At 35.5% G+C, this 122,215-nt stretch overlaps 5 protein-coding genes and 1 long non-coding RNA gene across 6 annotated transcripts; 4 read left to right on the top strand and 2 right to left on the bottom strand.

The window, feature by feature from the left end:
• Window positions 1-32,274: 32,274 nt before the first annotated feature.
• Window positions 32,275-42,320, top strand: LOC148273002 (ribosome biogenesis factor Nop53-like). Its single transcript, XM_088239283.1, has 6 exons — window positions 32,275-32,489; window positions 33,183-33,346; window positions 34,657-34,776; window positions 38,371-38,582; window positions 40,496-40,686; window positions 42,124-42,320. The coding sequence occupies exons 1-6, from the start codon at window positions 32,354-32,356 to the stop codon at window positions 42,291-42,293; spliced, it is 993 nt and encodes a 330-aa protein (XP_088095409.1). The 5' UTR covers window positions 32,275-32,353; the 3' UTR covers window positions 42,294-42,320.
• Window positions 42,321-52,482: 10,162 nt separating this feature from the next.
• Window positions 52,483-79,696, bottom strand: mura (ring finger protein murashka). Its single transcript, XM_088239282.1, has 14 exons — window positions 79,217-79,696; window positions 76,291-76,437; window positions 75,063-75,208; window positions 73,783-73,871; window positions 70,261-70,406; window positions 69,419-69,566; window positions 66,059-66,145; window positions 65,225-65,338; window positions 63,389-63,496; window positions 62,475-62,679; window positions 62,331-62,394; window positions 61,031-61,215; window positions 58,782-58,894; window positions 52,483-54,726 (listed from the first exon to the last, which is right to left on the bottom strand). Exons 2-14 carry the CDS (start codon window positions 76,404-76,406, stop codon window positions 54,661-54,663), a joined length of 1,587 nt encoding a protein of 528 aa, XP_088095408.1. The 5' UTR covers window positions 76,407-76,437; window positions 79,217-79,696; the 3' UTR covers window positions 52,483-54,660.
• Window positions 79,697-82,072: 2,376 nt separating this feature from the next.
• On the top strand, window positions 82,073-122,046 carry LOC148272997 (cytosol aminopeptidase-like; the record flags this gene model as incomplete). The annotated part of the gene is made up of 6 exons (XM_088239279.1): window positions 82,073-82,308; window positions 85,418-85,533; window positions 116,961-117,118; window positions 119,106-119,282; window positions 121,348-121,504; window positions 121,934-122,046. Coding segments are annotated over exons 1-6 (814 nt in total), but the record flags the coding sequence as incomplete, so codon positions are not given.
• Window positions 90,894-93,199, top strand: LOC148273000 (E3 ubiquitin-protein ligase COP1-like). The gene has a single exon (XM_088239280.1). It carries the CDS (start codon window positions 91,014-91,016, stop codon window positions 93,057-93,059), a length of 2,046 nt encoding a protein of 681 aa, XP_088095406.1. The 5' UTR covers window positions 90,894-91,013; the 3' UTR covers window positions 93,060-93,199.
• LOC148272999 (uncharacterized) lies at window positions 94,983-97,596 on the top strand. The gene is made up of 2 exons (XR_015824716.1): window positions 94,983-95,870; window positions 95,945-97,596. It is a non-coding gene; the product is annotated as an uncharacterized LOC148272999 (long non-coding RNA).
• Window positions 115,838-116,389, bottom strand: LOC148272998 (uncharacterized). The gene has a single exon (XM_088239281.1). It carries the CDS (start codon window positions 116,326-116,328, stop codon window positions 115,903-115,905), a length of 426 nt encoding a protein of 141 aa, XP_088095407.1. The 5' UTR covers window positions 116,329-116,389; the 3' UTR covers window positions 115,838-115,902.
• Window positions 122,047-122,215: the final 169 nt, after the last annotated feature.

Below are 122,215 nucleotides of genomic sequence, written 5' to 3'. Positions count from 1 at the left end.
TATTTATTTAATAATAGACGCTGTTCATTTACGTTTACTTAATTTGTCACCATAACACGATGTAATTTTACAAATTTAATCGCCCTAAGACGACGTTTTTTAACGAGTTTATTCACCAAAAGACGGTGTTTGTTTATGCATTAATTTACCGAAAGACGGTTTTTATTTACAACTTTAATCACCAAAAGACGATGTTTATTTACGACTTTAATCACCTGAAGACGGTGATTATTTACCTATTTATTTAATAATAGACGCTGTTCATTTACGTTTACTTAATTTGTCACCATAACACGATGTAATTTTACAAATTTAATCGCCCTAAGACAACGTTTTTGACGAGTTTATTCACCAAAAGACGGTGTTTGTTTATGCATTAATTAACCGAAAGACGGTGTTTTATTACGACTTTAATCACTAAAAGTCGGTGTTTTATTATGCATTTAATCTTCCTACGACAGTGTTTATTTACGCATTTACCGACCGAAAGACGTTGTTTATTTACGCATTAACCCACCGAAAGACGGTTTTTATTTACAACTTTAATCACCAAAAGACGATGTTTATTTACGACTTTAATCACCTGAAGACGGTGATTATTTACCTATTTATTTAATAATAGACGGTGTTTATTTACGCATTTAATCACCTTAAGACGGTTATTATTTACGCATTTATTCACCAAAGGACGATGCTAACTGACTCTTGTAATAACCGAAACACGAGTTGCATTTACTTAATTGGTCACCATAACACGATGTTATTTTACAAATTTAATCGCCTTAAGACGACGTTTTGTTACGAGTTTTTTCACCAAAAGCGGTGTTTGTTGATGCATTAATATACCGACAGACGGTGTTTTATTACGACTTTAATCACCAAAAGTCGGTGTTTATTTACGCATTTAATCTCCTTACGACAGTGTTTATTTACGCATTTACCTACCGAAAGACGTTGTTTATTTACGCATTAACTCAACGAAAGACGGTTTTTATTTACAACTTTAATCACCAAAAGACGATTTTTATGTACGTATTTAATCACCTTTAGACGGTTATTATTTACGCATTTATTCACCAAAGGACGATGCTAACTGACTCTTTTAATAACCGAAACACGAGTTGCATTTACTTAATTGGTCACCATAAAACGATGTTATTTTACATATTAAATCACCCAAAGACGACGTTTTTTTAACACATTAAATCACCGAAAGACGATGTTTTTTTCTCTCTTAATCACCAAAACAATAATTTCATTTCCTTATTTAATCACCATAACACGATGTTATTTGACAAATTTAATCGCCCTAAGACGACGTTTTTCTACGAGTTTATTCACCAAAAAACGGTGTTTGATAATGCATTAATTTACCGAAAGACGGTGTTTTATTACGACTTTAATCACCAAAAATCGGTGTTTATTTACGCATTTAATCTCCCTACGACAGTGTTTATTAACGCATTTACCGACCGAAGACGTTGTTTATTTACGCATTAACTCACCGAAAGACGGTTTTTATTTTCAACTTTAATCACCAAAAGACGATGTTTATTTACGCATTTAATCACCTTAAGACTGTTATTATTTAAAACATTTAAGTTTGTAAGTGAAAATTCTCGATGGAAGTTCATTGTAATTTATTATATAAATAAAACACGAGTGATACTTTAATCCACAAATTTGGAATATCCAGTGACCGGTTTCATCGCTTTCGCGACATCTTCGAGACTGGTATATTTATTAAAAAGTTAAATGTATTTATACAGAACAGAGGTAAGGATACATAATTCAAAGTTATATGTAAGTAAATTAAATAAAGTTATTTTTATCTTAAGGATCATTATCGACAAATTTTCTATGGGTTAACTAATGAATGGATATAATGTTATTTTAATGAGTTTAAGTATTTTATTTAATTGTTGGTGTCCCATCTTTCGTGAGTGTGGTTTTGTAATGATTTCTGAAAAACAAGGGGTAAAAAGTCATTAGTAAAATTATATTACAATGGGTAAAGTAATGGAGAATGTACATGTGTTATCTGTTCATTAAGTAATTCTACGTCGGGTTTATTTTTTAATCTATTAATTTCGAGGGAATTCTCGAGGAAATTCTCGAAATTAATATCGTGTTTTATTTATATAATAAAAAAGGTTATTATTTACGCATTTATTCACCAAAGGACGATGCTAACTGACTCTTTTAATAACCGACACACGAGTTGCATTTACGTAATTGGTCACCATAACACAATGTTATTTTCCAAATTTAAACACCTAATGATGACCTTTTTTACCGTATTTAATCATCGAAAGATGATGTTTTTTTTCCTTCTAAATCACCGAAAGACGATGTTTTTTTCTCTCTTAATCACCTAAACAGGAGTTTCATTTCCTTATTTAATCACCATAACACGATGTTATTTTACAAATTAAAACACCTAATGATGACCTTTTTTTACCGCATTTAATCATCGAAAGACGATGTTTTTTTTCTGTCTAAATCACCGAAAGACGATGTTTTTTTCTCTCTTAATCACTTAACAGGAGTATCATTTCCTTATTTAATCACCATAACACGATGTTATTTTATAAATTTAATCGCCCTAAGAGGACGTCTTTTTACGAGTTTATTGACCAAAAGATGGTGTTTGTTTATGCATTAATTTACGGAAAGCCGGTGTTTTATTTCGACTTTAATCACCAAAAGTCGGTGTTTATTTACGCATTTAATCTCTCTACGACAGTGTCTATTGACGCATTTACCGACCGAAAGACGTTGTTTATTTACGCATTAACTCACCGAAAGACGGTTTTTATTTACAACTTTAATCACCAAAAGACGATGTTTATTTACGCATTTAATCACCTTAAGACGGTTATTATTTACGCATTTATTTACCAAAGGACGATGCTTATTGACTCTTTTAATAACCAAAACACGAGTTGCATTTCCTTATTTAGTCACCATAACACGATGTTATTTTACAAATTTAAACACCTAATGATGACCTTTTTTTACCGCATTTAATCATCGAAAGATGATGTTTTTTTTCCTTCTTAATCACCGAAAGACGATGTTTTTTTCTCTCTTAATCACCTAAACAGGAGTTTCATTTCCTTATTTAATCACCATAACACGATGTTATTTTACAAATTTAAACACCTAATGATGACCTTTTTTTACCGCATTTAATCATCAAAAGATGATGTTTTTTTTCTGCCTAAATCACCAAAAGACGATGTTTTTTCTCTCTTAATCACCTAAACAGGAGTTTCATTTCCTTATTTAATCACCATAACACGATGTTATTTTACAAATTTAATCGCCCTAAGACGACGTTTTTGACGAGTTTATTCACCAAAAGACGGTGTTTTTTTATGCATTAATTTACGGAAAGACGGTGTTTTATTTCGACTTTAATCACCAGAACACGGTGTTTATTGACGCATTAAATCACCTTAAGACAGTTATTATTTACGCATTTATTTACCAAAGGACGATGCTTATTGACTCTTTTAATAACCAAAACACGAGTTGCATTTCCTTATTTAGTCACCATAACACGATGTTATTTTACAAATTTAAACACCTAATGATGACCTCTTTTTACCGCATTTAATCATCGAAAGATGATGTTTTTTTTCTGTCTAAATCACCAAAAGACGATGTTTTTTCTCTCTTAATCACCTAAACAGGAGTTTCAATTCCTTATTTAAGAAAGACGGTGTTTATTTACGACTTTAATCACCTGAAGACGGTGATTTTTTACCTATTTATTTAATAATAGACGGTGTTTATTTACGCATTTAATCACCTTAAGACGGTTATTATTTACGCATTTATTCACCAAAGGACGATGCTAACTGACTCTTTTAATAACCGAAACACGAGTTGCATTTACTTAATTTGTCACCATAACACGATGTAATTTTACAAATTTAATCGCCCTAAGACGACGTTTTTTAACGAGTTTATTCACCAAAAGACGGTGTTTGTTTATGCATTAATTTACCGAAAGACGGTTTTTATTTACAACTTTAATCACCAAAAGACGATGTTTATTTACGACTTTAATCACCTGAAGACGGTGATTATTTACCTATTTATTTAATAATAGACGCTGTTCATTTACGTTTACTTAATTTGTCACCATAACACGATGTAATTTTACAAATTTAATCGCCCTAAGACAACGTTTTTTGACGAGTTTATTCACCAAAAGACGGTGTTTGTTTTTGCATTAATTAACCGAAAGACGGTGTTTTATTACGACTTTAATCACTAAAAGTCGGTGTTTTATTATGCATTTAATCTTCCTACGACAGTGTTTATTTACGCATTTACCGACCGAAAGACGTTGTTTATTTACGCATTAACCCACCGAAAGACGGTTTTTATTTACAACTTTAATCACCAAAAGACGATGTTTATTTACGACTTTAATCACCTGAAGACGGTGATTATTTACCTATTTATTTAATAATAGACGGTGTTTATTTACGCATTTAATCACCTTAAGACGGTTATTATTTACGCATTTATTCACCAAAGGACGATGCTAACTGACTCTTTTAATAACCGAAACACGAGTTGCATTTACTTAATTGGTCACCATAACACGATGTTATTTTACAAATTTAATCGCCTTAAGACGACGTTTTTTTACGAGTTTTTTCACCAAAAAGCGGTGTTTGTTGATGCATTAATATACCGACAGACGGTGTTTTATTACGACTTTAATCACCAAAAGTCGGTGTTTATTTACGCATTTAATCTCCTTACGACAGTGTTTATTTACGCATTTACCGACCGAAAGACGTTGTTTATTTACGCATTAACTCACCGAAAGACGGTTTTTATTTACAACTTTAATCACCAAAAGACGATGTTTATTTACGACTTTAATCACCTGAAGACGGTGATTATTTACCTATTTATTTAATAATAGACGGTGTTTACTTACGCATTTAATCACCTTAAGACGGTTATTATTTACGCATTTATTCACCAAAGGACGATGCTAACTGACTCTTTTAATAACCGAAACACGAGTTGCATTTACTTAATTGGTCACCATAACACGATGTTATTTTACAAATTTAATCGCCTTAAGACGACGTTTTTTTACGAGTTTTTTCACCAAAAAGCGGTGTTTGTTGATGCATTAATATACCGACAGACGGTGTTTTATTACGACTTTAATCACCAAAAGACGATGTTTATTTACGACTTTAATCACCTGAAGACGGTGATTATTTACCTATTTATTTAATAATAGACGGTGTTTATTTACGCATTTAATCACCTTAAGACGGGTTTTATTTACGCATTTATTCACCAAAGGACGATGCTAACTGACTCTTTTAATAACCGAAACACGAGTTGCATTTACTTAATTTGTCACCATAACACGATGTAATTTTACAAATTTAATCGCCCTAAGACGACGTTTTTTAACGAGTTTATTCACCAAAAGACGGTGTTTGTTTATGCATTAATTTACCGAAAGACGGTTTTTATTTACAACTTTAATCACCAAAAGACGATGTTTATTTACGACTTTAATCACCTGAAGACGGTGATTATTTACCTATTTATTTAATAATAGACGCTGTTCATTTACGTTTACTTAATTTGTCACCATAACACGATGTAATTTACAAATTTAATCGCCCTAAGACGACGTTTTTTAACGAGTTTATTCACCAAAAGACGGTGTTTGTTTATGCATTAATTTACCGAAAGACGGTTTTTATTTACAACTTTAATCACCAAAAGACGATGTTTATTTACGACTTTAATCACCTGAAGACGGTGATTATTTACCTATTTATTTAATAATAGACGCTGTTCATTTACGTTTACTTAATTTGTCACCATAACACGATGTAATTTTACAAATTTAATCGCCCTAAGACAACGTTTTTTGACGAGTTTATTCACCAAAAGACGGTGTTTGTTTATGCATTAATTAACCGAAAGACGGTGTTTTATTACGACTTTAATCACTAAAAGTCGGTGTTTTATTATGCATTTAATCTTCCTACGACAGTGTTTATTTACGCATTTACCGACCGAAAGACGTTGTTTATTTACGCATTAACCCACCGAAAGACGGTTTTTATTTACAACTTTAATCACCAAAAGACGATGTTTATTTACGACTTTAATCACCTGAAGACGGTGATTATTTACCTATTTATTTAATAATAGACGGTGTTTATTTACGCATTTAATCACCTTAAGACGGTTATTATTTACGCATTTATTCACCAAAGGACGATGCTAACTGACTCTTGTAATAACCGAAACACGAGTTGCATTTACTTAATTGGTCACCATAACACGATGTTATTTTACAAATTTAATCGCCTTAAGACGACGTTTTGTTACGAGTTTTTTCACCAAAAAGCGGTGTTTGTTGATGCATTAATATACCGACAGACGGTGTTTTATTACGACTTTAATCACCAAAAGTCGGTGTTTATTTACGCATTTAATCTCCTTACGACAGTGTTTATTTACGCATTTACCTACCGAAAGACGTTGTTTATTTACGCATTAACTCAACGAAAGACGGTTTTTATTTACAACTTTAATCACCAAAAGACGATTTTTATGTACGTATTTAATCACCTTTAGACGGTTATTATTTACGCATTTATTCACCAAAGGACGATGCTAACTGACTCTTTTAATAACCGAAACACGAGTTGCATTTACTTAATTGGTCACCATAAAACGATGTTATTTTACATATTAAATCACCCAAAGACGACGTTTTTTTAACACATTAAATCACCGAAAGACGATGTTTTTTTCTCTCTTAATCACCAAAACAATAATTTCATTTCCTTATTTAATCACCATAACACGATGTTATTTGACAAATTTAATCGCCCTAAGACGACGTTTTTCTACGAGTTTATTCACCAAAAAACGGTGTTTGATAATGCATTAATTTACCGAAAGACGGTGTTTTATTACGACTTTAATCACCAAAAATCGGTGTTTATTTACGCATTTAATCTCCCTACGACAGTGTTTATTAACGCATTTACCGACCGAAGACGTTGTTTATTTACGCATTAACTCACCGAAAGACGGTTTTTATTTTCAACTTTAATCACCAAAAGACGATGTTTATTTACGCATTTAATCACCTTAAGACTGTTATTATTTAAAACATTTAAGTTTGTAAGTGAAAATTCTCGATGGAAGTTCATTGTAATTTATTATATAAATAAAACACGAGTGATACTTTAATCCACAAATTTGGAATATCCAGTGACCGGTTTCATCGCTTTCGCGACATCTTCGAGACTGGTATATTTATTAAAAAGTTAAATGTATTTATACAGAACAGAGGTAAGGATACATAATTCAAAGTTATATGTAAGTAAATTAAATAAAGTTATTTTTATCTTAAGGATCATTATCGACAAATTTTCTATGGGTTAACTAATGAATGGATATAATGTTATTTTAATGAGTTTAAGTATTTTATTTAATTGTTGGTGTCCCATCTTTCGTGAGTGTGGTTTTGTAATGATTTCTGAAAAACAAGGGGTAAAAAGTCATTAGTAAAATTATATTACAATGGGTAAAGTAATGGAGAATGTACATGTGTTATCTGTTCATTAAGTAATTCTACGTCGGGTTTATTTTTTAATCTATTAATTTCGAGGGAATTCTCGAGGAAATTCTCGAAATTAATATCGTGTTTTATTTATATAATAAAAAAGGTTATTATTTACGCATTTATTCACCAAAGGACGATGCTAACTGACTCTTTTAATAACCGACACACGAGTTGCATTTACGTAATTGGTCACCATAACACAATGTTATTTTCCAAATTTAAACACCTAATGATGACCTTTTTTTACCGTATTTAATCATCGAAAGATGATGTTTTTTTTCCTTCTAAATCACCGAAAGACGATGTTTTTTTCTCTCTTAATCACCTAAACAGGAGTTTCATTTCCTTATTTAATCACCATAACACGATGTTATTTTACAAATTAAAACACCTAATGATGACCTTTTTTTACCGCATTTAATCATCGAAAGACGATGTTTTTTTTCTGTCTAAATCACCGAAAGACGATGTTTTTTTCTCTCTTAATCACTTAACAGGAGTATCATTTCCTTATTTAATCACCATAACACGATGTTATTTTATAAATTTAATCGCCCTAAGAGGACGTCTTTTTACGAGTTTATTGACCAAAAGATGGTGTTTGTTTATGCATTAATTTACGGAAAGCCGGTGTTTTATTTCGACTTTAATCACCAAAAGTCGGTGTTTATTTACGCATTTAATCTCTCTACGACAGTGTCTATTGACGCATTTACCGACCGAAAGACGTTGTTTATTTACGCATTAACTCACCGAAAGACGGTTTTTATTTACAACTTTAATCACCAAAAGACGATGTTTATTTACGCATTTAATCACCTTAAGACGGTTATTATTTACGCATTTATTCACCAAAGGACGATGCTAACTGACTCTTTTAATAACCGAAACACGAGTTGCATTTACTTAATTGGTCACCATAACACGATGTTCTTTTACAAATTTAATCGCCTTAAGACGACGTTTTTTTACGAGTTTATTCACCAAAAGACGGTGTTTGTTTGTGCATTAATTTACCGAAAGACGGTGTTTTATTACGACTTTAATCACCAAAAGTCGGTGTTTATTTACGCATTTAATCTCTCTACGACAGTGTTTATTGACGCATTTACCGACCGAAAGACGTTGTTTATTTACGCATTAACTCACCGAAAGACGGTTTTTATTTACAACTTTAATCACCAAAAGACGATGTTTATTTACGCATTTAATCACCTTAAGACGGTTATTATTTACGCATTTATTTACCAAAGGACGATGCTTATTGACTCTTTTAATAACCAAAACACGAGTTGCATTTCCTTATTTAGTCACCATAACACGATGTTATTTTACAAATTTAAACACCTAATGATGACCTTTTTTTACCGCATTTAATCATCGAAAGATGATGTTTTTTTTCCTTCTTAATCACCGAAAGACGATGTTTTTTTCTCTCTTAATCACCTAAACAGGAGTTTCATTTCCTTATTTAATCACCATAACACGATGTTATTTTACAAATTTAAACACCTAATGATGACCTTTTTTTACCGCATTTAATCATCAAAAGATGATGTTTTTTTTCTGCCTAAATCACCAAAAGACGATGTTTTTTTCTCTCTTAATCACCTAAACAGGAGTTTCATTTCCTTATTTAATCACCATAACACGATGTTATTTTACAAATTTAATCGCCCTAAGACGACGTTTTTTGACGAGTTTATTCACCAAAAGACGGTGTTTTTTTATGCATTAATTTACGGAAAGACGGTGTTTTATTTCGACTTTAATCACCAGAACACGGTGTTTATTGACGCATTAAATCACCTTAAGACAGTTATTATTTACGCATTTATTTACCAAAGGACGATGCTTATTGACTCTTTTAATAACCAAAACACGAGTTGCATTTCCTTATTTAGTCACCATAACACGATGTTATTTTACAAATTTAAACACCTAATGATGACCTCTTTTTACCGCATTTAATCATCGAAAGATGATGTTTTTTTTCTGTCTAAATCACCAAAAGACGATGTTTTTTTCTCTCTTAATCACCTAAACAGGAGTTTCAATTCCTTATTTAAGAAAGACGGTGTTTATTTACGACTTTAATCACCTGAAGACGGTGATTTTTTACCTATTTATTTAATAATAGACGGTGTTTATTTACGCATTTAATCACCTTAAGACGGTTATTATTTACGCATTTATTCACCAAAGGACGATGCTAACTGACTCTTTTAATAACCGAAACACGAGTTGCATTTACTTAATTTGTCACCATAACACGATGTAATTTTACAAATTTAATCGCCCTAAGACGACGTTTTTTAACGAGTTTATTCACCAAAAGACGGTGTTTGTTTATGCATTAATTTACCGAAAGACGGTTTTTATTTACAACTTTAATCACCAAAAGACGATGTTTATTTACGACTTTAATCACCTGAAGACGGTGATTATTTACCTATTTATTTAATAATAGACGCTGTTCATTTACGTTTACTTAATTTGTCACCATAACACGATGTAATTTTACAAATTTAATCGCCCTAAGACAACGTTTTTTGACGAGTTTATTCACCAAAAGACGGTGTTTGTTTTTGCATTAATTAACCGAAAGACGGTGTTTTATTACGACTTTAATCACTAAAAGTCGGTGTTTTATTATGCATTTAATCTTCCTACGACAGTGTTTATTTACGCATTTACCGACCGAAAGACGTTGTTTATTTACGCATTAACCCACCGAAAGACGGTTTTTATTTACAACTTTAATCACCAAAAGACGATGTTTATTTACGACTTTAATCACCTGAAGACGGTGATTATTTACCTATTTATTTAATAATAGACGGTGTTTATTTACGCATTTAATCACCTTAAGACGGTTATTATTTACGCATTTATTCACCAAAGGACGATGCTAACTGACTCTTTTAATAACCGAAACACGAGTTGCATTTACTTAATTGGTCACCATAACACGATGTTATTTTACAAATTTAATCGCCTTAAGACGACGTTTTTTTACGAGTTTTTTCACCAAAAAGCGGTGTTTGTTGATGCATTAATATACCGACAGACGGTGTTTTATTACGACTTTAATCACCAAAAGTCGGTGTTTATTTACGCATTTAATCTCCTTACGACAGTGTTTATTTACGCATTTACCGACCGAAAGACGTTGTTTATTTACGCATTAACTCACCGAAAGACGGTTTTTATTTACAACTTTAATCACCAAAAGACGATGTTTATTTACGACTTTAATCACCTGAAGACGGTGATTATTTACCTATTTATTTAATAATAGACGGTGTTTACTTACGCATTTAATCACCTTAAGACGGTTATTATTTACGCATTTATGCACCAAAGGACGATGCTAACTGACTCTTTTAATAACCGAAACACGAGTTGCATTTACTTAATTGGTCACCATAACACGATGTTATTTTACAAATTTAATCGCCTTAAGACGACGTTTTTTTACGAGTTTTTTCACCAAAAAGCGGTGTTTGTTGATGCATTAATATACCGACAGACGGTGTTTTATTACGACTTTAATCACCAAAAGACGATGTTTATTTACGACTTTAATCACCTGAAGACGGTGATTATTTACCTATTTATTTAATAATAGACGGTGTTTATTTACGCATTTAATCACCTTAAGACGGGTTTTATTTACGCATTTATTCACCAAAGGACGATGCTAACTGACTCTTTTAATAACCGAAACACGAGTTGCATTTACTTAATTTGTCACCATAACACGATGTAATTTTACAAATTTAATCGCCCTAAGACGACGTTTTTTAACGAGTTTATTCACCAAAAGACGGTGTTTGTTTATGCATTAATTTACCGAAAGACGGTTTTTATTTACAACTTTAATCACCAAAAGACGATGTTTATTTACGACTTTAATCACCTGAAGACGGTGATTATTTACCTATTTATTTAATAATAGACGCTGTTCATTTACGTTTACTTAATTTGTCACCATAACACGATGTAATTTTACAAATTTAATCGCCCTAAGACGACGTTTTTTAACGAGTTTATTCACCAAAAGACGGTGTTTGTTTATGCATTAATTTACCGAAAGACGGTTTTTATTTACAACTTTAATCACCAAAAGACGATGTTTATTTACGACTTTAATCACCTGAAGACGGTGATTATTTACCTATTTATTTAATAATAGACGCTGTTCATTTACGTTTACTTAATTTGTCACCATAACACGATGTAATTTTACAAATTTAATCGCCCTAAGACAACGTTTTTTGACGAGTTTATTCACCAAAAGACGGTGTTTGTTTATGCATTAATTAACCGAAAGACGGTGTTTTATTACGACTTTAATCACTAAAAGTCGGTGTTTTATTATGCATTTAATCTTCCTACGACAGTGTTTATTTACGCATTTACCGACCGAAAGACGTTGTTTATTTACGCATTAACCCACCGAAAGACGGTTTTTATTTACAACTTTAATCACCAAAAGACGATGTTTATTTACGACTTTAATCACCTGAAGACGGTGATTATTTACCTATTTATTTAATAATAGACGGTGTTTATTTACGCATTTAATCACCTTAAGACGGTTATTATTTACGCATTTATTCACCAAAGGACGATGCTAACTGACTCTTGTAATAACCGAAACACGAGTTGCATTTACTTAATTGGTCACCATAACACGATGTTATTTTACAAATTTAATCGCCTTAAGACGACGTTTTGTTACGAGTTTTTTCACCAAAAAGCGGTGTTTGTTGATGCATTAATATACCGACAGACGGTGTTTTATTACGACTTTAATCACCAAAAGTCGGTGTTTATTTACGCATTTTATCTCCTTACGACAGTGTTTATTTACGCATTTACCTACCGAAAGACGTTGTTTATTTACGCATTAACTCAACGAAAGACGGTTTTTATTTACAACTTTAATCACCAAAAGACGATTTTTATGTACGTATTTAATCACCTTTAGACGGTTATTATTTACGCATTTATTCACCAAAGGACGATGCTAACTGACTCTTTTAATAACCGAAACACGAGTTGCATTTACTTAATTGGTCACCATAAAACGATGTTATTTTACATATTAAATCACCCAAAGACGACGTTTTTTTAACACATTAAATCACCGAAAGACGATGTTTTTTTCTCTCTTAATCACCAAAACAATAATTTCATTTCCTTATTTAATCACCATAACACGATGTTATTTGACAAATTTAATCGCCCTAAGACGACGTTTTTCTACGAGTTTATTCACCAAAAAACGGTGTTTGATAATGCATTAATTTACCGAAAGACGGTGTTTTATTACGACTTTAATCACCAAAAATCGGTGTTTATTTACGCATTTAATCTCCCTACGACAGTGTTTATTAACGCATTTACCGACCGAAGACGTTGTTTATTTACGCATTAACTCACCGAAAGACGGTTTTTATTTTCAACTTTAATCACCAAAAGACGATGTTTATTTACGCATTTAATCACCTTAAGACTGTTATTATTTAAAACATTTAAGTTTGTAAGTGAAAATTCTCGATGGAAGTTCATTGTAATTTATTATATAAATAAAACACGAGTGATACTTTAATCCACAAATTTGGAATATCCAGTGACCGGTTTCATCGCTTTCGCGACATCTTCGAGACTGGTATATTTATTAAAAAGTTAAATGTATTTATACAGAACAGAGGTAAGGATACATAATTCAAAGTTATATGTAAGTAAATTAAATAAAGTTATTTTTATCTTAAGGATCATTATCGACAAATTTTCTATGGGTTAACTAATGAATGGATATAATGTTATTTTAATGAGTTTAAGTATTTTATTTAATTGTTGGTGTCCCATCTTTCGTGAGTGTGGTTTTGTAATGATTTCTGAAAAACAAGGGGTAAAAAGTCATTAGTAAAATTATATTACAATGGGTAAAGTAATGGAGAATGTACATGTGTTATCTGTTCATTAAGTAATTCTACGTCGGGTTTATTTTTTAATCTATTAATTTCGAGGGAATTCTCGAGGAAATTCTCGAAATTAATATCGTGTTTTATTTATATAATAAAAAAGGTTATTATTTACGCATTTATTCACCAAAGGACGATGCTAACTGACTCTTTTAATAACCGACACACGAGTTGCATTTACGTAATTGGTCACCATAACACAATGTTATTTTCCAAATTTAAACACCTAATGATGACCTTTTTTTACCGTATTTAATCATCGAAAGATGATGTTTTTTTTCCTTCTAAATCACCGAAAGACGATGTTTTTTTCTCTCTTAATCACCTAAACAGGAGTTTCATTTCCTTATTTAATCACCATAACACGATGTTATTTTACAAATTAAAACACCTAATGATGACCTTTTTTTACCGCATTTAATCATCGAAAGACGATGTTTTTTTTCTGTCTAAATCACCGAAAGACGATGTTTTTTTCTCTCTTAATCACTTAACAGGAGTATCATTTCCTTATTTAATCACCATAACACGATGTTATTTTATAAATTTAATCGCCCTAAGAGGACGTCTTTTTACGAGTTTATTGACCAAAAGATGGTGTTTGTTTATGCATTAATTTACGGAAAGCCGGTGTTTTATTTCGACTTTAATCACCAAAAGTCGGTGTTTATTTACGCATTTAATCTCTCTACGACAGTGTCTATTGACGCATTTACCGACCGAAAGACGTTGTTTATTTACGCATTAACTCACCGAAAGACGGTTTTTATTTACAACTTTAATCACCAAAAGACGATGTTTATTTACGCATTTAATCACCTTAAGACGGTTATTATTTACGCATTTATTCACCAAAGGACGATGCTAACTGACTCTTTTAATAACCGAAACACGAGTTGCATTTACTTAATTGGTCACCATAACACGATGTTCTTTTACAAATTTAATCGCCTTAAGACGACGTTTTTTTACGAGTTTATTCACCAAAAGACGGTGTTTGTTTGTGCATTAATTTACCGAAAGACGGTGTTTTATTACGACTTTAATCACCAAAAGTCGGTGTTTATTTACGCATTTAATCTCTCTACGACAGTGTTTATTGACGCATTTACCGACCGAAAGACGTTGTTTATTTACGCATTAACTCACCGAAAGACGGTTTTTATTTACAACTTTAATCACCAAAAGACGATGTTTATTTACGCATTTAATCACCTTAAGACGGTTATTATTTACGCATTTATTTACCAAAGGACGATGCTTATTGACTCTTTTAATAACCAAAACACGAGTTGCATTTCCTTATTTAGTCACCATAACACGATGTTATTTTACAAATTTAAACACCTAATGATGACCTTTTTTTACCGCATTTAATCATCGAAAGATGATGTTTTTTTTCCTTCTTAATCACCGAAAGACGATGTTTTTTTCTCTCTTAATCACCTAAACAGGAGTTTCATTTCCTTATTTAATCACCATAACACGATGTTATTTTACAAATTTAAACACCTAATGATGACCTTTTTTTACCGCATTTAATCATCAAAAGATGATGTTTTTTTTCTGCCTAAATCACCAAAAGACGATGTTTTTTTCTCTCTTAATCACCTAAACAGGAGTTTCATTTCCTTATTTAATCACCATAACACGATGTTATTTTACAAATTTAATCGCCCTAAGACGACGTTTTTTGACGAGTTTATTCACCAAAAGACGGTGATTTTTTACCTATTTATTTAATAATAGACGGTGTTTATTAACGCATTTAATCACCTTAAGACGGTTATTATTGACACATTTATTTACCAAAGGACGATGCTTATTGACTCTTTTAATAACCAAAACACGAGTTGCATTTCCTTATTTAGTCACCATAACACGATGTTTTTTTACATATTTAATCGCTCAAAAACGTTGTTTTTTACGAGTTTATTCACCAAAATACGGTGTTTTCTTACGCATTGACACACCGAAAGACGTTATTTTAGTAACGACTTTTATCACCTGAAGACGGTTATTATTTACGCATTTATTCACCAAAGGACGATGCTAACTGACTCCTTTAATAACCAAAACACGAGTTGCAATTACTTATTTGGTCACCATAACACGATGGTATTTTACATATTTAATCACCCAAAGATGACGTTTTTTTAACACATTAAATCACCGAAAGACGATGTTTTTTTCTCTCTTAATCACCTAAACAGGAGTTTCATTTCCTTATTTAATCACCATAACACGATGTTATTTTACAAATTTAATCGCCCTAAGACGACGTTTTTTGACGAGTTTATTCACCAAAAGACGGTGATTTTTTACCTATTTATTTAATAATAGACGGTGTTTATTTACGCATTTAATCACCTTAAGACGGTTATTATTTACGCATTTATTTACCAAAGGACGATGCTTATTGACTCTTTTCATAACCAAAACACGAGTTGCATTTCCTTATTTAGTCACCATAACACGATGTTTTTTTACAAATTTAATCGCTCAAAAACGTTGTTTTTTACGAGTTTATTCACCAAAATACGGTGTTTGTTTACGCATTGACACACCGAAAGACGTTATTTTAGTAACGACTTTTATCACCTGAAGACGGTTATTATTTACGCATTTATTCACCAAAGGACGATGCTAACTGACTCCTTTAGTAACCAAAACACGAGTTGCAATTACTTATTTGGTCACCATAACACGATGGTATTTTACATATTTAATCACCCAAAGATGACGTTTTTTTAACACATTAAATCACCGAAAGACGATGTCTTTTTCTCTCTTAATCACTAAAACAGGAGATTTTATATCCTTATTTAATCACCATAACACGATGTTATTTTACATATTTAAACACCTTATAATGACCTTTTTTACCGCATTTAATCACCGAAAAACGATGTTTTTTTATGTCTAAATCACCGAAAGGCGATGTTTTATACTCTCTTAATCACCAAAACAGGAGTTTCATTTCCTTATTTTATCACCATAACACGATATTATTTCACGAATTTAATCGCCCTAAGACGACGTTTTTTTACGAGTTTTTCACCAAAAAGCGGTGTTTGATAATGCATTAATTTACCGAAAGACGGTGTTTTATTACGACTTTAATCACCAAAAGTCGGTGTTTATTTACGCATTTAATCTCCCTACTACAGTGTTTATTTACGCATTTACCGACCGAAAGACTTTGTTTATTTACGCATTAACTTACCGAAAGTCGGTTTTTATTTACAACTTAAATCACCAAAAGTCGATGTTTATTTACGCATTAAATCACCTTAAGACGGTTATTATTTACGCATTTTTCACCAAAGGACGATGCTTAATGACTCTTTTAATAACCAAAACACGAGTTGCATTTACTTATTTGGTCACCATAACACGATGTTATTTTACATATTTCATCACCCAAAGACGACGTTTTTTTAACACATTAAATCACCGAAAGACGATGTTTTTTTCTCTCTTAATCACCTAATTAGGAGTTTAATTTCCTTATTTAATCACCATAACACGATGTTATTTTACAAATTTTTTCGCCCTAAGACGACATTTTTCTACGAGTTTATTCACCAAAAAACGGTGTTTGATAATGCATTAATTAACCGAAAGACGGTGTTTTATTACGCATTTAATCTCCCTACTACAGTGTTTATTTACGCATAAACCTACCAAAAGACGTTGTTTATTTACGCATTAACTCACCGAAATACGGTTTTTATTTACAACTTTAATCACCAAAAGACGATGTTTATTTACGCATTTAATCACCTTAAGACGGTTATTATTTACGCATTTTTCACCAAAGGACGATGCTTAATGACTCTTTTAATAACCAAAACACGAGTTGCATTTACTTATTTGGTCACCATAACACGATGTTATTTTACATATTTAATCACCCAAAGACGGCGTTTTTTTAACACATTAAATCACCGAAAGACGATGTTTCTTTCTCTCTTAATCACCAAAACAGGAGTTTCCTTCCCTTATTTAATCACCATAACACGATGTTATTTTACAAATTTAATCGCCCTAAGACGACGTTTTTTGACGAGTTTATTCACCAAAAGACGGTGTTTGTTTATGCATTAATTTACGGAAAGACAGTGTTTTATTTCGACTTCAATCACCAGAACACGGTGTTTATTGACGCATTAAATCACCTTAAGACGGTTATTATTTACGCATTTATTTACCAAAGGACGATGCTTATTGACCCTTTTAATAACCAAAACACGAGTTGCATTTCCTTATTTAGTCACCATAACACGATGTTATTTTACAAATTTAAACACCTAATGATGACCTTTTTTTACCACATTTAATCATCGAAAGATGATGTTTTTTTTCTGTCTAAATCACCAAAAGACGATGTTTTTTTCTCTTTTAATCACCTAAACAGGAGTTTCCTTCCCTTATTTAATCACCATAACACGATGTTATTTTACAAATTTAATCGCCTTTAAAGGACGTTTTTTTACGAGTTTATTGACCAAAAGACGGTGTTTGTTTATGCATTAATTTACGGAAAGACGGTGTTTTATTTCGACTTTAATCACCAAAACACGGTGTTTATTGACGCATTAAATCACCTTAAGACGGTTATTATTTACGCATTTATTTACCAAAGGACGATGCTTATTGACTCTTTTAATAACCAAAACACGAGTTGCATTTCCTTATTTATCACCATAACACGATGTTATTTTACAAATTTAAACACCTAATGATGACCTTTTTTTACCGCATTTAATCATCAAAAGATGATGTTTTTTTTCCTTCTTAATCACCGAAAGACGATGTTTTTTTCTCTCCTAATCACCTAAACAGGAGTTTCATTTCCTTATTTAATCACCATAACACGATGTTATTTTACAAATTTAAACACCTAATGATGACCTTTTTTTACCGCATTTAATCATCAAAAGATGATGTTTTTTTTCTGTCTAAATCACCAAAAGACGATGTTTTTTTCTCTTTTAATCACCTAAACAGGAGTTTCATTTCCTAATTTAATCACCATAACACGATGTTATTTTACAAATTTAATCGCCCTAAGACGACGTTTTTTGACGAGTTTATTCACCAAAAGACGGTGTTTTTTTATGCATTAATTTACGGAAAGACGGTGTTTTATTTCGACTTTAATCACCAGAACACGGTGTTTATTGACGCATTAAATCACCTTAAGACAGTTATTATTTACGCATTTATTTACCAAAGGACGATGCTTATTGACTCTTTTAATAACCAAAACACGAGTTGCATTTCCTTATTTAGTCACCATAACACGATGTTATTTTACAAATTTAAACACCTAATGATGACCTCTTTTTACCGCATTTAATCATCGAAAGATGATGTTTTTTTTCTGTCTAAATCACCAAAAGACGATGTTTTTTTCTCTCTTAATCACCTAAACAGGAGTTTCAATTCCTTATTTAAGAAAGACGGTGTTTATTTACGACTTTAATCACCTGAAGACGGTGATTTTTTACCTATTTATTTAATAATAGACGGTGTTTATTTACGCATTTAATCACCTTAAGACGGTTATTATTTACGCATTTATTCACCAAAGGACGATGCTAACTGACTCTTTTAATAACCGAAACACGAGTTGCATTTACTTAATTTGTCACCATAACACGATGTAATTTTACAAATTTAATCGCCCTAAGACGACGTTTTTTAACGAGTTTATTTACCAAAAGACGGTGTTTGTTTATGCATTAATTTACCGAAAGACGGTTTTTATTTACAACTTTAATCACCAAAAGACGATGTTTATTTACGACTTTAATCACCTGAAGACGGTGATTATTTACCTATTTATTTAATAATAGACGCTGTTCATTTACGTTTACTTAATTTGTCACCATAACACGATGTAATTTTACAAATTTAATCGCCCTAAGACAACGTTTTTTGACGAGTTTATTCACCAAAAGACGGTGTTTGTTTTTGCATTAATTAACCGAAAGACGGTGTTTTATTACGACTTTAATCACTAAAAGTCGGTGTTTTATTATGCATTTAATCTTCCTACGACAGTGTTTATTTACGCATTTACCGACCGAAAGACGTTGTTTATTTACGCATTAACCCACCGAAAGACGGTTTTTATTTACAACTTTAATCACCAAAAGACGATGTTTATTTACGACTTTAATCACCTGAAGACGGTGATTATTTACCTATTTATTTAATAATAGACGGTGTTTATTTACGCATTTAATCACCTTAAGACGGTTATTATTTACGCATTTATTCACCAAAGGACGATGCTAACTGACTCTTTTAATAACCGAAACACGAGTTGCATTTACTTAATTGGTCACCATAACACGATGTTATTTTACAAATTTAATCGCCTTAAGACGACGTTTTTTTACGAGTTTTTTCACCAAAAAGCGGTGTTTGTTGATGCATTAATATACCGACAGACGGTGTTTTATTACGACTTTAATCACCAAAAGTCGGTGTTTATTTACGCATTTAATCTCCTTACGACAGTGTTTATTTACGCATTTACCGACCGAAAGACGTTGTTTATTTACGCATTAACTCACCGAAAGACGGTTTTTATTTACAACTTTAATCACCAAAAGACGATGTTTATTTACGACTTTAATCACCTGAAGACGGTGATTATTTACCTATTTATTTAATAATAGACGGTGTTTATTTACGCATTTAATCACCTTAAGACGGTTATTATTTACGCATTTATTCACCAAAGGACGATGCTAACTGACTCTTTTAATAACCGAAACACGAGTTGCATTTACTTAATTGGTCACCATAACACGATGTTATTTTACAAATTTAATCGCCTTAAGACGACGTTTTTTTACGAGTTTTTTCACCAAAAAGCGGTGTTTGTTGATGCATTAATATACCGACAGACGGTGTTTTATTACGACTTTAATCACCAAAAGACGATGTTTATTTACGACTTTAATCACCTGAAGACGGTGATTATTTACCTATTTATTTAATAATAGACGGTGTTTATTTACGCATTTAATCACCTTAAGACGGGTTTTATTTACGCATTTATTCACCAAAGGACGATGCTAACTGACTCTTTTAATAACCGAAACACGAGTTGCATTTACTTAATTTGTCACCATAACACGATGTAATTTTACAAATTTAATCGCCCTAAGACGACGTTTTTTAACGAGTTTATTCACCAAAAGACGGTGTTTGTTTATGCATTAATTTACCGAAAGACGGTTTTTATTTACAACTTTAATCACCAAAAGACGATGTTTATTTACGACTTTAATCACCTGAAGACGGTGATTATTTACCTATTTATTTAATAATAGACGCTGTTCATTTACGTTTACTTAATTTGTCACCATAACACGATGTAATTTTACAAATTTAATCGCCCTAAGACAACGTTTTTTGACGAGTTTATTCACCAAAAGACGGTGTTTGTTTATGCATTAATTAACCGAAAGACGGTGTTTTATTACGACTTTAATCACTAAAAGTCGGTGTTTTATTATGCATTTAATCTTCCTACGACAGTGTTTATTTACGCATTTACCGACCGAAAGACGTTGTTTATTTACGCATTAACCCACCGAAAGACGGTTTTTATTTACAACTTTAATCACCAAAAGACGATGTTTATTTACGACTTTAATCACCTGAAGACGGTGATTATTTACCTATTTATTTAATAATAGACGGTGTTTATTTACGCATTTAATCACCTTAAGACGGTTATTATTTACGCATTTATTCACCAAAGGACGATGCTAACTGACTCTTTTAATAACCGAAACACGAGTTGCATTTACTTAATTGGTCACCATAACACGATGTTATTTTACAAATTTAATCGCCTTAAGACGACGTTTTTTGACGAGTTTATTCACCAAAAGACGGTGTTTTTTTATGCATTAATTTACGGAAAGACGGTGTTTTATTTCGACTTTAATCACCAGAACACGGTGTTTATTGACGCATTAAATCACCTTAAGACAGTTATTATTTACGCATTTATTTACCAAAGGACGATGCTTATTGACTCTTTTAATAACCAAAACACGAGTTGCATTTCCTTATTTAGTCACCATAACACGATGTTATTTTACAAATTTAAACACCTAATGATGACCTCTTTTTACCGCATTTAATCATCGAAAGATGATGTTTTTTTTCTGTCTAAATCACCAAAAGACGATGTTTTTTTCTCTCTTAATCACCTAAACAGGAGTTTCAATTCCTTATTTAAGAAAGACGGTGTTTATTTACGACTTTAATCACCTGAAGACGGTGATTTTTTACCTATTTATTTAATAATAGACGGTGTTTATTTACGCATTTAATCACCTTAAGACGGTTATTATTTACGCATTTATTCACCAAAGGACGATGCTAACTGACTCTTTTAATAACCGAAACACGAGTTGCATTTACTTAATTTGTCACCATAACACGATGTAATTTTACAAATTTAATCGCCCTAAGACGACGTTTTTTAACGAGTTTATTCACCAAAAGACGGTGTTTGTTTATGCATTAATTTACCGAAAGACGGTTTTTATTTACAACTTTAATCACCAAAAGACGATGTTTATTTACGACTTTAATCACCTGAAGACGGTGATTATTTACCTATTTATTTAATAATAGACGCTGTTCATTTACGTTTACTTAATTTGTCACCATAACACGATGTAATTTTACAAATTTAATCGCCCTAAGACGACGTTTTTTAACGAGTTTATTCACCAAAAGACGGTGTTTGTTTATGCATTAATTTACCGAAAGACGGTTTTTATTTACAACTTTAATCACCAAAAGACGATGTTTATTTACGACTTTAATCACCTGAAGACGGTGATTATTTACCTATTTATTTAATAATAGACGCTGTTCATTTACGTTTACTTAATTTGTCACCATAACACGATGTAATTTTACAAATTTAATCGCCCTAAGACAACGTTTTTTGACGAGTTTATTCACCAAAAGACGTTGTTTGTTTATGCATTAATTAACCGAAAGACGGTGTTTTATTACGACTTTAATCAATAAAAGTCGGTGTTTTATTATGCATTTAATCTTCCTACGACAGTGTTTATTTACGCATTTACCGACCGAAAGACGTTGTTTATTTACGCATTAACCCACCGAAAGACGGTTTTTATTTACAACTTTAATCACCAAAAGACGATGTTTATTTACGACTTTAATCACCTGAAGACGGTGATTATTTACCTATTTATTTAATAATAGACGGTGTTTATTTACGCATTTAATCACCTTAAGACGGTTATTATTTACGCATTTATTCACCAAAGGACGATGCTAACTGACTCTTTTAATAACCGAAACACGAGTTGCATTTACTTAATTGGTCACCATAACACGATGTTATTTTACAAATTTAATCGCCTTAAGACGACGTTTTTTTACGAGTTTTTTCACCAAAAAGCGGTGTTTGTTGATGCATTAATATACCGACAGACGGTGTTTTATTACGACTTTAATCACCAAAAGTCGGTGTTTATTTACGCATTTAATCTCCTTACGACAGTGTTTATTTACGCATTTACCGACCGAAAGACGTTGTTTATTTACGCATTAACTCACCGAAAGACGGTTTTTATTTACAACTTTAATCACCAAAAGACGATGTTTATTTACGACTTTAATCACCTGAAGACGGTGATTATTTACCTATTTATTTAATAATAGACGGTGTTTATTTACGCATTTAATCACCTTAAGACGGTTATTATTTACGCATTTATTCACCAAAGGACGATGCTAACTGACTCTTTTAATAACCGAAACACGAGTTGCATTTACTTAATTGGTCACCATAACACGATGTTATTTTACAAATTTAATCGCCTTAAGACGACGTTTTTTTACGAGTTTTTTCACCAAAAACGCGGTGTTTGTTGATGCATTAATATACCGACAGACGGTGTTTTATTACGACTTTAATCACCAAAAGACGATGTTTATTTACGACTTTAATCACCTGAAGACGGTGATTATTTACCTATTTATTTAATAATAGACGGTGTTTATTTACGCATTTAATCACCTTAAGACGGTTATTATTTACGCATTTATTCACCAAAGGACGATGCTAACTGACTCTTTTAATAACCGAAACACGAGTTGCATTTACTTAATTTGTCACCATAACACGATGTAATTTTACAAATTTAATCGCCCTAAGACGACGTTTTTTAACGAGTTTATTCACCAAAAGACGGTGTTTGTTTATGCATTAATTTACCGAAAGACGGTTTTTATTTACAACTTTAATCACCAAAAGACGATGTTTATTTACGACTTTAATCACCTGAAGACGGTGATTATTTACCTATTTATTTAATAATAGACGCTGTTCATTTACGTTTACTTAATTTGTCACCATAACACGATGTAATTTTACAAATTTAATCGCCCTAAGACAACGTTTTTTGACGAGTTTATTCACCAAAAGACGGTGTTTGTTTATGCATTAATTAACCGAAAGACGGTGTTTTATTACGACTTTAATCACTAAAAGTCGGTGTTTTATTATGCATTTAATCTTCCTACGACAGTGTTTATTTACGCATTTACCGACCGAAAGACGTTGTTTATTTACGCATTAACCCACCGAAAGACGGTTTTTATTTACAACTTTAATCACCAAAAGACGATGTTATTTACGACTTTAATCACCTGAAGACGGTGATTATTTACCTATTTATTTAATAATAGACGGTGTTTATTTACGCATTTAATCACCTTAAGACGGTTATTATTTACGCATTTATTCACCAAAGGACGATGCTAACTGACTCTTTTAATAACCGAAACACGAGTTGCATTTACTTAATTGGTCACCATAACACGATGTTATTTTACAAATTTAATCGCCTTAAGACGACGTTTTTTTACGAGTTTATTCACCAAAAGACGGTGTTTGTTTATGCATTAATTTACCGAAAGACGGTGTTTTATTACGACTTTAATCACCAAAAGTCGAGTGTTTATTTACGCATTTAATCTCTCTACGACAGTGTTTATTGACGCATTTACCGACCGAAAGACGTTGTTTATTTACGCATTAACTCACCGAAAGACGGTTTTTATTTACAACTTTAATCACCAAAAGACGATGTTTATTTACGACTTTAATCACCTGAAGACGGTGATTATTTACCTATTTATTTAATAATAGACGGTGTTTATTTACGCATTTAATCACCTTAAGACGGTTATTATTTACGCATTTATTCACCAAAGGACGATGCTAACTGACTCTTTTAATAACCGAAACACGAGTTGCATTTACTTAATTGGTCACCCTAACACGATGTTCTTTTACAAATTTAATCGCCTTAAGACGACGTTTTTTTACGAGTTTATTCACCAAAAGACGGTGTTTGTTTGTGCATTAATTTACCGAAAGACGGTGTTTTATTACGACTTTAATCACCAAAAGTCGGTGTTTATTTACGCATTTAATCTCTCTACGACAGTGTTTATTGACGCATTTACCGACCGAAAGACGTTGTTTATTTACGCATTAACTCACCGAAAGACGGTTTTTATTTACAACTTTAATCACCAAAAGACGATGTTTATTTACGCATTTAATCACCTTAAGACGGTTATTATTTACGCATTTATTCACCAAAGGACGATGCTAACTGACTCTTTTAATAACCGAAACACGAGTTGCATTTACTTAATTGGTCACCATAACACGATGTTATTTTACAAATTTAATCGCCTTAAGACGACGTTTTTTTTACGAGTTTTTCACCAAAAAGCGGTGTTTGATGATGCATTAATTTACCGAAAGACGGTGTTTTATTACGACTTTAATCACCAAAAGTCGGTGTTTATTTACGCATTTAATCTCCCTACGACAGTGTTAATTCACGCATTTACCGACCAAAAGACGTTGTTTATTTACGCATTAACTCACCGAAAGACGGTTTTTATTTACAACTTTAATCACCCAAAGACGATGTTTATTTACGCATTTAATCACCTTAAGACGGTTACTATTTACGCATTTATTCACCAAAGGACGATGCTAACTGACTCTTTTAATAACCGAAACACGAGTTGCATTTACTTCATTGGTCACCATAACACGATGTTATTTTACACATTAAATCACCGAAAGACGATGTTTTTTTCTCTCTTAATCATCTAAACAGGAGTTTCATTTCCTTATTTAATCACCATAACACGATGTTATTTTACAAATTTAATCGCCCTAAGAGGACGTTTTTTTACGAGTTTATTGACCAAAAGACGGTGTTTGTTTATGCATTAATTTCCGGAAAGACAATGTTTTATTTCGACTTTAATCACCAAAACACGGTGTTTATTGACGCATTAAATCACCTTAAGACGGTTATTATTTACGCATTTATTCACCAAAGGACGATGCTAACTGACTCTTTTAATAACCGAAACACGAGTTGCATTTACTTAATTGGTCACCATAAAAAGTTGTTATTTTACATCTTAAATCACCCAAAGACGACGTTTTTTGACACATTAAATCACCGAAAGATGATGTTTTTTTCTTTCTTCATCATCTAAACAGGAGTTTCATTTCCTTATTTAATCACCATAACACGATGTTATTTTACAAATTTAATCGCCCTAAGAGGACGTTTTTTTACGAGTTTACTGACCAAAAGACGGTGTTTGTTTATGCATTAATTTACGGAAAGACGGTGTTTTATTTCGACTTTAATCACCAAAACACGGTGTTTATTGACGCATTAAATCACCTTAAGACGGTTATTATTTACGCATTTATTCACCAAAGGACGATGCTAACTGAATCTTTTAATAACCGAAACACGAGTTGCATTTACTTAATTGGTCACCATAACACGATGTTATTTTACACATTAAATCACCGAAAGACGATGTTTTTTTCTCTCTTAATCACCTTAACAGGAGTTTCATTTCCTTATTTAATCACCATAACACGATGTTATTTTACAAATTTAATCGCCCTAAGAGGACGTTTTTTTACGAGTTTATTGACCAAAAGACGGTGTTTGTTTTTGCATTTATTTACGGAAAGACGGTGTTTTATTTCGACTTTAATCACCAAAACACGGTGTTTATTGACGCATTAAATCACCTTAAGACGGTTATTATTTACGCATTTATTCACCAAAGGACGATGCTAACTGACTCTTTTAATAACCGAAACACGAGTTGCATTTACTTAATTGGTCACCATAACACGATGTTCTTTTACAAATTTAATCGCCTTAAGACGACGTTTTTTTACGAGTTTTTTCACCAAAAAGCGGTGTTTGATAATGCATTAATTTACCGAAAGACGGTGTTTTATTACGACTTTAATCACCAAAAGTCGGTGTTTATTTACGCATTTAATCTCCCTACGACAGTGTTTATTGACGCATTTACCGACCGAAAGACGTTGTTTATTTACGCATTAACTCACCGAAAGACGGTTTTTATTTACAACTTTAATCACCCAAAGACGATGTTTATTTACGCATTTAATCACCTTAAGACGGTTACTATTTACGCATTTATTCACCAAAGGACGATGCTAACTGACTCTTTTAATAACCGAAACACGAGTTGCATTTACTTAATTGGTCACCATAACACGATGTTATTTTACACATTAAATCACCGAAAGACGATGTTTTTTTCTCTCTTAATCACCTTAACAGGAGTTTCATTTCCTTATTTAATCACCATAACACGATGTTATTTTACAAATTTAATCGCCCTAAGAGGACGTTTTTTTACGAGTTTATTGACCAAAAGACGGTGTTTGTTTATGCATTAATTTACGGAAAGACGGTGTTTTATTTCGACTTTAATCACCAAAACACGGTGTTTTTTGACGCATTAAATCACCTTAAGACGGTTATTATTTACGCATTTATTCACCAAAGGACGATGCTAACTGACTCTTTTAATAACCGAAACACGAGTTGCATTTACTTAATTGGTCACCATAACACGATGTTCTTTTACAAATTTAATCGCCTTAAGACGACGTTTTTTTACGAGTTTTTTCACCAAAAAGCGGTGTTTGATAATGCATTAATTTACCGAAAGACGGTGTTTTATTACGACTTTAATCACCAAAAGTCGGTGTTTATTTACGCATTTAATCTCCCTACGACAGTGTTTATCAACGCATTTACCGACCGAAAGACGTTGTTTATTTACGCATTAACTCACCGAAAGACGGTTTTTATTTACAACTTTAATCACCAAAAGACGATGTTTATTTACGCATTTAATCACCTTAAGACGGTTACTATTTACGCATTTATTCACCAAAGGACGATGCTAACTGACTCTTTTAATAACCGAAACACGAGTTGCATTTACTTAATTGGTCACCATAACACGATGTTATTTTACACATTAAATCACCGAAAGACGATGTTTTTTTCTCTCTTAATCATCTAAGCAGGAGTTTCATTTCCTTATTTAATCACCATAACACGATGTTATTTTACAAATTTAATCGCCCTAAGAGGACGTTTTTTTACGAGTTTATTGACCAAAAGACGGTGTTTGTTTATGCATTAATTTACGGAAAGACGGTGTTTTATTTCGACTTTAATCACCAAAACACGGTGTTTATTGACGCATTAAATCACCTTAAGACGGTTATTATTTACGCATTTATTCACCAAAGGACGATGCTAACTGACTCTTTTAATAACCGAAACACGAGTTGCATTTACTTAATTGGTCACCATAACACGACGTTATTTTACAAATTTAATCGCCTTAAGACGACGTTTTTTGACGAGTTTTTTCACCAAAAAGCGGTGTTTGATGATGCATTTTTTTACCGAAAGACGGTGCTTTATTACGACTTTAATCACCAAAAGTCGGTGTTTATTTACGCATTTAATCTCCCTACGACAGTGTTTATTTACGCATTTACCGACCGAAAGACGTTGTTTATTTACGCATTAACTCACCGAAAGACGGTTTTTATTTACAACTTTAATCACCAAAAGACGATGTTTATTTACGCATTTAATCACCTTAAGACGGTTATTATTTACGCATTTATTCACCAAAGGACGATGCTAACTGACTCTTTTAATAACCGAAACACGAGTTGCATTTACTTAATTGGTCACCATAACACGATGTTATTTTACAAATTTAATCGCCTTAAGACGACGTTTTTTTTACGAGTTTTTTCACCAAAAAGCGGTGTTTGATGATGCATTAATTTACCGAAAGACGGTGTTTTATTTCGACTTTAATCACTCAAAGTCGTTGTTTATTTACGCATTTAATCTCCCTTCGACAGTGTTTATTTACGCATTGACCTACCGAAAGATGTTGTTTATTTACGCATTAACTCACGGAAAGACGGTTTTTATTGACATTTTTAATCAACAAAATACGGTGTTTATTTCCGTATTTAATCACCTTAAGACGGTTATTATTTTCGCATTTATTCACCAAAGGACGATGCTTACTGACTCTTTTAATAACCAAAGCACGAGTTGCATTTACTTATTTGGTCACCATAACACGATGTTATTTTACATATTTAATCACCCAAAGACGACGTTTTTTTAACACATTAAATCACCGAAAGACGACGTTTTTTTCTCTCTTAATCACCAAAACAGGAGTTTCATTTCCTTATTTAATCACCATAACACGATGTTATTTTACAAATTTAATCGGCCTTAGACGACGTTTTTTGACGAGTTTATTTACCAAAAGACAGTGTTTGTTTATGCTTTAATTAACCGAAAGACGGTGTTTTATTAGGACTTTAATCACCAAAAGTCGGTGTTTATTTACCTATTTCATCTCCCTACGACAGTGTTTATTTACGCATTTACCGACCGAAAGACGTTGTTTATTTACGCATTAACCCACCGAAAGACGGTTTTTATTTACAACTTTAATCACCAAAAGACGATGTTTATTTACGCATTTGATCACCTTAAGACGGTTATTATTTACGCATTTATTCACCAAAGGAGAAAAATACCAATTAGACAGGTACAAATTGGTGAACTTTTTTTGTAGCTTACCTGTAAACAAAATCACCGTTCGCCACTGATATAATGTTAGTGCGTATAAAATTTTGTTAAGCTTTCCTGGCTGTCATTGTACACATTCTTGTTGCTTGTTAACCTCGTCAGACTCATCGTAAAAGTTGACAAAATGTAAAGAAATTCTCCGCCCGTGTTTTGGGTCAGGAGTCGGCTGTGGCAAAGATTAACTCTTAAAAGACTGTGGTAAATAATCCCTTTGCTCGCGGTGATGTAACATCGTGTTACCACAAACAACAGACGGAATATTCTAAAGTTCAGACATTTGAAAAAAAAAACATGAAAACATACTGTTTCAGCCCTGTTATAGCAAAATAAATTTAAAATCACAAATACGCCGCTCATGTTACGCGCGTGCTACCTCCATCGCTGTCATCAACTGACTGAAGACTGAATCTGTTTTTGACAACACCCGCCGCAGAACATCGTCTCTGTCTTCCTTGTTATGACTTCTATCTTCATGCTCTCTCTTGTATAAGGTATAGCAGTGGCGAATGGTGATTTTATTTACAGGTAAGCTATAAAAAATATCAGATATTTGTACCTACATAGAAAGTACATAATAAAATGTAAGTATTGTATACTATAAATTTATATTTTTCTGTGTGATACAACAACTCTCATCCATGAAATCTACTCAAACAACGTAACTTCGGGATATATTATATTATTCATTACTTTAATTCATAACTCATTAAAAAATAAATAAAAAACTAGCTCTACGAATTCAGTCAATATATATTTGTATATTCAATTGAAATGTCATCTGGCCGAATTGTTCTAGAAATTCATAGTGCTAAAAACAGCCGCGTCAAGCGCTATATGTCCTGCAATATGACGCATGAAAGTAATTATGGTCTTATGTCAAAAGTACCATCTCAAAGAAAAATACCCCTTAAGAAATAATGTTTGAAATACTGTTTTCCAAATCAAGAATCTTCAAATAATTTGTGTAATCTGCAAGTTTAATCTAGGAATAAAACCCAAAATATAGTATACATATTTGTATAAAAAAATAAGCTGGAATAATCGGCTAGTTTCTTGGCTCACCGCAGGCGCTGGGTGCGATTTATTAATATTAATATTTATATTAGGATAAAAATACAAACGGAGGAAATGATTTAAAATAAATAGTAATTATTTATTTGTTTTTCTGTAAATAAAGTTACAGTAAAATGTTATTATGGTTAGTCAAATGTAATGGTAAGCTGCGCATAATCGCTTCTATACACGGTTCACCCCTGCTTTATAGACGTGTTGGTGAATTAGCGGACATTAATTTTTCGCGTGGCAAGGATAAATATTTTTTGTATTAACATCCAGCATAGTTATGCAAATTTTACTTTCGAAATCCGGGTCCATTTGAAGATTACAAAAAATACGAATTCATCATTTAAAAAAAAGAGAGATACAGTAAAACCTCGTTTTTGCGTTCCTCGATTTTACGTTTTCGCGCTTTTTGCACCAAAACGTTCAGGACCCATTTTCTTCATACATTCTCAAACAAATATTCCCCCAATTAACGTTTTTTATATTTTTCATAACCCCGGCTTTACGCTTAAAAAAATTCGGAAATCATTTGATGTGTCAAAAAAGCCGAAATTATGTCGTAATAATGATGCCGCGGCCCGCGCGCCACCGCGTGTGCCACGCGAATGAAAGTAAAAACAGGTCAACTAATAAAGGATAAATTATTGTCTTAACTTAATTTCAAAGCGGGTGCAGTGTAATTGACCTTTTTGTTTGAGTGTCTTACTTTAGGGTTAGTCTTAGTTTTCATTTGAACAAAAACGTCACATTGACTTGTACAAATCATGATGCGCAGTTGACAAACGTTTAGAAACAATAAAGTTTTAATATCATCAAATTGCGATGTTTAAAACATAACAGTAGAAATATTTAAAGTTATAAAAAAGATGGTTTAAAAAGCCGCGATCTATATGACAGTTGCTTTTAGTGATGCCATAGAAAAATAAGTGATACCGTATAAATAAAATTTCCCAACATTTAAGGGAAAAAATATTTTATGTTATTTTATGCAAAATCGAAATTCTAAAAGTTTTTTTTTATTTACACATAAAATAATTTTAACACGCTGTTTTTAAATCAAATAAAAAACAGATTACATAATATTGTTTAAAAAAATATTTTTAGTGAAATCATTTAAAATAGGTAAAAATATTATTGTAAATTTCCACATATCAGAGTTTTTACAATTTTTCTGGAAGTATATGTACACTATAGTGTAGCAAATCATTTAAAAAAAATGTTATTCCTATTTTTTCCATACATTTTTATTTTCTCACGTTAGCGTTTTCCCCAGTTTTACACTTTTTTTCTTGCTCCTTGAAAAACGTAAAAAGGGGGTTCTACTGTGTGTCAAATCTTGTGTCCTATGTCGACTAGTGTGATGTGATGTCAAACAATAGTTAAAGTGGCTTTCTATCCTCTGAATTCCCGGGCGAACGGGGTGACAGCTCGTTTGTTCTGTTTGAATGATTAATAAATCGTTTTCTATATTTTAGGTCGGGGATCCGAGCGGCAAGCGCAACCACGTCCGCCCGGTGACGCTCAGCAAAAGGACGGAAATGAAAAAAATGAAAAAGGGCATTTACAAGAAGAAGTTTGAAATGGCGGAGAAGAACCGGGCGCTGGACAGAAAGAGGAAACGGGACGTGAAGGAGTGTAGAACCAACATCACCCAGGATCTGTGGGGAGAGGAAGGTACGTGATGGAAAATATATTGGTGTTTCTCTGTAAACTGGGCAACTCGTTGTCTCGGGCCAATCTTTATATATATAATTCCTCTGTACTGTGATGTCACCGTACTCCTAAACGGCTTAACTGATTTACGTGCGGTTTTCAGAGAAATATAGATCTTTGCGCCGTGTGTGTGTTCGTAGATATTAAAATCTTCAATCGAATATGTAAAAAAGACGTTAGGAGCGTAAATGTTTTATTCATCGATCTACCAGAGTTGCATTCGAGGAGAATGCATTTGCGAAAAAATGGAAAGATGTATTTTTTGTGTAAAAAAAAGTTTGTTTTTGAATGTTTACAAACATCATTTGTTTTTTGTGGATCTCAATCAGATTCTTTCCTTAAATTCCTTATAATTTCTACCCATTTATTTCTTTTTATTGGATTTTTGGTAACACTAAAATAATATTAATTTCAATACATTTTTTAAAATCGTATTCCTACACAAGTACACCCCTTTGTTGGTGAGAAGACCGGAGTTTGACGTTTGCAAAAAGAATGCCATATTTGAAAAAATATTTATTTTATGTTTTGGAATTCAACCACAAACAAGTACCTACTCAAATTTAATATTTGAATATTAACTAATTTTAGTTAATATTCAAATATTAAATTACGATCGAACTACAGGTGTTAGAAATGCGTAATTTGTTCCAGCCGTGACGCCCGAGGCGCCCGCGCCGCCCCCCGAGTGGCTGTCGCGCGACACCCGCGACTGTAACGCAGCGCGCATCCGCCCCTCGCGCCCCTCCCGCCGCGCGCCCCACGCGGGGGCCGTCGTGCCGCCCCACCCGGGGGCCAGCTACAACCCCAACTACAAGGTGAGACGAATCCAGGGTATCCTGTCGACGACAGACAGTTACAGTACCAAGATAAAGCTCATCGAGGTTTGGCCCGCTCCGTTTTCCTTGTGCTGCCGAAACATGGTCCGTCGAAGCGGCGTGGGGGGAAAAAGAGGAAGAGGAGATCCCCCACGCGGTGGATCGATCAGGTCAGGTCAGCGGCAGGCTCCTCAGTAGTCGGAGAAGAATGCTCCGCTTGGTGGGGAAAAGGAAATCACGATAATTTAAATTTAAAATTGCCAACTAATGAACCTTTCGTGTTTGTTTGAACATTCTCTCATAATTACAGTAAAACCCCTTTTTACGTTTTTCAAGGGAGCAAGAAAAAAAGTTTAAAATTGAGGAAAACGCTCAAGTGAGGAAATGAAAAATGTATGGAAAAAATGAGAATTATAAAAAAATAAAATTGATTTGCTACACTATAGTGTACGTATACTTCTATAAAAATTGACAATATTTTTTTTACCTATTTTCAATGATTTCACTAAAATAATTTTTATATTTTTTCAAACAATATTATGTAATCTGTTTTTTTTTCTTTGATTTAAAACGGCATGTTCAAATTATTTTATGTGTAAATAAAAAAAAAACAAAAATTTTGAATTTGCATAAAATAACGAACAATAATTTTTCCCCTAAATGTTGGGAAATTTCTTTTATACGGTATCACTTTTTTTTCTATGGCATCACTAAAACAACTGTCATATAGATCGCGCCAAAATTGTTTCCACTTTTATGACAACTTTTTAAACCATCTTTTTTATAGCTTTAAATATGTCTATTGTTCTGTTTTAAACATCGCAATTTAATGATATTAAAACTTTATTGTTTCTAAACGTTTGTCAAGTCAATATGACGTTTTTGTTCAAATGAAAACTAAGACTAACCCTAGAGGAAGACACTTAAACAAAAAGGTCAATAAACTGCACCTGCTTTGAATTTAGGTTAAGACAATAATTTATCCTTTATTAGTTGTTTACCTATTTTTACTGTTCATTCGCGTGGCACACGCGGTGGCGCGCGGGCCGCGGCATCATTATTACGACATAATTTTGTCTTTTTTGACACATCAAATGAATTCTGAAAATTTTTAAAAGTAAAACCGGGGTGATGAAATATGTATAAAACGTTAATTGAGGGGAATATTTGTATGAAAATGTATGAAGAAAAGTGGGTCCTGAACACGTGGTAAAAAGTGGGAAAACCTAAAAACGAAGTTTTACTGTAATTAGTTCCACATAACTGTTTTAGTGGCTTGTGACGTCTTCTCATGGTTGTTTCTTCATCAGGACCACCGAGAACTGCTCGAGGAGGTGGTCGCTCAGGAGCAGAAGGTCATTAAGGAAGAGCAGCACCTGGTGCGAGTCACTTCCGCGATGTTCCGCAGAGTTTCCGCGAGGCAAAAACTGGTGAGTACGCAGAGAATTTTTTTTATCATTAATTGTTATAGGCAGGTAGTCTGTGCTGGTGCGTGTATATATCTCGTGTACTGCTTTTTATTTTATTTATTTAACTTTTTGTACATAATGTTATTTTAACATTGGCGGACTTATTGCCAAGTGACAATTTCTTGCAACCAACCAATAAAATGAAAGTTTAATTTTTATAATTCAAGTTACAGAACATATTCAATAGAAAAAAATATTAAAAAGCTAAAGATGTATAAAAATAGAAATAAACGTATTTGTTTAACCTTAAATCAAAACTATTACTCAATGGGAAAAGGAAAAAAAGAGGAAAGGATGAGAGATAAAGGAAGAGAAAGGAGATGTTTCTTCAGACGTGATTTAAACAGAGATAATGCAATAACATCTCTGATGGTGGATGGGAGATGATTCCACAGTCGAGCCGCATGGACACTATATGAGTTAGAGAAGAAAGAGGAATTGTGGATGGGTATTAAGAGAGTGCCTCGAGAATTAGAACGAAGAGGTAAACCATGAACTGATAAGCGTTGAAATTTTTCACGCAGGTATATAGGAGCGTTAGGACTATGAAGTACATTGAACAGAAGTGAGAGGGAGTGATAGTCTCTCCGCTGTCTAATTTTGAGCCATTTCAGTTGCCTACGATAATCAGAAATGTGGTCATATTTCCTAAGACCAAAAATGTACCTTATGCATGTATTCTGAAGTCGTTCAAGTTTATCGAGTTGCTCACAGCTTAAATCAGTCATGGAAACATCAGCGTAATCTAGAATGGGTAGTAGTAATGCTTGTACAAGGGGGCATTTAGTACTAATGGGTAAGAATTTTTGCAACCTTCCAAGTGAGTGTAGACTGAACAATATTTTGCCGCTTAATTCATTAGTATGAGCTCGCCAGCAGAGATGTTCATCCATTTGTACTCCTAGATTGTTTACGGATTTCCTGTATTGAATATTGGTACCATTGACAATAAGAGGACTGAGTGAAGATACGTCTAGCTTACTAAGCAATCTTTTTGTCCGAGTTCTTCCTTCAGTTTCTGATCTGGTTGACCGAAATGGAATGGACAAGTACTCGGCAGTCGAAGACCTCGTTTTAAATATAATTAATGTACAGGGACTTTTAAAGATTTATTTTGCATTGTGCCAATCAATTTTGGAGTACGGTATAATCGGATGGGGTGGTGCGAGTGACACAGTTTTAAATAGTGTATTTGTTGCACAAAAATCCATAGTCAAAATAATACTCGGAGTCCCAACACACAGACATCTACTGAAGAAATATTCCACAAATCACAACTTATGACACCTAAATAATTATACGCTAAAAAACAATTCTCACTTACAGATTCAAAAACTACTCTTACTCAAAATGAAAGACATAACCCCTACAATACATCACATACAAATAATATAATCTCTAGATCCTCAACACAAAGACAACTTAAACAAATACAAACTAATACCACTTTCGGACAAAGGGAATTTTTGAGTATTATTCTATTAAAACAATTAGTAACGAGAAAATGTTCAAAAAGGCTATAAAAAAATGGATAGTGGAGCTGGGTAGAAGTAAAATGTATTGTCTCATTCGCCCAAACCAATAATGAATCAACTGCTCCACAAGTGTATGGCTTAGGTTAGGTGTTTGTCCTTTCATTGTGCGTTTTGTAATACAAATAATATAACTAACTAACTAACTAACCATCACGCCATTTCCCCGGAGGGGTAGGCAGAGAGGATAGAACGCCACACCACTCTGTCCTGGCACACTTCCTTTGCTTCCTTCACATTCATACATCTTCTCATGCACGCACGTCGATTATTCCGACTTTTCACATGACCACTTTCAAGAATTTGTTGTACTTGATCATGCCATGTCTTTCTCGGCCTTCCTCGACTTCTACAACCGGACACATTCGCATCATAAATCTTTTTAGCCGTTCTTTCATCATTCATTCGCTCCACATGACCGAACCATCGCAAAAGACCTTTCTTAATTTTGTCGATAATGCTTAACTCAGCCTTGCATTCTGCTCTAATTTCGACATTAGGGCACCTATCATACATTGTTTTTCCGCACATTCGCCTGAGGGATCGCATTTCAACAGCATTCAGTCTACTTTCGTCCCTTTTTTTCCAACTCCATGCTTCGCTTCCATACATTAGGGTTGGTACCAGAACTCCATTATGAACTGCTAATTTAGCCTCTTGCGATAGACACTTATTTGCTACGACAGACTTTAAGGCACCATTAACTCTGTTACCGGCACTAACCCTCCTTTCAATATCCTTGTCCATATTTCCATCTCTAGTAAACATACTACCCAGATATACAAATTCTTCGACCTGTTTCAAACTGTCTCCATTTACTACAATCTTACATTCAGTCATAGTTACATTTCTTTCAAAGACCATGACGTTCGACTTTTGCACATTCATTAGCAAATCACTCTCCTTGCACACTTCGTAAACCTTTGTAACCGAGGATTGCAGTTCCTCTTCGCTGTCAGCTAGGAGGACTGCGTCATCGGCGTACAGAAGGCAACTGACAGTTAGATTACTCATTTTCGCTCCCACATCCATACTTTTCAATTCTTTCATACATTTATTTGATGTACATAAACTAATTAAAACATAAATGCGTAGTGTTTAAAACTGTCTGAACATTTTGTTAACTATCTCTGTTTATTAAGTTAGTCTTCTTTGTCCTTCTCAAATGTAAGAACATTTTTTAAAATGAATATTGTTAAGTGTCCTGGAACGAGTCACATTATTTTTATTACTAATTTTAAGTATAGAAATTGCACATTTATAAATATTGTATGTTTATTTAAATATGAAATAAAATCAACAATGTTTTGAGTATATCCAAATGTTTGCAGACAGGCTGGGTTTCCTCCCTGGGGAGTTATTCAGATCTAAATTTGTTGCAACAGAGGAAAAACCTTTTTGAGAAGGGAATATGGAAGTCTAGCAGTCGTTAGCTGCTTTAAGTGGCCACTTTACACGCTGTATGACATTCACCGTTCTGCCCATATTTAAACATCCACATTTCCTCAATTCTCCCATCTGTCGACTTTTGTGGAGTAAAAAAGCTGAAGCCTTTATCGTGTGGGTGAGATTCATCCGGCTGAACCGATTCAACTACTAGCCGATACCTGAAAACAATTTTCCAATTTTGAGTATGTCCAAATGTTTGCAGACAGCATTCCCATCTAGAAAACGTTTTCCCTCTGTTGCAACAAATTTAGATCTGAATAACTCTCTAGGAAGAAAATCCAGCTTGTATGCTATAAACATGCTCAGGACAACGATGATCATTTTGCAAAAAAATTGCATGTAAATCGATTCAGTAGTTATTTAGCCTATCGAAGACACACAATGAACATTGCCTTTTGTTTGTATAGATAACCACTCACCGATTTTCTTTGTCTATCGATTTCGTCAGGACACTTGATTCACTAACATGCAAATAATAAAATCGAGCCACTTAAACCATCTGTAAAATGTTCTTAGTCTTGAGCATTTTGAAAAAAAAGGCTCTCCTCGATTATTTTCCGCCTTCCCTCCGCAGGAAGAGAACTTGGCGGAGCTGCGTCAGGGTCTGCCGGACCCCGGGGAGGAGGCCTCGGCCGACAGCGGCGAGGAGTACCGCGCGGTGAACCCGCCCGTGCGCAACCGCAAGAGGGACCTGAAGAAGAAGCGCCACATCCGGCTGCAGCGCCAGGCCAACGCCGCCATCCGCCAGCAGGCCAAGGAGAAGAAGAAGGTCGCCGACATTTACAAGTGAGAGACGGCAGTCCGAGGACATATTCATATTTGTAAATATTCTAGGCGTTATCCGTTCGGGAGAAAAAATATTTTAATTAAAAGTCTCGCTGAGTTGCGAGCAAGTTCGTCAGCAGGCTCTTATATTTTTTTTTAATATGAATTTAATCTTATGTAACTCAATTATAACATATGGCATAATAGGTTGGGGAGGCACTAATAAATCAATGTTAAAATCTCTCGAATCTGCTCAAAAATCAGTAGTCAAAATAATTTTTAAAAAAAGGTACCCCAGCGTCAAGTTATTTGAGGAATTTGAGATCTTAGATATAAGGCGATTATATATTTTTAGAATAATAATAATTATGGATTACTTATATAGCGCCATTTTCGTAATATAATACCTCAAGGGCGCTTTACAATAGAGGTATAATAACTTTTCCTTTCGACGTAGATGTAGCTGATCTAAGCGTAAGACAGAAGAAGAAGTCAGCTAGTTCATCTGGAATGCAGAGTTCCCTTAGATATTCCGGAGCGGAGTTGCCCAGTGACGTATACATGAGCCGACAGAGTTTGTATTCGACCCTCTGCGGAAAACGTAGCCAGTGTAATTCCCGAAATAGTGGAGTGATCTGACTGAACTTAGAGATTCCGGAAATAAGTCTCGCTGCGGCATCCAATACAGATTGTAGGCGAGTCGTTTTGTTCATTGGTAGACCTGCGTAGATACCATTACAATAATCGACTGTAGATACTACAAACGCATTTATTAATTGACGGGCGGCTGTGAAAGCAAATGCCCTCTGTAAAAGCAAATTATTCCAAGTCCCGAAAGGAACACTCCCACACCAGCAGAAGTCAGACTAGAGGATGGGTCATGGGGTCTACGGCAAACTCTGAATTCGGGCAAAGATATTTCAGATTTCTGGGCCCCAAAATATTCAATATGCTACCCAAACATTGCAAAACCATTAAATAAATAAGTAAAATGGTTACTGGGTTTAGGTTGACAAAAATCGGAAAATTTAATCAAAATACCTTAACATATTACAACAGAGATAAAGAACATTTAAAAGAAGGTAATATAGAAGTCTAGGCATCTACAGGGCTTATGACCTGTCAATGGCTGGTTTAAGTGGCCACTTTACACACTGTGTAATATTCACCATTCTGCCCATATTTGAACATCTGTATTCCTTCAATTCTTTCATCTGTTGATGTTTGTGAAGTTAAAGAGCTGATACCTTTATTCATGCGGGTGAGATTCTTATAATTGAATTATTTTACCTACATACTAGACTAGGCAACGCCTGAAAATGTTATTTTTTCAATTTCTATACTTCTTCATGGACCAGGTAATTTATCAACATTTAAATGTTCTTCATCTCTGTTGTAAGATGTTAATAATAACAGCTAACAGTTAAATCCAGTTCTTGTCTACAAAAATTTGGACAAACTCAAAATACATTCTTAAATAAATTAATATTGTAAAACTGTATAGTAAATTAACTAGTAGGTATTAATGTTATTGTTTATTTTGCTTAAAAATGTCTGCCTTAAAACAGGTTTTACCTAGTAAGGCAGACTAGACATGATCCAGAAAAATCTATTACCTAAGTGAGTATTGAGTAGATAAAGTAATTGTTATTTTTGTTAAATAAACTATGATTATTATTATTATTAATTAAGTAATTAGAGAACAGACGCAGCAAACTCCTGTGACAACTGTCATCAAGCGGGGGCGATACTGTTAGCTGGCCCGTATACTTAGGCACGCTTGCGTACTTTACGAGACGTCAGGTTCTCAATGTCAGCTTTGTCAGTCAATATTATTTATTTATTAACGCCCAAAGGGTTTTTACACGCACAGAAGTAAAATGGAAAATCGCAAAGTCAGTGTCTTTTAAGATTTGTCATCATTCTCCTTCCAGACTGCGGTTCCTGCAGAAGGCCATCGTGACCACCGAGAAGAAGCAGGCGGAGCAGCGCGACGCCCGGGTGCAGCGGCGCCGGGAGCACCCGCCGGCGCCGCGGATCAAGGCCGTCGGCTTCCGGGAGCCGGCGCCGGAGTACCCCGACGCCGCGGACCTCAGCGGGAACCTCAGGAACCTCGTGCCCAAAGGTGAATCATTATTCTCGCTGCGGTAAAACGTTACGTCAAGCTTCGCAAGGCTCCGCTCATTGGAGCACTCCCTTATGGTGGAGAGGGTTTGGAAGAAATTATTTATATATACGCCCAATGGGCATTTTTAAGGACATATTTATGCATAGAAAATTATTATAAAGGAAAGTAGAAAGACACAATGGTATATAGTAGACTCGGAGAGAGGTGTTTATAATTGCATTTGATTCAGTGACCGTTTGAAAGAAGACAATTTGTTATCGAAGCAATCAAGACTGGTATGTTTGTTGGCAGACCTGAGAATTCTGGGCACCGGGGAATGGAAACTATAGTCAGTTCTATGGTTATCGGTATGAAAGAGTCAGTTTTGTCTGAGGTTTCTAGTTAGGATATTTAATTTTATCGAGCTCAGTAGTTCAGGCGCATCAAAGAGCGAGTTGAGAATTTTAAATAGGATTAGGTCTTGAAGAGAAAATATATGTATTTTCTAACTCATTATACGTATATTGGTCTCCGGATAAGCCCAACCTCCAGCCTATCTTTCTCAAAAATCGACATTGAACTGATTCAATATTCTTGATGTGAACATCATAATACGGAGACCAGATGACAGAGGAATACTCTAGGTGCGGGCGAACTAGGCAACAGAAGAGAATTTTAAGGGTATTAATATTTTTGAAGTCAGTATTATCCATGGCTTTATCCCACCGAGTTCCTCCAGGGTATGCTCGGTTACAGCAGTATGAAGATCAGAAGGAATGTATATTTAACTACGCATTTATTTACATTGTTGCGCGGTATTATTGACAACCCTGAAATTATGCGGAGCATTAGCTTTTATGTTCCTTAGACAGCGTCAGCATAGACGGTGTCACTTTCCATGTTGAAATTTGGACATGTCGTTTTTGATGTGATTTCAAGGTTAACGTTGCTATTTTTGAGTAAAATTTGAATCGACCTCAATCAAACTTTTTATGGATGCCTAGTGCGGCCCCGACATATTGCCCGTAATCAACTGTCATTATCAACAGTCAACATTCTTTAATTCACTAATTTATCCCTTAAATTGAGAAATAATAGTATCTGAAGTAAATATGTTGATATAAGGAAAGTTTTTAAGCAACGTAATACACGTGTCGGGACAATAAATGCTAAAAATCAATGTAAATCGTGGGAAAATATTGGGAATCAATTCCCTGTGAAAACTGACTCCTTTAACAGCTTTGACGCTCCTACTGCTGCAACCAAACATACTGCAATTCACCATTGTGGATTTTTATTTATTAAAACGTCAATATCCAAGTTATTTACAAACAGTGCCAAGCACAGCGACAAAAGCATCCGACAGAACCGTTATGTGTTTGTTGTCAAACAAAACAAAATCGCTTCTCTCTAGGTTACGCATTATTATTACCCCTTTTAACGTGTCCCTTCCAGGCGGCGGCCTCGCGGAGCACTTCTTGTCGCTGCAGCGCCGCGGCGTGGCGCCCGTGTCGGCGATGCACTCGCGCAAGGTGGCCAAGAAGAAGCGCTACACGCTCGCGTCGCACAAGATGCCCTGGGAGGTGAAGGAGGGCCACGCCAAGCCCAGCAAGAGGGGCCAGTAGCCCAATAAACAGTCCCCAAACTAGCACTTCGTTTTATTTGAGCCCTCCCGAATCCTGTCTCTATTTTACAGAATGATGACTCTGGTAAGGTCATGTTTCTAAGCACCTAAGCCTTTCGAGATCTGTCTACGAGGTGTTATTATTATTATGGATATGGATATACTTATAAAGCGCCATTTTCGCAATATTATACCTCAATATATAAAAATAGAAATAAACGTATTTGTTTATAAATGACCTTAAATCAAAACTATTACTCAATGGGAAAAGGGAAAAAAGAGGAAAGAGGAAAAAGGAAAGGAGAGATTTATTTATTCAAATGATTTTTAGAACAAGTAATCTCGCGCAATCCAGTAGTAATAATTTTGGCCAATAGAGGCGCAACTGGTCGCTGTATGGAATAAAGGAATATGATATAAATTTACTTACCCAAGAAAAGTAATATATTTTTTTGGTGATGTGTTTTTTCCTAATAATACTGTAACATAAAACATTACTTTCGATGTCAAAAAAATACGGTAAGCTGCAAATAATCGATTATAAGGAGCATTCGCCCCTGGTACATACATGTATGAATAAATAAAATTGAAATTGGGAGTAAAAACACTGTAAATTTACTTTAAAAAGCCTTTATTTACTTTACAATCTAATTTAGTAAGAACAATAAATCATTATGCGTCTATTTTATATATAAAATTTTGTTTCGCAAACAGCAAGTCGAGTTAAAAACCATTTATACAACTTTACACAAATCTGTCGACGGCTCGATTGCTTCGCAAAATTTTTTGGTATGGACATTCATGTTTATATATATATATATAATATAATATATTTCTATAAGGGCGATCGGATTGAATGCATTATATTTGAACGCCGAGTAGAGGTTGCAAGTATTTATTTTCATTTAATATTTTTCATGCGTGGCTAGAAAAAATCATGATATTAATATAATATAAATAAAGCTGACAGCGAAGAGGAACTGCAATCCTCGGTTACAAAGGTTTACGAAGTGTGCAAGGAGAGTGATTTGCTAATGAATGTGCAAAAGTCGAACGTCGTGGTCTTTGAAAGAAATGTAACTATGACTGAATGTAAGATTGTAGTAAATGGAGATAGTTTGAAACAGGTCGAAGAATTTGTATATCTGGGTAGTATGTTTACTAGAGATGGAAATATGGACGAGGATATTGAAAGGAGGGTTAGTGCCGGTAACAGAGTTAATGGTGCCTTAAAGTCTGTCGTAGCAAATAAGTGTCTATCGCAAGAGGCTAAATTAGCAGTTCATAATGGAGTTCTGGTACCAACCCTAATGTATGGAAGCGAAGCATGGAGTTGGAAAAAAAGGGACGAAAGTAGACTGAATGCTGTTGAAATGCGATCCCTCAGGCGAATGTGCGGAAAAACAATGTATGATAGGTGCCCTAATGTCGAAATTAGAGCAGAATGCAAGGCTGAGTTAAGCATTATCGACAAAATTAAGAAAGGTCTTTTGCGATGGTTCGGTCATGTGGAGCGAATGAATGATGAAAGAACGGCTAAAAAGATTTATGATGCGAATGTGTCCGGTTGTAGAAGTCGAGGAAGGCCGAGAAAGACATGGCATGATCAAGTACAACAAATTCTTGAAAGTGGTCATGTGAAAAGTCGGAATAATCGACGTGCGTGCATGAGAAGATGTATGAATGTGAAGGAAGCAAAGGAAGTGTGCCAGGACAGAGTGGTGTGGCGTTCTATCCTCTCTGCCTACCCCTCTGGGGAAATGGCGTGATGGTTAGTTAGTTAGTTAGTTAGTACTAAAGGCACAAGGCCAAAATCTGAGATGTTTGGGGACAGGCCAGTACAGCAAATTAGTTTTAAATAGCCGCCTCTTTTATTGGGCAGTCGAACTTGGTTATTACGAGGAAGATGGGACCACTTGTATAATTCATACAGAATTTTTTACAGGGATGGGTTCTGACTGATCTGGTCTAGAACTCGTTTGATATCACCCACTTGTGATGTTTATTGTGTATTTAGAGAATATGAAAAAAACGAAAAAACCCCCGAAGCAAGCATGTCATTCGTAACCTACAAAAGCAGCATTGTAAACAATATGCCGCCGGTTCGGCACCTACTAAGTTCACAAAGCTTGGATTTTTCAAAAACCATGGGTGCGAAAAATCCAATTATAGTCCTTAGAATGACAGCCGTCAAACTAATTTCATTAGTGATGGGAAATTACCGATCACTGATCAAATCGATTTTATCAGTTATTTCGTGCAATCGTTACAGTTACTCTGTTTCCGAAAATTAATATAAAAAACGCAAAAACGAGCCTCTTGTGTGTCTAACACATTACAACAGAGATGAAGAACATTTAAGAGAAGGTAATATAGAAGTCTAGGCATCCACAGGGCTTGTGACCTGTCAATGGCTGGTTTAAGTGGCCACTGTGTAACATTGTGTAACATTCACCATTCTGCCGATATTTGATCATCGTTATTCCTTCAATTCTTTCATCTGTTGATGTTTGTGAAGTTAAAGAGCTGAAACCTTTATTTATGCGGGTGAGATTCGTCTAATTGAATTATTTCACCTGCATACTAGACTAGGCAACGCCTGAAAATGTTATTTTTTCAATTTCTATACTTCTTCATGGACCAGGTGGATTTATCAACAATATTTTGAGTTTGTCCAAATTTTTGTACACAAGGACTGGATTCAACTCCCTGCGGAGCCGTTTATATTAACATATTACAACCCTGTAGGTGCCTAGACTTCTGTATTCCTTCTCTTAAATGTGTTCAACACAATTGTTCGCCAAAAAATGAGACATTTATACTTTTTTCATGAACAACATCAAATTAATTATTTTTTTAATCGCTCAATTTACATTGATCAATTTGTCCATCTCTAACGTTTTTGCAAAATGATGTAACCTTGTAAGGACGTCGTTAATAATTAGGTTTATTTTAGTTTTAAAGCTGATTTTATATATTTATGTTGATTTATGTTTCAAGCATTGTAATAAAAAAATAAATTAACACGCAGATACAAATGGTTTTTTTGTGTGTCCATATAAATAACTCTTTTGATGTTACTACAAAGTTTTGTCATCACTTTTTCCGACAACTGTCATTCTAACCATGTTAAATTTTAAGGACTATAGACTATATACATAGCTATCATAAACATGATGAAAGTGGGCGGAATGCCGTCGAAATGCGATCTCTCGGGCGAATGTGTGTCTCAAAACTGCGCACGATAGATGCGCAAATGTCGAGATCCGTACGTTATGTAAGGCTGAGATAGGCATTATCGACGAAATCGAGAAAGGAGCTCTGCGCCGGTTTGGACACGCGGAGCGAAAGAACGGCTAAGAATATTTACGATGCGAATGTTGACGGGTGCAGAAATAGAGAGAGACATGGCATGACCGAATCAGAAGTTGGAATAATCGGCGCGCGTGCCTGAGAACATATATGAATGTGGAGGAAGCGAGATCTGTGTGCAAAGATAGAGTGATGTGGCGTTCTATCCTCTCTGCCTACCCTTACGGAGAAACGGCGTGATGGTTTGCTGTTGTTGTAACATTCACCATTTTGCCAGAGTTGTTTGGGTAACCATATTTCTTCAATTCTTTCATCTTTTGATTTAAGTGAAGCTAAAAGAGTTCCAGTATTTTGTCTACACACATTTGGACCAACTCAAAATAATGTACCCTGCCTGTATATCGCAATATAAATATTTTTTTAAAGCAATATTTATATCTAAGCGGAAATAGACATTAATAAATGTCCAAATGTTTGTAGACAAGCTGGATTCCACATCCTAGCGCATTATTAAGTCAGGGCGTTCACAGGGCTTATGACCCGTGTAATATTCACCGTTCTGCCTGCGTTTGGACATCCGTATTTCTTGAATTCTTCCATATGTCGATGTTTGCGAAGTTAAAATTATTTTAGTAGGGAAAACATTTCAAGTAAGGGATGTGGAAGCTGAGGCATTTACAGGGTTTACGAGACTTCATTGGCTGGTTCGAGTGGCCGATTTACACACCGTGTAATATTCAGTGATAGTTTTGCCAATGACCAGCGTCGACTTCCATATTTCCTGCCAAATTATAAATATCATAAACCGACGTGCACGCACTGCCGATATCGCCGGCATATCAATGAGATCTTCGACGCGCCGTTTTCATATAATGCATTCACGGAGAATCGGCCGATATTTTTCACTTCAATACATCACAATTCTATCTATGAAACCATACTTCGCCACACGATTACAAACTCAAGGGACTGTACACACAGCTATTAAATTGCCCGCGCGCGATCCAGCACTTGCGAGAATTTGTAATTCAAAAATCTAGATTCGCACGTAGAATACAATTCAATCAAATTCCGCAAATGCCGGACGATCGCGGCAGCGTTACAGAGAAAATATTGTAAAAAACGGTGCGTTTAGAAAAGATTCAAACATTTTTATTTAATTTCTACGTACACATTTCAAGGCGATGCTAAAAATATTTTACCGAGTCGACAGCATTTTTCCGCATATTACGCAAGTGCCACAAGGCGCTTGCGAATAATTGTAATTACATGCGAAATCTGATTTGTATATTTAAGTCATTTTTGGATGTGTCACAAGTCAGTCTAAATACAATTTTTACACACAGTATTTTCAGGATATCGACTCGATTACTTGCGAATTATTGTAATTTCTTTCCAGTGATGAAAAATGCTGTCATTTTATCATTACAATATTTTTACTGATTTTTCAATTATTTTATTTCAAAAATACACATTAAAAAAATACTATTAAAAAATGAATGTTTTTTTTTTTTAGTGCGTCTTCAATATTTTTACTTTTTATACATATATATGAATTCGACAATTATTTCAATATTAATATTTTAAAGAAGCGACCTAAAAGTTATACATACGTATATATAATTTTATAATTAAAACAAAATCTTACAAGATTACGCAAGTCTTAATTATTGCTTTCGAAGGTTTTAATGTAAAAGGATTACATAGGACATAACATATAATATAACATTACAACGACGTCAAAATGTCGGAAAAACAATTATTTAAAACGAAATATTAAAATCTCTCCATTTTAGCGGTTAGGCGTTGCGTTTTTTTGCGTCGTGTTCCTGGTTTGATCCCGGCCGGGTCCAAAATAAATAATCACTAATCAGACAAAAATAACAAATTTGCTTGGGAAGAGTATTAGGCATAAAGTGGTTCGATTTCGCAACTCACATGAAGTGCGAGAACGGACGCAGCGGCCTTCTATAACACGCGTTTTTTGCTGTGGATATCTCAGGGGTGCTATTCCGAATCTTCCCGTGCGGGTTAGTTTGAGATTTTTTTTTTGCATGCGTCTACACTTTGCTGCATACATGGCCACACTGATGAATGAACGTCAAATTAAGAATCTATTAATTGACATTTCATAGTTCAATATTATAAAAAACAGAAAAAAAATTCAACCTGAATATTTTAAATGAAAATCAGCATGTTTGGCTTCGCGTGTTCATCATCAGTGTGGCCATATATGAAGCGAAGTGTGATCATGCCACGTCTTCCTCGGTCGCCCTCGTCTCACGTCGCCATTTATTTATACTTGTTTTACCATTCTTTCGTCATCCATTCGTTCTACGTGACCGAACCATCTCAGAGACCCTTTCTTAATCCTATCAATCATACCTGACTCAGATTTACACACTCGCCTGATTTCATCATTCGCAACCCTGTCATACATTGGTTTCCCACACATTCGTCTGATAGATCACATTTTAACCGCGTTCGCTCGGCTTTCATCCTTCCTCTGCCAGTTCCATGTTTCACTTCCTGTGTTCCAGTGTTGGGGCTAAAACTCCATTGCGCACTGCCAGTTTAGCTTCGATTGACATATTTTTATTAGCAATTACTGCGCTTGGTGCTCCGTTCATTTTGCTGCCCGCATTTATTTATTTATTTATTTGCCACTTTATATACATATACAATAAATATACAAATAAGGCAATTTCTCCCTACCTACCCAAACCGTTCAGTTTGAGAAAATTATAAATACATGGACATATTGAATCTTACAATTTTATACAACAATTAAAAGCAAAGATTAACAAAAATAAATATATATATAAAAAAAAATTAACACTATACTATGAAGAGAGGAGAGGGGATGGAAAGGAAAGAAGAAGGATAAAGGAACAATTTCAATATTTAGATAGTGACATTTCAATCTTGACTTAAATGTAAATAAAGAAGGGGCGTCTCTAACATTAGCGGGTAGATTATTGCACGATCGAGCGGCTACTACTGTGAAAGAGGAGGCAAGAAAATTAGAGCGGTGACAGGGTATTAAAAGGGTTCTCTCGCCACTGGAACGAAGAGACAGTCCGTGTTGTGAAAGAGGTTGGATGAGCTCTCTCAGATAAGCAGGCCAAGTGTGATATTGTGAATTATCTTTTTCCACTCTTCCAGCTCTTGAAAACACGCTTCCCGGATACACAAATTCTTCTACTTGTTGGAGACATTCGCTGTTTACATTTATCATGCAGTCAGTAACCTCACTTCCCCTTTCAAATACCATCACTTTTGACTTACTTTCGTTCTTTATTATATAAATAAAACACGAGTGATACTTTAATCCACAAATTTGGAATATCCAGTGACCGGTTTCATCGCTTTCGCGACATCTTCGAGACTGGTATCTTTATTAAAAAGTTAAATGTGTTTATACAGAACAGAGGTAAGGATACCATAATTCAAAGTTATATGTAAGTAAATTAAATAAAGTTATTTTTATCTTAAGGATCATTATCGACAAATTTTCTATGGGTCAGAAATCATTATTTACAAAACCACACTCACGAAGGATGAGACACCAAAAATAAAATAAAATACTTAAACTCATTAAAATAGCATTATATCCATTCATTAGTTAACCCAAGGTCCGTGGTTCGAATCCCACTCTACCCCAACTCGATTCCATTTTCTAAAAGTGAGTTATTTACAACTCGTTGAAAATGGCTCTCAAAATTAAATATTTGGGTAAATCATAAGAACGCAAATATTTATTTAAAAAAAAAAAATAAAACAATTTTAGAGGGTTTTTGGGTAAATTTTCCGATTTTTCTCTATACAAACCCAGTGATCAAATTTTACAAAATGTAGTTTGAACTTTTTTTTATATTTAAAAATCTTAAAATCTGTTTGAGCAAAAATGATCCAGCTCCATAAATAGGCATATAACTCATAAATGAAATGTTAATTTTGAACAATTGCAACACCATTGGCAAGAAAAATACTATTTCCATCAATAACAATAATTTTATATTAGGGTGATCTTATATTTCCTCAAATATCTCAAAACTGTAATTTGACAGTTGGATCTTTTCTGCATGCGTACGTCCAATTAATCTTTGTACTATTTTAAGAGGATTTAATATATTGGCGTATGGACCACCCCATCCTAGTGTGGAGTTTTGCCACCGTTTTCAGAGGAACGAAAATCTACAAACGGTCAGTCCATCTGGATTCTTTTCCTATTCAAATTTTATATTCCTATTGTCGAGAACCAGCTTACGCATCGCTCGAGTGATTTGTAAATTTACATCGACCCGGCCGGGGCTCGAACCAGGTAACAACGCGCTAACCTCACCTCGTGGCAATTTCTAAAGTAACAATAAAAACGTTAAAAACAATATTCGTGCAAATTTTTGTAATATTGAATCGCCCGTACAAAATAACCAACATTAACTACAAACACGTCTTTAAAATGTTAAAAACAATATTCGGATTTGATTTAATACTAGAAACATCAAACAGTGATAAAAAAAGTTAAAAAGACCACAGTGCATTAAAAGATAAATAATATTATGAAAAACAACACTGATCAACGATGGCTTTGTAACAAGAACAGTCGTGGCTGATTCCATTGGGCATTTTTAAGGACATATTTATACGTAGAAAATTATTATAAAGGAAAGTAGAAAGACACAATGGTGTATAGTAGACTCGGAGAGAGGTGTTTATAATTGCATTTGATTCGGTGATCGTTTGAAAGAAGACAACTTTTTATCAAAGCAATCAAGACTGGTATGTTTGTTGGCAGACCTGAGAATTCTGGGCACAGGGGAATGGAAACCACAGTTAGTTCTATGGTCATCGGTATGAAAGAGTCAGTTTTGTCTACGGTTTTCAATTGGGATATTAAATTTTATCGAGCTCGGTAGTTCAGGCGCATCGAAGAGCGAGTTGAGAATTTTAAACAGGACTAGAAGGTCGAATTTGCCATTCGCTCTACATGTCCGAACCAACGCAGCACCCCTTTCTTGACTCTGTCAAAAATGCGTGTCTCAGCCTTGCACACTTCACGGATCTCGACATTTGTGTACCTATCATACATCGTTTTACCACACATTCGCCCGAGGGATCGCATTTCGACAGCATTTAACCTACTTTCATCGTCATTTTTCCAATTCCATACATTAGAGTTGGCACTAGAACTCCGCTGTGAACTGCTAGTTTAGCCTCCTGCGATAAACATTTGTTTGCCAAAGTAGATTTTAGTGCACCGTTCACCCTGTTCCCGGCACTCACCCTCCTTTCAATATCTTTCTCGGCCTTTCCGTCCCTAGTAAACATACTTCCCAGGTACACAAATTCTTCTACCTGATTGAAAAAATCTCCGTTCACGCTGATCTCACATTTAGTTATATTTTCATCCCTTTCAAAAACCATCACTTTGGATTTATCAACATTCATAAGCAAATGGCTTTTCTTGCATACATCGTAGACTTTTGTTACCAAGAATTGAAGGTTTTCTTTGCTGCTAGCAAGAAGCACGGCATCATCCCCATACAGACTCTCAGACCCTCATTTTCACGTTCCTCAATTTTACATTTTGCCGCTTAATACGCCAAAATGTTTAGGTTCCATTTTTTCCACACACTCTCATTAAAATATATCCCCCAATTAACGTTTTCATAATCCCGGTTTTACGTTAAAAAAATTTCAAAACTCATTCGATCCGTCGAAAGACGCCGAGCCGCGCGCCGCCGCGTTTACCCAAAACGGCGAGTAAAATCGAGGCAAATAAAAAAATGTGTCGATTGTTGTCTCAAACTAAATTCAAAGTAGGTGCAGTGTAATTGACCATTTTGTTGAAGTGTCTAATTTTGACATTTTACTAAATTGTGACATGCGGCTGACGCGTGTTTAGGAAGAATAAAGTCTTTACATCGATAAATTACGACGCAGAAAGTTAAAAAATTGGCAATAGAAATATTATTTGATGTTATAAACATAATGTGAAAAGAAGATAGTTTAAACAGTTATCATAAAAGTGTGAAACAGTTTTGCCGCGATGTAAATGACAGTTGAAATTATGTGTTGCCATACTTAAAAAGGTGATACCATATAAATAAAATTTCCCAATATTTAGGGAAAAAATCATTGTATCCGTTTTATGCAAAATATTTTTACGTGGAAATCATAGGTACAGTTTTTCATTTGCGTAAAACAGGGGTTTTGCTTTATGTATGACAGCGGTAATGCACGCCAACCAACGATATGTTAAATAACATTTAAAACATTGTTAAGAGGAAAGACGGTCGGGGTCTTCGTCATGCAACCACATTGGAGTTATGATTTTTAATTGATTTACGAGGTAACCAGACTCATGTTGCACGGCACTGCCCGCGACGCACGTGCCATACGCACCATCGCGGCGTTACCTTGACGGTAAAGAAAAAACGAGAAGCTGTTCATTCGTGCGTGCGAGATTTCATTTTAAGACATTCAAAATTTTTACGATCCGAAATATTTTCTTCTCGGGTGACTTGATCTGCGTGTCTCCAACGGCCGAGGCGATCAGCCTTACGCTTCAGAGGAAGACACATCGATTGCGCGCAAAAAAACTCTTCTTAATCGATTTCGTAGTAGTGTAGTGTAGCCGAATTTAAAAATGAGCATCAAAAGTAAAAAATTCCGCTCTCAAAGATATATCGTTTGCTTCCACCTTACATATATTATTTACAAGCCTTCAAATTGGAATGTCAAGTAGACGAAAGTGAGCATTTTCGACTACTTCTGTTTGCGTTCAATTGAGAGAATAAAGCTGCCGAAGCTGCTCGCGATATTCGCACGGTGATGCTATGAAATATTTAATAATTTTTTTTCGGTGTCCTCCGTTTTTTTCAATGTTTTCTCCTTCACTACGTTGTTGGACGCGTACACCATTATGCCCATGTTCGAACGTCCACATTTCTCAATCCTTCCGTGTGTTGATTTTTATTATAAAAGAAACGTGTTAGTTTTCTCGACGCGATATTGCACGGCCCTCGGCCTGGGGGCGTCTGAAGCGTGAGCCTGATCACCGGCGCGGTGCCTTACGCACCATTGAAATATGTCAACATATAATCTTGATGGATGGAAATGTTTTCTCTCGCGTGATATTCTTGATTTTATTTAGCGTAAGACTGATTTAAAAAAATTAATTAATTTTACAATGTAGATAGGACCGTTTGAACTGTATGAGAAATGATCTTATTGAAAAATACATATAGACGAACGCGCCTTACATTTAAAAAACAAATTAAATCTAATTTAAGGCAGACAGACACCTCAAAAATCCGCTTGCGCAATTTTTTGCGAGCGATCGCTTCACACCCTGTATAAAATTCACCACTCCGTCCATGTCTGAACGCCCGTATCCACTCCCGATACGCGTCAAAGTTGAAAAAAAAAATTTACCAAAATTACTGCAATATTTCATAGTCTCTGGGCGGGCGCCCGGACAGTGCGACCGATCGCCCCGTTTGGCGCGGGTGAGAGAGCGATGATGTTACACGGTGCGCAAAGCAATCACTCGTCAAAATCTTATTGAAGTATTATTGTGTTATTGTAGAATCTCGCCTGCATCAACAAAGGTCTATTTTAATGAACGAAAAAACATTAAATGAGAATTTTGGGTGTGCGAGGTTTGTTCGACTCTATGATGAATGAAGAAATAGTAACGATCCCTGAAGCGTAAGACTGATCACCTTACCTTCATGTGACAATTTTTTTTTCAAAATACGCTTTGCTAATCGACACAGCGCTCTATGAACCAGTACGTACAGACAAGATCACAATAACGTTTTTATCAAATGAAGCGCAAGATCGATCATAGTCTGAGATACACCGGATTGCAGTGCGATACCGATATGGTGCCCTATGCACCGTGCATAGATGGAATCGCGAGGAGTAGGGTGGCGACACTTTCCCCGCATCCTACATTTAGCCTATGAAAATTGAGCGAGCAGCATACGCGGACCGGGGTGCGCTGGAGACTAACCGAAACGACACTCGCACGACGCCAACCGTAACATTAACGTACAACTAGAAGCGATACAAAAATATCCAACGCGCACTTAAGCCTAACCGATATTCATACACCACACCGGGGCGAGAGATTTTGCGATACGCCAAGATAACTCGCGTCGGGCGCGACGTCGACAATCGTGTTTTACCCATTGTACTTCGTTGAGCAGTGCCCGAGACACCACCTTAAATTTACACCAATGATTAGATTTACCCCGAAAAAATATTTTAAAATGGCGCATTACAAATATCTCTCACGCTACAAACAGATTAAAAGACAAATTCAACGAACCCAACTAGACGCACTTTCGCACACGAAGGCGTGCAATATGACACACGACGATGTTTCGCATGCGTCTTTTTGAAACTTCTATACATTATACAAATACGTTTTTGAACAAAGAAGCTTTCACGCGCGAGATTTGTAGAATCTTTCGTGAAGACATCGTCGTGTGACGCTCGAAAATGTTCTCCACGCCAGCTCTCCGTCGTGCGACGCCTGGCAATGTCTTTCTTTACGCAGTCACATGCCCACTACCCACTGTCTGTCTCACCGTGTAATTACTGGCGATGTCTATAATCATGTAATCTTGCGACGCCTGGCAATAACAAAAGTTCGAAACTCGCACTGGACACTCCCGGCAATGACGCCTGCTTCGCGTCATGTGACATCCGGCAATTTCTACATCCAATCTCCGACACCTAATAATGTATGTATCCATTCTTGTAACACACGGCCGCTTCTCATCGTGTAATGCCGGGCAATGTCTCTGTCTGCAGTCACAGACGTCCGCTTCTGACAATGTCTCCAATCCTAGTCGCAGACAATGTCTCCGAACCTAGTGGCAGACGCCCACTTCTCGTCGCGCCACACCGCGGCGTCTCCGTTCGGCTCCGCCCCCTCAGCGGACCAGCACGGGGACGGGCAGGGCGCGCAGCAGGCAGGGCAGCAGCAGGTGCAGGCGCGGGGGGGCCCCCGGGGGGCGGAGGGGCGCCCCCCGCAGGCCCTAGTCGCCCCCCGGAGAGAGGTACTCGGACGCGTTGCCGCGGCAGATCGGGCACGTGCGGTTTGTCTGCAAGAGAGGTGAAGACATTGAAATTTTAATAAATTCACCGATAAAATGATACCTCGATAGAAATTCCATCATAGGGCCAACTGAAGAGTAATTTTTATTTATTTATTTATTTTAACATGTTGGACATAATTTAAACTGTACATTGGTTGATTTATTGCCAAATGGCAACTTCTTCCAACCCAACTGAGGATGATGATTTTACCAAATTAAGATATTATTTATTTAATTTTAGTTTTTTTTATTGCAAAAAAAAAACTTGTAACTTATAAAGAATTTTTTGAATATTTTATTTTCACTAACTAACTAACTAACTAACCATCACGCCATTTCCCCGGAGGGGTAGGCAGAGAGGATAGAACGCCACACCACTCTGTCCTGGCACACTTCCTTTGCTTCCTTCACATTCATACATCTTCTCATGCACGCACGTCGATTATTCCGACTTTTCACATGACCACTTTCAAGAATTTGTTGTACCTGATCATGCCATGTCTTTCTCGGCCTTCCTCGACTTCTACAACCGGACACATTCGCATCATAAATCTTTTTAGCCGTTCTTTCATCATTCGTTCGCTCCACATGACCGAACCATCGCAAAAGACCTTTCTTAATTTTGTCGATAATGCTTAACTCAGCCTTGCATTCTGCTCTAATTTCGACATTAGGGCACCTATCATACATTGTTTTTCCGCACATTCGCCTGAGGGATCGCATTTCAACAGCATTCAGTCTACTTTTGTCCCTTTTTTTCCAACTCCATGCTTCGCTTCCACACATTAGGGTTGGTACCAGAACTCCATTATGAACTCCATTTTCACTATAGTCCTTAAAATAAAGCTTGATTAGAATGACAGTTGTCAGCAAAAGTGGGGACATAACTTTGTAGTAACGTCTAAGGAGTGATTTATATTGACATACGAAAAATCATTTGTATCTGCGTGTTAATTTTTTTTTTAATACAATGCTTGACACATAAATCAACACTAATATATAAAATCAGCCTTAAAACTAAAAAAAAAAACTATTGAAATTTATTTCAACAGAGAGGGAAAACATTTTTGAGAATGAAATACGGAAGTCTAGGCACTTGCAGGGCTTATGACCTGTCCATTGGCTGGTTTAATGGTAAAAGGTTCTTTGAACCGTTGATGTATAAATAAATAAATAAATATTGTCAATTTTTAATCCAGAACAATATGTGGTAATGTCACGCGCACGCCCCAGCTGTCGAGGAAACGTGGACGTTTAAACACAGGCAGAATGGCTGTTGATTTGCCTAGTTCAAACTATGCCAAATACTCACCTATTCCACGGCTCCACATGTTGGCGAACAAACGTGGAAACTTAGATTTCTTCAATTTGTCTTTTCACCAATTAAAATCACTACTTTTTAATCACTTCTTTTCCAAATGTAATACTTGTTTTACTGATTTTGCTATGATACATAGCCTCGCCTCTGTTACTTCAATACTTTTTATATATATTATTATTTAACTTAAATAATAATAATTATGGATAACTTATATAGACACATTTTCGTAATATAATACCTCAAGGGCGCTTGACAAAGTGATTATATAAAGATATAAATTTAATTTTAACTTTTTAATTTAAGAAAAATAATGTACTTTGTCACCACATGCTAAGGATTTATTCAAATGATTTACAGAACAAGTGGGTTTTAAGTTTCTTCCGAAGCATCACTTCACTCTCGCAGCCTCGCGCCTCTGCTGGGAGAGCGTTCCACGCCGTAGGGCCTGCGACCGCAAATGCGCGTTCGCCGAATTTAGCGCGCTGTTTGCGTAGAGGTATAATAACTTTTCCTTTCGACGTGGATGTAGCTGATCTAACCGTAACACGTCTGTCAGCTAGTTCATCTGGAATGCAGAGTTCCCTTAGATATTCCGGAGCAGAGTTGCGCAGTGACTTATACATAAGCCGACAGAGCTTGTATTCCACCCTCTGTGGAAAACGTAGCCAGTGCAATTCCCGAAGTAGTGGAGAGATATGATTTAAATTCTTTTATTTACGTAATTATATAAAATCACGATTTACTTGTATATAACATAGAAATTTGTTTAGTCTCCCACCGGTCTGACGATGTCGGTCACGACGAAACCCGATCACTGGTAAAAAATGTATAAAATAATTATAAATAAACCCTTTATTTATTGTTAATTTGCTGCATACCAATGTTATAATTTCTTTTTTTTTTTTTTATATCCCTACAGAGATGAGGTAGAATTATTTTCAAATTCAAGGTTCAGGATTTTGGATATTCGAGCGTTTAAAGGGCTTATGACCTGTCATTGGCTGGGTTAAGTGGCCACTTTATGTAGGTACTACAAAATTCCCCATTACGCTTATTTTAGCGAATATCCACACCAGGTAACATTTTTTGGTTTTTGTATATATGCTACGAATCAAGAACTCATCCACAAGCGAGTTGGAAGCGCCATCTATGCATTGATATTGAAGTTAAGTATTTAATTAGCAGATTACTTTATTTTATGTAGTTAAGACTCATTAGCCGAGTTAAATTAAGTACTAGTAAACGCCTGCAGATGACTCTGCAATTTATTTTTACTTATATTTTTACCAGATTTTTTATAACATTTTTTTTTGGTTCGTGTACAAATCTGGATTTGTGTGCAGGTACACGAACCAAAAAAAAAAAAGTTATAATTTCTTATTTAATTTTCCTTTATTTTCTGCTGATTTTGTGTTATGTATCAATATGTTATATTCTTGCGTACAGGTGTTAAATTTAATTATTATTTATTTATTATTTTACATATTTATTACAGCAACAAGTAATTATTTATACAACAAATTAATTCAGTAGTAAAAGTAAGCATACACATTTTTTATTTTTGCTCTTGGTTCATCTAAACTGCCTAACTAGAGAAAGCTTCCCCGTTCTAAGGCAGTAAATTATATATTTTATAATGATATTTAAAAGTATTTACAGTTTTATCATAATGTCATGTAATTCTTCATTAGCAGAATATCCTCTGATTTTACTAATGTCCGTACAATCAAAACTCTTCATTGCTCGACTGTTCGCCCTCTTCTAGAATATGCCTCCTAGAATAGTGCTCTGGTCTCCATTCTATGTCGATCGCATAAATCACATTGAATCAGTCCAACATCGCTCGCTTCGAAAAATAGCGTGGATGCTCGCACTAGAGAGAGATAATTATTCTTACGCTGAAATAGAGTCAATGTTAAATATTTCCAGTCTACAAAAACGTAGAACTAATATTGACTCCATATATATGTTCGGCATACTAAATGGTATGATCGATGTTCCATCATTACTGGGACAAGTCAAATTCAATATTCCGACTCGTAGATTGAGAAACAACGAAGTACTGTTCATCGATCAGCATAGAACAAACAATGGCTTAAATTCTCCAATGACCCGCCTTTGTCGTATTGTTAACTCGAGACAAGATCACCTGGACTTTTTTGGTTGAAGTTTACAAGGATTTAAACGAGCACTAAATAAATAGTCCAGATCTTGTCTCGATGTCCCTTATGTTTGTCAATGCTTCTTTCTTTTTTCTTTAAATGTTTTAAACTATTCTTTTATTGTAATATTTAAACCTTTTAATTTGTATACATGTGCTTTTTCAGTCTTAAAGGTAAACAATGAATATCCAGAGAAAACATAAATAATACCAAAATCTCTATATCCTAAGTCCCAAGTCATTACTAGTAAAACAAGCAAGCAGCTCACGTCCTTCTACATCGGACAACAAATTCTCTGACTCCCCCCGACCAATATGGATTAAGAATGCAGTCAACACCTTCCTCAGCCTGGCGATCCCACCACATTTCCACGAAGCTGGGATAAGGTTATATACCCTCGGGCCTATTGTTTTTCAATATTATTTTATACTTTGTCAAAGGCGTAAGCCGTCGAAATAAATAAAAAAAGTGATTAAAAAAATGTTTCCCCTCTCTGTTGCTACATATTTGGATTTGTGTCCGATTTGTGGTGTCCGACACGGGTAAAGAAGCCGGGTGAAAGGTGATGTGCGACTCACCCGCAGCCACTTGTCGACGCACTTGGCGTGGAACTCGTGCGAGCACGGGAGCACGCGCAGCAGCTGGCGCCCCTCCCACTCGCACATGCACACGACGCACGTGCTCTGCTCGCCTGGAAGAAAACACGTCACGCGCACAATTAAAACGACATACGCATTAAGGGCAATTAAAATATGACAGTAAATAAAATATCACTCGGTAAATAGATCAGTTCTCACCTCGCTGCTTCTCCGCTGCCCGGATGGAGCGTATGGCCACTCCAAACCGAAAGAACCACATTTAATACAAGCGGACTTTCCTCCGCTCGATTTCCTATTTCGATTATGATGGGAAGATAAAGACGTCATACCTTCACCTCGACGGTAGCGATTACAAAGATATACTACCGACCCCCCAACTTTGGTACGTACATCGATATGAAACAAGGAGAAGCGTACGTCACGCTACACATATCTACGCTCTAAAATGACATAGCTTCAATATGATGTCATAGTTGAAGATAAAATTCTCCCGACCGATTACTAAGATATACTATCGATACCCCCACCATCAAGTTTTGATGTAAGTACATCTGTTTATACCGACGGGTCTAGAATCTCGATACGTTTATCTACGCATTAAGTGACAACAATTTTGTCCCACCGAGCAATTTTCTTTTAACTACGATTTATTTAAATTTTTAATCGTTTTGAGATGGGCACTTTTTTTTTTAAAAGCCTATTAAAAATATGAGAGAGATATAAGTAAATTTTGAAGTCGAATGAAATTCCGACATAACGGTCAGTTTAATAAAACAAACGCCTAGATGCAAAAAATAATGTCGCTAGGTTCTGTCCTATTGACATATAAGAGTATCTAGGCGTTAGAAAGTTACCACTGTAAAAAATAAATTTAGTTATCATATTTTTTCCATCTGTTTTACTATCTTTCTGAGAGAACGTATCAAGAGCCTGCTTTGTAATCGCTCAGTACTACCTCAGTAGATAAATGCAAACGATCGTTAAGCATATCGTTTTGGCAACGGTTAAAAGTCGTATAAAAATCATGTTCTAGCGAACATTTTTTGCTCGAATTGGGATTTATCGGAGTTTATAATCGCTTTGAAGTGAGCACTTTTTATTACAGAAGCCTATTTAAAATATAAATGAGAACTATTTTAAATGTTAATGACGTAAGGAACGCGGACTAATTTTAAGCGGTCAGTAAAAAAAAATTAGAATATCACATTGATAATCCAAAGGCCCTAATTTCATTATATTATACAATTGTCAGAAGCCATTTGGAATACGCATCTCAGATATGGAATCCCCAGTATGCCATATATACAACAAGAATAGAAAATATTCCAAACAAATTTATAAAGTACCTAAGATACAAAACCGGTATTTCTCATGTATCAGCTCTCGCTGCCTCCACCTACCGTGGAATCACTTCTCTACAGTACCGCAGAGTGTGTGAGGACCAACTACTGCTTCACAAAATTATGACAGGAATAGTTGACGGAGCAGAACTACTTAGTTTAATAACAATACATGTGCCAGCCGGGATTTGTAGACGGCACCACCTGTTCATGTACCAATAAGTAAAACATCGTCTGTTGAAAATGCTTTTTTTCGTAGGACTTTTTCAGTGTGCAATACAAAATTTAAAGATACAGATCACACAAACATCACTCTGTCAGATTTAAAATTTACACTAAAAATGCATTATGTAACTTAGTAGACATTATGATAATAAATATGTACATCTCCCTTCCCCTCCTTATCCTCTCTTCAAGCATCCTTGTCCTGATCCCGCCCAATTTACAATAACTTAATGTTCTTAAAAAAATATTTAAAAAATCTTTGATTATTGAAAAATATTTTTGAGTACATGAAAATAACATTTTTATATGTATAAACTTATATGTATTTATTTGATATGTAATATATTTTCAGTACTAGCTTTGTATACTTTGTGGAAATCTGTTATTAGTTCTGAGTTTATACACTATATTTGTTTGTTTACTATAAATATGTATGTAGAACTGTTGATTTCCCAAATAAAATAAAATATGCAGACAATTTTATCTTTTACACAAGATACTTGTTAATGTTTTTCTTTATAAACAGTCGAAGATAACTCTGTTAACTTTCCAACTCGGGATTTCAACCAGAGTCCCGCTCGGTATTCTTCACCTGCCCGGACAGTCGTAGAAATGGCGCTAGATAAATTACCCAGACGCAGTTCTGGCGGCCGGCGGTCTCACCTTGATGGGTGGCGGCCTCGTACTTGTAGCTGGGCAGCTGGTCGATCTCGGGCTTGGAGAGGCCGCGCGGCTTGGCCTCCCCCAGCCGCTCCGCGAGGCTCAGCAGCGCCTCGTAGTTCTCCGTCTCCGTGGGCTCCGCGCCGGCGGCCTCGGCGCCCCCGTACGGCGACAGCGGGAACATGGCCCTGCGGGGGACGAACACGGTGAGTATTGGCCGCGGGGGGTGGAGACGGCGGGGACACGGCCCTGTGCGTCGTCCCCGAGCATCGTCGGTGGTTGCATCATCGTTTCTATCATTGACATCGTCACAATCATAACCATAAATACATTCGGAGCTTACGAAACCCTACTTCGAGAAAGTCATTTTATTTAATTAATAAAAAAACAATAACAATCTCAACTTATGTATTTAACGTTTCACAGATCAGTAGTAAAAGCAGTTTTAATCACATTTAATTTTTGTGTTCTCTCCGGGAATTGAACCCGGAACCTTCGATGCGCGAGTCAAGCGTCTTCACCACGGAGGCTGCCGGGATATTTAATATATTATAACTGTGTGGTTTTTGAACCCATATTTCTAAGTAACAGATTAATATTTTTTCATTTATTTTTTTGAATAAATATTTGTGTTTTTACGATTTACCCAAAGCGTTTATTTAATAGAAAATGAGAACCAAGTTGCGGCAGAGCGTGGTGGATGCTCGGACCTCTGAGCTCTGGGTCTGGTCCGCGACACTAGCCACAGGACCACACCCCCGGTTCATTATTTCACATATTTGAATTTCGCTGGTGCAAATATGGAAAATATTCCAAAACTGCTATTTTTATTTATTTATTTATTATTTATCACGCCATTAATTGCATTTAGCCGGCGGTTGACGAGCCAAATGTCAAGAAAAACGGCCGCCATAGAAATTGTAATTTAATTTTTACTTTTTTGTATTAGATACTCCTGTACGGAGTAAGTCATTAATATAGACGAGGAATAGGAAAGGCCACGAAACCACACCTCCGGTTCATTATTATATTTAGATTGCTTCCAACAGCAAAAAATAAATAGTGAGGCTCAAAGGGGTGAAATTTCGCAGTGCCCGAGATTCAAAAGAGGCCCGTAGGGCCGAAAAAGTTAGACCCGAAGGGCCGAAAAAATGACACCCGAAGGGCCGAAAAAATTAAACCCGGAGGGCCGAATTTCCTTTACAATAGTAATCATTGTAATCATAATCACATACACCGTTTTCACTACTATGGTCCATTATCACATCGTCACACGCACAGAACAGAGGGAATGAACACTCACAGGAAGTTGAGGAAGAATCCGGGCGGCATCGGCACCGGTCCGCCGCTCAGGTTGGCCAGGAGCCCTGCAAGCAAACGCACATTAGAGAACCGCGGACAGGGGTGACGCTCCGGATGCACGCCGACTGAGGCGGGGGGGGCTCACCGTGGTGGTGGTGGTGGTGGTGGTGGTGCAGCGGCTGCAGGTGCAGTAGCGGCGAGGGCTGCTGCGCGGGCGGCTGCGGCGGCGGCGGCGGCGGCGGCGCCAGCGCGGGCGGCGGCGCCGGCGGCGGCGCGCGCGCCCAGCGGCGCCGCGCGCGCTGCGCGCCGCCGGGCCGGTCGCCGCTGCGTCGCTCGCCGCGCCCCGCGAACTGCAAGACACATTTGAAATGTTTTATACATGACTTTGAAAAAAAAAAATTTTTTTTTTGTCACTAGAAAAACGCGACATGTTTGGCATTGATAATTGTGACGTCGAGATTCGTGACAATTTTCTATGAAAATTTTAACGGTAAGGAACAAAATTCAAAATTAACATGAATCGTGACGTATTAGGGGCGTGGCCAATGCAATGATCGTTTTTGCGGGAATTAAAAAATAAAAATTTCAAAATATTTTTATGGTTTTTTTTTCTGGACAGTTTCATATTACTTTAAAAATGTATAAAAAAAAAGCGATTCAGTAAAAAAAACTGTTCTACATTTTTCAAGGGAGGAACAAAAAAGTGTAAAACTGAGGAAAACGCTAAAGTGAGGAAATGAATGTATGAAATGAAAATGAGACGACTCCACAAACGGGCAACCGATCGAAGCCAAACTGGCTGTGCACAACGCGGTTTTAGTACCTACACTTAATAGAGAAATACAGTAAAACATCGTTTTTACATTTTCCTGCTTTTTACGCCGAAATGTAAAGGTTCTATTTTTTTCCACAAATTCTCATTCAAATATCCTTCCAATTAACGTAAAAGAATAAAATATAAAATAAAACACATTAATATTAACAGCTCCCGGGGAGTTGAATCCAGTCCCTGTCTGCAAAAATTTGGACAAACTCTAAATATTGTCGACGATTTATCACCTGGGGGCCCAGCAGTATCGGCGGCGTCAGGGGCGAGGGGAGCAGGGGGGAGTCGCTCCCGGAGCTGGCCGGGCCCAGCCCCATGCCCAACTCGGGACCGTCGTTTCTCTGTAAACGGACAAAGGGTATTAATGAAGAACTCGGTGTTTCTTCTTCATCCTCATCTAAATGAATGTTAATTGCATCGACAAATTACACTGTAAATACCATAGTTATTACACTGTTAATACCATAGTTATTACACTGTAAACGCCATAGTTATACACTGTAATACCATAGTTATTACACTGTAAATGCCATAGTTATACACTGTAATACCATAGTTATTACACTGTAAATGCCATAGTTATACACTGTAAATACTATAGTTATTACACTGTAAATGCCATAGTTATACACTGTAATACCATAGTTATTACACTGTAAATGCCATAGTTATACACTGTAATACCATAGTTATTACACTGTTAATGCCATAGTTATTACACTGTAAATGCCATAGTTATACACTGTAATACCATAGTTATTACACTGTAAATGCCATAGTTATACACTGTAATACCATAGTTATTACACTGTAAATGCCATAGTTATACACTGTAATACCATAGTTATTACACTGTAAATGCCATAGTTATACACTGTAATACCATAGTTATTACACTGTAAATGCCATAGTTATACACTGTAATACCATAGTTATTACACTGTAAATGCCATAGTTATACACTGTAATACCATAGTTATTACACTGTAAATACTATAGTTTTAACACTGATGGTGAATGGTAATTATATTTATTTATTCATGCATTTCATAATATATACAGTTTTTTGTTCACTTTGCCCAGCTGTATGAAACAGTACTTATGATTTTCTTGTTGTATTACTGTAGAATGTTTTATTATTTAAACTTTCTACTGAATATGCTGTATAATTTTTAGGTTAATTTTTTAAATATAAATCTTGTATAATTTTAGGTTTATTTTTTGTATAAATCTTGGGTATAAGGAAATTTCTGTTTTTAAAAAAAATATATATATATTAATCCAAATATGTTAGTATTATAAATGTTTGTAAAAGGCAGATTTGCCATTTATGTTAATAAAATTAAATTAAATTTAAATAAATTTTTAGAACGAATTTTTTTTTTTTAAATAATAAAAAAAGCAAATGGTTGCTTACTTCTGCTGGGGAGAAACGAGGAGGGGAGGGAGGAGACTGATATGCCGACAACAGCTCCCTTCGCTTCTCCCCAGCAGAAGTAAGCAACCATTTGTTTTTTTTAATATTTTATTTTAAAAAATTGTTCCAAATATTTTTTTAATATACTAATATGTCTTCTTGCCCATGCTGATCATCGTGGTATCGAATATGACAGAGTTTAAAGAACACCATGTATATAAAAATATGTAATGATATAAAAAATATATTAAGATGAATATTTTGTACTTATGAATAAAATCAAGAAAAGACACAATTTTAAAAAAAAAAACACTAATACAGAAATTTAAACAATTTTGAAAAATACTAAATGTTAAAAAAATAAATAAATTGTGTTATCCAAAATAAATAAATAAATCCTCATCATTTCCTTTCTGCACCTAATGGTGCATATTGTTGACCTGAAACTGTAATGTTTTAAAGTGGTTCATTTTTATTAAAAAAAAAAAAAATATATTTTTTGAAACAATTTTGATAAACCGACCAGTCTATACTGACGAGGCAAAAGATAAATCTGTTTCAGTCGGAGAAAGCGATTTTAATTTTTGTGTTGCTGCATCCGTTGTCTTATTTTCAAGTTCCTCGAAACGCGGCGAAACAAACGATCACTCACCTGAGGATGGTGCATGTAATGATGCGGTGACGGGAAACCTCGGGGGGCCGGGAAGCCGCCCCCGTAGCCGCCGAGCGCCAGCTGCGTGCCCCCGTGAGTGTACACGCCGTGGACCTGATTTTTTAAAAATATTTATAATTTTAAACCCATCAGTCGAGGCCGGACGGAAGAGATGAGGAAATGTGGGCATTCAAACATCAGGCAGAATGGCCACGTAAACCGGCCAATGACAGGTCATAAGCCCTGTAGAATTTCTTCTATAAAACGTTCTCCATCATTGTCTTATAGTCCTTAAAATATAGCTTGATTAGAATGACAGTAACGTCTAACGAGTGATTTATATTGACACACGAAAAATCATTTGTATCCGACATGTTAATTTTTTTTTTTAATACAATGCTCGACAAATAAATGAACATAAATATATAAAATCAGCTTTAAAACTAAAATAAACCTAATTATTAACGACGTTCTTACAAGGTTACATCATTTTGCCAAAACGTTAGAGATGGGACAAATTGATTGAATAAAAAAATTATTCATTTGATGTTGTTCATGAAAAAATTATAATTATGTCTTATTTTTTGGTAAATAATTGTCTTAAGCACACTATAATAGGCTTGTTTTTGCGTTTTTATATCAATTTTCGGAAACAGAGTTTCATGTTTGAATGAAAAAACTGATAAAATCGATTTGATCGGTGCATGGTCAGTGATCAGTAATTTCGCTGGTGACATTAATTTGGCAGAATCGAGCTGTATATTAAGGACTACGGTCACAGAGATCGTTCACGTCGACGTTGGATACAATCGTCGAGCAGATCGACATTCTCACCTGGCAGGAGAGCGGGGGGGCGGGCGTGCAGAGGGGCGGGTAGGGCCAGACGTCGCGGGCCCGGCCGATGGGCACGCTCACGGCGACCTGCGGACGACGAAAACGACACGTGAACGGGGATCGCGATCGGCACGCCGAACGCAACGTAATTTGATCATCGGTCACGCGGTGATCATAATACGCGGCTACAGACGTGGCAATAGAGAAACGTTACATTTATTTAAACAATTATGGATCAAAAATGAAAGACATAACCCCCACAATACATCACATACAAATAATATAATCACTAGATCCTCAACACAAAGACAACTTAAACGAATACAAACTAATACCACTTTCGGACAAAGGAATTTTGAGTATTATTCAATTAAAATCTATAACCTACTTCCACTGTCCATTGAAACAATTAGTAACGAGAAAATGTTTAAAAAGGCTATAAAAAATGGATAGTGGAGCTGGGTAGAAGTAAAATGGATTGTCTCATTCGCCCATACCAATACTGAATCAACTGCTCCACAACTGTAAGCTTATGTTAGGTTTTTTTTTATTTTCATTGTGTGTTTTGTAATATAAATAATATAGATGTACATAATAAATTGTAAATTCAATATGGGATTGCCCTGAACTGTTATCTCTCATCAACTTCAGGGTGCCTGGAAGAATGGCTAGACAGGTGCCACCGTTTTGTAGCAACAATTCACGGACAGTGTATACTTGTAATGCCGTATTAAACAGACATCATGAACTCGGCAATAGTTATTCCCACGTATCTGATATATTTAGTGTAGGGTATTGTTCCTATAGAACAAACCTTTTGCACTTTTTCAAAGATGGTGAATGGTAATCATATTTATTTATTCATGCATTTCATAATATACACAGTTTTATGTTCACTTTGCCCAGCTGTATGAAACAGTACTTATGATTTTCTTGATGTATTACTGTAGAATGTTTTATTATTTAAACTTTCTACTGAATATGCTGTATAATTTTTAGGTTATTTTTTTAAATATAAATCTTGTATAATTTTTGGTTTAATTTTTTTTATATAAATCTTGGGTATAAGGAAATTCATGTTTGAAAAAAAAAATATATATATCGAGCCAAATGTTAATATTATAAATGTTTGTAAAAGGCAGATTTGCCTTTCATGTTAATAAAATAAAATAAATACCTTGTTTTTAAAACTGTCTGAATATTTGTTAATTATGTTTGTTTTTTAAGTACTAAATAAAAAAAACTAAATTGTTAAGTGTCCTCGGCACGGGAAACCCCAGTGAGGTCACATTATTTTGATTATTAATTATAGTTTGTAAGCGAAAAATATAAATAAGTAAATAAAAATCAATCAGAAGCCAAACTTATAGACCTAAGACAAATATATTGTTTTCAATGTTTAAAATATATATTTAAGAACCGAAATTTATTTACGGGCAATTCAAATAGATCGAGTCAAAGAAGGAATCGTGTGTTAGAAATAGCACATTGTTAAACGAGACGGGGCCAGCACAGAGACATGCATATTTTATAGGCCCAAAATTTTTTAATTCTTTTTTTACTGATAATATTTCATTGATTACAAACTTTCAAAATTTTCCTTCTTTTAAAAAACACGCACTACCCTGGATACAAACTAAAGATACGAACTCTTTTTTTCTAGGATTTATTTTGTTGCCCTTTAATAATATGGAATATTTTTGTGTTTCTTTTAAATATTTTTTATTCCCCTTTTTAATTACTATAAAAAAAATACCATATTATCTTTTACAGAATATCTTATTTTTTCTTTCTTATGTTACACAAAAATATTATAACTGTCCATTATTTATTATAGGAGCAAAAATTCATTAACATTTTCTTGTATACCCACGAACAGGCTGTGCCTTTGTGGGATTTTTGTTTACTATTTTTACTATTAATATGTATTTCATTGTTATGTAATTATGCTTTATTTTTTTAATACTCTGTTTTATCATTTATGTTTATTGTAAAAAACAAAAAATAAAAAAATAAAAATTAGGGTCTGTGAAATTCTGTCAAGTAAAAAAAACTCACAACCAGTGAGCAGTTTCATCGCTTTCGCGATATCTTCGAGAATGGTATCTTTATAAAATTCGACGCATTTAATTTTATTTATTCGTACAAATACAGTAAAAACACCCTTTTAGTTTTTCAAAGGAACAAAAAAAATAATAAAACTGAATAAAACGCTCAAGTAAGGAAATGAAAAATGTATGGAAGAAATAGGAATTACATGAAAATAAAATTAACATTTTACAACAGAGATGAAGAACATTTAAGAGAAGGTAATATAGAAGTCCAGGCATCTACAGGGCTCATGACCTGTCAATGGCTGGTTTAAGTGGCCACTTTACACACTGTGTAACATTCACCATTCTGCCTATATTTGAACATCTATATTCCTTCAATTCTTTCATCTGTTGATGTTTGTGAAGTTAAAGAGCTGAAACCTTTATTTATGCGGGTCCAGTCCAGTCCTTGTCTACAAAAATTTGGACAAACTCAAAATATTGTTGATGAAAATAAAATTTATTTGCTACACTATAGTGTACGTATACTTCCAGAAAAATTGTAAAAACATTCAATAATTTCACAAAATATATTTTTTCAAACAATATTATGTAATCTGTTTTTTATTTGATTTAAAAATAGCGTGTTAAAATTATTTTAAGTGTAAATAAAAAAAAAACGAAAATATAATTTTGAATTTTCATAAAATAATTTTTCCCCTAAATGTTGGGAAATTTTATTTATACGGTATCACTTTTTTTTCTATGGCATCACTGAAAACAACTGTCATATAGATCGCGGCAAAATTATTTCCACTTTTATGACAACTTTTTAAACCATCTTTTTTATAGCTTTAAATATGTCTATTGTTCTGTTTTAAACATCGCAATTTAATGATATTAAAACTTTATTGCTCCTAAACGTTTGTCAACTGCGTATCATGATTTGTACAAGTCAATATGACGTTTTTGTTCAAATGAAAACTAAGACTAACCCTAAAGGAAGACACTTAAACAAAAAGGTTCATTACACTGCACCTGCTTTGAATTTAGGTTGAGACAATAATTTATCCTTTCTTAGTTGTTTACCTGTTTTTATTCTACATTCGCGTGGCGCGGGCCGCGGCATCATTATTACGTCATAATTTATTTTTTTTGACACATCAAATGAATTCCGAAAATTTTTAAGCGTAAAATGAAAAATTTAAAAAATGTTGATTGGGGGAATATTTGTATGAGAATGTATGAGGAAAAATGGGCCATGATCATTTTGGTGTAAAAAGCCGGAAAATGTAAAATCGAGGTTCCTGGCGCCTTCCGTTCTCACCTGGTGGTTCATGTCGAGCATGAGGGGCTGCGGCGGCGGCTGCGGGGGCGGCTGGGGCGGGGGGCTCGGCAGGAAGTGCGGCGGCGCGTGGTGCACGCCCCCGTACGCGCCCTCGGGGGCCCAGCGCTCCAGGTAGCGCATCGGGGGGCTGCGGACAGAGAATTACGTCGTAATCAATTCAATATGCATCGGTGTTACAATTCAAAGCCAAGGCCCGCAAAGGAATGTCAAGTAGACGAAAGTGAACATTTTCGACACCTCTTTCTGTTCGCGTTAAATCAAGGGAATAAAGTTGGAAACGCTTCTCATGATATTTGCGCCGTGCACGGTGAATTATTTATGTTCAAAGCCTTTACTTTGTGGTCAAGCATTTTAATAAAATGTTAGTAAACACTAGAATTACTAACATTACTTACCGACTCTTTATGTCTACCGGTTTCGAGACGTACCCATTTCTTTACTACACCAACACGCAAATACAAAAACACACTATCACCGTAGTATGCGTAGTATTGTGCCAGCAGTTCGTACGAACTATGCCCAGAACTCTCCACTTATATCTCCTCGGCACGGGAAACCCCAGTGAGGTCACATTATTTTTATTATTAATTATAGTTTGTAAGCAAAAATATGAATAAATAAATAAATACGTTTAGCTTAACATTTAAAATGCGCGTTTTAAAACACACATTTTGCTCAATATATTCAATATATTTTTGACACTTGTGCAGTAATAGTGTAGCGAGAGATTTTTTTGAAAAATATATGTAAATCAATAAACAAAACCGTTCGATCCAACAAAACCGAAATAAATAAATGAATTCGGGCGGCGCTCGGGGTACCTGTTCTGCTGCTGGTGGTGGTGCGGCGGGGACTCGGGCGCGCTGGGCTCCCGCTGGCGGGAGATCCGGCGCCGCTTGCGCGAGGGGCTCTCCGTCTTGCGGCCGCGCTCGCGCGACGGCCCCGCGAGGCTCCCGTCCTGCATCATCTGCGCCATTTTCAGAAATTAAATATCACATCGATGAAAGAGTGAAGCAAACGAATTCAGAGTACTGAATATTATTCAACAGTATATATTGAGAACGGTAGTGGTTACTCGCATAAATAGAGACATTTACCCGAGCGTCAACCACAACCGTAATACAAGATACTCTAATAGGGATCTGATACTAGGTGAAGGGGTCAACACTGTTCTGGCATCGAGACAACACTATTGCGTAGGCAAAAAGGTCCATAACCTTTTGCCAGAATCGTGGAAAGACGGGAGTGTTGTCAAGTTACGGAAGGTGTTGACCCCGCTCTTTCGTGACACTGGTCGTAGGGGGTCAGAAAAGTTGATGCACGCCACGGATTGGAGATTCTTACTGGATGTCGAAAATAAAATATAAAAAAATAAGGAATAATTAAAAAAATATATATTTATAGATGGCAACCATGAAGTTTCGCATAAATAAATTATCTATGTTTTTTATGAATGTATGTATGTGTATGCGCATGGGTGTATGTACGTGTGTGTGTATATATCGGGGGCTTAGGGTCATAAGGGCGAAACTACAAAAAATGCTGTTTTGTGTTAAGTACTAATCTGGTATCCAAACAAAATATCCTGTTAGTGACAAAAAGATGAAACTCATCCGATAAGTAGTTACCTGGATAAATTTGTGTGAAACTACAAATGAAGCGTTTTGTTTAAAGTCAGAAGAATAAAACACCTTTTACATCATTTTGTTAATTTACTAATGTAAGCGCAAGTTAGGGTCATATAGACGAAAGCGTAGTTTCATATTTTTGTCTCTAAAACATTTTACGCTCTATTAACTGTATTTTTTATTTTCTTTATTTGTTACCCTCAAAAGACAGTATTATTTTTTGAAAACTGTTTTATCATTTATCTCAAAACTGTGTTTTTGTAGTTTCGCCCTTATGACCCTTACCCCCGATATGTGTATGTCTGTATGTATATGTACCAAAATGTGTATACGAATAAGTTAATATTTTGTTTGTCTGTGCTCTATATTAATTTGTTAACTATTATAATATATTAAAATGCCTAGCTTGGAACGGGGTATGTACCCTTGTTAATTGGGCAAAGTGAACATGGAATTGTATTTTGAAGAGAGTGTAAATAAATAAATAATTTGTCATTGAGAGCATAGGACATATATAGATATGTAAACAAATTATGTTTTAAAGAAAGCTTTATGCCTATTGATTATGTACACACTTCTGTTTAAAATGTTGGTGTTCTTGTTTTGTATTTATTTTTAATCGACTTTGACGAACAAATGTTTATCGCGGGAGGCTAAACTAGCAGTTCACAGTGGAGTTCTAGTGCCGACTCTAATGTATGGGAGCGAAGTATGGAATTGGAAAAATGATGATGAAATATTTGGCTGATTTATATGGCGCCATTTTTGTAAAAATCCCCTCAAGGGCGCTTTACAATGAGGAATTCCACTGTTTTCTAATTAATTTTTTTCTATTAGCGTACTATTTAACTAAGCGAAAATGTGATTTTTGAGAGTGACATTTATCAAATAACCCACCAAATGACTGTAATCAGTGTGTCACTTTTCAGTAGTGACGTCATGAAACGGTCGGCGTTCTTACTTTCACTGACCTGACGAGAATCTATGGAATATTGCTTTGATTACTTCATTTAGTTGATCGTAATTTGCTCATTTCTATGTTATGGTTGTTTTTACGAACGTTTCCATTTAGAAAAACCTAGAAAGTTGACATAATCTCTGGTTGAAATGTCAAATTATACGAATTATGCTCTTTTTTTTCTATGGTCAAAACGTTCCTTACAAGGTGCGGGGGCTTTAAGCGTAAACCGGAAATACTACACGTAGATATAAGGAGTGACGTCATTATTTACGATTTTAAAATGAATACTATTTTTAACATCTTTATATTGGCGTGCGTTTTTGAGATATTTCATCCTACTCCAAAATTTGAAAATATTCAAGTGTACACGAAAACATTTAAAAAAATTAATTTCGGAATTCTCGAGTTAGGCTGGAATTCCTCATTCCGTAGACGTTACTACAAAGTTATGTCGTCACTTTTTCTGACAAATGTCATTCTAATCAAGCTATATTTTAAAGACTATAGATCATTTATTTTCTTTACAAGAGTTGATGTATATGTTGACTGATGCTATATTGAAAAACCAATGGATTTTTTATTCGAGAAAACCGCACTGTTTAAATAATTATTGTTGTAAACAATCCTCGGTACCGACGTTCACGTTTCTTTCGTCATCCGTTCGCTCCGTTTTGCAGGCAGCTACGGCAGGACTACAAGCGGTCGTCATTATTTACGATTTTAAAATGAATATTTTTAACATTCTTTATTTATATTGGCGTGCGTTTTTGAGATATTTCATCCTACTCCAAAATTTTTTAATATTCACGTGTACACGAAAACATTTTGAAAAATTGATTCCGGGTCGGGCTGGAATTCCTCATTGTATACCTAACCATACATTCTAACTAAACTAAAATGATATATTATATTTCCAGATTTAAAATTGAGGGTATGATAGTCTAAAGAAGTGGGATTTTAGTTGGGATCTGAACTGACCAGGACGGGACTGTCAATGATTCGTAAGTTTAAAGGCAGTCGGTTCCGGGCAGAGGGGCCGGCGGCGGCAAAAGCGCGATCCCCAAATCTAGTGTTTGGGGAGCGCCGGTTTTTGACAAGTTTTCCTCTTCCTGAATCAAATGCTGACCTAAGAGTAGATTTTCTTTGACATGTATTTTCCCTAATGCAAAGGTCCGATTGGTATTTTGGAGCCATTTCATGAAGGGATTTGAAGACTGTCCAGCACAGCTTGTATTTTATTCTCTATGGGCTTTTTAACCAGTGCCAATCTCGAAGATGTCGCGAGATGTGAGAATATTTGTTTACTCCCGTAATAAGCCTCGCCGCTGCATGGAAAACAGATTGAAGTTTGTTAGTTGGATATTTCGGGAGATTTGCGTATATTCCATTACAGTAATCTAGACGCGAAACGACATAAGCATTTACAAGAGCTTTAGTTGCGTCTATAGGAATATTTCTCCGCACGGATTTGATCTGTCGGAGATGGAAGAAACCAGCACTTAGAAAGTAGGTTAAATGCTGTCAAAATGCGATCCCTCGGGCGAATGTGTGTTAAAACGATGTATGATAGGTGCACAAATGTCGAGATCCGCAAACTGTGCATGGCTGAGACGCGCATCATCGACAGAATCAAGGGGCGCTGCGTCGGTTTGGACATGCGGGGCGAATGGACAACGAAAGAACGGCTAGAAAGATCTATGATTAACCAGGGTAATTAGTTTTGAAGAGTTACAAAGTGCATGTGCAGTACTCACGAGGTGATGGTGGTGATGATGGCTGGATCCCGAAGTCTCCATACCGCTTCCCGAAGCCGCTTGCTCCATCAGACCCATCCCACGAAGTTCTGCATAGGACAAAAACAAGTGAATATAGATCAATTTTTAAAGAGGTGTACCGCAGGATAATATAATTGTCTAACACACATTCAGTAACACAACATACACCAATTAGTACTGTTAGTAGCTCTCCGATTTTGCCAGAGGCGGTCTTTTCGCCCGCGCTGCGAGCGTGTTATAATGGTTTTTTCATGGTTTTAGTACGCCAACTATAAATAATTTAAGAAATTTCTTAAATAATTAATGCTTATTGGGAACAGAAAAAGCATTTTATCAAAAGTCGGAGTAAATCACAAGTACAATAGAAAGTTTACTAATCCTAAGATTCCAATATAATTGCGAAGTTTATCGAGTCCGTCACTTAAATCAGTCGAAAAAACAACAGCGTAATCTAGAATGGGTAGCAGAATTGCCTCTACGAGTGAGCATTTGGTATTAATCGGTATGAATTTTGCCACCTTCTAAAATTAAAAAATATCTTGGGGCTTAAGTCAACATAGTCCTTAAAATATAGCTTAATTAGAAGACAGTTGTCAGCAAAAGTGACGACATAACTTTGTAGTAACGTCTAAGGAGTGATTTATATTGACACACGAAAAATCATTCGTATCTGACATGTAATTTTTTTTTTATCAATACAATGCTTCACATATAAATCAACATAAATATATAAAATCAGCTTTAAAACTAAAATAAACCTAATTATTAACGACGTTCTTACAAGGTTACATCATTTAGCAAAAACGTTAGAGATGGGACAAATTGTTCAATGTAAATTGAACGAATAAAAAAATAATTCATTTGATGTTGTTCATGAAAAAAGTATAAATGTCTTATTTTTTTGTGAATAATTGTCTTAAACACACTATAATAGGCTTGTTTTTGTTGCGTATTCATATCAATTTTCGGAAACAGAGTTTCATGTTTGCATGAAAAAACTGATAAAATCAATTTGATCGGTACATGGTCAGTGATCAGTAATTTCCCATCACTATCGACATGAGTTTGGCAGCTGTCATTTTAACAAAGCTATTTTAAGCACTACAGTACGAGCTCGCCAACACAGATGCTCCGCCATTAACACTCCTAGAGTTTTGTTTTGGCTGCAGAGCCAATGATGGTGATGAATGCGCGTATTCCGAAGTTGTCGGAGTTCCCCGAGCGGTCGTCGGCTCGGATCAGTCGGGACCTGCGATTACCTTGCGGGCGATGGTGGGGCAGATCGTCGCGCAGGCACTCCTCGGGGTGGCGCTGCTGGTGGGGGCCCCCGTTGGCCAGGGGGGGCTTGGGGTAGCCGCGGTAGCTCCCCGGGCCGCCGCTGGCCTCGCCCCGCCCGTTGCCCTCGCTGGAAACACGACGTTTATTTATTTATTCGGTATAGAAAATAATTTAAAAAAAAAAAAAAAAAATATTCACATTAAAAAAATATATCTTTTTGGCATTTACAATAGGTATAAATTAGTTACAAATACACTAAATAAAACTGTTAACATTAACCCAAAAAAATATCCCACAAAGGCATGGCCGGTGTGTTGGTGTGCATTTTATTTTTAATTGAAATAAAGGCTACTGGAAGAATACAATCGACATCTATAAGTTAAAAAATGAGAATTTTTTGTCACTAAAAATGAGAAAATTATAGTAAAAGTATATTACTACAACTACCATCACGCCATTTCCCAGTAGGGGTAGGCAGAGAGAATGGACCGCCACACACGTCTATCCTGACATACAATCCTAGCCTCTTCCACATTCAAACATCTTGTCATACATGCCCTTCGGTTCTGTCTGCTTTTGACATGACCAGACTTAAGATTTTGGTTTATCTGATCGCGCCGCGTCTTCCTCGGTCGTCCTCGTCTCACGTTGCCGTTCATTTTCGCCATATATACTTGTTTTACCATTCTTTCGTCGTCCATTCGTTCTACGTGACCGAACCATCTCAGAGACCCATTCATAATCTTATCAATTATAATTGACTCGGATACCTTGCGTAAATAATACCTAAATCTCGTATACTAGACACAGATGATAATATTTCATCGTTCAGTGAGTAGTCGTATATGATTGGATTATAAAGAATATTTGGACAAACTTAAAATATTGTTAATCGTGTATAAATTATATAGCGCCATTTTCATTAATACCACAATGGCTCATTACTAAATTATTTTGTCAAAAATGTTTCGAGTATGTCGAAATGTTTGTAGACAGGCTGGATTTCCTCCCAAGGGAGTTATTTAGATCTGAAATTGTCGCAACAGAGGAAAAAATTTTGGAGAAGGGACTATGGAAGTCCAGGCATTTACGGGGGTTATACCTGTCATTGGCCGGTTTAAGTGGCCACTTTAAACCATCCGATTAAAGGAAAAGGGACAATGTTTGAATCGCCTTTGAAATATTATTTGCTGCTGTAAGTATAATTACCCAAAGTTCCAATAGTCCTTGTAGCGGGCGTGTCGACGCGGGGGTCGGCCTCCGCCGCCCGGCCGGCCGTAGCCCCTCCTCGAGCCGTGTCCCCCTCCGCCGCAGTTCATGTTCATGTCTGCAGTCGCGCCGCTCACTGCCGCATCACTGGGGCACAAGACGGGAGAGTTAACGCGAGCTTTACGGGGGGATGTGGGAATTGGGGGAATTTGGTAACCGGATGTGGGAATAAACGGGGTTTAGTACGGGAATTTTAATGGGAGATTGTGAGGATTGAGGTGGTTTAAAGAGAGATAATTTTAAATAAAGATTAAGAGAATTAAGGTATACATTTTATATTTTAAGCACTAACTTTGTGGTTATTCATTATAATAAAATAAATAAAACAACTTTGTTTTTAACCACTAATTTTTTATTATTTTTTTCCACGGACCTGTTTCAAAGCAAACAAGCTTCTTTGTTTGGTTTACGTAACTAATGAATTCTTTCCTACAATGTTTGAGTATGTCCAAATGCTTGCAGACTGGCTGGATTTTCTCCCTAGGGAGTTGTTTATATCTAAACTTATTTCAACAGATTGAATTACTACCCGGTAAAAGAAGAAGTATAAAAATTGGAAAATTGTTTTTAGGCGTTGCCCAGTAGGTGATTCGGTTCAGCCGGATGAATCTCACCCGCGTGATAAAGGTTTCAGCTCTTTTACTTCACAAAAGAACGGAGAAATGGCGTAATGGTAGTAGTAGTGGTAGTAGTTTTTTTGCTTTACAAAAGTCAACGGATGGAAGAGTTGAGGAAATGTGGATGTTCAAACATGGGCAGAATGGCGAATGTTACACGGTGTGTAAAGTGGCCACTTAAACCAGCCAATGACAGGTCATGAGCCCTGTAAATGCCTAGACTTCCATATTCCCTTCTCAAAAACGTTTTTTCTCTCTGTTGAAATAAATTTTAATTCTTTCCTATTTTATTTTTATCATGTTAACTAAATACTACACGTGGACCCAATAAATCAAGTCTTTTTTTCCTCACAAGTTGTTGTTTTATTTATTTTATCAGAATCCAGGTAATTTAAAAGGGAATATTATAAGAATTAAGGGGGTTTTAAAGAGAGGTTATGTTAATTAAGGTGGTTTTAAAGGGTTATTATGAGAATCAAGGTGGTATCAAAGGAAGATTATGATGATTAGTGTGAATTTAAAAGAATATTATAAGAATTAAGGGGGTTTTAAGGGGATATTAAAAGAATTAAGGGGGTTTAAGGGGGAAATTTTAAAAATTAAGGGGGGTTTTAAGGGAATATTATAAGAATTAAAGGGGTTTTACGGGAGATTAGGATAATTAAGGTGGTTTTAAAGGGATGTTATAAGAATTAAGGTGGTTTTAGGGGGAGATTGAGGGAATTGACGCGGTTTTATCGAGGGTACAAGGGTATTATCACAATATTAAATAGGGGGCAGTTTAAACAGTTTCGCATAGATTTTTTTAATCTAATTAAAAATATACTCTCTTCTTATTGTTTTTAAATATTTAAAAAATAGTTTTAGTTAGCATCGGTGAAGTGAAAATTGCGTGTACCGTCCAATTGGCAAACAAAATAAATACATTGTTTTTTTAACAAAAACACTTATTTAAAAAAAACGAAACCAAAGAATCGGGTTGTGGTCCCGTGGCTAGTGTTACGGACTCACGGACCAGAGGTCCGAGGTTCAAACCCCACTCTACCCCAACTTGATTTCCATTTTCTAATAGTGAGTTATTTTACAACTCGTTGAAAATGGCCACTAAAATTGAAATATTTGGGTAAATTATAAAAACGCTAATATTTCTTTTTTACCAAAGAAAAAAAAAAGTAAAAATTTATTTCAACAGAGAGGGAAAGGGAATGTGGAAGTCTAAGCATTAATAGGGCTTATGGCATGTCGTTGGCTGGTTTAAGATGGAAGCATAAAAGCTGAAGTGTTTTCAGGCATCGCCCAGTAGGTGAAATAATACTTCACAAAAGTCAACAGTTGGAAGAGTTGAAGAAATGTGGACGTTCAAACATAAGCAGAATGGTGAATGGTGATGAACACAGTGGCGTAAAGTGAACGCTTAATCCAGCCAACGCCAGGTCATACCTGTAAATGTCTAAACTTTCGTATTCCTTCTCTAAAATGTTCGCCATTTCTGTTAAAATGAGAAACTATACCAATTAGGTAATTTATCAAGAAACGAAATGACGCTATATAAGTCGTCTGTAATAAAATTAGTTGGCGTCCGGGCGGATGAAGTTTTTTTTTTTTGTGGAATTGAACCAGAATTTTGGACCTCATGTTTTTCGATTTGACAATGCGGTGACCTATGCATCACCGGGCTCGGATAAGGGTGTGATGAATAAAATTCATTTATCACGAAATGACCACGATAATAAATGCACTTTAGTGCAGTAAAAAAAAATACTAGTTTCTTTTTAAAAAGTCACTGAAACATCACCATTTTGCGATAAAACTATTAAAAATTATACGCAGTACGGTAAAAATCAATTAATTTATGTAAAAACCACGAAAATATACGAAAAATCATCAAAATTCACTAACATGAAACACAATGACACACAGCTGTAACATTTGTCGCAGGCGGGCCAACGGAACAGAAAAATAAAAATGAATTATTCAATTAATAATTAATAAATAAAATATTCGAAGCGTCAATAATTATAATGTATTCAGAAGAACTCGACGTAATTACGCGTCGCGTTTAATCTGGATTCGCGTGCATTTAAAATATTGGAACAAACGTTGAAAATAGTTAATTCATTGCCAACTTGAGGCACTAATCACAAGATTCACTTTCTTTGATACGAGATTTATTAAAACAAAGGTTATTTAAATCGATGCGTTAACTCCAAACGCGCGATTAGCTCATGTAAAAAATAATGCGTAATTGCCTTTGTGAAGATTAACAGCGATCCCTTAATTAACCTTGGTCGAACGCTGGATATAACACAATACGTAAGTCAGTCGTGCACTAGAATAATTTCACTTTTAATTTTGATTGTCAAAAAAAAACACTGGGGCGTGTTTGAATAACGTCTTTTCAACGATTTTTACACGTATTTGCGTGATTTTAATGGTCTGGTCGCGCGGGGCTCGCGCGCGTCGTAAATTCGACGAGATTTTACATTCCTTGTGGAGCCATATCGATCTAGGTGGTGTCACGCCTCGAATTTTGCACAAGTCCGCGACGCGCTCCGCGGCGTGAGACGGGCGAAATTCCAGCACTGGGCCGTCGCTGGTGGTGGTGTCTGCGCGTTGGGACTCTGGGAGGGGCTTTCGCGGCCACTGGTTCCGGAAATCGTCAGCCGTTCGCTCCGCAGGTCCGCAGATCGCTTTGTCCGTCAGACGGGCTTGTTTTCTTGTTTTGGACTGATCGCGGTGAAGTTGGCGCGGTCGGCGCCGCCAACTTGACGCAGAAATAAATGCTTGATTCCGCGCGTTCTCAAAGCGTGGGTCGCGTTCGAACTGATCAAACTGTGGTGAATTTTACTTGGAATTAATTGATTACCTTTGATATTTATTTACTCATGTGTGGGTAGATATAAAGTAAACTTTTTTTTCGTTTTATCACAAATAATTATTTGTACCGCAACAGACATGAAGTTCCAATTCCAGCGATGAATAATTATAGAAATTTTGTCAGAAAACAATAATTATAATAATTGAAATCCCTTGGCTTATTTTAAAAATAAATTGAGAGGTGAATATTTTTTTTGTAATAATATTTTTAAAACACATTCTCGTAGCTCATTTCTAAAAATAAATATTCAGGTAAATATTAATACATATATGAACAAAAAGGTCATTTTTATAAGTTTTACTCTAAGCATTAAAATTAAGTCGGTGGGCAGCAGTAAAAAGGGTAAACACATATGTCAAGAAAATTTTGAGGACTTGGATTTTTTAAACTAAACTGTGTTGCATTGCTATCTCTTTAGAACTCTAGAGTAACGGAGTTAAATTTATAATGCGGCCCCTAATCGGCAAATGAATATTAAACTCAAAGAAACTATACGAAAAATTTATATTTTGTATAATGGAATTTATACAATGGTTTCTATATTTTAGTAGAAATATATGTATAAAATGTGTACTTGTGTATTTTACGGGAATTTTACCTGATTTTGATAAAATATGGTATTTTTCAGTATTTTACGGTAATTTTCGGTAACAAATAAAAATGGCGCACTGATTTTTATTTTTCGAAGATATAACAAATACGAGTAGCTTAGTTTTAGGGCACGTTACGTTACAGTGAAAACCAAATTTAGATCCATCGGGTGGTTGTCGAGATTTATTATAAGTATGGGACATTCAAGCTCATTTGGTATTATTATTGTTATAAGTATGAATAACGTATAAAGCGCCATTTTTGTAATATAATACCTCATAGGCGCTTTACAAAGTGATTATATAAAGATGTAAATTTAATTTTAACTTTTTTAATTTGAGAAAAACAATGTTCTTTGTCACCACATGCTAAGGATTTATTCTAAACGTTGCACTTTTTTCACTGTTTTTTTATTTAAAAGGTTATTGTATTTTGAAACTTAACAGGATCGGTGGACATGGGCCCTTGGTAAAATCTTAAGTTAGTGACCTTGAACGACCATCGCTCATGCCATGATTAAAAATACATATTTTTTGCTCATAATTACGTCCCTGTAGAATTTATTTTTTAAAAATTTGAAAGTCTGAGAACATAAAATTTACTGAAAAATCGTCAATTTTTTTTTTCTTCGGACCGATACTTTCCAAAATACACGTTTGAACATCAAACAAAGTTTAAAATGAAACGAATTTTTGAAATTGAATTTTGCAAAATACTTAAAATTAAGTTTAATTAAATTATGAATTAAATGAATTTCATATTTATATCATATAACTTTCATGTATTATGAATATATATGAACAATAATTTAGTGCGTAAATATAAGTATCATTAATTACTTGGCTTCATTAACATAATATCCATTATTACTGGGACAAGTAAAATTCAATATTCCGACTTGCAGATTTAGAAAGAATAATTTACTGTTCATCGATGAGCATAGAACAAACTATGGCCTTAATTCTCCAATGACTCGAGACAAGATATGGACTTTTTTGGTTTAAGTTTACAAAGATTCAAACGAGCACTAAATAAATAGTCCAGATCTTGTCTCGATGTCCCTTATGTTTGTCAATGCTTCTTTTCTTTTTTTTAAAGGTTTTAAACTATTGTTTTATTGTAATATTTAAACCGTATAAATTGTATACATGGACAATGTCCGTAAATAAATAAATGAATTATATAACAAAGATATGTTCAACGCCAACTAACGCAGAAATATATTCAGATTTTATAAAATTATTTCGTAAAATGTTATCGTTTTAATTCATTCCCGATTAACATAGTTATGATATTAATTTTAAAGCTGCACCCCTGCAAATATTTTAAATATTGCAATGCTTTCCCAACATACCCTAATGTACCTAGTAAAATGTACTCAGTATATATGTTTATATGTGTATATTAATATTTTTTCCATTATAAAAAATGATAAATAACCAAAAATATATTTTTTAAAAAAAACTAGAATTAAATCCAATAAAAGTGTTTTATTTTGGATACTTACCTACCAAATTCGTATTGAGTTATTCAAATGTCTGAATAACCGAATGATTCGATTATTAGCTCATACGACAGTCGGTCACTATGAGAACTACAATCCATAGATGTTTTTGATTTTTAATTTCACAAATCTATGCAAAATACGCGAGACTTCGCGAGGTTTATATAGTTTTTAATCTCATTTTCTGGTCCAATTTTGACTTAATTACTTAAAGTTTTCTTGTTATGGCTTGGGAAATTTGCAAATCCATTTGAAAACAAGGAACTGTGCACAAAATGGCTGCCCTAACGTATTCTGTGTCGTCAATGTTAAAAAAATGTCGAAGTGTTCATTTGACGAGTAGATTGTACAGTGCCGCTTCAAATAAGGTAATTCTGACAATTAAACTGTGTTTATGATCCATACAGCTATCTCAGAGAGACGAAGGTACAATTGAGAAGGAAATATTGCAGTGTATCTGAAAGGAGAGTGAATGCGGGGAACAAAATGAACAAAAAAATATGTCAACCGAAACTAGACTTGCAGTGCATAACGGAGTTCTCGTCTCGACACTTGCGTATGGAAGTGGAACGCGGAGCTGGTAGAGGAAGAATGAAATCAGAGTGAACGTAGTCAAAAGGCGATAAATCAACGCATGACAGGGTCGCGAATGATCAGTAGATCAATCACAAATAACTATCGACGTGCCTAAATCAAGCATTTGAGCGATCATAATGAACAATGACTTCAAAAATATTAATACCATCAAAACTCTTTAGTGCTCACTAGTTCGACCCCGTCTAGAATACGCTTCTCCTATTTGGTCTCCATTCTACAGGACTCATATTGACCATATCGAGTCTGTCCATCACCGTTTTCTAAGAAAAGTGGCATGGTTGCTCGGATTACAAAGGGGTAATTATTCCCATTTTGAAATAGAGCAATCTCTTAATCTGTCTTCATTGGAGAGACGTAGAACTGAGATGGACCTTATATGCATTTTCAAAATACTTAATGCTTTAAGTGATGTCCCATCTCTGTTGCGATCAATTTCTTTTCATGTTCCCAACCGTGTCACCAGAAGTCAACACCTGCTATTTATAAAGTCTTCTAAGAGCAACTTTGGTTTTTATGCCCCAATGTCCAGAATGTTTAGATTAGTCAATTCATCACACGACTTGGAATTCTTTGGGATAGATCTTCCGGCTTTTCATAGATCTCTTCGCAACTAAACAGTGTGGGATGAAGTTGGATTGGCATGGTTTAGCTCAAAGTCTTAGGTCTTTCGTTTTTTTTAATATATTGTATACAATTATTGTTTTGCCCTTGTTTGTCTTTGCTAAATAGTTTTATGTTCTTTTTGTTCAGTTTCTTGCATTTATGTTTCTTCATGTAACTAACTAACTAACTAACCATCACGCCATTTCCCCGGAGGGGTAGGCAGAGAGGATAGAACGCCACACCACTCTGTCCTGGCACACTTCCTTTGCTTCCTTCACATTCATACATCTTCTCATGCACGCACGTCGATTATTCCGACTTTTCACATGACCACTTTCAAGAATTTGTTGTACTTGATCATGCCATGTCTTTCTCGGCCTTCCTCGACTTCTACAACCAGACACATTCGCATCATAAATCTTTTTAGCCGTTCTTTCATCATTCATTCGCTCCACATGACCGAACCATCGCAAAAGACCTTTCTTAATTTTGTCGATAATGTTTAACTCAGCCTTGCATTCTGCTCTAATTTCGACATTAGGGCACCTATCATACATTGTTTTTCCGCACATTCGCCTGAGGGGTCGCATTTCAACAGCATTCAGTCTACTTTCGTCCCTTTTTTTCCAACTCCATGCTTCGCTTCCATACATTAGGGTCGGTACCAGAACTCCATTATGGACTGCTAATTTAGCCTCTTGCGATAGACACTTATTTGCTATGACAGACTTTAAGGCACCATTAACTCTGTTACCGGCACTAACCCTCCTTTCAATATCCTCGTCCATATTTCCATCTCTAGTATAGTAACATACTACCCAGATATACAAATTCTTCGACCTGTTTCAAACTATCTCCATTTACTACAATCTTACATTCAGTCATAGTTACATTTCTTTCAAAGACCACGACGTTCGACTTTTGCACATTCATTAGCAAATCACTCTCCTTGCACACTTCGTAAACCTTTGTAACCAAGGATTGCAGTTCCTCTTCATGTAACTGTTGTAATTGGCTTAGGCCGTATATATAATAAGTAAATAAATAAATAAAGAAATAAATAAATAATGAACATTCTTAAATTATTAATTATTTTATAAAGTTTATATTGAATAGAAAATAATCATAACTTCAATAAAGACACTGGATTAAAAGTACTTCATGTTGAAAATAAAATATTAAAATTAGACAACTTAGAAATTAAAAAAGCGATTTATAATAAGAAAACAATATTATTTTTTTGATACTATGTTTTACCTCTTATGTTTATTGTAAAAAAAAACTAAAAAATATATATTTGAATATATCCGAAGGTTTCAAAAAAGCGATAGGACTCACTTATGTATGGAAGTGAAACATGGAAATGGCAGAGGAAGGATGAAAGCCGAGTGAACGCGGTTGAAATGCGATCTCTTAGACGAATGTGCGGGAAATCAATGTATGACAGGGTTACGAATGATGAAATCAGGCGAGAGTGTAAATCTGAGACAAGCATAATTGATAAGATTAAGAAAGGGTCTCTGAGATAGTTCGGTCACGTAGAACGAATGGACGACGAGAGAATGGTAAAACAAGTATATATGGCAAAAATGAACGGCAACGTTAGACGAGGACGACCGAGGAAGACGTGGCATGATCAGATAAACCAAAATCTTAAGTCTGGTCATGTCAAAAGCAGACAGAACCGAAGGGCATGTATGACAAGATGTATGAATGTGGAAGAGGCTAGGGTTGTATGCCAGGATAGACGTGTGTGGCGGTCCATTCTCTCTGCCTACCCCTACGGAGAAATGGCGTGATGGTAGTAGTAGTAGTAGTAGCTCTTTTGCTTTACAAAAGTCAACGGATGGAAGAGTTGAGGAAATGTGGATGTTCAAGCATGGGCAGAATGGTGAATGTTACACAGTGTGTAAAATGGCCACTTAAACCAGCCAATGACAGGTCATAAGCCCTGTAAATGCCTAGACTTCCATATTACCTCCTCAAAAATGTTTTCCCTCTCTGTTGAAATAAATTAAAATTTAGTAAAATGTTTGATTGACCACAAAGTTAATGCTTTAAATATTTTAAATATAATATTATTTTTGCATTCCCAAAATATTTTTCAATTTTTATACATCTTGGACCGGGTGAATTTATCGATGAAATAATTCAATCAGACTAATCTCACCCTGTAGATGCCTTGACTTCCATATACTCCCTTCTATAAAATGTTCTTCATCTCTGTTGCAATGTGGCAATAGTATAGTTGCTTGTAATTTTGTATCTCTTTTTCAGAAAGGTCTCGTTTTGGGCGCCCACTGTGAGAAAAATTGCGATGAAATTAAATTTTCCGAAGAGGCCAAGAGATTCAACGAAAACACATGTGGAAAGCTAACCCAGTACTTAGAAATGTGAGTCGTCTATTCAATTATTAATTGTATCCCAAAATTTTGAGTATGCGCCTACACTTTAACCTATTAATTAGTATTATCACTCGGGAGGAATATTGGATTTAACCTACTCTACAAATATTTTTTTTTTTAAAGATTCTCCTAGTGTTTATATAAACCCTTATAATGAATGTTTTTATTCAATCTTCTTATTTCGAAAATAAGGTCTTTCGAAAACGATCGTTTCGTAAGTTGGTAATAAATTTTGTCACAGAAGTTTACGAGTAATGCATTCATTTTAATGTCGGTAATGCCACAGGCCATAGATTTATTTATTTATTTATTAATTTACACGCCCTACGGGCTTTTACATATATTAGAAATTACATTCAAGTGCAGCAGTGAAACATAAGTATGTAAATTTAGTTAAAATTAAAGATAACATAAGAAAAACTAAAAGATACAATAATAAGTAAAAATAAGGAAATGTACCAACATAGGTATATGGGTACATATAAAAATATTTAATAAATTTACATATGAAAACATACTCACATACATAAACATGTATATGCACACATACACACACACATATACATACATGCATGTACATATGTATATACATACACATACATGCACATACATATACATACATATAAGTTTATACATTATTATAGAGATGCATGAGAAAAAAAATAGTAAATAAAGAACAATATTAAGATATTTTATACAAATTAATTTATAACCTTTTGAATACTTAACCTATATTTATATAAAGACAGAGGAAATATATCAACTTCACCATACTCGTTACCTAGCCGCCGGCCGCTGGTCGGTGTAGTCTAGGTATTGGTGAGTTGTAATAATAATTATGACTGCCAGGAGATTCAAAAAATAACGTTAGCTGCCGAGTATTTTGAACAGGTACTTTTAAGCTGATAACACTAGTTAATTCCGGGATCTCCAATATGCCATTTGCTATTTTATATAAATTTAATAAATCATTTATAATTCTTCTTTTACAAAGAGTTGACATATTTAGTGTACATAATAAATTATCGTGATCAACATTTTCAGTGGGTATATTAAGTTTGTAATTGACGAATCTAAGGAATTCACGTTGCACTCTTCCTAAATTTAAAATATGAACATTGTAATAGGGTGATCAAATTGTTAAATTGAATTCTAAATGACTTCTAAGTGCTATTTACTAAGGCTGAAACTTGGACAAACTCAACATATTGTTGATAAATTACCTGGTCCATGAAAAAGTATAGAAATTGAAAAAATAATATTTTCAGGCGTTGCCTAGTCTAGTATGTAGGTGAAATAATTCAATTTGATGAATCTCACCCGCATAAATAAAGGTTTCAGCTCTTTTACTTCACAAACATCGACAGATGAAAGAATTGAAGGAATATAGATGTTCAAATATAGGCAGAATGGTGAATGTTACACAGTGTGTAAAGTGGCTACTTAAACCAGCCATTGACAGGTCATAAGCCCTGTAGATGCCTAGACTTCTATATTACCTTCTCTTAAATGTTTTTCATCTCTGTTGTAAAATGTTAAGTAAATGTTTATGTTAAACTCTTTCAATATTATTTAAATGTACTTTATAATATGGTGACCATATAACCGAGTTGTGTTCAAGTTGGCTACGTACTAAAGCAATATATAAAATTATGATTATTTTTTTATTAAGCCACTCAACAGGCTTAAGTAAGCCCCAATAAATTGGCATTAATGAGTAAAACTTAATCTAACCAGTCTTAAAATCTACTTAAATTAACTAAGTGTATAATTGACAAAAGGTATGCAGATAAAATTAAATATCTCGGTGTATACATAGACCGAAGCTTAAAAAGGAAAGGCCATATTAGTGAACTAACGTCCTTAAAATGTAACATGATTAGAATGACAGTTGTCAGAAAAAGAGATGACATAACTTTGTAGTAACGTCAAAGGAGTTATTTATATTGACACACGAAAAATCATTTGTATCTGGCGTGTTCATTTATTTTTTTAAAACAATGCTCGCAATGCAACATTAATATATAAAATCAGCTTTAAAACTATAATAAACCTACATTGTTTGAGTATGTCCAAATACTTGCAGACTGTCTGGATTTTCTCCCTAGGGAGTTGTTCATATTTAAATTTATTTCAACAGAGAGGGTAAACGTTTTTGAGAAGGGAATATGGAAGTCTAGGCATTTACAGGGCTTATGACCCGTCATTGGCTGGTTTAAGTGGCCACTTTACACACTGTGTAACATTCACCGTTCTGCCCATGCTTGAACATCCACATTTCCTCAACTCTTCCATCCATTGACTTTTGTAAAGCAAAAGAGCTGAAACCTTTATCGCTTTTTTAAAACCTTCGAATATATTCAAATATTTTTTTTTTGTTTTTTTTTACAATAAACATAAGTGATAAAACAGAGTATTAAAAAAATAAAGCATAATTACATAACAATGAAATACATATTAATAGTAAAAATAGGAAACAAAAAATCCCACAAAGGCACGGCCTGTTCGTGGGTATACAAGAAAATGTCAATGAATATTATAATATTTTAAATATTTTTATAGCAGTTATAATATTTTTGTGTAACATAAGAAAAAGAAAAAAATATTCTGTAAAAGATAATATGGTATTTTTTTTAATAGTAATTAAAAAAGGAAATAAAAAATATTTAAAAAAACATAAAAATATTCCTTATTATTAAAGGGCAAATAAATATATCATAGAAAAAGAGAGTTCATATCTTTAGTTTGTATCCAGGATAGTGCGTGTTTTTTAAAAGAAGGAAAATTTTTAAAGTTTGGAATCAATGAAATATTATCAGTAAAAAAATAATAAAAAAAATTTGGGCCTATAAAATATGCATGTCTCTGTGCTGGCCCCGTCTCGTTTTACAATGTGCTATTTCTAACACACGATTCCTTCTTTGACTTGATCTATTTGAATTACCTGTGAATAAATTTTGGTTCTTAAATATATATTTTAAACATTCATGTTACGGCGTTCTATCCTCTCTGCCTACCCCTACGGAGAAACGGCGTGATCGTTTGTTAATGTTGTCTTTCTGCTTTTCACGTGTAACATTTACCATTTTGCCTATGTTTGAACATCCACATTTCTTGATTCATTTGTTGATTTTAGAGAAGTTAAAGAGCTGAAACCTTTATTGTTGTGAAGAGATTCATCTGACATTTTTCCAATTTTTAAACTTCTTCTTGGACCAGTTGGTTTTATTACAATATTTGAGTGTGTCGAAATGTTCGTAGACAAAAAACTGGATTTTACCCCCTCGGGAGTCATTACGATTAACAGTACCGTGACGTACGCTTCTCCTTGATTCATATCGATGTACCCACCTAAAACTTAAAGGTGGGGGTTTGATAGTATATCTTCATAATCGCTAGAGGGAATTTATCTTCAACTATACCGTCAAGGCGAAGGTATGACGTATTTATCTTCCCATCATAATTGAGGCCCCGGGCGATGCTGCGACTGCTAACATGACGGTCCATCTCGATAGTTTCCATGGTTTTATCGACATTTTCGACGACAAGCCTGCCAGAGCGTGGTGCATCGTTCACCTCCACTACACCAGAACGAAATCGCTCGAGCCACTGTTGTGCAGCGCGGACCGAAAGAGTATCGGCCCCGTGTACATCGCAAATTTTTTTGGTCGCTTTCGACGCATTTTTCTCTTTTGAGACCGTCATACTCAACGTACGATAGTTCGCGACCGAACCGACCAAGCGCAATAATGTCAAAGAAGCGTTTGTAGTGTACACTCACACCGTTACAACGCCGTATCGTATGATCCGATGTGACCAATAATAAACGAGATATACTTAGTTGAAAAAATGGGCGCAAAATACGAAAATACTTTTGAAAGTCCTTTTTTTTTTTTTTTTTTTGTTAAGAAAAACAACAGCAATAACATTATAAAACACAACATTATAAAAAAAAACATAAAATAAAGCCAAATCAGTTTTCCACATAAATACAATTATAAAAATCCAGTTCAATTAAATATAATTCATAGAAGTGCATGTGTGCGAGTTTTTTTTTTGTGTGAGGATGCGTGTGTAAAAAAGTGGAGTTTGGTTTTGGTAGGTATGTGAATATGTGTGTGATTGTATATGGGTATGAGGGTAGGTTTAAGGACAGGGTAAGTGTGTATTTGATATGAGTGAATAAAAAATAAATAAATTTATAATGTAAAAATATATATTTTTTTTTATAACGAAACATAATTTTTTTCAAATAATAGTTTTTTAATTTTGGTTTTAAAAGTGAGTTTACTGCAGTTAAATATGTCTATGTTATTGAAAAATATATTATAATTACGCGTCAAGCGAATCAGAGGAGAGTTCTGTGCATAGTTGGTGCGAACTGTGGGTACATGGAAAAGAGATAGATTCGTGTGACGGGTGCGGTAGCCAGGTACGTTAAGGGCCAACTCAGAAACCAGAACAGGACTATCAAGACGTCCATTATGAAGAATGTCATGTAAAATCCCCATATCTAATAACAAACGACGATCCTCAAGACTAAGCATATTATGTTTATGACAAGAAGTTTTATAGTTTCTTCTTATTAAAAAAATGATAAAGATCGGCCGTGTGGAGAAACGGAAACGCCTGTCCGGTGCGTGCGGATGCTTTAAGACCTCTACCTATTAAGACCTATTTATTTAATTTTACAATCACGGCTCGAAAGCCTCTTACAAAAAAATTTGCCATTACTTTGCCGTTACTTAATCATCATATAAAAAGTTTGCCATTACTTAATTATCTATGTAAAAAATAAATCAAGGCAAACAAACGATAATGTATGCGCATGTGCATGTATCGTCTTAGTAATAATTATAAATACAGGTTTCGGCCAAATTTGGCCCAAACCGAAGCTCGTCTTACTGGCCGAAACTGAAATTTCCGTGGGTCACTAAATTTTTGTCGATGTTCCTTTGAAATCGCTAAATGTCAAAACGGCCATTGTGATTGAGCAATTGATGATGGACGTGCAAAGAACGCGAACGACATACGGCATAATGACCAAGAAAGTCACTGTGCATCCGAACGTCCGTGGAAATCTTTAAAATTAGTGTTAATTACGTAAAGTTTAACATAATTTGATTAAATTATTTAGATCTTTTAATAATTTTTATTTTAATAATAGATAATTAGAATTTGTATTAAAACCGTTGTAATTGTTTCAGATCGCGGATCGAACTTCTGGCTTTTTGCGGAAGCGACTTTAAACTAATTTGAACCTTGCTGAGTGGCGCGACAAGGGGCACAATCGCACGCACCAAAACATTAAAAATAATAATAACAAACGAACGCTGAAACAATCGACGATCGGGAAGAAACAATATGACAATCGTAGTTTTAAAATAGTGACGAGATATTCTAAATTCAAAGCAATAAATTTTGGTGTGATTCGTTCGCTGTGAGTATTTTGTGTATATTTTTTAAATATGGCGGCGAATCGCGATGCGAGGAACGCCTCCCCCTCGCACTCGGCGAGCGGCAGCCTCCAGCGCTCGTCCAGGAGCCGCCCCCCGGTGCTCAACGGCATGGGCGGGTCCATGGAAGACAAGAACACCGACTTCCTCTGCCCCGTCTGCTTCGATCTTATCGAAGAGGCGTACATCACACGGTGCGGACACACGTTCTGCCACACGTGCATCTACAAATCCATCGAAATCCATCGCAGATGTCCGAAGTGCGGTTTCGCCCTCGTCGGACACGACCAGATCTTCCCGAATTTCCTACTAAACGACCTGATTTCAAAGTACAAACTGAAGATGAGCATCGAAAGCATCGGCCAGCAAGGCATGGGGGATTCGATCAGCGTCGCGTCGACCTCTGCGGACGGCTTGCGCAGTCTGATCGTCGCCGAGTCGCAGAACCTCACGATGCCCGACGTCGACGTCATGCTCGAGATACTCACGCAGCGGAAGCGACTGCTCGAGGCCGAGTCCTGTGCCGCCCAGAACCGGCTCCTGTACGATTTCCTCAAGCACCTGCACCAGATGAAAGAAGACCAGAAGAACAGACTGGTCAAGGAGGTGTCCCTCATAAAGAAGGACATGAAAGAGGTGGAAAATATCCTGGAAGACGTGCACAATAAATGTCCGACGCTCGACGATATTGTCAAGACGGACGGCGCCGACGCGAACGTCTGCGCCATCCGCCAGGAGATCGTCGATCTGATCGACACGATCGACGCGAACATGCTGCATCGCAGCGGCGCGGAGACGTCCCAGTCCGACGCCGCGTTCGGCGTGCCACAGGAAGTCCACCACAGCACGCTGGCCGTGCGCAAGCGGCGCATGCACGCGCACTTCGACGACTTCGTCCAGTGCTATTTCAGCTGTCGCGCGCGCGATTTGTACTTCGGCGAAAAGGACAGCGTGCCGGAGCAGACGCTCGGCGACGACGCCGGCCGAGAGGCGTCCGCCGGAGACCAGCGAATCCCGCAGGTCAGCAGCTGCTCCGGACTCGACGTGTTCCGGGAAAACCTAGTCAAATTCTCGCGGTTCAAAGGCCTGAGGCCGCTCGCGTCGCTCTCGTACTCGAGCGACGTCATCAACTACTCGACGATCGTGTCGACGATCGAGTTCGACAAGGACAACGAGTTCTTCGCGATCGCCGGCGTCACGAAGCGGATCAAAGTGTTCGACTACAACTCCGTCGTGCGCGACATGGTCGACATCCACTACCCTTGCGTGGAGATGTCGTCGAGCCACAAGATATCGTGCGTCAGCTGGAACACGTACCACAAGGGGATCCTGGCGTCGAGTGACTACGAGGGCACCGTGACGGTCTGGGACGTGAACACGGGCCAGCGCACGAAGGCGTACCAGGAGCACGACAAGCGCTGCTGGAGCGTGAATTTCAACGCCGTCGACATCCGGCTGATAGCGTCGGGCTCCGACGACGCGCGCGTGAAGCTCTGGTCGCTGAACGTCGACCACTCCATCGCGACGCTCGAGGCGAAGTTCAACGTCTGCTGCGTGCGCTTCAACCCGAAGAGCTCGTGCCACCTCGCGTTCGGCTCGGCCGACCACTGCGTGCACTACTACGACCTGCGCAACATGAAGGAGCCACTGTCCGTGTTCAAGGACCACCGCAAGGCCGTCTCGTACGTGACGTTCCTCAACTCGGAGGAGATCGTGTCGGCGTCCACGGACAGCCAGCTGAAGATGTGGAACATCAACTCGCCGCAGTGCCTGCGCTCGTTCGACGGGCACGTCAACGAGAAGAACTTCGTCGGGCTGACGACGGACGGCGACTACGTCGCCTGCGGCTCGGAGAACAACGCGCTGTACGTCTACTACAAGGGCCTCAAGCGGCAGCTCTTCAGTTACAAGTTCGACCCCCTGCGCGGCTTCCTCGACCACGACAAGAAGAACGACGAGCAGAACGAGTTCGTTTCCGCCGTGTGCTGGCGGCAGAACAGCAACGTCGTCGTCGCCGCGAACAGCCAGGGGACCATAAAGATACTAGAGCTGATTTGAAATCCCCGTACAGAATTATTAATGGCCAAGACACAAACCTAGCCTCTAGGCACTCGTTTTTAACGTACTTACATAGACCCATGTGCTGCATTTTATTTTTCAAAAGTTTTACTCTGAGGAAGTTAAAATTTATTTCAACAGAGAGGGAAAACATTTTTGAGAAGGGAATATGAAAGTCTAGGCATCTACAGGGCTTATGACCTGTCATTGGCTGGTTTAAGTGGCCACTTTACGCACTGTGTAACATTCACTTTTTTATATTCCCTTCTCAAAAATGTTTTCCCTCTCTGTTGAAATAAATTTTAATACGAATAACTTTCTAGGGAGGAAATCCAGCCAGTCTGCAAGCATTTGGACATACTCAAGCATTGCTGAGGATGTTACATACATTTGTTAATAGATCAAACTGAACCAAAAAAATATATTTTGGTATCATCGGTAATTTTGAAAGTAAGTTTTTCTGACATTTAAAAGGAGAACCCCGTACCCGTCAAAACGCGCTAAACGTGAAAAAAACATGTCGCGATCACGTGTTTCCGTGAACCGGTGACATTTTAAAGTAGTTCATTTAGATCTGAATTTGTTGCAACAGAGAGGGAAAATAGTTTTGAAAAGGGAATTCGGAAGTCTAGGCATTTACAGAGCTTATGGTTACTGGTTGCCCAGTGGGCGAATGGGTTCAGCCCGATGAATCTCACCAACATGATAAAGGTTTCAGCTAATTTAATTCGCAAAAGTCAACAGATGGAATAATCGAATAAACGCGGATGTTTAAACGTAGGCAGAATGGCGAATGGCCACTTAAACCAGCCAACGACAGGTCGTAAGCCCTGTAAATGCCTTGCCAAAAATATCCCTTTGTTGCAACAAATTAAGATGTAAATAACTCCTTAGGGAGGGATCCAGCATGTCTACAAACATTTGGACTTACTTAAAATATTATTTTTTATACATTTTGGAGAAAATTGGCCTTACAATTTAATGCTCGAATTTTTACCGCGTGTAAGAAAACATTTTTTATATTCAATTTTTCATAGCACTGAACTTCCTCCGAACTGACGAATAACTGAATGTATTGTTAGAATTATTTCGGCGCGCCGTGTGTCAAAACTCAACTATAAATTTGTATGGAGACGGGCGGCTCCAGTGTTCCAAAATTTTCCCAAGGTTTGATTGAATCACAGTTAAAAATTTATTTACTTTGAAGAGGTTTTAATGCTGATTATTTTTAACTTATTTTATCTGAGGTTATGAAAGGATTTTTTAATGAAATTTCTGTAACAGGCGCACGGAGCATGACAAGAAAGAGATTTTTGATAGTAATATTGCTTCTGTTGAAATGACTCGAAGTAATGTTTCTAATATCTGACCCTTAACCGCCTGCGTTTATGTGTGCGTGACAGAAAGTTATCAAATAAAGCGTGCTAACACATTTAAATTGACCATTGAATATTCGGACGCGTATTTCAACAGAGATGAAGAATTTAATTTAAGAAGAGAATATACTCATGTAGCTCATTATTGACTGGTTCTATTTCAAGAAATATTGACACATCTTTAAGCACTGTGTGACATTCGCCCATGTTTATTAAATTCTTATATTTGCGGGCAATGAAACGTTACCCATGCGCGTGAGATTCTGAACGATTTTTAATCATATTTTTTTTAGAACAATGACAGACCATAAGCCCTATGAATGCCTTGACTTCATGTGACTTTATATTTTTATTTTTAAAATGTGTATGGACGCTCGATTTTTGTCATCCATGCACTCTGTAGCCTCAAGACATGTAGTAATCTAGCTCCTATCGTTATTAAAATAAATCGTAATTGTGTATCTGGAAACCAAATTTTTTGTGTTATGGCGCTACTAACGTAAGCAGAAAAAAATACAGACAAATTTAACAACACCGATTGATAATCGTACCAACGAGCTGTAAATAACTTAAACAAACCATCACGCCGTTCTCCCGTAAGGGTAGGCAGAGAGGATAAAACGCCACATCACTCTATCTTTGCATACAGATCTCGCTTCCTCTACATTCATACATTTTCTCATGCACGCCGATTATTCCTACTTTTAACATGTCCATTAGGGTGAGCCGATAATTTTATTTCTCCGAATTTTGAAATGAAAGGGGTCTAAAAAGTTGCCTTTTGGATTACTCAGAATGCAAAAAATATCAAAAAAATATTCGATACTATTTTTGACCCTCAACCAGAGCTTGAATTTTTCGAAAAAGTCGATTTTTTTTTTATAAACCGGCTGTCATTTCGTATTTAAGTAAGAAAATCAGTCCAATTAAATGTTATAATGTGCATTAAATCTTATTAAATAAGCATCTAAGGGCGTGAGTTGCACTTTGTTTTGTAATAAATGGGTAGCATTGTTTAGGCCATTGTTTTCGTCAATATTAGCCAGGCGCTCGACGGAATTAGTTCCGCGGAGTGTAAACTTTTTCCATTTCGGTAGTTTCAAAGCGCGTTCGAATTTGTAATGTGATTAAGTTATTTCTTTACTAACACAAAATAATTTGATCAATATAGATAATTAACAAAATTTTCTAGAGGCCAAAAGTAGTATGGAATATTTTTTTTTTAAATTTGAAATGAAATTTACGTTCAATGTGATCCAAAATGCAACTTTTTAGACCCCTTTCACTTTGATGTCTAAAAAAATAAAAAAACCTCATACATCATCGGCCCACTCTAATGTCCATCTTCGAGTATTTGTCGGATTCGGTCATGCCGTGTCTTTCTCGGTCTTCCTCTATTTCTGCACCCGTCAACATTCGTCCATTCGCTCTACATGTCCAAACCAGCGCATTTTTGATTTTGTCGATAATGCTTATCTCAGCCTTACATAATGTACACATTCGCCGGAGAGATCGCATTTCGACAACATTCAGCCTACTTTCATCCCTGTTTTTTCAAGTCCATACTTCGCTCTCATACATCAGGGTCAAGACCGGGACTCCACTGTGAACTGCTAATTTTGCCTCTTGCGACAAACATTTATTTGCCAAGGTTGATTTTAAGTGCACCGTTCACTCTGTGCCCGGCACTGACCCTCCTTTCAATATTTTTCTGTCATTCCATCCCTAGTAAACATACTTCCCAGATACACAAATTCCTCTACCTTTTTTAGTATAACCCCCAAATACAGCGATTTCACTTTTAGTCATACTTTCATTCCTTTCCAAAACCATCGTCTCTGAACTCACTATTAGAAAATAGGAATCAAGTTATCGCAGAGTGGGTTTCGAACCACGGACCTCTGATCACTAACCACGGGACCACCGCCTGGTTCGATTTTAAATTCCGTAGGTACGCTGGTAAATAAATCTTAGATTTTCTTTTTATTTGAAAATACACACCCGATCGAAAGGATGTACCGGCTGACAGCGGGTTATAAGCCCCGTTAATGCGTACATTTTTACATTCCATAATAATTCCTTCATCTCGGTTTTAGACTTGAGTCTACACAGATTTGGACATAAAACATTTTATTAGAAATACCTTTATATATATATTTCGTTTTAATTAGGACAATTGGATCTCTAAATTTGTAAATATTCTTATTTTTTTTAATATTGTAAATTGTGTTATGTTTTGTACATATGTAATTAAAAGTATAGTGTAGTGTAGTGGTTAACGTGTTCGTCTACCATTATTGAGGACCTTAAAAAGGGTCGAACGTGAAATATCTTTTTTCATAATACAATAAGAAAATATCACATAATACGAATTCCGATAAAAATATGTGAAATGGATAATGAAAAGTTGTTCTTTTTTTTAAAAATCAATATGGATATTATGCTCAGAATAATAATGCGTCAACCTATAGAGAAGCCCTATCACTGTTTCATAGAACGCAAGCAATGTTGGTTAGCAACAAATTGGCAGCCATTTTGTTTTGTTTGACAACATACGCATAACGATTCTATCGGATGCTTTTGTCGCTGTGCTTGGCTTTGTTCGTAAATAACTTGGATATTTACGTTATAATAAATAAAAATCCACTATGGTGAATTGCAGTATGTTTGGTTGCAGCAGTAGGAGCGTCAAAGCTGTTAAAGGAGTCAGTTTTCACAGGGAATTGATTTCGAATATTTTCCCATGATTTACATTGATTTTTGGCATTTATTGTCCCGACACGTGTATTTTGTTGCTTAAAAACTTTCCTTATATCAACATATTTATTCCAGATACTATTTTTTCTCAATTTAGTGGATAAATTTGTGAATTAAAGTATGTTTACTGTTGATAATGACAGTTGATTAAGGGCAATATGTCGGGGCCGCACTAGGCATCCATAAAGTTTGTGTCTTTATCGAGTAGAGGTCGATTCAAGTTTTACTGGAAAATAGCAACGTTAACCTTGAAATCGCATCTAAAATGACGTGTCCAAATTTCAGGCCGCTACGACTCGCCGTTTCGGAGATGTGACGGACAAACAGACAAACTCAACACAGCACTTCGGTTCCATGGAGTTGAAATTTATGTTTCAATAAATGTAACATAAGTATATTGTGAATAAAATGAATAAATAAATATAAATAAATAAACACACACATGTATTTACAGTTTTATAAAATAAATTATAGAAAAAGGAATTGGAATAACCCTGCAATAATAAATACACGGGTACATATTTAAAAGTATTTACAATGCAAATTAATATCCATTTGGCAATTCTCGACCTGAGTTTTGCTGCGAACTGTAGCTAACTTAATACCCAATAGTAGTAGAATGGTTTTCCTACGTTTGGGCTCCTCTATAGCTTGGCGCATTATTACTCTGAGATATTATGGAAAAAAGTTCTCATTCATATTTTTAAAAATAAAATTGTTAAAAAATACGCCTTCACGAAAACGCGACATGATTGACCTAGACCAGTGGTTCTCAAACTCTTGACCCACGGACCTCTTTTCATAGTCAAAACTTGCCCACGGACCCCAAGTGAAAAACTACATAAATGCATGATAGAAAAATCACAAATTATATTTGATGTCTTGAATGGTAAATGATGTAAAAATAAAATATAAATAAAACATTTTGTTGATGTATTTATTGAAACTATAACTTTTGTTTTAAAATACAAAAAAAATAATGACTTGGATGAACCTGATGGGATTTTATGAGTGTACAGGTAAACGGAGTTTTGCGCCGGTTCGATTTACGTCGATTTTCAACTACGCCGGTTTGTGTCGGCGTGGGATTCCCCGGTTCGGCCGCACCAAACGACAGTAGGCGCCGCGATTCTAATAGCAGACACACTTTTACACGTTGTTTTATTCTATTACCGTGTACGCGACCAGCCTATTGTGTGTGTAAGTGTTTCCGAATTAGTTTTCGTTTTGTTTTTAATAAAAATAAAACTGTACGATTATATTTTTTATTTTTTTTATTATTAAAATCAAAAGAAGATAAAAATATTTGTAGTTTACGCTACGATTCTGCAAGAAAGGAAGCAACAATCAAAGAAAATGGAATTGGATGCTTTTTTTAAAAAAAGTGTGAGAATATAATTTAGTACCGACGAACTGGCGAGTTAGTATTTGTTATAAAAAATCATTATTTATATCAAGAGACATTTTGTAAACGAATTTAAACTGAACAAAAAAAAACACACCATCACCCCGTTTCCCCGTAAGGGTAGGCAGAGAATAGAACGCCACATTACTCTATATTTGCATACAGATCTCGCTTCCTCTACATTCATACATCTCATGCACGCGCGCCGATTATTCCGACTTTCGACATGTCCATCTTCAAGTGTTTGTTGGATTTGGTCACGCCATGTCTTTCTCGGTCTTCCTCTATTTCTGCATCCATCAACATTCGCATTGTAAATATTCTTGGCCGTTCTTTCGCTGTCCATTCGCTCCACATGTCCGAACCGGCGCAGAGCTCCTTTCTCGATTTTGTCGATAGCGGTTGTCTCAGCCTTACGTAATGTATGGATCTCGACATTTGTGCATCTGTCGTACATAGTTTTACCACGCATACGCCCGAGAGATCGCATTTAGACAGCATTCAGCCCGCTTTTAACCATGTTTTTCCAGGTCCATACTTCGCCCGCATACATCAGGGTCGAGACCAGGACTCCGTAGTGAACTGATAATTTTGCCTCTTGCGAAAAACGTTTATTTGCCAAGGTTGATTTAAGAGCACCTTTCACTCTGTTTCCGGCACTCACCTTCCTTTCAATATCTTTCTCAGTCATTACACCCCTAGTAAACATACTTCCCAGCTACACAAACTCCTCTACTTGTTTTAGTATAACCATTCACAGTGATTTCACATTTAATCATACTTTAATTTCTTTAAAAAACCATCACATTGGATTTATCGACATTCATCAGCAAATGGCTTCCCTCGCATACAGCGCAGACCTTTGTTAACAAGAATTGCAGTTCCTCTTTGTTGTTAGCAAGAAGCGCGGCATCGTCAGCATACAAAAGACAATCAGCGCGGCGGTCAAATGATGTAAAGGTGTTCAGATGCGGGCAGATGATTATAGGACGAGCAGATGCGGACAGATACAATTATGTAAGATGGATTACAATGAGGAATTCTACTGTTTTCTAATTATTTTTTTCTATTAGCGTACTATTTGACTAAGCAAAAAAAATAATTATTTTTTTGTGCGTTATTTACAAAGATATGATTTTTTAAAGTTACATTTATCAAATACCGCGCCTAATGACTGTAATCAGTGTGTCACTTTTCAGTAGTGATGTCATGAAACGGTTGGCGTTCTTACTTTCACTGACCTGACAAGAATCTATGGAATATTGCTTTGATTACTTCATTTAGTTGATCGTAATTTCCTCATTTCTATGTTATGGTTGTTTTACGAACGTTTCGATTTAGAAAAATCTAGAAAGTTGACATAATCTCTGGTTGAAATGTCAAATTATACAAATTACACTCTTTTTTTCTATGGTCAAAACGTTGCAAGGGCTTTAAAGCGGAAACCGGAAATACTACACGTAGATGTAAGGAGTGACGTCATTATTTACGATTTTAAAATGAATACTATTTTTAACATTTTTTATTTATTTTTGCGTGCGTTTTTGAGATATTTCATCCTACTCCAAAATTTTAAAATATTTACGTGTACACGAAAACATTTTTAAAATTTAATTCCGGGCTGGGCTGGAATTCCTCATTGTCATTTAAATCACCCATTTTTGCTCCCATTCTTAAGCCTTTCAGTTCTTGCATGCAGTTATCGATATACACGTTGAACAGCCATGGTGACATCACACATCCCTGCTTCACTCCTTTATGAATGTCAAACCACGATGTGTATGTTCCGTTTACCCTGACACATGCTCTCTCAGGCGAATGTGTGACAAAACTATGTACGATCGATGTACAAGTGTTGAGATCCGTTGTGACTGCTAATTTCACCTCTTGCTACAGTCAAATTTAAACTGTATTTATTAAATACATTTATAATTTATTTTTAAATATATGGGATAAGTATTATTTTTATTTTTTTTAAGGAAAAATAAATATTTGCGTTCTTATGATTTACCCAAATATTTCATTTTGAGGGCCATTTTCAACGAGTTGTAAATAACTCACTATTAGAAAATGGAATCAAGTTGGGGTAGAGTGGGATTCGAACCACGGACATTTGGTCTGTGAGTCCGAGACACTAGCCACGGGACCACAACCCGATTGTAAATAAAGAACGACTTACTGAAATTGAACATGTTAAATACTTAGGACTAACAATAGACAGACAATTGACACGGACAATTCATATCAACAATTTAATTAGCAAAGTGGCGACATTATCGAGTCTTTTAAAAATCAAAAACTTTGTTCCAAAAACGGTAAAAAATCTAATGTATGAAGCCTATGTAAAAACTAAAATATGTTATACGCAACTAGTATGGGGAACAGGATATCAAAATGATATAAACAGACTACAAAGACAACAAAATAAAATATTAAAGTTAGTATATGACCTTCCCTATCTAACAGCAACTAGAGAACTTTTTAAACAAACCAAGCGATTAAATATACCTGAACTCTTTCAACTAGAATCATTAAAATTTATCCATAAATTAGCCACTGATGTAATTGTAGACGAAGAACTAAAACTTGTAAACAATTGTAGTCACAAGGACACAATACGAGAATATCAGACAAATACCATATACAACTTTCTAAAACAAGAAAAGGACAATCGAGACTAATGAACCTGGGACTAAAATCATACAATAAACTACCAGACAAAACTAAACAAAAGACTCAGACAAACTTTTCAAAAGATGTAACAACAACAACAACAAACCATCACGCCGTTCGCCGTAGGGGTAGGCAGTTAGGATAGAACGCCATAACACTCTATCTTGGCATACAGACCTCGCTTCCTCTACATTCATACATCTTCTTATGCACGCACGCCGATTATTCCTACTTTTGACATGTCCATCTTCAAGTATTTGATGGACTTGATCGTGCCATGTCTTTCTCGGTCTTCCTCGTTTTCTACATCCATCAACATTTGCATCGTAAATCCTTTTAGTCGTTCTTTCGCTGTCCATTCGCTCTACATGTCCAAACCAACGCAGCACCCCTTTCTTGATTCTGTCGATAATGCATGTCTCAGCCTTACACACTTCGCGGATCTCGACATTTGTGCACCTATCATACATCGTTTTACCACACATTCGCCTGAGGGATCGCATTTCGACAGCATTCAACCTACTTTCATCATTATTTTTCCAATTCCACACTTCGCTCCCATACATTAGAGTCGGAACTAGAACTCCGTTGTGAACTGCTAGTTTAGCCTCCTGCGATAAACATTTGTTTGCCAAAGTAGATTTTAGTGCACCGTTCACCCTGTTCCCGGCACTCACCCTCCTTTCAATATCTTTATCGGCCTTTCCGTCCCTAGTAAACATACTTTCCAGGTACACAAATTCTTCTACCTGATTCAGAATATCTCCAAAAGATGTAAAAAATAGTATTTTGAACAACAGAGTATGAATGAAAAATGTTTATATTATTTTTTGTAAAATGAATGTAATAATCCGTAAGGGTTTATAAATAAATTAGAATTTTGCCACGGAACCTCACCTTACATCTTCCATCTTCCATTATGTTTGTGTTCATTTTACACCCCGGCGTTTACGCCGACATTTACCTGTTTTTATGTTTGTGAGTAGCAACCACAAGCACTAATTTCTAGTCTTTAAATTCAGCAAATAGCGTTTCATCCATAGAATTAAGAATAGTCCAGAAACCGCATACGAGCATCAAACAGAAGGCGACTAAACTACTCGTAAACAAGTAGTTTTACGTTTTGACCCATCGGTTTCTTTGTAGACGTCGCTCAGTACGCAGCTCCCGATTTGAATTCAACTATGCCGTGTTGTGTCCTTTTACAGTGTGAAAATACTGCTAGAATCTTAAAGAAACAGGATGCAATCACTTCATGTGTAATTAGCAAATGTATGTGTAAGTAGCAAATACATTACTTAAAATTTAGATTATTTTTCCATCTGTCAGATTGTCGAAGAAATCAAAATGGACATTTCGTTAGTGTTGCCGGGGTAGTAAATCTTTTTACCCTACTTTGCTCATCTAATGAGAGCACTAATGAAAATTGGACCTCGGATTAAACAACTCTGTGGTGGACATTTGACCGACATTATCTTTAAAACATCAAATATTATTTAACATTATATAAAAATATCCGTTTTACGTAAAATAAAATTTGTTTTATATTTTAAGTTCAAAGTTCATAAATTCAATTACTCTTATTAAATGACCCTTTACTTATAGTCTCTGTTGTGTCAATCAATATTTCCGCGTGCACAATACAATTTTAGAGAAATTAACAGTTTGCTTTTTTTTTTACCTTACATTTGTGTTATGAATATATTTTTTCCCATCGTGCAACATTACGGGGCGACATCATGAATGCGCGCGGCGAAAGTGGGGCATAGTGGGAGAATTTTTGGACACAGTCCGATGTATTCGAATATGATTCTACGCTCCTTTTGGACTATTCTTAATTCTATGGTAGTTGGTATATTGTGAAATATTAGAAATAGAAAAATTATCAAATGTAAATATAATAAATTATTAATATAAGCGTATTCCAACAGAGATGGACAGCATTCTAAAGAAGATAATATGTTTAAAAAATCTATATATTTATACGGCTCACGATCTGTCATAGTAATTTAGTTAGGCGGCTGAAAGGGGGGGTCATTTTTGTTTACTAAATTGTACATTTACATTTTACAATAATTCTCACACTAATGTTTTTTGTAAAAATACATTAATATACTTACCTATGTCTATATAGATGTTTCCAATATGATACACAAAATACGATTCAACGACTTAACTTTTTTTTGTCTCAATACTCACTCAATAACTAATAACAAATTCGTCCTTTTTAAATGTTGGTATGTAAAATGCCATTATTTTAATTATTTTTATCAATCTTATTCTAATCTTCCTTGTTTCATGTTGTTATCTCTATCGGGACAATGCCCGCTAGAGTGGGCTGATGATGTATGAACTTTTTGATTATTTTAGACATCAAAGAGGGGTCTAAAAACTTGCATTTTGGATCACATTGAACGTAAAAATTATTTAAAAAAATATTCCATTGGCCCTCAACCGAGGTTTAAAGTTTATCACTGCCTGAACATTTTGTTCATCTACATTGATAAAATTATTTTTTTGTTAGCAAAGATATAACTTAATCACATTACAAATTTGAGCACGTTTTAAAACTACCGAAATGCAAAAAGTTTACACTCCGCGGAACTGATTCCGTTGAGCGCCTGGCTAATGTTGACGAAAACAATGGCTCATAAAAACAATGCTACCCATTTAGTACAAAACAAAGTGCAACTCACGCCCATAGGTGCTTATTGAATAATGTTTAATTCACATTTTAAATTTGATTGGACTGATTTTCTTACTTAATTACGAAATGAGAGCCGGTTTAGTGCAAAAAATCGACTTTTTCGAAAACTTTAAGCTCTGGTTGAGGGCCAAAATTAGTATAGAATATTTTTTTAAAGATTTTTTGCACTCCGAGTAATCCAAAGGGCAACTTTTTAGACCCCTTTCATTTCAAAATTGGGAAAAAAATTATCGGCCCACCCTAATGCCCGCATTCCAACTAATTTTAGGCGAAACGTTTCGATCGGTAGATTTTTGACTGATTGGTTCGGGGTCTCCACTGGAGTGAGGCAAGGCTGCGTCCTTGCACCGTTCTTATTCATCATACTGATGGATTTTATCTTATGCAAATCTATACCACCTGATCGAGGTATAGAAGTGAACTTCCCTCTAAAGTCGTGCGACTTGGAGTATGCAGATGATGCAGTTCTTTTTGAAAAGTCTGGAAATTGTTGACACACTGCAGGAAAACTCAACTCGTCTGGATCTTAATATTGATGGCGATAGGGTCTCCTGGAGGCAACTGGTGATGTCCGCATGCTCCACTTAGGAGCGGATGTGGAAAAGAAGAAGAGGAAGTTTCGATATTCATATTCGTACGACACGTTTCATCTCTTTCTTTCTCATGCGAAAATGTAGGGAGAAGACATTTGCTCTGGGACAATTACAGAAATAACCCGCGCGTAGGGTGATCTTTCAATAATATTCTAGATAACACGTATAAAAATATGGAGATTAATAGGTACTTATATATTTGAATGAATGATTTAAAAAATATATATTATAAAACCTCATTACATTATATATTTTCTTTATAATGTATTTTTGGTACATATTTTTTTTAATTAGTAGCAAAATTTGGGAGGTCATAGACGCGATGGACATAAGGGAAAGATCACACAGCATTGAATGGGTGAATCTAGCCGAACGCTTTGCACTTGACTGCGATACGCTCTCACTTGCTATTTAATGATGCTCACGCTTACGCACACCTAAACACTTACTCCCACACAAATACACACGAACACACCTCTACACTTACTCTCATACATATACACACCAACACACCCTTTTGTTGTACCACAATTTAATATGTACGATTTTTATTTAGAAACTTCGCTGGTCTGTCTTTAAACCGTATCTTTTTTATGTTATTATATCATTGTTGACTGTTTCTGTAAAATAAATAAATAAATAAAAAAAGCCACTTTACACACTTCACAATTCTGATGAATAAAGGCTCTCAAAGAATTTCAAAAATTTAGATGTTCAAAAATGCATATACAGAATGGCAAATGTTACACCAGCCAATGACAGGTCAGACCCCTAGACTTCCATATTGCCTTCTGTAAAATGCTCTTCATCTCTGTTGTAATATATCACATAATTGGTAATGAATGTATTGTAAAATATTGTAATTAGAAAAATTGTAAATAGAATGAAATTAGTAATAAATAAAAAAAATATAAAAAAATCTTTTTTATTTACTTTAATTACTACTACCACTACCATTACGCCATTTCCTCGTAGGGGTAGGCAGAGAGAATGGACCGCCACACGTCTATCCTGGCATATATTCCTAGCTTCTTCCACATTAATACATCTTGTCATACATGACCTTCGGTTCTGTCCGCTTTTGACATGACCAGACTTTGGATTATCCGATCATGCCACGTCTTTCTCGGTCGTCCTCGTCTCATGTTACCGTTCATTTTTGCCGTATATAATTGTCTTACCATTTTTTCGTCGTCCATTCGTTCTACATGACCAAACCATCACGGACACCCTTTCTTGATCTCATCAATTATACCTGACTCAGATTTACACTCTCGCCTGATTTCATCATTCGTAACCCTATCATACATTGATTTCCCACTCATTTGTCTAAGAGATCGCATTTCAACCGCGTTCACTCGGCTTTCATTCTTCCTCTGCCAGTTCCATGTTTCACTTCCGTTCATAAGTGTTGGGACTAAAACTCCGTTGTGCACTGCCAGTTAAGCTTCGATGGACATATTTTTACTAGCAATTACTGCGCTTAGTGATCCGTTCATTTTGTTGCCCGCATTCACTCTCCTTTCACCATCTTTTTCTACTCTTCCATTTTGAAAACATGCTTCCTAGATACACAAATTCTTCTACTTGTTCGAGACATTCGTTGTTTACATTTATTATGCAGTCAGTAACCTCACTTCCCCTTTCAAATACCATCACTTTTGATTTACTTTAATATAATGTATTATCTATTTGGTACAAACCAAATGACGCCCATCTTGTTTCCAAATCCGCTCATAAGCGGAGCGTGTGGCCATCACCAGACGCTTCAAGGAGACCCTGTCACCAGCTAGCACTCCGCTCACTCAGCTAGGTTCCGCCGAATAAAGCCGGATCGTCAGCGGTTTCCAGGATGCCCATGAAGAGGTGGTAAGTTGGGTTTTATCACTCCTGAGGCATGCGCAGCACGTGTCCAAGCCAGGTCCACAAAACGCTCGCAATAGGAGGCTGCTGCGAACGTTCTCAGACTTCAATTCTTCTTCCACTGCTGGATGGCGGCCTCTTCCAAACGTCTCCATTCCTTCCTATCACCCGCTTTCATCATCCACGTTTTACCGGCAATAGAGGCAATGTCGTCGACCCATATTTTCTGTGGCCTTCTAACACTTCTTGTTTGCCCACGGTCTCCACTTTATTATTCTGGGTGTCCACCTGCCATCATTTTGCCTCGCCAAGTGTCCTGCCCACTGCCATTTCAATTTCGCTGCCCGATCCATGATATCCACGACTCCGGTTCGGCGCCTTATTTCTTCATTTCTTACTCTGTCTCTTCAATTAAATTAAATTAATTTATTTTAAATATAACATAAACATTACAAACATATATTCAATACGTACATAGTATACAAAAGAAAAAAATACATGAAAGAGACTCATGTCAAAGTAGTAGGAGAATCCTCCTCCGGAAAACCCCTTCGGATACATGGAACAGATCAACATCCAGAGCGATGTTGTTCCGCGTAGCAGTAGCCCTTACAACAGCAGGGTGCTCCTGTATATCGGAATATGAAACAATCTATGCTGACGCTGTCTTAGGTAATGAGGAACTTCAGCCCTACGGGAAATTGGATACAAAAAATGTTTTCTTACGCGGGGTAAAAATTAGAGCGTTAAATTGTAGTGCAAAGTTTCTTGAAAATGTACAGAAAAAATAATAAAAAATATTTTGATAAAAACGCACTACTTTAAATGACGTCACTGGTTCATGTGAATCAACCTATGATCTGAGAGCTATGGAAGATTTCCGGTCTGCTTGTCGCTTCTGGACCAATGGGAAGAACCGAATGAGAATAAGCGGAAATGAACCTCTGACGTCACACGCGGAGTTATTTCAGAAATACAAAACTTTAAAAAATCGTAGCGCCGATAATACGATATGTAAAAATTAAAAAAAAAAAAATTGACTTAGTTTAACAGTCTATTAACAAAAAAAATACTGTTGTGGCCAAGCATACCCTGGAGAAACTCGGTCGGGTAGAGCCAAGGATAATACCCGCACTCTCTCATGTAGAGATATCTCCTTTTGGATTTTCTCTATCATAAGAGAGTACTTCAGTTCATGTGGCCCCCAAATCATCGAGCCACTCTCGAGTCTACTTCGCACTGAGGAGTTGCAAAGAGTTCTCAGTACGCGGGTATTTTCGAAAACCCTGGCAGTACGCAGAACAAATCCTAATCCTAACGTCTTCAATGCTTTACCACTGATTGTCTCTATGTGTTCATGAAATGTCAGGGTGCTCACAAATCTAACGCCCAGATCCTTAACATTCGATGTTCGTATCAGATTCTGGTCATTCATTTTGTAGCGAAAAAATTGAGTTTTTTGGGTCCTAGTGAAGGACGTGACCGAACACTTGGAAACATTAAACCTAAGTTTGTTTCGCATCAAATCATTTGAATAAATCCGTAGCATGTGACAACAAAAAAATTATTTTAATTAAATTACAAATTCAAAAGAATCACTATGTAATGAGCCCTTAAGGTATTTTATTTCGAAAATGGCGCTATATAAGCACAAATTATTTGAAGATTCTTGATTTGGAAAACCGTATTTCAAACATTATTTCCTAAGGGGTATTTTTCTTTGAGATGGTACTTTTGACATAAGACCATAATTTTTATTTATTTATTTATTTTATTAAAATTTTTATTCCAGTAAAACGGCTATAAAGTGCAGAGCCAATTCTACCATATAAACATGAACATAAATATAAATATAAACAAAAATATAACAATAAACATAAATATAACAATAAACATAAATACCTATAAACATAAAATAAAATTTTATATTGCAGCACTTATGGTGGTCTTAACATATCGCGCCATCGCTTGAACAATGGTGATTGGATCCACTCTGCAGTGGCTTGGAGAATTTCGTTATTAGACTTTTTTAGGCGTTCCCATAGGCTCCAGGCTCTTTGGCGAAGCAGGGCAGCGAAGGTGTTTATTCGTCCAGCTGTAAACATTTCAGAGGCACTGCAGTACCTAGGCAATCCGAATAATTGTCGGTATGAGTTGTTATACGTGATCCTTAATTTATTCCACGCTCCTTGCGTATAGTTGTTCCAAAGTTCCGCTGTATACATGGACGTCAAATACGAAGTAAATATGATTTTCTTCACTTCGTTACTGCATTGAAAGAAGCGTCTCGCTAGCATAGAGGTCCTGACATTGATGGCTCTTCTCTGTCTCTCTATGTCCTGATCGTCTTTACAATTATCAGTCAGTATGTGCCCTAGATATTTGACTTTTGCAGTTACCATTAAACTGTTGTTGTCTAGGAATACAGGTGGTGATGGTTCACGAACTCAGAAAGTGACGTCTTGTGTTTAAATATAAGTACGGCAGATTTTTTTGCATTGTATATCATATTGTGGTCAATTGCATATTTTTCGCAAATATTGAGCAACAATCTCACACTATTAATAGATGGAGTCAATAATACCATATCATCCATATATAAATTAAAAAGTGCCGGAGACAGACAACCTCCTTGTCGGACTCCACATTTCAAATAAAAAGGCGAAGATGTAGCATCTCCCCATTTTACAATATTTTCCTGTTGTGTGTGCCAGGCTGCCAACGTATTAATAATACAAGATGGAATTCCTTTCTTCTCCATTTTATTCCATAATATTTTACGATTTACGCGGTCAAATGCTTTACTCAAATCCAGGAAGCATGCGTATGTATTTGTTTTTCTTGATTTATAGTAGGCCACTGTTTGTTTTAAGGCAAATATTTCCATATCTGTTGACAAAGCTGCTTTAAATCCGAATTGGTTTCCGCAAGTATTTAATTTCTCCGAAATAATTCTTAACACCAATTTTTCGAAGATTCTGGATATCATGGTTGTTAGTGATATTAGCCTGTAATTTTGTTTTTCCGACAAGTTTACCTGCCCAGATTTAACTAAAGGTATCACCAATGTTTTTGTCATATCTCTCGGTAGGTGTGTATGTTTTAGTATCGCCGTAAAAAGAACACAAACATATTGTGATATGTTTGAGCCGGCGTAACGTATATGTTCTATTTTGATACCGTCGTGTCCAGCAGTTTTTCCTGGTGAAATTTGTTTTATGGCAACATCAATGTCTTTACTATTGATTGCAGCGAGGCTACCAAATTTAGCTGACAGATAAATCGAGTCTGGTTTTGTATTATCTTTACAGCCGGAAGTTTCAGAGAAGTATTCTCTGATTAAACCGGCTATAATTCCATCACCAGTAGTTCCGTTAACACAAAGAGGCATTTTTGTTTTATTGTTAAGTATTGCTGATGATTTTCTCCAAAACTTTTTGAAATCTTTATTTTGTAAGGCAATTGTCATACTATCCATTTGAATTTGATTAGAGTTACGTTGGCATTGTTTGAGAGTTTTTTAAATATTTTTTTTTTTACTTTTTCTGGATTCAAAAATTTCTCCTGATCTTGGTTTTCCTGCTTCTATCCATTTAATAAATGCACTTCTAGATTCTGAGTAGTCATTTGAAACTCTGTCGTTCCATCCCGGGACTATGTACCTCGGTTGATTGACACGGTCCCTTTTGAATGCTGTTGTCGCCGCCTCGCGAACCGCTTGTATAATATTTGTATACAGTATATCAATATCATTTTTATGTGAAAAATCTTCACATTGATCACAACATAACGTGATCGAATGAGGGATTATAATATTTTTTATAGTAATATCTGCAAGACGTGTATAATTTTCAATGTTTTGAATTGATCTTGGATTCCAACTGGCAGGATCTCTCGGGTTTGTAGTTCTATCTTGTATACTAGGAAGCTTGCTTACGTCTAGACTAACCTCTATAGGCAGATGGTCCGACCAAACTACATCGTATATGACTTTAATTTCCCTTATTGGTATATTAAGACTTTCCTTTATAATACAATGATCGAGCCAACTGGTAGTTCCATGAGCATCACTCACATAGGTCACAAATATAATAAAACACTGCAAACTACAATTATTTGCCGATGATACATTAATCTATATAGCGGGAGAAAATTATACAGAGACTTTACAAAAATTAAACGAGGACTTAAACAGAATATCTGAGTGGCTCAAAATTAATAAACTTCAGCTTAATGTTGGAAAAACAAAATACACGGAGTTAGGAAGGAAAAAGCCAAACCCAAGGATGAATGTACTTATTGATAATGAAACCATCGAAAAGGTCAATGAAATGAAATATTTGGGGATAATACTTGATTCAAAATTGACATTAAATGCAAATTTTGAACACGTTAATAAAAAAATATCAAAAAAAATATTTTTCCTTAGTAGATTGAGAAATAAATTAAATAAAGATACTGCAGAACTAATTTACAAAACAATCATTCTTCCACATATAGATTACTGCTCAACAATATTATTTTTAGCAAACGAAGGAAATTTAAATAAACTAGAAATTTTGCAAAATAAAGCGATGAGAATAGTTCTTAAGAAAAATAAATATAGCAATGTAAAAAAAATGAGAGATGAACTAAAATGGTTATCTGTAAGAAGGAGACTTAAATTTAATATGTTGATATTTATACATAAATTTTTTCACGATAAATTACCAAAATATTTTAAGGATAAAGTTGTCTTAAACAAAAGTTGTCACGAATATGCCACTAGACAAAAGGATAAAATAAGACTACCATTATTGAAAAGAGCCGAGTCGCAAAATTGTTTGATGTATAAGGGTTTAAAAATGTATGATGAGATGCCTGAATGTATGAAGAATGAAAAGTGTCTGAAAGAATTTAAAAATAAATGTATAAGTTACTGTAAGGAAATGCAGTGCTCGATTTCTAAAAATTGAGGTACCGGAACTCTGTTAAGGGCGGACACACCGGGGGGTCTGGGGGGTATTCCATACCCCCCCAGCTAAAGGGGGGTCCGGGGGCCCTCGGAAAATTTTCAAAATTTCAGTTTAAAATTACGCATTTTTAGGCTGTTTTTACTTCTCAGTTAATAAACATACATGTTTATGTATGTAACATGTTAATAAACATAATGAAAAGCAGTAAAACAATACAACATAACTGTTTCAAAAATTGTTCTTAAAATATACTCCAAAACTTCATCATGTTTTCTTCGTATTTGCCTTCTCTTGATCTTTCCTTACTCTTGACAGCTAGCGCCGAGTGGTGTCCAGAAACCAGCCAAGAGTTAACATACTTCTCTGGATCAAACAGTCTAAGAGGAGGTCCATTAATTTTCAAAAACATCAGGCCAGAAACCGTTCTTATGTTGAGTGAAGATCGCAGCGGTGTAATTATTAAGTTCATCTGAGAGAATCCTCTTTCACATTCACTTGATGAAATGGCAACCGAGTCAATTGATTGTTTTACAGGATTGAGGCTTTCTGGTAACTCTCTGGAGTAGATATATTCGCGTAAACCTGTAATTAACTGTCTTTCGTTAAGTTTGAACCTGGAAGCAAGTTTCCTCATTTCATTTTCCCCAAAACTTATTGGGAGTTTCGTCGGCCAGGTTTTGGTATCCATAACTTCAAGAGTTGTAGCTAACTCAACATCTTTGTCATCAAGTAGTCTCGTTTCAATAGAAGTTTTAAGGGCCTCGTAAAATATTTTGGGGTTCAACGGCTGATCTCCCTTCTTTTGTGTGGAGAGGAACCTCGAAAAAAGACAAGTTGTTTACTGCTTCTTGAGCCATTGTTGAGTAGGACCCTGGAACTGTTTTTCTTTCTTCAAATAAACCAACTGTGATTAGCAATTTTCTGTTCGCATAGTTCAAATCTGCATTCCGATGTTGTAAAGCTTCACTTAGTTCTGAAAGTTCTTGCAAAGCATCTGACATCAATCCCAGGTCTAGAATGAAATTAGTTTCTGTGATTTTGTTAAGAAGTCCGGAAAAAGTACTTTTATCTTTGCTGTCTCTAGACGGGTCAGTTGAAGCTTCTTTAAAGTGTTGGACTAATGCTTCATATGACGTCCAAACAGCTGACACAGATCTAAAACTAGATGCCACCCAACGGGTGCTCAAGACTCTTCCAATTTTTAAAATTTCTGTATCCAAAAGAGTTGCACAGCTTCGAAGTTCCCTGCTGTTCTTTGGTGAAGCATGATAGACAACATAGAGTTTGTCAATAAAAGATTTAAACCTATTAACTCCTGAAACAGATTTAATAACGTCTGACACTGACAGCTCAAGTCTATGGTTTGCACAGTGCCAAACAATAACAGAAGGAAATTTCTCACGAAATAATGTTGCAACGTCTTTGTGCTTACCGATCATAGTAGCAGCACCATCACAAGTTAAGCTTGTTAAATTATTACTTAAAAATACGTCAGATATTCCATTAGACCGAAGACAGTTCATCAAAGAGTCAAAAACAGCTGTAGCAGTAACGCCATCTAGTTCTATTAGATCCAAAAAGACGTTAGTGGAGCCACTCATACCAGTTTTAGGCAAAGAACACCGAACGTATACTATTAAACTTGACTTATTACTTAAGGACGTGGATTCATCAATTATCAAACCAAGTTTTGTATCATTCTTAATGATTTCATCTACAAAGGTTTTCTTCATTTCCTTACTGATATGCAAAGCAATTTTAGCACAGGCTTTGTCTGAGTGTAAAATGCGACCCATGTTAATCCCATTTAGTTCTTGCAAATCAATTTCCGTTTCAAAATTGTTAAAAGACTGATTTTCTTTAACAACCTTGTACGCCGTTCGGAAAATTTTCCCCGTTATTTCTTTTTCATGAGAGTTCTGTCTCAAAATAGTTTTCTCCAGTTTTCCGTCTTTACTTTCGGTTAGGATTTCAGCAGCTGCTTTATGACCAGCACTCTCTTTGTGGTCAAAAATCTTTTTCCTTAAAGACGTTTGCTTTTTCTGTTTAGTGTCACCATAACTGTCTATTTCAACATTTGCCCATTCTTTTGAAATTTTCATACCTGTTTTTTTCTTAACAGATAAGATCCCTACTTTTTTACAAGTACTGCATCCTAACTTTCCATTTTTAATTAACAACCAGTGATATTTTTCGCAAAATTCAGTTTTTTGAAAATTAGTCCAACAATCTGGCAAGGCATTGTCGTTACACTCAACCTTTTGTCCTTGTTCTTTAGAGTGATGTTCGTCAGAATCTGAACTGGTTACCTTTTCAGTGCTAGTTGACAGTTGTAAGGTCGTTGAAGATGGTTGCGTGAGGTTGTCTTCACAATCAATGGTTCGCTTAAGTCTCTTAGTATCACCCGAGGGTAAAAAAAAATCGGTTAACTTTTTGTTCATCTTATTTCACAACAATAACACGTAACAGTAACGTAACAGAGATAAATAAAAGAAGACCGTGTGTGCAAGTGGGTAGCGCGTAGTAGAGTACAGTACAGGACAACACGGACTCCCGACTACGGGACTACGACTGAGCAACTGAGCATCTAGTGATGAACTAAGTGGGGAATAGACGCCAGACGGACGAGTCTATCTCTAACCTGGAGGGGAGGAAGCTATACTGCACGTGCGCGGCGGCGGATGAGTCTATCTGTTTATCTGTTAGCTTCGAGCTACAATTATATGCTTTATTAATAAATTGCGAGTTAATTTACCGTAATAGATAATAGATAATAACATAAGTTTAATAAATCAGTTAAATTTAACTGTTTTCAAATAATTTAGTTTTTTTACAGAGAGAGGTTCCGGAACGCCGTTCCGCCGCGTTCCGCCTGAAATCGAGCACTGAGGAAATGTAAATATATATAGATGATGTAAATGTACATAATAGTTTATATTAGTTTTAATATAAGCTAACTTAAGAAATAAATAAAATAAATAAAAAAAAATAGGTAAATGAATCCACAGGTAGACGTTGCATATCAAGGCATATAAAATGTTCATCTGAGCAGAATGCGTTCAGTTCTCTCCCAAATAGTGTTCTCGGGTCTGCGTTGAAGTCCCCTAGAATCATAGTATTCGTAGCATTCTTTTCGTTCGTAATAGCATTGAGTTTTCCCAAGCATATTGAAAATTCTGGTAAATTGTCCGGGGAATTGGTAGGCATATATACTGTCATTACAAGTAGTGTCCCACTTATGGTTTCGATTTCGATCGCTGCTATTCTCGGGTCATCTGTATCTACAAAGGATCCCCACCCCACCATAGGGTCGGCCAACTAATGGTCCATTGGATAAGTCAACAGCTGATGTCCCAAAACTCGAAAATTTCGGATGAATATTTGCCAGGTAATTGATATCAGAAGGAAGAAGCCAGGTTTCTTGTAGTAAAATAACATCGTATTCGTTGCAAACGTCTTTTATATATTTCTCAGAACGGCGTATCGAACGACAGTTAAATGATATTATTTTTAATACTTTATTCATTACTATTTTTATGGATTTCTTCTGTTTTCTGCGGAATACGGAAGAAATATTTCCGAACTGTTGAGAATTTCGGCCATATCTTTCCGTCCATTATTTGTTCATATTTAGTTTCGGGAACTCCTACTTTGAATGCTTTATATTCTCCTGATTTCGTGGAAAGTTCGTATGCAACGGCGTCAATATTGTGTGATTTCAAATGGTTTTTTATCTCATCGCAAGTTGTTTCTTTATTTAAACGCGTTACTAAAACATATTTAGTTATTTTTTGGTATGTGTATTTTTGTACATACACAAATCTGGATTTCTCCCGAGGGGGAGTAGGTATATATATATTTTTTTATCAATATTTCTTAAATAAAGTAATATGCTAATTAAAAATACTTAACTTCAATATCAATACATAGATGGTGCTCCAACACGCTAGTGAATGCTTTCTCATTTAATAAGATATATACAAGAATCAAAATGATACCAGTGTCGATATTCGCTAATAAGCGGAATGGGGAATGTTGTAAAAAAACGTAAAGTGGCCACTCAACCCAGCCAATGACAGGTCATAAGCCCTGTAAACGCTCGAATATCGATAATCCTGAATTTGAAAAAATTCTACCTCATCTCTGTAGGAATATTGATAAAAAAAATACATATTTAGTTCTTTGAACTGCTGATGTGTTAGTCGTTTCATCAGATCCCATCACTTGATTTCTTCTCAAATTATTAAATATTCTTTGTTTCTTTTTTACTTCCGTCCATTTATTATTTGAATTAACTGTTGTATTTTCGCTTGTGGATGCACTTGCGACATCTGCAAATGATTTGGGTAACTTTTTAGTCGGCTTACTAGTGTCGTTTTCAATAGGTATTGATTTTAGATTAAAGTTAAAATTTTTATCCATAGATGGATTTACATCCAAATCGGTTGACATGTTTTTAAAATTATTATTGTTAACAATAATTTTCGATTTAGTTTTTTCATCAAACTTATGTTTTAGTTCGTTAACTTCATTTCGCAAAGATGAGTGCTCTTCTGACTGAGCTTATGAACTTCGTTTTTTAAGTTTATGATATCTTTCAAAAGTGACGATACATCAACGTGATCAAAAGTGACAGGTGGAAGTTTGTTTATGTTCAATACGGCAAACTTTGGAATATTTGTTGGATCCACTTCTTTAAAAGTTTTGATAATGTCCACAATCATTCTACGTTTTTTTACATCTCCAACTCGCCTGGTGAGTAGGTTATTATTTACGTACTTGGTTAGCAGAATCTTCGCTTGTTCGATTTCTTCGTCACTAAAATGACTTTCCGATATTTGTGTTATACTGACTTCGTCCACAATGTCAATTTTTTGCTGAATAAAGGCTAAAGCCTCGTTAATTACAATTCCACAATTGCACCGGTCATTTACGTTCATTTTGTTTTGTATTTTTACACTTTTTCGCGGAACGGTTTAAAAGGTTGACTTTTGCGCGCGCATATATATGCGTATAATTACATTCATGCGTTATATTGCAGGACATATGGCGCTCGACGCGGCCGTTTTTAGCAATATTAATTTCTAGAACAATTCAGCCAGTTGACATTTCAATTGAATACCTAATACCGGCTGAATTCATAGTGGTATTTTTTATTTATTTTTTAATGAATTATATATGAAAGTAATGGATAATATATCTATATAATATAATATATCACAAAGTTACGTAATTTGAGTTGATTTCATGGATGAGAGTTGTTGTATCACGCAGAACCACAGAAAAATATCAATTCATAGTATATATTACTTATATTATATTATGTACCTCCTATGTAGGTACAAATATATGATATTTTTTTATAGCTTACCTGTAAATAAAATCACCGTTCGCCACTGTTAGGTACCTAAATATACTCTCTGTATCATAGTAGGTACCTAAATGCCTAGACTGGCTGCTTTGTTCTCTCCTTGTCGAAAACATTTTTGTATCCAATTCCCCGTAGGGCTGAAGTTCCTCATTCTGCATTTCAGCTAGATTCTGTAATGAAAGTCTCGTTTTCCTTGTTAAGGGGCGGCGCCCTGAAGGCGGGCAGGGCCCGCGTGTTCTGGGGCATCCACCCGGACTACTCGGCGGTGGCCGTGGCCGGCCTCGGGCCCTCGGGAGCGTCGTACAACGAGAAGGAAGACATCCAGGAGCACCTGGAGAACATCCGAGTAGCGGCGGCAGGTAACCTCAATCCTATAGTCCTTAAAATATAGCTTGATAAGAACGCATTTAGGGTGGCACGACCGGGTCAACGAAGTTAGTCGTAAACTTTATAGCAGTGTGCACTCACTTAAAAGATTACAGAATTTCTTGCCAATTAATGTTAAGCAAACATTAGTCCAGAGCTTACTTCTTCCACTCCTTGACTACGCGGATGTATGTTATCCAGATGCTAACTCTGAATTGCTTGATAAGTTAGAACGATTGCAGAATATTTGTATTCGTTTTATCTTTAATCTTCGCAAATTTGACCACATAACCGAGTATCGCACGCAACTACACTGGCTCAGCATCAGGAATAGAAGAAGCATTCACATTCTAAATCTAATCTAAATCGGGTTGTGGTCCCGTGGCTAGTGTCTCGGACTCACAGACCAAAGGTCCGTGGTTCGAATCCCACTCTACCCCAACTTGATTCCATTTTCTAATAGTGAGTTATTTACAACTCGTTGAAAATGGCCCTCAAAATTAAATATTTGGGTAAATCATAAGAACGCAAATATTTCTTTTTTCTTAAAAAAAATAAAAAAATTCTATCACTTCTTCACAATATTTTAAATAATCCCACTTCGCCTGTTTATCTGAGAAAGCTCATCCAACTTCTTTCACAACATGGACTATCTCTTCGTTCTAGTAACGAGAGAACCCTTTTAATACCCTGTCATCGCTCTTATTTTCTTGCCTCCTCTTTCACAGTAGTAGCCGCCGATTGTGGAATAATCTACCCACTAATGTTAGAGACGCCCCTTCTTTATTTACATTTAAGTCAAGATTGAAATGTCACTATCTGAATATTTAAATTTTTCCTTTATCCTTCTTCTTTCCTTCCCATCCCCTCTCCTCTCTTCATAGTATAGTGTTAATTTTTTTATGTATATTTATTTTTGTTAATCTTTGTTTTTAATTTTTGTATAAAATTGTAAGATTCAATATGTCCATGTATTTATAATTTTCTCAAACTGAACGGTTTGGGTAGGTAGGAAGAAATTGCCTTAAGGCAATATGCCCGCCCTTATATGTATATATATATTGTATATGTATATAAAGTGGCAAATAAATAAATTAATAATGTCCGATGTTGTCAGAATGATAGTTGTCAGCAAAAGTGAGGACATAACTTTGTAGTAACGTCTAAGGAGTGATTTATATTGACACACAAAAAATAATTAGTATCTGGTATGTTAATTAATTTTTTAATACAATGCTTGACATATAAATCAACATAAATATATAAAATCAGCAGTGTTTGAATCTGTCCAAATGCTTTTCAGACTGGCTGGATTTCCTCGCTTGGGTTGTTCACATTTAAATTTATTTCAACAGAGAGGTAAAGTGCGTAAACACAGTGTGTAAAGTGACCACTTAAACCAGCCAATGACAGGTCATAAGCCCTGTAAATGCCTAGACTTCCATATTCCCTTCTCAAAAATGTTTTCCCTCTCTGTTGAAATAAATTTTAGTATAAAATCAGCTTTATAACTAAAATAAACCTAATTATTAACGACGTTCTTACAAGGTTACATCATTTTGCAAAAACGTTAGAGACGGGACAAATTGATCAATGTAAATTGATCGAATAAAAAATAATTCGTGTGATGTTGTTCATGAAAAAAGGTAAAAATGTCTTATTTTTTGTGAATAATTGTCTTAAGCACACTATAATAGGCTTGTTATTGCGTTTTTACATCAATTTTCGGTAACAAAGTTTAGTTTAGTTTGGCAGCTGTCATTTTAATCCAGATATATTTTAAGGACCATAGTTTGCAACTGTCGACATTGAAAAAAAAGAAGCTGAGTAGTTTGACGTTCTATCCTCTCTGCCTACCCCTGCGGAAAAACGGCGTGATGGTTTGTTTGTTTTAAAAATATACATACAATTGAAATCAAATTATTATTGAATTAATTACCGGGAGAAATTTTCCATTTTTAATATTCTGATCGTTTTCAGCCGGGTGTAAGGCTCTGAGAGCCGAAGGGATTTCGGACATACACGTCGAAGGGTTCGGGGCCCCCGCTCGGGCTGCGGAGGGCGCTGCCCTAGGGCTCTACCAGTACCAGGAGAACAAGGCTTCCAAGGAGAGGAAGGCGCCCCCGAAGATACATCTGTACAAAACCGCCGAAAAAGGTCATATAAAAGTGTCCTAAAATTTACGCGAGAAGTAATTTTGATAGAAAACACAGCTTTTTAAGTGTGAAGTGATATGGGTACGATCTTTAAAACTAGACAGGAGTGGACTAAAGGAAATATCGTTTATCTGCTCATATATTATTTTTTTCTGATTACGAATCACTTTTTTAATCTCTTAAATTTTCTAAGTGTTCTAATTTTAATATGTTATTTTCGTGAATTTTGGAACACCTTTTGTATCAGTAAATTTTACATGAAAAATTATAGTGATAGAATTGGAGAACATTTTTGACAAGGAAGAAAAATATGTTGTTTTCAATGTTTAAAATATATATTTAAGAACGAAAATGTATTTACAAGTAATTCAAATAGATCAAGTCAAAGAAGGAATCGCGTGTTAGAAATAGCACATTGTAAAACGAGACGGGGCCAGCACAGAGACATGCATATTTTATAGGCCCAATTTTTTTTATTATTTTTTTATTGATAATATTTCATTGATTACAAACTTTCTAAATTTTCCTTCTTTTAAAAAACACGCACTATCCCGGATTCAAACTCAAGACACAAACTCTTTTTTTCTATGATTTATTTTGTTGCCCTTTAATAATAAGGAATATTTTTGTGTTTTTTTAAATATTTTTTATTTCCCTTTTTAATTACTATAAAAAAAATACCATATTATCTTTTACAGAATATCTTATTTTTTCTTTCTTATGTTATACAAAAATATTATAACTGTCCATTATTTATTATAGGAGCAAAAATTCATTAACATTTTCTTGTATATCCACGAACAGGCCGTGCCTTTGTGGGATTTTTGTCTACTATTTTTACTGTTAATATGTATTTCATTGCTATGTAATTATCCTTTATTTTTTTTAATACTCTGTTGTATCTCTTATGTTTATTGTAAAAAAAAAAAAATAAAAAAAAAAAAATTAGGGTCTGTGAAATTCTGTCAGGTAAAAAAAACTCACAACCAGTGAGCAGTTTCATCGCTTTCGCTACATCTTCGAGAATGGTATCTTTATAAAATTCGATGCATTTTTTAATTTTTAATTTTATTTATTCGTACTAATACATTAAAACCACCCTTTTAGTTTTTCAAAGGAACAAAAAAAAGAAGAAAACTGAATAAAACGCTCAAGTAAGGAAATGAAAAATGTATGGAAAAAATAGGAATTACATGAAAATAAAATTTATTTGCGACATATAGTGTACGTATACGTTCCAGAAAAATTGTAAAAACATTCAATAATTTCACAAAATATATTTTTATATTTTTTCAAACAGTATTATGTAATCTGTTTTTTATTTGATTTAAAAACAGCGTGTTAAAATTATAAAATATAATTTAAAAAAAACGAAAATATAATTTTGAATTTTCATAAAATAATTTTTCCCCTAAATGTTGGGAAATTTTATTTATACGGTATTACTTTTTTTTCTATGGCATCACTGAAAACAACTGTCATATAGTTCTCGGCAAAATTATTTCCACTTTTATGACAACTTTTTAAACCATCTTTTTTATAGCTTTAAATATGTCTATTGTTCTGTTTTAAACAACGCAATTTAATGATATTAAAACTTTATTGCTCCTAAACGTTTGTCAACTGCGTATCATGATTTGTACAAGTCAATATGACGTTTTTGTTCAAATGAAAACTAAGACTAACTAATCTAAAAAAAATATTTGAATATATTCGAAGGTTTTAAAAAGGCGATAAAGGTTTCAGCTCTTTTGCTTTACAAAAGTCAACGGATGGAAGAGTTGAGGAAATGTGGATGTTCAAGCATGGGCAGAACGGTGATGTTACACAGTGTGTAAAGTGGCCACTTAAACCAGCCAATAACAGGTCATATCCCTGTAAATGCCTAGACTTTCATATTCCCTTATTTAAGGTATTCTCCATCCCTGTTGTAATTTGTCAATATTAATACATAAAAGAGTGTTGTGCGTGTGATATTTCTCTATTGGCATTTTGTTTTGACCGAGTAAAGACTTTCATTCCAGACTGGTGTGTTTTTTAATCTGATTGAATCATTTCACTTTTAGGGCTATCCCACCAGTGGAAGGAGGGCCTGATCCTCGCCGAAGGTCAGAACCTCGCCAGAACGCTGATGGAGACCCCCGCCAACCTGATGACGCCGAGGATCTTCGCTGACCAGGCCGCTGCGGCGCTGAGCCCACTCGGCGTCAAGGTCACCGTCAGGTAACGGGCGCGCCACTGATATCACCATAATGATATAAATAATATTATCAACAGATAGATACCTATTCTCTTTACATCTTGTTGTCTTGTTTCGAATTTTGTATTATAATATATTGTGTTTTTCTTGGATATATATTTTTTTCCTACACGCTGTATAAACTAGAATATTTAATTGAACGGCCTAGTTTCTCCAAAATGTATGAAGAAATCAATAAAAATGAACTTCTTTAAAACCTCGAACCCTCAAACACCTCAGGCTGAATGTTACACAGTGCATAAGGCGATCGCTCAAACCAGCCAATAATGGGTCATAAGCCCTGCGAATGCCTAGATTTCCCCATTCCCCAATATTTTTTTCATCTCTGTTAAAATATTGGTGTCAACAATGATTTGAGCATACTCAAAATGTGAAATTTTTATCGTTTGCAGGGAAAAGAAATGGATAGAAGATATGAAAATGAATTCTTTTCTCTCCGTGTCCAGAGGCTCCGAGGAACCTCCGATTTTCCTTGAGTTATCCTACAATAATTCTCCAGATAAAGGTGAATATTTTTTAATGTATACAATTAATATATATGTGGATTGGAATGACTTATTGATAGCTGAAATAACTTGCTAGCGATCGCGCTGAGAATACCAAGGTCACATTCAGTTCAGATGCTATCGGGCCGGAGAGAAAAATATTGTACCCACAGTAGCATAATCGCAACA

Source organism: Micrasema longulum, unplaced genomic scaffold (genome assembly GCF_059751315.1).
Source record: "Micrasema longulum isolate JH-2025_06_02 unplaced genomic scaffold, ASM5975131v1 h1tg002111l, whole genome shotgun sequence".
NCBI classification, from domain to species: domain Eukaryota; kingdom Metazoa; phylum Arthropoda; class Insecta; order Trichoptera; family Brachycentridae; genus Micrasema; species Micrasema longulum.
This window is presented reverse-complemented; position numbering and strand designations above follow the sequence as displayed.

Bases quoted from the DNA above. Each gene is read 5' to 3' on its own strand.
- mura (XM_088239282.1), bottom strand. From the start codon at position 76,406: ATGAACATGAACTGCGGCGGAGGGGGACACGGCTCGAGGAGGGGCTAC. The intron at 70,407-73,782 runs GTGAGTACTGCA...AAAATGGCGCAG, and splicing joins ATCATCACCACCATCACCTC to ATGATGCAGGACGGGAGCCT. The intron at 61,216-62,330 runs GTGAGTGTTCAT...CGTCCCCCGCAG, and splicing joins GGATTCTTCCTCAACTTCCT to GGCCATGTTCCCGCTGTCGC.
- LOC148272998 (XM_088239281.1), bottom strand. From the start codon at position 116,328: ATGAACGTAAATGACCGGTGCAATTGTGGAATTGTAATTAACGAGGCT.
- LOC148273000 (XM_088239280.1), top strand. From the start codon at position 91,014: ATGGCGGCGAATCGCGATGCGAGGAACGCCTCCCCCTCGCACTCGGCG.
- LOC148273002 (XM_088239283.1), top strand. From the start codon at position 32,354: ATGAAAAAAATGAAAAAGGGCATTTACAAGAAGAAGTTTGAAATGGCG. The intron at 33,347-34,656 runs GTGAGACGAATC...TTTCTTCATCAG, and splicing joins GCTACAACCCCAACTACAAG to GACCACCGAGAACTGCTCGA. The intron at 38,583-40,495 runs GTGAGAGACGGC...TTCTCCTTCCAG, and splicing joins AAGGTCGCCGACATTTACAA to ACTGCGGTTCCTGCAGAAGG.